We start from the raw sequence: 144179 nt of genomic DNA on the forward strand, positions 1-144179 counted from the left end.
TGAACCGTTGTGCTGTGACTAAAACACTCCACCTGAGATTCTGGAAAGCTTCTGCCAGTCAAAGTAGACAATATTGGGAAAGAGAGAGGATGAAGAAAGCTCCCTATGTCCCTGTTCTGTATAGGACCAAACTTACTATGTACAGCTTACTATGCGTAAGACTTGGTGGGCTGGGCACAACCCAGCCAAAGTTAGTGGCTATTAATGGTCCAAATGTTTGTGGAACTCTTTTCTCTCTGCCCACAGCCCGGCTATTTGCTTCTCTATAAGCTTGAGTGTTCCTTACCATCCCTGCTGCGCTGCACACAGCACTCAAGCAGCTCCACTTACAAAAGCCTTAAGGGAAGTCTAAGACACACCCTGTACCACAAACTGTTCTGTGGCCATTATGGTTTTGTACTACTAGTCATGGGTGGTGAAGAGTAAGATATTGCATATGGTGCTGTGACTCAGATAACTGGAAGTTTTGTAGGAATGTTTTCACTTTAGGTTGGCTTCCTGCCAGCCTCTAGACAACTTGGTTCCACACCTGCTGAAAGTGGTCATAAAGGGAGAGTGGTTTTTTAAAAAATTAAAATCTAATGTGCTAGTTGTGTGGTCTTTCAGCATGCATTGGGAATATAACCGTCTTTTTCTGTTCATCTATTGATCTGAATATAGGAAATGTGTCCAGTACTCATAGCACAGAGAAGTAGTCTGTAGTGCATTGACCACAGAGACAGTGGTATCTCGGGTGACAAACACTTCGGGTTACAGGCTCCGCTAATCTGGAAGTAGTACCTTGGGTTAAGAACTTCGCTTCAGGATGAGAACAGAAATTGCACGGCGGTGGCGGCGCAGCGGCAGGCCCCATTAGCTAAAGTGGTACCTCAGGTTAAGAACGGTTTCAGGTTAAGAACGGACCTCCGGAACGAATTTAATTTGTAACCAGAGGTACCACTGTATACTGTATTGTATTGGGTCAAGGGATGTCATAGATCATATGAGATGGAGGTCCTGTTCATTTTGCCACAGGACTCTTTGGTGTGTATCCTAATTAACTGCCTTTACAGGTTGAGAATATTAAGCTATGATAATAAACCATGAATCTGTAGACTGTATTTGGCCTCTTCAGAAGAGTTCCTCTAGTACGAATTGATAGCTCTTGGGTTGTGAATTGACTAGTGACATCCAAGGTAGTGCAATGCAAAATGTGTCAGGATGGAACCATGCTTGTACTGAGAACACAATTGTGGGCTGCACATTGGACCACCCACTACTACATACTGCTAAACGGAAAACACCAGGATTGGGAGATGTCTGTGAGGGGTTAGATAAAGCAAAACCCTGTGGCAGGAGAGAGAGTAAGGAGAACTCTGTTGTTAGTGGCTAGATCAAGCTTGCAATCAGAGGATAGGATTTTACCAAGTTTTCAGTCTCAGTACTTTGGAAGAGGAAAGCAAATGTGTTTCAGTTCTGATCCCCTCCAATTAATTTTAAAGCTTGCACACAAAATTTGTGGCTATTTTTAAAATTCCCCAATAGTGAATGGAGAGGGGGAATTGCTTTGCTTTACCTGAAGTTGTCTCTGCCACTGATCTGGAGTCAAATTGTGCAGCCTGCAAAGTGCTTCAGACTGAGTCAGACTGTTTTCTGAAGCACCAAACTGCAATCTGATCTGAGTCTTGTGGTTGGGGCACACTCCTAGCCTTTGCTTAAGAGAAATAAACCTAGCAGTACCATTTCACTGTACTGATGATACTCTTATTTCAAAACCAGCTGAAACCAAAGTTTTCTGAAGCTACTTCACTAAGTTCTCGGACAGATTTTTCAAACAGAATTGGGAGTGACACCTGCGCTACCTTTTCTGCTTTCTGACTTTAGAGAAAGTTGTAAAAGTTGCTTGAATCACAAGGAGTCTGAAAAAAAGCCTGCTGTGTTTACTCCCATATAGCTTTGAGCTTGTGAGCCTGGAAGAGAAATAGAGCAAAATGACATCACTGGATGGTGCCATCAAAAGCTGCCTGTTGGCTGGGCAGACAGACTGAGTGCAAGCTGCTTTTTCTGAGCTAAGCGTTGGTTTAGACAAACAAGACAAAGTCTGCATTGTGTCATGAATATGATCAGAGCTACAGGCCTTATTCCCACGAGGAAGAAGTGGAAAGGGATGCAACTTTCAGCTCCTGTGAGCAGCTACAAAATACAGTTCAATGACATAACCATTTTTATTGTTGAGAAGAAGATGGGAATGAGCAGAAGGACATTCCTGATGGATTTAGCAAGAAGAAAAGGCTTCAGGGTGGAAAATGAGCTAAGGTATGGGGGGGGGGGGAAACCACCACTCCACCCTCACCATTCATTAGATTCTTTTGTATGTAGACTTGGAGCTTAACATCTTTTGCTGACTGTGCAGTCCTATGCATGTCTACTCAGAAGTAATTTATCCCAGGTAAGTAGGGATATGGGATTGCAGCCTTAGCGTGCAAGGATGTGCTTATATATTCTGTAGCTGTCTTTTAGTAATTTTTCTGTCGCTTAAAAGTTTGGGAAATTGTCATGAAGATAACGAAGCAAAGAGATCTGAATTGAATAATAAGTGGAATAAGTGGGCTGTTTAGCAACATTTCTGTGAAACTTCACTTAGCATTCGAGTTACATATTTAGTTTGATGTCTATATAGCTTCAAGGAAATGAATGTTCAAATGCACTCTAGTTCAACTGAGGTATATTCTGCATATATGCATAGGCTACTATTCTTGACTGCTGCAAGAAACTAGCATCCCATAGGAACATAGGAAACTGCATCATACAGGATCATACCATTGGTCCATCTAGCCCAGTATTGTCAACACTGGCTGGCAGCGGCTTTCCTAGGTTTCAGGTGATCAAGATGCTGGGGATTAAACCTGATACCCTCTGCATGCAAAGCATGTAGTGCCACTGAGCTTCAGCCCTTGCCCAGATGACCTTCATGTGAGTCTTCTTCCTAGCTTTCAGCGTAGAATCATAGAATTTTAGAGTTGGAAGGGACCAGAAGGACATCTGTAATGCAGGGATCCCACCCAACATGGGGTTTGAACCCACAACCCTGAGATTAAGGGTCTCAAACTCTACCGACTGAGCTTCCGCCTTTCCCCTCTCAATGGCCATTTAGAAAAATTCTAGGAAAATGTGGGAACCACAACAATAGTGGCTTCCAATTCTGAAATCCTCATGGGACAAGTTACCGTATCAGTTCTGAAGCAACAAGAGTCCTTCATTTTACATTACTGCTTCTCAGAAGACTATTCAGACATTTCATTCTTTTAATGATAAAGGAATAAATTGGTTTCTGAACAATTTTCAGATCACCAGCCTGAAGACACACACACACACACACACACACACACACACACACTCTCTCTCTTTATCTTCCTCCGTTTGTTATGTGCCGACACATCCCTAAACTCTGCACCTAAATGTATTTGTAGAGTTCACTCATAAAATCTTTTATCTCCCTTTCTGCTAGACTGAATAGGCAGTTCTTTCAAATGCACCTTTTAAGAGGCTGATGTGCTTTGGAGTTCCATTCCGTCATTATTTTTAAATCTTTTCTGATCCGGGCTGAACAGAGTATTGCAAATAAAGGCCTCTTCCTGTGTCTTTTGAGTAAACACAGACATACTTCGCTTTCTCTTCTGATACATCATAGTCAATGGCATCCACAACAGACTGTGTGCATTCTTTGCCACCATGTGGCTGGTGAATAACGGTTGTCCAACCAGTTGTCCCAGTTGTCCAACCTCTTTTGTCATTCCCATGCTTTAGGTCACCGGTGTAGCAAAATTGCTCATCATTTTTGCTCTTAATTCTTTCAAATAGAATCTCTCAAGTAGAATATTAGGAGTGCATCCCATTCATCTCGCAAATCGGGTTCTCTATTCATTGAGAGCACGCGTTGTGGTAGGGGTTAACAGGGCATCTCCTGGGTTGCTGGGCAGATTAGTCTAATGGCCAGAGGGGGATTGGACAGTTTGTTTGGGGGGGGGGAAAGTCATGTTGCAAGTTAATGATTGATAGTGATAGCGGGTATAAATTCTTTGTGTGCAGCTTTTAGTTTCACTGCTTATATGGATATTCTGTTTAAGGAATCTTGGGGCTCGACGGGCTCTCGTCTGTACCCCCGCAAGGGGCTAGGGCCATGCAAGAGCAAGATCCTCAGGGAACATTCAGGGAGAGGTGAAGGGCCTGACACACGGCTCCATCATCTTTCAGGGGGTGTTTACCTACTGACTTCCCTAGACGGCTAGGGATGTCAGATCTGTCCCAGGGCGGGGGACAGATGGATGAACCAATGCCTAAGCATTTGGTTGTATTTTAAATGAAGTTGTGGCCAAAATAATGCCAAAAACCTTAAACTTAAATTGCTGTGTGATGTGTGATTTATTGGGGGAGGGGGATGTCCTGTGACCTCGACACACAATGGCTTTCTGATCTCCTTCCATACCGACAATGGTTCCTGACCTAACATGATGGTATGATGAAATTTAATCAAACATGCTTGTACCTTATTTACCAGCAAATACTAATTGCACATGTAAAAGAATGTGCAGGGATGGTGAAATGGATGTTCCAGATGTTGGACTACCACCATCCCAAGCCAACATAGCCCAAGGTTCAGGGATGATGGGAGTTGTAGGACAACAACATCTGGAGAGCCACAGGTTCCCATACTTGCTCTAGTGTGACCAAGATACAGAACTCAAAGCAAGCCTATGTTAATGGGGGCTGGCATGGTTCCTGGAAGCTCTATTAAGTTATTTGGGGCAGAGTAACTGTAGGCTTGTGGAGGTAGTACACATGCATTGCAGATTTAATCCTTGGTATTTCCAGGCTAGGAAAGATGCCTGTGTGTGTCTGTGGATGGCAGAGTTTTTCTTCTTTGGGGATCACTCATAGCCGAGTAAGATTGTCTTCCATAAACACGGTTTTAACAATGAGTCTGTAAGTGACTGTGGAGGCCAATTCTGGATCCACAAGTCTTTCCACAGTGAGGACATTGGTTTCCGGGTGGATTTGCCAAGCATGCCTTCCTCTTAGCATGTTTCTCCCTTGCATCCTGAGTTCGAGTGTCTTCAAAGCCCACAACACCTTTGGTAAATGCTGTTCCCCAATTGAAGTGCTCGCAGGCTAGTGTTTCCCAGTTGTCAGTGTTTATACTACATTTTTTTAGATTTACCTTGAGACAGTCTTTAAACCTCTTTTGCTGACCACCAGCCTTATGCTTTCCATTTTTAACTTCGGAATAGAGTAGTTGCTTTGGAAGATGATCATCAGGCATCCGCACAACATGACCTGTCCAATGAAGCTGATGTTGAAGAATCACTGCTTCAACACTGGTGATCTTTGCTTCTTCCATTACACTGATTTTAGTTCGCCTGTCTTCCCAAGTGATGTGTAAAATTTTTCGGAGACACCATTGATGAAATCTTTCGAGGAGCTGGAGATGGCGTTTATAAGTGGTCCAACATATAGTAAGTTTGGTAGTACAATAGCTTTGTGAACAAGCATTTTGCTTTCCCTACGAATGTCCTGGTCCTCAAACACTCTGCCCTTCAATCGGGAGAAAGCCACACTCACAGAGCTCAGGCGATACTAGATTTTGGCATCAATGTTGGCCCTTGTGGAAAGATAACTGCCTAGGTAGGAGAAGTGATAGACATTATCCAACGTTACACCACTGAGTTGGATTTGTGGCGCTGCACAGGAAAGATACCTGTGTGTGTGTGTGATGGCAGAGTTATGCCTTTGGAGCAAGGAAAAGGTGGAGAAAGAAAATTTTGCAAATATGCTTCATATTGTTAGTGAGGAAATGGAATGCATCACTTTGTTTTCCTGCATCCGTTCTGAATTCACTTCAGCCAAGACCATTTAACCGTCAATTTTAAAATATTGTCAACAATATCTGTGGAAATCCTGCACTTCTTACATTTTATTATTTTTTGCCAAGAAGATGATGCAGCTGTAAAAGCATCAGAGGAAACTGTGGCACTGTTGGCTGAGCTGCTGCTGTTGTGAGTGCAGAAATGGCAAAGTTCCCAGATCGTCAGCTTTATACATATACATTAAATATACACATTTTATATAAAGGGATATAAACCACAGGAAGCAGAAGTTAAACATCTCTAACTGAAATTTGTTGTTGTTGAGACAACAAGGCAGAACCTAGCTCTGTGTTGATAAGAACATTGATGCACAGTGAATCTGATGACTCAGATATGTATTTAACTTAGGAAACATATCCCATCTTTCCTCTAAAAAAACCTAAGCTTACAACATCCAAGGAAAAATGCCATAAAACAAGCAATTAAAACAATTTATAATCCAAAGCAGAAGCAGGATGACAATTCTTTGGATCCTCCCTTCTATAATATGCCTGACTAGTGGGATTTCAGAACTGGCATTTCAAGCTGTATTAGGGTCAAACTGCACATGACCTTCACTGTGTAGTTCTCCCTTGAGTGCACCATCCCTCTCTTCCCAGTTGCCCTGATAACTGGACTGGGCTCCCGGCAAGCTGGGTAGAGAACTTAATCCTACACGCCTCCCTGCTGCAGCCTGCAGTTTGCACTGCAAACCAAGCTTTCTGTGTCTGTGACAATGAGTCCTGTTTCTCTGAAGTCAGTTATAAGAACATAGTGGTGGGTATTGACCCAGCTCAGGCACATGGTGTAGTGGCAAAGGCAATAGTTGGTCGTATTGTGATGGTTTCACTCCTGCCTGCAGGGTTATACTAGAGGGTGGTTGTTCAGCTCCATGGCTTTTGTCCTGTGGGGTCATGGCTGCAATTATCCATTCAGTCTCCTAATCTTATTCAATGTTTGTATGTAACTACTGGGAGCTGCTCTTTGGCTTTTTGGAGCACCAAGTTATTAGTACAGCTCTGCCTCTCCATTCCATCTGAATCAGGAGAGGCTGGTGCCTGAAATCCGTGAGGACGAATATATTGAGGATGAATCCTGATAAGGCAGAAGTGCTGCGGACGGGCAGTTCCTGTATCTGGGAATTTGGTGGACAACCCTGTTTCTGGGAGCAGTTGAAATCCTTCTGAAATAACAGGTTCATAGTCTGCGGGTACTCTTGGATTCTAGTCATGTCACTGGAGTCCCAGGTGGCTTCTATGCCTAGAGGTGTTTATGGTCATACTAGGCTGGTTTGGCAGCTACAGCTGTTCCTGGACCAGGATGGCCAGGCCTCAGTAATCCATGTTGTAGTGACTTTCATCTGATCTACTGCAATGCACTCTATGTGGGGCTGCCCTTGAAGGCTGTCAACATATCCCAGCATTCTCTGGAAGGCATTGCTGTGGCAAGTCAAGTCACTGTGCCACTGCAGCTAAATTTGACCGATTGGATCTTGCTTCCATTTGGTGAGTTAATGCCTCGCCATATATTTCCCATATGGCTCATGCCACCTAAAATTATGCGAGAAGGTGCTATCCTATTCGGGCGGTAATTTTAGAAACAAGTTTTGGAAAGCGTCTTAAACGGCTTAGCACGCTATCCCTCAGAAAGCCCATTTGAAGCCCATTTCCTCCTCAGTGAATTCTGGGCCCTGTAGTTCACACCTCACAGGGTTACAATTGCCAGAAACCCTTAACAAACCACAGTGCTCAGAATTCTTTGAGGGAAAGAATGTGCTTCAAATGTCCTTTAAAGGTATAGTCACTATGCAGTCCCTGCTCTGCCTGGATTATACCAGAGGACTGGTATATTGAAGATCACAAGCCTGTGGGCATCAGGCACAAGGCTTTTGCCGGTTTTCAGCTGCCATATGTAAAAGCTTGAGTACAGACAGCTTATTGAGAAATCCCAGCAGTGGCATTGCTTGAAGTGTTCGACCCAACTGTCTCTTAACTGTTATGAAGCTCCCAGTCAACGAACAGGCACACCATTAATTCTCAAGGCTGTCAGGTAGCCTTAAGGAGGCTCTTCATTGCAACAGCATGTGGGCAGGCCAAATGTTTTCAGTGCTGCAGGCAATGGTGGGGAAAAAAAATATGTGCCTTAAGGGCATCAATTGATACTGAGTGTCAGAGGAAAGTCCAATCTGAAGGTTACAGGTAGGTAGCCATGTTGGTCTGACGTAGTTGAAACAAAATAAAAATATTCCTTCCAGCAGCACCTTATAGACCAACTAAGTTTGTCATTGGTATGAGCTTCGAAAGCATCGTGGCGTCAAATCACTTCCCCCTGTTCATTTTGTGGACAGCAAAATTTCAGGCTATTCTTGATAACTGGGAGAAAGACTTTTTTCCTTTATGTTTGTTTCTTTCCTAGTGATTCTGTCACACACATTGTGACTGAGAATAATTCTTGCACCGAGATCTTGAAATGGCTACAAGCACAGAAGGTGGAGGACAGTGCGAGATTCAGGATCCTGGACATCTCATGGTTGACAGCCTGCCTGGAGGCGGGAAGGCCGGTGGATTCAGAGAAATATCGGCTTGTAAGTAAAATGGACTCAGTTGAAAGCAACAGGTTGGGCAACACGTTGGAAAAGTCAAACCACAAGTAATGGGTGGTCGGGCCAGAATACTTAGGTTTAAATGGATTTGAAGGCTGGCTTCACCAAATCCAAAGTGGATGAAGTCCAAGTACTTAACTTGCTTGTTGGATCACAGCCAGACTTGGTTTACCTAATTTATTCTCCTGCCAAAATATGTTCTCCTTCTCTGTGGAAGCCTCCTGAGAAATATAAAGCAAACAGAGAATGGCCTAGAGTCAGTGCTGGTACACATGATCTTCTCTGCCCTTCTGACCACCCACCTCCATAATTTCCCTGACACCCAGCTGTGATGACCTTGGAGCGCATTTGTATGGAAAAGCGGCATACAGATTTAAACAATAAATTAATCTATGGCAAAGTACATGGTGGTGCGCATGTAATTACCAAATGCCAAACTCTGGGTTGGTCAGCTTTTGGGTGGGTAGGGGGCTGCTGCCACGGAGACCAGGTGATATATCTTTTTTCTTTTAAAAAAACACACATTTTCTGTCATTTATCCACATTCAGAGAAGTGGACTCTCCCATTTCCCACCTGGGAGCCTACTTCTTCTCCCAGTCTCTCACCCTGGGAGACCCTTTCTACCCTGTCTTTCATATAGGGAGGTTGGTCATGGATCCTAAGCCCCTTCATTCTGCTGACATGTCCCTCAAAGCAGAACTGAAGACATAGGAGTCAACTCCTAGGGAGCAAGGTCCCTTCGCCGCCTCCCCTAAAAAGTTTGAGGGGGTCAGACCAAAACTGAGGGGAATTTCCATTCAAATGGTGTGTTTGTGCCATGTCATGTGATCAGTTATGCAGGGCGGGGCTTACCCCCCAATTTTTTTTATTCAAGTTGGCACCCCTGACTGAAGATGACATCATTCCCTTCTTTTGTCATTGATGGAAGCGGGGAAATGGAAAACATTGTGGTATTAAATTGCCCCATGTCATGTCCCGGTCACAGGTAGCCGACAGAACAGAGGACATGGTGGTCGCTTCCCAAAGACCCCCCAACCCCCCCAACCGAAATATTGATCTGTTGCAGAATGCTTTCAATGCAGGAACTTTCAAATTGTGTGTGAGCACAATGTTAACTCTCCAATCCGTCTTGAACATTATAGCACTGTTGTTTTTCCTCTAACTTTTGTCATGTGCTTCATGCCACAAGCCAGAGAACCACACCACTAATTGTATCTGCCCAGCTGAGTTTGCGACTTACTTCCTCCCTGCCGCCCAGAACTGCAGTCTCCACCACAAGCAAGACACTGTTCATATAATATGAACCATATTCATTTAAGCCTAATGCAGCTCTGTGGATATCTTGAAGAAAGTAATTGCCTAATAGGAATTAGGGCAGTCCTGCTATTGGAACTCCTTATGTGTAGTCCTTATCCCGTGTCAATTACAATGCCCAAAGAATGGGCATAAAAAGCAGGAGCAATTTCTGCCATGGTGGCAAGCTCAGCAAGTGCCATCATGACTACAGGAAGGATTGCAAGGCTGTCCAGCTACAAATGTGAATGCTGTGCTTTAAGAGATTTTGGGCGTGAGCAAGTCAGGGGATAATTATATGGAGAGAATAGTGGCAGCACCGTTAAGTGTGAACAAGCTGTTAATGTATAGTATTCAGACTGGATGGCTCATAGCTGGAGAAGGCTAGCTGGAGCAGAGTTTCCCATGGATTAGCTCTTGTGAGTGCAGAGCCAGGGAATGACAATTGATCAAGAAAAATGTATCTGGCTTACTGGCATTATCAATAATTTAAACGCTCTGCTGAGATGCGAGTCTCTGTCACCTGAGCAGATAAGAATATATTGCAGTTTCCTAATTTCTTCAGGATATTGCAAGGCCCAGATTTCTTTGGGATATTGCAGTTGACCGATTTGTTCCGGATATTGTGATCACTCTGTTCAGTTCAGGTGTTTCTAACTTTCTAAACTTTATTAAGAAGGAACAACTCTATTTTGGGTGAGCCCTGAGCATGTGCCTAAAATAAGGTCGGCAATCTAAGTATTGTGTTAGCAAAATCCACATGCGCCCACCAGATGGCGATATTGCTCTCAGGCACTGGACGTTGTACAGCGCTTGTATTTTTTTTTTTTAAATATTCCCAATGGATTTCTTGAAGAAAATAATATAGTCAATACTTTGGATAATGCCTGTTTATGTCAATACATTTGTTGATTTATACAGGTTAAGCTTTGGTATTGGCTTACATGAGGAGCTGTGCTAAAAGATTAAAAGCTCAGGTAGAGATAGATGATGTAATGAAAATCCCTATGTGTGTGCATGCATGCATGTATGTGAGTGCGCGCGCATGTGTGTGTGTGTGCACGCCCCCCCCCCACAGAGTAACTTAGTAATATTATATACATTTGCATAACAATTAAAAGATTTGGTGTATAATAACCGAGCTTTCCAAATTTATGGTAGCAATTTCTTTCAACTGTGCTATTTATGCCCCAAACTATAGATGTCAAAGATTTGCGATGGTTAGTTCTACTCAGAGTTGACCCAAGGATAATGATGGCCATGTATGGTGTGGATCTGACCTTAGGCGCATTCATTTCAATGGACCAATGCTGAATGCAGCTCAGCTGGATATAACCCTTGGGCTGCTTATTTCAGTTTGAGATGTGAGCTTCACCATATGAGCCATTTCTTCCTGACAGCCTGTTCCTCTTTATCTTGCTCCCTTGGTCTCGCTGAGCCTTCTGCACATTCTATTTCTTTCCACCATTTGTTCCCTAAGCCCCCAAGTCCCTTCTGCCTGTCTCTTGTACCAGAGATCTTCTTTGGCGATCACTCGCAACCGAGTAAGATTGTCTTCCATAAACATGGTTTTAACAATGGGTCCGTAAGTGACTGTGGAGGCCAATTCTGGACCCACACATCCTTCCGCAATGGGGACATTGGTTTCCAGGCGGGAGTTGATCACGGTGTGGATTTCCAAGCGTGCCTTCCTCTTAGCACATTTCTCCCTTGCGTCCTGAGATCGAGTTTCTTCAAAGCCCATGACACCCTTGGTAAAGGCTGTTCTCCAACTGGAGTGCTCGCAGGCTAGTGTTTCCCAGTTGTCAGTGTTTATACTACATTTTTTAAGATTTGTCTTGAGACAGTCTTTAAACCTCTTTTGTTGACCACCAGCATTACACTTTCCATTTTTAAGTTCGGAATAGAGTAGTTGCTTTGGAAGACGATCATCAGGCATCCGCACAACATGACCAGTCCAACGAATTTGATGTTGAAGAATCATTACTTCAACACTGGTGATCTTTGCTTCTTCCATTACACTGATATTAGTTCGCCTGTCTTCCCAAGTGATGTGTAAAAATTTTCGGAGACACCATTGATGGAATCTTTCGAGGAGTTGGAGATGGCGTTTATAAGTAGTCCATGTTTCACAAGCATATAGTAAGGTTGGTAGTACAATAGCTTTGTAAACAAGCATTTTGGTTTTCCTGCGAATGTCCCGGTCCTCAAACACTCTGCCCTTCAGTCGGGAGAAAGCCACACTTGCAGAGCTCAGGCGATGCTGGATTTCGGCATCAATGTTGGCCCTTGTGGAAAGGTAACTGCCTAGGGAGGAGAAGTGATCAACATTTTCCAATGTTACACCACTGAGTTAGATTTGTGGCGCTGCAGAGGGGTTATTTTGTACCTGTTGGTGCAGCACTTTGGTTTTTTGGATGTTGAGTGATAGGCCAAGCTTTTCGTAAGCTTCTACAAAGATATTTAGGATGGCTTGGAGGTCATCCTCTGAGCGTGCGCACACTACGTTGTCATCAGCATACTGAAGCTCTATGACGGAAGTTACGGTAACCTTACTTTTTTGCTTTCAGCCTGCTCAGATTGAAGAGCTTTCCATCAGTTCGATATATGATTTCTACTCCGGTCAGGAGTTTCCCACCTGTACCTGTTCCCATCTCTGTACCAGAGATGCTCCACTAATGACTAACACATGGCCTTCTGACTTCCCATGCTGAATCAATGACCAGGGCTTCATCAACACAGCACAAAACACCTGCACAGCATTATAATGCAGCCAGCACTTTGTGATTTTGTTTCTTTGTCCTTGTGATCATACCTGTCTCAGAGATGGAGAACATCTCCCACCATCCCTTACTAATGGCCATTCTTGCTGGGGTTGATGGGAGTTGGAGTCCAACAACGTCTGGATGGACACAGCTTCCCCATGCCTGCTTTAAGAAATATACCACCATATGCAACCGAGAGTAGAACTGGCAACCCCCAGTTGTGTCTGCAGCCATATGTGTGGTGTTCTGCAGTTTGGATCACCTTCCAGGGCGCTGACGTAGTTTCTGGCACTGAACTGGCTCCTGCCATCCACTGGGCAAATGGCCACCTGTCCTCCTTGATAGGAATGGGCACTTTGCCTGAGTGAGCAACAGTGGACCTCCTAAATATGACCCCTGACCTTTTCTGAGCTCTTGTATGCTTGGGTGTTTGGCTGACTCCTGGCTTCCTTCCAGCGGTGCACGGCATAGCTGCCAAGTACCCCGCTTTCCCCGGGAAACCCCCGTTTTTCCTTACATTTTCCCGGCAGTCCCCCGTATCACTTCATCTCCCGTTATTCTCCTGCCGGCGGCCATTTCCCCCCCGATTTGCCCATCTATGGGCACTGAAAATGGCTGGTGCCGGCTTCGAAACTCACGCCTGTGCATGTCTGGAAGTGCGTAGACGCGGCTTCCGGTGTCGGCGGTGGCCATTTTTTGTGCCCATAGATGGGCAGAGCGACACCGGAAGTTGCGTCTACGCACTTCCGGACATGTGTAGACGTGACTTTCGAAGCCGGTGGCGGCCATTTTTGGTGCAAAGTGACACCGGAAGTTGCGTCTACGCAACTTCTGGTGTCATGTGGCTGCCGGTCCCGGATTCTGCAGTCCAGGACTTGGCAGGTATGGCGCATGGTCTGTGGACTAAGGGAACTAGACTAGTCCCGGTAAATTAGAGTATTATAGTATTAGTGCCTGGTGCCTCCTTCCCAAAGCCCAGGAAGCTTCTGCCTGGCTTAGAGAAGGATTGGGATGTTGTGATATCGCCTCCCCAATTGCCCTCACAAGCTGGTGCCTCTGTCCCTAACTGTTTGCCTACGAAAAATTTCACCACAGAGTACTGTTTCCTTCCTCAGGCTGTGGCTTTTCTCAGCCCTGATGCAATGCTCTTTCCGTGCTTTATAATAGGTATCTCCACCAGAATTTCAAGCGGTAGCACCAGAAAATGTGCCAGAACACAATCTTTTTTTCTATGGCTTAAAAGGTGCAAATATTTCATGCTCTAAATACTTACCCGTGTTAGGGACAACTCTGGCTTCATTCTGTACAAGTAGGCTAATTAGAATCCATCTCCAATGAACTTTTCATAATCAAGACACATATCAAAGCAGTAAGAATTTTAATGAAATTAAAAAAGAACAACACACCAAAGACTGAAATTGAACAGAAGGCAGGGAAGCCCTTGCCCGTAAGCATGTTTAAAACCAGCCCATGACGTTTTGCTACCAGAATGATCTTTTAGATTTTCTGCTGCCTCCAGGAATAAGGAAGAGTTGAAATAAAGGTTAATTGGTTTTAAAGGGTTTTTCAAATTAATTTTGTTGTAATTTAATTGGAGCAACATGAAGTGGAGATTTGTTTTACAATGATCAGCTAATTTCAGACAAGGGTCAGTGACAAAATAATGGACTCTACTGGAGTGTGGACTCTGCCACTGCAGGGGAGCCCAGTGAGAGGAGCCAAGGCCAGGATTAGCCAGGAGGTGAGGCATAATGCAGTGAGCTACAACTAGGCAGAATGAGGCGGTTTTCTCAGGTGGCAGATTTTAGGCAACGTTAAGCAATAGCATTTTTTTTAAAAAAATCATTTGGCTCTCACATCCAGCCACACAATATCCTGGGAGCTTCTGCTCTGAGAGCTAGAAGTACAAAGACCTCATTGCAGAATGCTGAGGGTTGTCCCATCATGATTTTGCCCTGTTGAAGCTGCACAAAGCAGCTAGGATCAGACACTGAGATCCCTGTTCCGAGTGGGGTGACCAAGATGATCAAAGGTCAGGAAACCAAGCCTCATGAGGAAGGGTTGAGGGAGTTGGGTATCTTTAGCCTGGAGAAGAGAAGACTGAGAGGTGATACGACAGCTACCTTCACATAGCTGAAGGGCTGTCACATGGAAGATGGAGTTAGTTTGCTTTCTGCTGCTTCGCAGGGTAAGAGCTGTGGAGGATAAGACCAATGGATTCAAATTAGAAGAAAGGAGATGGGCAAAGTGTGATGCAGCAGCTAAAAAAGCCAATGCAATTCTGGGCTGCATCAATAGGAGTATAGCATCTAGATCAAGGGAAGTAATAGTACCACTGTATTCTGTTCTGGTCAGACCTCACCTGGAGTACTGTGTCCAGTTCTGGGCACCACAGTTCAAGAAAGATACTGAGAAGCTGGAACGTGTCCGGAGGAGGGCAACCAAAATGGTCAAAGAAACCATTGCCTTATGAGGAACGGCTTAGGGAGCTGGGTATGTTTAGCCTGGAGAAGAGAAGGTTAAGGGGTGATATGATAGCCATGTTCAAATATATAAAAGGATGTAATATAGAGGAGGGTGAAAGGTTGTTTTCTGCTGCTCCAGAGAAGCGGACACGGAGCAATGGATTCAAACTACAAGAAAGAAGATTCCACCTAAACATTAGGAAGAACTTCCTGACAGTAAGAGCTGTTCGGCAGTGGAATTTGCTACCAAGGAGTGTGGTGGAGTCTCCTTCTTTGGAGGTCTTTAAGCAGAGGCTTGACAGCCATATGTCAAGAATGCTTTGATGGTGTTTCCTGCTTGGCAGGGGGTTGGACTGGATGGCCCTCGTGGTCTCTTCCAACTCTACGATTCTATGATTCTATGAGATTTTGAGTAAACATCAGGAGGAACTTTCTGGCAGTAAGAGCTGTTTTAGAGTGGAACAAACTACCTTGGAAGGGGCTGGACGTTACTTCATTGGAGGTTTCTGAACAGAGGTTGGATGAGTATCTATCAGGGATTCTGTAGCTGTGATTCCCGCATTTCAGAGAGTTAGACTAGAAGATGAGCCTTTTGGTTGAACTGTACAATTCTATGTTCTATGATTTTCTGATTTCAGCATCCCTCCAGCAAGGAGGCAATTTTCTGTTTCAAGTCTCTTTGTGTCTTCAAAAGCTGGCAGAATGCAACTGATGCAGTATTAGTGTAATATAATAAATTAACCAGGCACCTATCATAAGTCTTCATGCCACGTTTTGCACTAACTGAAGTTTCTGGTCACTTTTCAAAAGCAGTCCCACGAACAACACATTACATCGGTCTAATCTGGAAGTGACTGGAGCATGTGTAACTGGCAATTTCCTTGTTCCAAAAATGTAGCACTCACTGCTACATTTCTGTCTAAACAGGCTCCTGGAATTAACTAAAATCTCAAGAGAGTACAGTATATTGACAGGAACTTGTTTAAGGTGATCAAATAATTTTCCAGACCATGTTGATACTTAATCATGCTGTACCAGGCAAACTGAAGCTATAGGTCATAAATTGCACATAACAGACATATTCTTCAGCCTGGTCTTGCATAAAATCATTGAAATTAGACAACTCAGAAGTTGTAAGTTTTACAAAGTTAAGAGATGACTTAACTTCCGAAATTTCCCACGCAGCACTACTGTCTTCCGAATTTCTTTAGCTGGTATTGGGTCTCTGGCAGCCCATTTAGCTGTGATATGGTGTCTGCAGTTTAAAATCCACCATTAAAGTATAATTCACAGATTGTATTATTATCAAGTCTGAATGATTTTGTCGCAACCTACTGAATCCCTTTGGGCTATTTGCCAAGGCAGGCTCAGACATACGCACACCAATTTTCCTCCTTTCAAAACACACAGTGAAAATTACCAGAAAGCTGTGCTTACTACCGCTATTAGAAATTATCCTAATACAAATGCCATTGAACAAGTAAATGAATTCCTAGTCTCCACTGGATCATATATAATGACAACTTTTAGATGAATTATTATTAGCGGAAGGGCTTATCTAATTTGGCAAAAGTCTTTTGTCCCATATATTACAGTCCTGTTTCTGACGTAGACATGGAAGAAAGCTTTTCACGCTATACCTGGTTTCCTACATTTTTGTCCTTAAATGTGTCAATACAGAATGAATCAATCTAGAATGGGTGCTCCCCCACCCACCAAAACTGAGATGTTCTATAATTTGACTTTGTGAATCATATTTGTTAAGAAGGGGAGCAGTACTAGGTCTCTCAAGCAACCTTAAGAATCGATTCTTTGTCAAACTCTGCTTTTCGCATGAGGAAACCACTTATAAGCCACTTGCTCTTTAATTCTCTTGCCGGACAGCTGGGATTCAGTTGACAACTTTACCATGTTACAGTATCAGCTCAACATGGAGGCCCTCTTGTCTTTGGAAAGGAGGAAGCAATGTATTTTCCTTATTTGGGTACTGGCTAGGATAAAGAACACAGGCATGGAGAAGATTTAATACTAGTCAGAGCATGTGTGGCAATATGACTTAGCCAGTCTAACCCAGGGGTAGGAAGCCTCAGGCTCAGGGGAGAAAGTGGCTCTCCAAGTCACTTTGTGTGGATCTCCCTAGCCACACCCTTTCCCCTGAGGCCACACCCCTCACCAGCCCTTGGTTTACATCCTGCTTTAGTGTTTTTGCTTGGTTGGAATGTGTCCTTGAACTCTAATAATGATTCTTGCTTGAGGATAGAGAGAGGTGTGTGTTGCATTGAGAAACCAGCCCAATGTACCACAAAGCTAAACAATTATATCCATTGTTTTGCCCAGTTTTGTCTCTGATCCCCTGCACTAGTGATATGTGAACCTGAGAACGTTGCCCAGAAGGGAATGTGACCCACAGGCTGTATGTTTCTCCACCCTTCCGGTCTAACCCTATGTTTCTCCAGAATCTGCGTTTTATGGCCATTTGGTCACCATAGGGACATTTTTCAAAATAATTTTTTTCATGGCAGATGTAAAGTTTGCCCTCTGGGAGAAGGGCCACATGCCCTGGGTATGAACCCTGCGATCTCCTGGAACAGCTCCTGGGCAACAGCTGCCAGTCAGTTTAGATACTACTGAGCTAATGGTCTAATTTGATATAAGGCAGGTTTCTGTGTTCCCATGGTAACTCAATACAGTGGAACCTCTGTTTACGAACACCTCGGTTTATGAATTTTTGGTTTACGAATGCCGCGGACCCATCTGGAATGGATTAATTCACTTTCCATTACTTTCTATGGGAAAGTTCGCTTCAGTTTATGAACGCTTCAGTTTATGAACAGACTTCCGGAACCAATTACACCCATGCTTCAGGTTAAGTACGCTTCAGGTTGAGTACTCCGCGGACCCGCCTGGAACGGATTAGTCCACTTTCCATTACTTTCAATGGGAAAGTTCGCTTCAGTTTATGAACGCTTCAGTTTAAGTACTCCGCGGACCGTCTGGAACAGATTAATCCACTTTCCATTACTTTCAATGGGAAAGTTCGCTTCAGTTTATGAACAGACTTCCGGAACCAATTGTGTTCATAAACCGAGGTACCACTGTAGTTGAATAAAAAGCATCATGCCTGGGAATGATGGGAGATAATATGAAAATCCTATCTGTGGTGTTGGTCCCATTGCATGGACAGGCGGTGACCCCTGAGCGGAATAATGACTCAAGACAACTTGCTATGGGATTAAAATTGGCCACAACTTTATTAAAGGGAGACATTGTAGGGAGACATTGGCTCAGGCATTGGGCATTTATCCCTCCCAGTCCCCAGCTGGGGATCTGGGAGACTTCAGGGTTATCCAGAATGTGTGGGGATTGGGCTGGCTCTGGAGAACATATGTTCAAGCAGAGAGCCCACCCCCCATTTGCTGCTGCTGGAGGGGAGAGCAATGACAACCTTTTGGCGTATGGCCAATGATTCCTCTCAAGACCCCTTTAATGGGGAACCCTGGTATCGCTGCTGAAAAGGGGGCATGGGAAACAGCTTCATGCCCCCCCCCCCCATTTAGGAAGATCGACTAAAGGATTCTGCCCAAGGCCTGAAACCGCCAAAGTTGTGACGTATTGCTATGGGAAAGGCGAAGCCTGCCAATGCAGGAAAATTCCTTTCTGCCCCTTCAACAGTGGCCCTGACGTAGCAGCACCCGTGTACCAGTGGAAAAGAGGTTAACCTGTAAAAGAAGAACTGGGTTCACGTCTCCACTCCTCCACATGCAGCTGCTGGGTGACTTGGGCTAGTCACACTTCTTTGAAGTCTCTCAGCCCCACTCACCTCACAGGGTGTTTGTTGTGGGGGAGGAAGGGAAAGGAGAATGTTAGCCACTTTGAGACTCCTTCGGGTAGTGATAAAGCGGGATATCAAATCCAAACTACTCCTCCTCCTCTTCTTCTTCTTCTTCTTCTTCTTCTTCTTCTTCTTCTTCTTCTTCTTCTTCTTCTTCTTCGAGGGTGTGGAGGGTGGGAGAAGCTCTGGAGCCAACTGCAGCTTCTCAGGTAAGATTCACCTTCTGTTGTGTGGGCTGTATGGTCCCTCCCCTTACCTGGTCGATCCCCTGGCAACGCCTCCGCAGGCAGGATTGGCCGATTGGCTGGGGTAGGCAGAGACCCCAGGTATCCAGCCTGGGGAGGATGAAGCCAGCCCGAACTACCAGGTAGCTGCTCTGGGATCCAGGGGGCTGTGCGCGACCACGCAAAAGTTGCCCCCCATTTAATGTGGGGAGTGGTCATTATGGATCCTTCAGACACAGGCCAAATGATGCGGAGGTCATTTGGTATCTCCCATAGCTGGCAGTAAGAGGCGTTTGTGGTGTTCATTCTATATTGGGAGCATCACAGTTTGAAACTGTTGCTGTCAGAATAAGAGAAAGATGGCGTGAGAATATGGCTGGGTTTGTTCAAAAGCATATTGTCTTCATGAGAGAAACAGAAGATCGGGGCTGTTTGCTTGAAAGGTTTTGCAGCACGGCGAGAAAGGAACTGAATATATTCTAGAGAAATAGAAACTTGGTAATCAGGTTTCGAGGTGATTATTAGAATGACAAATTGCCCGTTTCCCCCCTCCTCTCTCTTTCTAGGTGGTTGAAAAGTGTTCTGCTACTTCATCCATGCTACTTCATCCAGTGGATACTTCAGTCCTTGGTACGGATAGTGTCTCCCAATATGCCTGTCAAAGGAGGACAACTTTAAATAATTACAACAAAAAATTCACGGTAATATACATAATAACTTTCTTCTCGGAATAGATGGCCACACTAAACTACAGGCACCTTGAGAAACTAGTTATAGACCATAAATACATTGTTCATTTAGCTGCCCAGGAAGCAGCAACACCTAATGCAGAGGATGGACAACCATCCTAGGCATATTTATTAAGAAGCCTATCATGCTGACTTTTATGGGAACTATTTCTAAATATGCACAGAGCTTTGGCACAATTCTAGTTAATGAATACTTTTTTTAAAAAAAGCTAATCAATAATATTTTTTTTTAAAGTACTTGTTCCTTTAGAATGGCTTCTTGACCTCACACAACCTTGCTGGGGTGTCATGAAACACTCCTGGTGGTTGTGCATGGGTCAAACAACTTTGTGGATAGGGTTTTCCCTCAATCGATCAAGAGCTGCACAATTACCCCCCCCCCCCACATGGCTATTTAGTTCATGCACAATTCCTAGCAACATGGGATCATGTCATGGGGAAGTAATGTAATGTTTCTTGTTTTTTTTTAAAAAAATGTTTTTGTGATTATTGTGAGCTGCTATATGAGCTCAACATTTGTTGTTGGAAAAGTGGAACAGAAATATCAAATTAAGTAATTCCTATGCTGCTCAGTGTGTGTATTTGTTTGTGTGTGTGAATGAGTGAGAGAGAAAGAGAGACGGAGAGAGAAAATGACTTGTAAATTGCTTCAAGAATTGCTGTAGCAACTTAATTTATGCTTCCTGATGGACACAATAAATATATGGTTATATGGTTATTTATCTACTTGCATTTTGATGCGCTTTCGAACTGCTAGGTTGGCAGGAGCAGGGACCAAGCAACAGGAGCTCACCCCGTTGCGGGGATTCGAACCACTGACCTTCCAATTGGCAAGCCCTAGGCTCTGTGGTTTAGACCACAGCGCCACCTGGTAGCTTGTGATTATTTCAGTGTGTGCCTCACTGGCATTTTCAACCTACATTTTCTGTCCCACCATTGCTATTACCAATTAACCTTTTTAGAGCTTTCCTGCCACATGGGAGTGAAAAAAATGGTTCTGTTTTGTGATCGGCAAACACCGAAAGAAGCACATGGCTCATTTCAGTGCATGGCTAGTTGCAATGTGGGTCTGGTCAGTGAGCTCAGCTTAGTTAAGCAAACCATTCTCTCTCAGCCAAAACGTTTCCACCCCCACCCCCCATTCCAATTTGTAACAATTGTTGCTGTTGTTAATTACTCTTGGCTTACTTTATAGGGTTGGAAACGTTACTGAGAACTGTGTAACCTTTTGAGAACTTGCGAAAAATGCCATGCAAATGTCCTTTTCTAAGGAATCTTTCCCCACAGTATCAATAGCTGGGAAATGGGGTTTCAGATAGTAAAGTTTTTCTGCTCTTTCTGTATTATGTCAAGTGAGTATGAGCATCCTCTGTTAGGCCCTGAGGATTCTAATCATTCTACCAAAATGAGGAACAGATTGGCTATGATGGGCTACAGACTGCAACTGACTCCAGCTGAATGTTGAATTTCATTTTCCTGAGCCACTCAAAATTCAGAGCCTGTTCAAGCTGCTGTGTTGTCCTCCTTAGTTATGAATTTTCCTCTGCAATCATTGGCTAAATATTACCCCCCACAATGTTATTTCAGATATGCCTAAACATAAAGATTTATTGCTTTGTTTTGGCTTTTTAAAAGTTAAACTCTTTTGTCATTCCCCCCGCCCCCCCCCACCTCGTTAAACTGACAGCTCAAAACAAGGGCATTTATTATGTAGTTTTTGTGCCTGCTTCATGCCGCATCTGAACTCGCTTCCAGAATCTCCATTTCTCTCATGTCCCTCATTAAAGTAACAGCCATGACACTTTTTGTGTTTTCCACAAGTAATACTAAGTCAAGGTGGTGCTGACTAGGGAGGATGGGAATCGTAGTCCAAAACATTGGGAGGGCACTGGGTTGGGGAAGCCTGCTATAGCATAATTTGGAACCATTTATGAGGCCTACTTTGTATGAAGGCAAGCAACTGCTTACAGATATACAGTGGTACCTTGGTTTAAGAACAGCTTAGTTTATGAACAACTTAGATTTAGAACGCTGCAAACCGGGAAGTAGGTGTTTTGGTTTGTGAACTTTGCCTTGGAAGCAGAACATGTTTTGCTTCCTATTGAGTGTGTTTCATTTGTAAATTGAGTCCCTGACCACCGCTGCTATGGGAAAGCACGTCTTGCTTTAAGAATGCTTTGGTTTAAGAACGGACTTCCGGAATGGATTAAGTTCGTAAACCAAGGTACCACTGTATAGGTATTTCCAATGAATTCCAGAAGTCTGCTCAGCAGTTAGTAAGTGGTAATGAGAATAAACATGAGTAGAAAGTTTGTGAAGGTGGGGAATTATAACCTTCTTGGGAAAGACAGATCCCAAATGATTGTCCATTTTTAAAGAGAAAAGTGTCCCGTGTCCTGTTTGGATGCCTTTTTCATAGCTGCCAAGTTTTCCCTTTTCTCACGAGGAAGCCTATTCAGCATAAGGGAATTTCCCTTAAAAAAAGGGGTAACTTGGCAGCTATGCTTTTTTCATGTATTCAAGTTCCTTCTCCTCAAAATTGTGTAGGCAGAGAGTGGGTCAGACTCGGAGAACGAGAAAGGGGGTATGCATGGCTTTGGTGGAGAGCAGGTGGAAAGAGTTTTTGTGTGGGCAGAGGTGGGTAGGTTGAAGACAGAGACTCAGAATCGGAGAGCTAGAGAGAGTAATGGCTTGCTTTGAAGTCATTTCTGCACCAGGTAAAGTAATTTTTAGCTCCTCAATTCCCCTCCCCCCGACCTGTCCTGTATTTTACCCAACCAAAGGTGGCAACCCTGTTCCTGACTCAAGTGTCAGACTGGGAAGGGTGGCAGAATGAGCACCCCTCCCCCGCTGTTCTGCCCAAGCTCCTCTTGTGCCGCCTGAGCCCCCGCTGATCTGCATGTAAGTTCAGGACCAGTAAAATTAGGTCAGACTGCTTTAAAATGCTGCTGCTTAGCAAGCTTCATGTCCAAGCAAGGGCCTCTGATGGGGACCTAAATGTCCAAGTGGACAAATGTGGAGGCGGGTCATACTTCAAGTACCCTGGCACCAAGGCAGGACATGATTTAAAGGACAAGACCAACACTCGGAACTGGGCCCAGAAATGGGCTGGGAGCTGTTCCAACCAGTGAAGGGCTGGCATAATATGCTCATAGCAGCTGTTCCCAAGGAGAGAACAATGTAGCTCTATTGAACTCCTTGGAGAAAATGTAGAGTATAAATGTAATAATAATTTGTCTTGGTGACCTGCAAGTTGTGTAGGCCTCATGTTCTATGCTTTCCTTTTCCTGCCTTGTTTGTTGCCCTCTACAGTGAAGAGGCATTATTGGGTATTTGAGCTCAGTAAATTCCTCCATTGAGAATAGGCCTAATCCTTGTCTTTTAAATGTTAATGTCAAATAAAATATTATATATTTACTTCATCATATAGGTCATATGGTTAGTCGGTATTCAGCGGCTACTGAGAATGCTCAATCCTCACCCGTCTTTCGCCTCCCCCTTTTGTGTCCCCCCCCTTTGGTACTTTGGGGTTCTTCCAAGCATGCCGATATCTCGGCATGTGTAGATGTTCCTGCTTTGGCTAAACAAGCAGCAGTGTCCATGCCAGGACATGGTAGTGGAAGTGATCCATAATGAAAAACAACATTGCAAAACAAGTTGGTGCTTCTGAGGGGAGGGCGTGCCCAGTCAGTCCATTGCAGCTGTACATGCTTATAATTTTGATGTCTTTCTTATTATTTCAAAATATAGTCCAGCTGGCTCTCAAATCCATCACTCTAAAGTCAATAAAATAAAACTCTGAAAGACTGAACAGTGGCGGTTTTAAACAATTGATGACTACACCCCAGTGGGTCATTCTGTAGCACCTAAATAAATAAGATGTGTGGTTTTTTTTAAATAAAAAAAGTTTGTGTGATACGTATTACTATTATTTTTACTTATTATGTTCTCTTCATTTGAAAGCAGTTCATTGCAAGTAATAAAACTGCATTCTGAAGCATATTTTATTGCTTTGGGATCTTCTGAGCTTCCACTATTTTGAAAAGCTGTGAAGGGGGGAGAGGTCTCTTTCATGGTAGATATAAGCCCTTCACTTTGCAAAGATCTTCACTTGGGGTTAAAGTTTCTTAGGTGGACAGATAGTCATTTGCATCACCTGCTAGTGCTATAGCCATCATTGCGATGTCAGGTGGTTTTTCCCTGTGAACTACAGGGGCTTTGTGAACATCCTTCAGCTGCTATGTTTATAAAAGGCTTTCAGGTGTGCCCCCCAAGTTTTTCCTCCAAATGGAGGAAATGTGTGGGGTGGGGGATTGAAGGTGAACTCCCACCTGGGTGGGACCATACCATTCTCAATCAAAGGAATAACCAGGAGATTTCATCTCCCAATTGTTCCTTTGAAGCCCTTATGTGGGCACGGCTTCCTGAAAATGGCATTGTGAGCCAAATGAGGAGAATGTGGAGGACCATCTTTGGTCTGTGAGCTAGCGGTTCCCCAGTCCTGGCTTAGTGTGCCATGCTAACCAGGCCCAAGTGGCAGAGAGCAAGGCCAGGAACAAGTCCTTTTCATTAGATATTCTACATCAGAACAGCCAGTCAATGCATAATAACAGATGCTAAGGCTTGGTCAGCTGTTAACAGATCAACAGTGGGAAAATAAAAGCAGTTCTAAATATGGAGACTAGAGGGTAATACTGTATAAGAATTAGCACAATGCCCACTTGTTGTGCTCTCCCCACCTGCATGTTAATTCTACACATGTAATAGCATCTACATTAACATTATAAATTGATTTTGCACTTCCATGAAACTCTGGGAGCTGTAGTTCTATGAGGGAGTCTAGGGATCTCAATTCTTCCCACCTTTGCATGCTATGATTTCCATTATTATTTTTTTGCAGGGCAGGAGAGACCTTAACAAGTTAAATCGGTGCAAAACTGAAATAGGTTTGCACAGTAGATATACCTTAAAATGACTAGTAAATTGCAGTGGGACCACTTAACATCTTGTGGTGAAGAACAATGCAAGAACAGCATTTACTGGGAGGATTTTCATAGCAATAGTTTTATATTTAAACTTCTGTCCCGCAACGTTTTTATCTGGGGCCTGTGCTTTGACTGTAATTCATACATTCAGAAAAAAGATGTTCCGAAAGATTATTCTCTCTGCAAATACGGAGCTGTGATGAAGCAGCAGTATAATTTACTTATACAAGTTGTGGGCAACCAACCATTAAATGACGCATTGTCTCTGGCTGAATGCCACATAGCCTGCAAATTAGGTCCAAACTGTCTTGAATTATGTGCTGGTGATAGCATCTTGTTATAACCACTTTATTTTAAGATATAAATATATTGCCTTTTCTTTCCCTTTGTAACTTGGCGATAGCTTTTTTTCTTGCTGTTGCTATTTTTAGCTTTTAATGTTAGCACCGCAGTCTGTGTTGGGCTGTGTGGTCTTTGATAAAGACAGGGATTTTTCACTTAGAAGTGACCCGCGGGACTCTAAAACCCCATTTTTGAGCTCTCTTGTAGAATAGCGGTTGCTTTGTAAAGGCAATTAAATGTGCCATTTTCCATACTCTCAAGTCAAGCAAGAAAACAGGTGTTTTGTTAACACCGCAGCCACTCTCATGTAATGAGGCTTAAGAAATCTTCTTTCCTTACAAGTCATGGTTTTCAGTAAATACTTCTAGGGATAAAGCTTGTGCTACGTTACATCCTAAATCATAATTGTCAGGTGAAGCCCAGGGCTGCAACATTTCCATACTCTTCCACCCTGTGGTGTGGACCAGGGCAGAGTGGCCACAAGCTCTAATGCTTTGGATAATAAAGAATGTGGGCCCAGGGATCTCATCAGCCCAACCTGACAGCCAGATGGAATAAAGGAGGCCAGCGCTGCAGATGTGGCTACAGGCCATTTTGGATGGCCCAAGGAGAAACTGAGCTGTTTGAGACTGAGAAAGAAAGCAGATATTAATATTGCACAGTTTGAAGTGCCTGGAAGCGTAAGAACTGACTCCTATGGGAAGAAATTATGGTCCAGACCCATAAAAATGTTATTCAAACTTTTACTTGCAGCGCTCTTTGAAAACAGAACATAAGCATCCAAGATGCAACCCAAATATCCACACATTGGCATGTGCTGTCCAGCACAGGATCAGCATCTTAGAAATAAAAGCTCCCAAAATCAAACTGTGTCTCTCCTCCCCATTCCAGCCTGCCTTAGCCTGCCATGGCTATGCATGCGCTGGGCCTCGGCAGCGGCAGCCTCTCTCCCTCCTCGCCTGCTCTCCAGAAACTGCTATGAGCTGCCCAAGGGAGGAGGTCAGGTGATCCTTCTTAGCCACCGTCTCACAGGACAAGTGCCAGCTCATCCTCCTCCCTGAGCTCGGTGGCGGTGGCACTGCTGGCGGGGGAGGGGGGAATGGACATTCCGGGATCAAATCAGAAGCCGGGATGGCTTTCAGTTGGGACTGTACCTGGAAAATAGGGACACTCGGAGGGTATGCGATGGGAGTTGTGGTCCAGCAACTTCTGGAGGGCCAAAGGTTCCCCAGACCTGTTGTAGACAGGTGTGCATGTCTCACGCATGTGTGCAAGGTGGGTGGATTTTGAGCAGACCCATCTCCCCCACTTTTACGTAGCATTTTCAGGTTGCTAATTGTGCCTTACCTATTACTTAAGTTTCAAAAATGAAAATGTAACTTGTAACCTGTAGGCAGTTCCACAGCAGCCCCATGTGCCTTCTTGCATGATGAAGGATTAATAAATGTCCGAGAGTGTAAAATCACATGGTAGCTTTCGTCTGGAGAGCCTTTAATTTCTTTCTCTGCTTCTGTAATAAATCAGTAGCATGGTCACTGGCTACCTTCTCCAAGCAAAGGATTCTTCACACATTAAAGCACCAAGACCTTGTTGTAATCCTGTCTCTTTCCATAGCTCAAGCCTGCAGTGTGATTTTTATGAGCCAAAACAAACATTGTTATTCTCCCCCCCAACCCTCCAAGAAGGTTGGTTAGCTTAGAATATTAATACCGAACTGCAATAAAATGTAGAAGGACATTTTTCTTATAGACAAATACAATTTAATTCTCAGAACAGAAAGTAGTTAAGGCTGGCGGAGAGGGCGGAGCAATCCTGAGGTTCATTAAAAACAGTTTTTGAATTGTACTGGCCTTGGGCCATTACTCATGAGAATAAGAAAGTGGATGTTTGACTATAGACAGAATACCAATTGCCTTACTATATCCGGTATGTGGGTGATGAGAGATGGTTCTTTTTTCCTGTTAACGTAGCATTTCATTATTTTGCCCCCATCCCTAGAAGAGTCTGTTGTGTCACTGACTTTGATAAACAAGTAAATTATTTTTAATGCAGTGTAAATCTGACAACATGGTGACAATATCTTCTAAATAACATTTTCTTTGAAGTGTAGAAAGTGTTTAGGGAAGAGAAATTCACAAACTGATGTGTTGAAACAATAAAGTAATACTGTAGATGGCCTCTGTGAACCTTAGCACTATGTAGAAGTTGCTTGCTCTAAATGTGGAAGGTCCTGTACGAGGGACCCAATCCACCGGGAAAGTAGCCTATGAAAGAAATGATTGACAAAGTCTTGAGATCTATTTCTGCAAACTTCTATGCAGTTTTGGAATTCATTTTGTATTTGTTTCTGATTTGTTTATGGAAAGCTTCCCCCCTCTGAGTTAGTGTTGGTGCTGACTTTGTGGCCATTGTCTCCTCTGCAGTTAAAAAAATATGCAAACGACAAACACACAGTTTTGTTTAGTTGTACTGTATAAAGGTAAAGGGACCCCTGACCATCAGGTCCAGTTGTGACCAAACTCTGGGGTTGCGGCACTCATCTGGCATTATTGGCCGAGGGAGCCAGCGTACAGCTTCCGAGTCATGTGGCCAGCATGACAAAGCCGCTTCTGGCGAACCAGAGCAGCACACGGAAACGCTGTTTACCTTCCCGCCGGAGTGGTACCTATTTATCTACTTGCACTTTGACGTGCTTTCGAACTGCTAGGTGGGCAGGAGCTGGGACCGAGCAATAGGAGCTCACCCCGTCACGGGGATTCGAACCGCCAACCTTCTGATTGGCAAGCCCTAGGCTCTGTGGTTTAACCCACAGCACCACCTGCATCCCTTTTTAGTTGTATAGTTAATACCAAAAACAGAAACTGTAATCTTTTTATTGCCAACTTCTAGAGTTGGAGACATCTGTAAAATGCTTTTATAAGAGTGAAAACTGGATCAACTTTGCAAGAAATTAAAATCTTTTGGAGGTGATGCATGGACCAGAAATATTACAGCACTGCAGGAATCTGGGGTTCTCCTCTGTACTAGATTAATGTAAATGAACTGTTTTTCTTTGGAAGATATATTTTTTATTAAGATGTTTGGCTATGTTGCTTTTTAATACAGAATGTGGAAGATACCCTTTTTATTAGGATGTTTATGGCAGGCTAACAGACAGTAAAAATTATCTGTATCATATACTGATATATACTGATGTGGTATCCTACTAGGATGCCAGCCAATTAAATATTTGTTAAATCCAAACAGTTAGCAGCGCTTCCCTTCTCCCTTGATTCTGATTACATGGCAGTGAAAAGAGATAGAGGTGGTGAAGTAGATTTTTTAAAATTTTATTTCAATCCTGAGCAAATAAATCAAAACATGCCAAAATGTGTCTTACAGGGAAAAGGCAGTCCTACAATTTCTTTCAGCGTTTGCTGCCAGTGTTTTGTTTAGGGTGGAATACATATTCAAACGCTAGTCTGATTGTTTATTTAAAATGTCTTAATGAGCTCTTGGGTAGTTGGAGAAAACACAGAGTAATGAAAACATCACTGAAATGAAGGCTTTGATGGCATCTTTTAGCTGACTGTCAAGAATGTTTGAGTAGACGTGGCATTTTAGTTTTCTTCCCAGTTTAAGGCAGTAACACGTTTTCCCTCAAGACCTGTCCACCCACTAGCAGAAAGTAAGGAGTAGCCTACCTAAAATAGCAATGGCATTATGCTTTCTATCATTTATCTTGATAGCTTAAGCAAGTGCAACGTGACTGGGCCATTGCTTTCCCTCTCTTTCTCCCCCCCCCCACTTAGATTGCCTTTGTTCTTTAAGGCAGCTTTCGGTATTTCTTGTACAAACCGTGATGTCCTTTGCTACACCCACAATGCACTGGCATTATTTGAAAAAGTTCTGCCTCTGGATAACTCCTCTCCATGATACAGCCATACATTGGTTTTGAACAGCTTAGTTCTCGAATGTTTTGGCTCCCGACCGCCGCAAACCTGGAAGTGACTGTTCCGGTTTGTGAACTATTTTTGGAAGCCGAACATCCGACTGGGCTCCCAATTGGCTGCAGGAAGCCGCGCTTTGGTTTCTGAACGTTTTGGATGTCGAATGGACTTCCGGAACGGATTCTCTGGCATTGTGGAAAGTGTTTTAGGGTGAATACAGTGACCACTGATGTGATTATCTAAGGAGTCCCATCGGTGCAAGCCCTATGAAAGGGCTTCTGGCTGAGCAGAGGGGCTTTCCACAGTCTCATCTCTCTGTGTCTTCCAGTGCCCCTGAAATAGGCTTGGTGGGGGAAATGGGGAGAACCTCTAAACAGGGCGAGGAGAGGAGTGATTGTTCCTTTTGGCAAGCTGCAGTGCTTGTGCTGATGGGGTATTCAGCATAGCACAATATTAAACCCCACCCCATGTGCCCCACTGTGTAGAGGACAGTCTTCTAGCGGAGTGTTAAAAAATGAAGAAGAAAAAGAGGAGGAGGAGGAGGAAAGACCTCTCCTCAAAAAAGTCTGGCAACTAGACCAAAATTATGGCTTCTACACACACACACAAATCTGACAAGAGGCCCATTTCATTTTAACAGACAGGCTCTCTCTCTCTCTCCCCCCCCCCCCGGTTGGCAATCATAATCCAAAGGGAGAATAAAATTGTCAGCAATAATTTCTCCGCTCTGTGCTCTACATGACGTTATGTTGGAAGGGGTGGTGGTAATATCCTCATTTGCTCAGGAGGAAGCAATCGCTGCAAGAGCAAATGGGAAGATAATAGAGCTCGTGGAAGGTGAGTCAGTAGCAGCAACAGCAGCTGGTGAACTCATGATTTGCCAAGAGCATCTGGCAAGGTGAAGCAAGCATGAGTGTGCTTGGATGGATTTCCCAGCCATTTCTACTTGCGCTGGCATCTAGAGGACTGTGTCTGCTCCTTTCTTCCAGTGGCTAGTACAGACAGGGCAGGTCTTCATTACATGTGTTCCCTCATTAAGAGGGTAATATGTGAATCAGATTTTTTTATATATAAAAAAGGCATTGTAATAATGCATTTCTCAAGGAAAGACCCTACAAATGCTTGAGGTTCAATTCATACCCACACAGGCAGTTTAGTTACAAACAGAGGTATGTGGGTCAAAACGTAGCAAGATCAACTTTCTTCTACCTTCAGTGAAAGTGCAAAAAACCAGAGGGAGGCAAATGAGACTTCCCAAAACGTAATATGCTCTCTGAGTGAAACATCTGCCATGTTTTTCTATGATGGAAGGGAAAACAGGTGTCAAATGCGTAGGGGGGGAGACGATTATTTCTAAGTATGTGAAAGAGACAGAAACAAGCTTAAATAAGAGTTTTCATTTTATTATCAAAGTGTTCTGTAATCTAGTTCTTATACTGCAATTTGCAGAAGTCATATTTTACCATTCAAGCCAAGAGTAATTAACAACAGCAAGGTAAACAACATGGTTTGGATGAATAGTGTACTGGAGCCAAACTAGACATGACATTTGTTATGTTGTCTGCTTTTCTACAGCTCATTCTTTATTTTATGAATAGCTGGTGCACTTGGGGCTGGTGAGGTCCCTTCTACAGGTTAGGGGTCCTAGTTTGGACTGTGATGGGGCAATGAGTTAAAATAGAGGTGGCTAACCAATGGCCCTCTAGATGTTGCTGAACTACAATTCCCATCATCCTCTGACAGAAGAACGTAAAAGACTGCCTCAGAATAAACTTAATTTACATTCATCTTACCTAGCAATTATGAGAATTTCTTTCTGATGTAGTGCAGAAATTCAGTGAACTTTGTGACACTTAAGTACTTTGTTTCAAACACTGATCATCTTAAGAGAGACTAATATACTTAAAAAGTTTTGAAAGCCAAGGGTCTTGCTTTGTTTTGTTTTAAAGAAACACACACATTGATCTGCCACTTGAACATTTCAGTATGTTATCTAACTTTGCCAGCTGTTACAGCGTGCCATAGACATTTTTGGCTTGTGCTTTTGTTCCCTCATCAGACCTAAGATTCTTGTAATGTCTTGCCTAATATCTGACAAACCTGGCATTAGCTAGGTTATCCCCCCCCCCCCCCGGCATGAAAACATAACTCAACAATGAGTGAACATAACAATAATGCACCATCTTAGTGCGGTACACTTTAACAGGAAAGCATTTGTAATTTGCTAAATTTCCTTGCATTTCAGTGACCCAAACTGGACTCCCAAATTAGTTTGAGGCTGCAACAATTTGTTATCTTGGCAAACCACGGTCATGTAGTGGTAAATTTTGAAGTGAAGGTGTAGGAGCTAATAATGAAAACCCCCATAACCACAGCCCCACAGAGTCCAAAAATGGAAACAGCTGTATCAAGCCATTATTTATTCACTCCCTTCCCAAACAGCAATACTACATAGGATAACAACCAATGTATTAGGATCAGAACAACATCATTCTATGTATAGAACATAATTTAAAAAATTCCTTCCAGTAGCACCTTAGAGACCAACTAAGTTTGTTATTGGTATGAGCTTTCGTATGCATGCACACTTCTTCAGATACGAAAAGCTCATACCAATAACAAACTTAGTTGGTCTCTAAGGTGCTACTGGAAGGGATTTTTTTATTTTGTTTTGACTATGGCAGACCAACATGGCTACCTACCTGTAACTAATTCTATGTATAGTTTCCTTTGGAGTAGGTTCCATTGAATGCAACAGTGCTCGCATAGGTTTGACTCATAAAACACATTGAGCTTTGATGAAAGGTCTTCAGCTAGCTGAAATGCAACCTATAACTTTTCGTTAGAAAGTGCCCATCATCTTGCAAAGAAATGTTTCCATTTACACTGCTTGCCTGAAGTTGGAACCCTATCAAAGAAAAGGAAAGAAATAGCCAGACTGTGCTTGTTTATATTCCTCATTCCCTTCGTTGGACACTTCCCTGGGCACCTCCAGACTATTACCATTTTGTGGGAGGTTTGTGCAGTTACTGGATTAAAGCACTCTTTTGTCCTACCAGAACAAGCCCGCTTAAAAAAAGAAAGAAATGGACTTTGCGTGGTTAGGAAAATGATGTGGAAATGAATTCAGCGTGAATGCTCCTTGCCATATAGCCTTCTTGTAAAACAAACCAGAATGCATGCTTAATAAAGTCAAGAACTGTGAAAGCAGATCAGAACCAGCACTCAATATATAGGAGCCCCAGATCAATTTTTGCACCTACTGATTCTTCCCCCTCACCCACCATTCCCCCTCCCTCAAGTCAGGCTTAGTTCAGTCTGGCCCTGCCATTGCCTGTTATTTGATTGTTTCGAAGAAACAAAGATGTCATGCCATGACATGCTTGACAAAGAGGATTTGGGCAGATTTCTCAGTATTACAGAAACTGCAGTATTTCACCTTTCTTGCCTCTGGAGTTTTGGTCAAATTGGTGGTGATATGTCACCTATTTCTCTCTAGGTCAAAAAGCCACAAAGCAGTCCATGGAAAGGTCCTTTCATTAAGTATACCTAAGAACAAAATGTCACAGACAGTTGCTAGCTATGCTACATTCACTGCGGTCTAAGGAAGTCTGTGCATCAGCTTGCAAGTTTTAAACTTTCTGTGTATGGAATGTATGAGTGCCAGTTTTTTTAACAACTCATTCTCTACTTCTGTCCTCATTCCTTGCCCCACCAAGGATGCGTTTGAAGTACTGGCTGAAAACTACGAGTTCAGAGAAGATGAAGGGCATTGCCTTGCATTTAGGAGAGCTGCTTCTGTGTTGAAATTTCTTCCTTTTGCTGTAGTTAGAGTAAGTGACGTTGAAGGATTGCCTTGGATGGGAGAACAAGTCAAAGGGATCATGGAGGTAAGTTATCATGCCTTAAAAAAAACACCCAGATACATTCTCTTTTTAGTGTTTTGACGTTAGCAGAATTGTGGAATGAAGGTAGAAAACAATTAAGAACATATATTATGGGATGAATAATAAACCCAATTAAATGAAGGCTACAAATGCTGGACAATGCATTTAGGGTTAACTTGATTCTGACCAAGCTGAGCCTCCTAGAGCAAAATATAGAAGACTTAGTTTGGTCAGAATTGAGTATACACTTCGAGAATTAACGCCCAGGCTTTTTAGACTTGTCTCCAAAGGGAACCAAAGGGGGACATTGTTTGCCAGATGTGGAATATATTGGCATTATTTTCAGCTCTCCTGACCCCACGACTTAGACTGCAGTCTTCAGGGGTGCCAAGTTGGCCCCGCGACTGTGCAGCATGCATGGCCCTGGCAATGAAATTTGTGAGTGCCTGGTCCCTTCATGGGGAATTTTGTGGGTGCTTGGGCACTCAGGGCCCAGGGAGTTGACATCTATGGCAGCCTTCATCTTAAAACAGAACTGCCAAGCTTTTAGAAGTTGAAGGTGGTAAGTTTGCAAACATGACCTCATCGGACTTTATTCTCCTATAAACAAACCCTATAAAAAACCTTCCTACAATAAAGATCTGTATGCATCTCATATATACAGGATATAATAGAAGATGGGGAGAGTCCTCGAGTGAATGCTGTGTTAAACAGTGAAAACTATAGATCAATAAAAGTAAGTCTATTTTGCTCTTTTCTTTTTTTGCACATAGAATTATCTTCTAGCTTGCCCCCCTAATATGTTGCCTTCCACCTGATTCAATGTGCACAATTGCTTGGTAGGGAAACCTTATTATTTCAGCCAATGGATCAAATGAAAAAATGACTGCTTAAGTGTACATGTTCTCTCTGTTGAAACAAATGAAATAGCTTTTACAGGCAAGGGAGCATCACATGTCTATTAAAGTTCTCAAACCTGTAAGAATTACTAGATGGAAACTATAAGAAAACAAATATTAAATGTTAATTTAGATTTAATTTTTTTAAAAAATATTTTCAGTATTTCAGTGCCACCTTTCAGGGCCAAAGTTATTCCGAGGTGACTGACATACAAAGTTAATATATAAAATATGCCACAATGAATGCTCAAGGTCTGGTGAATTTTGACATTTACACATGAATCCTGGCATCAAAGAAGAATTTTATGACTGTCCAAATTATATGTCAACATTTGTACAACTGAGCAACATTTCCTCTCCTTCTCACACACAGAGGTTAGTTGGATTTGGGGGAAATGGATATTAAGAAGAAACTGAGTATAATTTCGAGGTTTTTAAAAAACAAAATAAAAAACCTTCAGAACAATTACACCACACTTATTTTCCTCATGTAGAAAATGTAGATTGTGAACAGTTTGTGGGACGGTAATACAGCTGTGAAAAAAATGACACACACACACACACACACACACACACACACACACACACACACAACATAATTCCATTCTGCAAATAGTTTACTACAACCAGTAACTGCAAGTAGCATTGCATAGCTTGACATCAGAAGAACAAAAGGAGCAAAAAGATACAAAGGAAGATGATTGGATCAGAGAAAAAAGAGAAACAGACAAGCACTAGCCAACTCACAAGACAGGTTACAGCCCCACCTACTGTTGGGAGGGAACAAAATATGTTCATAGACAGTATACACGAATCACTAGTTTTTGTTTTTTTGTTTTAATCTTTTCTGACCAGGAACTCACCTTTAACCCAAACATGCCTTTGGGGACCCATTTCTTAATTTTTAAATCATATAGCTGTATGATGGTAGTACTGCAACCGAGACTCACTTTAAATCAAGCTATCACATAGGTCCCAACCCATGGACTGGAGACCAATGATCTGAATCTCTTTGCACGTTGTAACTTCTTCAGCATCCCTTTTCAGTGGTATGTGTACTAAACTACAATATTCATCTTCTGTAAATTCCAGAGCACATCTGCAATCCTTTCTTCAGATGGACAATATCGAAAGTCAACAATTTCTTGTTAATGCCTGGTTAACCTTTTCGGACTCTTGATTGTGCTTGAACACTGATATTGGTTCAGGTCTACCCCACCTTAAATTTAATCTAAATGGCTTCCTGATGTACTTTTGCACCTGCCACATATTATTCTTCCGTTGAGGGAGGTGCATCAGTTGCGTACTTTCAACCGGTCCAGCTAATAGTTCCTTCCTCATGTTGATGGACTTGAGAGTGGTGGCACCCCCAGCCTGGTCAGCATCCACATGTCCAATTCTCTTTTAATCTACAGTTGCTGGCAGTTGCAATTTCCTGTGGATTGTTCCCCTTGGCTACCATGTCCCTGTTTTCACTGCACTCTAGTCACTTTGTGCTGTGACTTTTCCTGCACAACATTACTGCGGCTCCAGCTCTACCCCTATAGATGTAACAGCATCAGTAGTGGGCAGTGGGCTGGGCTGGGGAGGGTTGTGTTGCTAATCAATGCTGCATGTTGCTTCCTGTTACTGAAAAGATGACAGGAAAGGTTGTTGCGTGGAGCTTGAAGTGGTGCCTACTTCAGCCTACTTCTATGCACGCTTTCACCTTGTTCGAGCACCTAACTTGAGCATTCACCCTGATTTGTTCTGCACAAAGTTTGCATGGAGGTTCTATGATGTCTGCTGTCCATTGAGCAATGGTTCTGATTTGTTTGTGTGGAAATTATATGCCTTTCCATCAATCCATTGTTGCTGCCCCACACTTTCTATCACATTTCCCCATCAGTTTCCTTGCGACAAAAAAAGGCATTTTCATTGCTTTTTCACTTGTACATTGTAGTGCAAGGGTGCCAGACTCTACTTTAATTGTGCAAACCTAAATTTGCCGGTATGTGATTGAATTCCTCCCACAAAATAGTTACAATCTGGAGTGGACCTTTGTATCCTTTTCCAGCTGAAATGCCCCAGTATGATTGCAATATTTTTGTTTCCAATTAAAGCTCCTGTCCTCCTTTCCTTCCATCTGGATGCTTGGGTGATTTGTGATGATTCCTAGGTCTTTCATTTCAAAATGTTGATTTGATTTGCATATTATCCCATCGCTTGTCTCGCTTTTGTTAAAAGCAAATCATTATATCAACAATGAAAAAGCAGCCCACATATGCCCATTTATTCTCTTGTTTTCTGGAGTACAACTTTGGATTGGCTTTACCTTGTATGAATCATTCCTTGGTAAGTACTTCGTTTATTTTCTCATTCCATGCTCCAGCAGCCAGTTTAATTCCATAGACACTCTTTTGAGGTTTACACATGAGGTTCTTGTCCTTTAATTCCTTTAAATGGGGTGGCTGGTCCATGTAAGTGTCTTCCTTTATGAAACCAGGCAGGAAGGCAATATTTATGCCTAGGTCCTTGATTTGCATCTCCCTTCTGGCTGCCACACTTAGGAGTGCTTTTATAGTGATGTGCTTTACAACTCGGATGAATATTTGATCATATTCTTTGGCCACAAATCTATAAATGGAACACCTCTTCTGCACTGCGCATTATTTTAAATGTCTATTTAGATAGATAGATAAACTTTATTTCGGCCATAGGCCCATAATACACAGCTAACAAGGATAAAACAGTATAAAACCGTCATTCATAAAAACAACCAGACAAAATCAACCCCTCATACAAGGAACTTATGTACAACATATTTAAACGTTTCAAGTCGTTTTGTGGGGCTTTTAGCTATGGTTAAAACATTAATACTTTGCAGGCCTTCATTGTTCATTAATCAGATCTGTCATTAATCAGATCTGTAAATGTCTATTTACATCCTATAGTATTCCGTCCAAGTAGCAACAGGGTGAGCATCTATGTCTTATCATTGTGAAGGGTTTGGCTCTCTCCTGCCGTTGCCTCTTTCTGCTTTCTGGCCTCATTGTTGGGCAGATTTACTTTGCAGGATGAAATTTCAGTATTTCCCCTCTCTTGACAAAACCTATGGCGTTTCATTCCTTGGGTTGTTCCAGTTGAACACCAGGCACCCATTGCCATGCCAGTTTTGCAAGGCCAACCCAAGACATTTTGCTGCCTGAGAGGAAGAAAAAAGGTAGCACCCCCTGCAATTCCACATCTTGCAGATGGCCATGGCATGGTTCTCTAGTGTTTCGTATCCTGTTCCTGTTGATATGCTTTCACTTCCTTTCCTTTGTATTCCTCCTCTTGTCTGTGTAGAGTATTTGTAGCTTCCATTGAAACTTGTTTTTGGGTGCTGCCATAAGCTCTAATAATTTTTCAAGCATCTCATTTTTCTGCTTCATGAGAGATGTGACAGTGTGCCTGGAATAGTCTTCCATGAAGGTCACCAGGTATTTGCTCCCACTTGGCACGTGAGTCCTCTTGGGTTCACAAATGTCACTGTGGATACTTTCCAAAGAATGAGTAATCTTGTTTTGGATGCTTTTGGGAAGTAGGGTGCTTTGACTTTTATACAGCACATGCCCTGCACTTCTGTGGCACGACAACATCCTTGTCTCCTTTGCTGAATTTTGTTTTGTGAACTCCTCTATGGCCCCTGGAGTTCTCTCTCCTAGGCATCTGTGCCACAAGCGGGTGCTGAATAGTATTTCAGCCTGCTTGTTCTTGTAAGTGAATGTGTACAAGGGTTTGTTCACAATTGACTTCTGATTTTTGTTCTTCTGGTAATGGGCTCTTACCCGGTCTGGAAGGTAGCCCCTCACACACCCGATGGTCAAATTGACTTCACCATGGTGGCCTGCCATTGGAACGCCTCCCTGGCTGGCTACCATCCTGAAGTTTGAATTTGCCCAATCAGGGGCAAGCTGAGGGTGGGGGGGTGGAGCCTGGGTGGCGGACCGGAGTGGAGAAGTCTTCCCTCTGGCCCGCCTCTGGGAGCTAAAGGCTGACTGGCCCAAAGGATGGCACAAGGGAAACTTACATATCTGTGATAAGATGTACAAAATTCATACTCATCTGAACACCAGGTTTTGGGGAGATGTGCAAGTTTCTCCATCCCATCTTACTGAAGGTGCAGAAAGTAGAAGCACAAGTCATCAGGATTAATCCTTACTTGTGAGTAAGTTTGGTTGGCTCCTTTGAGACTAATTTCAAAGTAAATTTCTTTGTCCTGAAGTGTAAGTGCAGGTAAAACTACTCACTAACAGAAAGACAGTTATCAGTTAATCTAACTTCACTCACAGTTTTAAAAGAGACAAGATTCTTTAGAGGAAGAAAAGTTTTTAATTTTGTTTCCTTTTACTATCATTGATAGCCCTCCCTTTTTTATATATATAAAAGAAAAAACCATCCTAATCTTTACACAAGAACTAATACAACTTCTTTGAATCCTCTAGATCCCATTAAAACGCCGCTAAGCAAACAAAGTACTAAAAATTAATAGATAAGAATCTAAATAATTTTTGAAAAATGAGATTACAAAATACAATTATTCTTCCTCATAAACAGAAAGCTGTCCACAAAGAGTAGGTAATTTCACTCTTTATAACTTAAATGTCGAGTAATATGTATTGTAAATTGTCCAGGATTTCCATCCCCTTCTTTTCTTTATCGTAATTGCTTAAAAAAATAGTCTCATTAGAAAGACAAGACAAGATAAAATTAGCACGGTCCATGTTTCAAAGGCTGGACTCACTAGGAAGAGAATTATAATGGGACTTTACAGACAGTTCTCAAATCGAATGAGTGGCTGTGAAGCATTGAGGAAACACCACATTGATAAAATATATATAAAAGTGCATTGTTCATGTAGGATTCATATCTGGAAATGTTTGCTGCACTTCACTTTTACTATAAAAATATTACTATAGCAATTGTCAATTAGTCAAATGCATTATTTGGAATAATCCACCAGGACTTTTCTCCTGTAAAAGCTTCAGTGAATGGAAGGAATAAGACTCAGACAAGAGTATGGATGCGCTTTTGAATAAGTCTTGTTCATTTCTGTAAGACTACTCAGTGGGTAGTGGCCTATTTCTGGCTAGCTAGCTATATGATGTTTCTTGAATATCTGATAGAATCATAGAGTTGGTAAAACTTTTGAGGCCAACTAGTTCAACCCCTCTGCTCAGTGCAAGACTTGAAGTTCTCGTACACAAGTTTAGCGAGTTTTGTTTATTTAATTTATGAATCACTTTGCACAGCAGACAGTCCTGAAGTAAATACATTAGACCAGAGGCAATTATATTTCATCCAGCAGAGCTTTACTGCTACAGAATGCAAATGAGCATAATGGTCACAAATTCAATACCTTCAGGATTGGCACTGTCCATAAGAAATCCAGTTGCAGCATACTTAAATTAAACTTACAATAGGGTTGCGCTGTGGGTTAAACCACAGAGCCTAGGGCTTGCTGATCAGAAGGTCGGCGGTTCGAATTCCTGTGACGGGGTGAGCTCCCGTTGTTCGGTCCCAGCTCCTGCCCACCTAGCAGTTCAGCAGCACATCAAAGTGCAAGTAGATAAATAGAACCGCTACAGCGGGAAGGTAAACGGTGTTTCCGTGTGCTGCTCTGGTTCTCCAGAAGCGGCTTAGTCATGCTGGCCACATGACCTGGAAGCTGTACGCCGGCTCCCTCGGCCAATAACACGAGATGAGCGCCGCAACCCCAGAGTCGGTCACAACTGGACCTAATGGTCAGGGGTCCCTTTACCTTTACCTTATAATATGCCTAAACTTTAACAATAAGCATACTATGTATAGAACACCACACCAGAAGGAAAAGAGATAGAAAGAGAAAGTGAAACCCAGGGAATGCGCAAGAAGGAGAAGGATGACGATGGACACATGTCTTGGTTAAACAGGCCACAACTTTATTGGTAGCAGCTTACATGGCAAAAGCAGGTGGGGCACCTGAAGACTCTGATAACTGGCAAAATGAGAGTTTTATCTCCCAGTTCACCTTCTCAGCATGCCCAGGAAAGAAGACTAGCTTAGGGCAACCCACAATGCAGGCCTTTCCTGCCATACCTGCAATCTGATCCAGCATCTGATATATCATCAATATTAGGTCTTAGTTATTGCTATCCCTAAAGAAGAAAAAACGAAATGGCCATTTCCCTGTCATTTTGTAAAGCTGAAAATAATGTATTTTAATACATTTATTAAACAAAATAGCTTGCCTATCTTGATGGTACTGTTTAAACATCAAACCCTTCCCAATGTCCTGTCTGTGAAAACATTGTAGCTTACCAGATAGAACAATACCCCTTTTTCTCCTCCTCCTGTGTTCTGGGGGCTTTCCCAACACCCCTGAGCCAATGTCAAGGTGCACATGGGAGAGGAGAGGGGAGAAATTGCCTTGGCAGGCTTCCATTGGGTGAGGTGTATTAGGAGAATCCTGTCCCAAGAATGGCAGATAGGTTACAGAATGCGTACAACAGCATTAAGAGTCTTTGTCGTCTTCATAATTCATGGAATCCTACCAGACATGAACTCTGTGGTCATCATTTGCAATGGAGTAGGGGCAATGGGGTTGAGACTCTTTCCTTTGTGCTAAAATGCCAAAGAGGGAAACATGGAAGCATTGTTGTCCACAGCTATCCCAAAGCTCCATAGCTCATTAAACTGAGCATCATTCCATTCTTTGTAGCTCTTCACTTCTGTTTTTGGAGTGGGACTGAAGACATCTGAGAAGTGGTACAGGATGGGTTTCCGGACACTGGAAGAAGTAAAATGCGACAAGAACTTAAAACTGACAAGAATGCAAAGAGCAGGTAATTGTCCTGTTGCCATGGAATCTAGGATAAGTTTTGAAAGCAGCATGGATCAGAATAGCTATTACTGATGAGTGTAAAAATATGATCTATTTCATCCACATATGTCTTACATATTTATTGGCTATTCACGGAATATGTAATAAAGCTGAATATTTTTTTTACCAGAACATGCTTGTTTTGAAGATCTCTATTTCCCATGATAAATTACAAGGTCAATCATCCTAGGTAATATAAAGAAAACTCTCCTGATTGGTTTTAGGTTGGAAAATGAGATGTTTCATATTTTATCTCAATAAACATTATCTTGATAGGAAACATTCTCTTGTTAAAATGAAATAAATTAGTATTGCCAACAAATATTGTTCTAAGCCACAAAATAACTGCACAAGAATGATATAAATTGGATTTTATGCTATAAATAAGTCAAATTCTGTTTCTTTGGTAGCTCAGTGCTCAGAGAGAATGTGCCATTTATTTGTTTTATTTGTCTTGATGATTATCTTCTCTTCTTCCCTTCCATCTTACTTAAACGTTCACTTTTTTCTTCGGCAAAAACAAAGCCCAAACCATCAATCCTTCAATGCCAACCATGAGCTAGAAAATAGAGTTCTAGATGAATTTATGCCAAAGGCCTAGCCTCTGGAATTTTACAAAATCCGTCGGTTCAGTTTTCAGGAAGAATTTTAAATGAAACGTTATACTCAAAACTGTTTGACCATCTCAGTGGGTTACCTCTCATTTTCCATAAGATATACAAAAATGTATACTTTTTACACAATATGTACAACAATATAGACTTCTTATTTGAGGCCTTCTGTTTCAGTGGCCCTTTGTCTGGTTTCAAAAAGAAGCAATTTTTGGGTCGAATGAGTTTATTTTGTATGAAAACTAATCACTGAACAATTTCAGTCCCTGTCTTCCTCTGTGTATTCTGCCCCCCCCCAGGCTTCCTTTCTCTCAAATGACGCAGGTAGCGCTGTGGTCTAAACCACTGAGCCTCTTGGGCTTCCCGATCGGAAGGTCAGTGGTTCGAATCCGCATGACGGGGTGAGCTCCCATTGCTCTGTCCCAGCTCCTGCCAACCTAGCAATTCGAAAGCATGCCAGTGCAAGTAGATAAATAGGTATTGCGGCAGCAGGAAGGTAAACAGCATTTCCATGCAGTCTGGTTTCTGTCACAGTGTTCCATTGCACCAGAAGCAGTTTAGTCATGCTGGCCACATGACCCGGAAAGCTGTCTGTGGACAAATGCTGGCCTGAAAGTGAGATGAGCACTACAACCCCATAGTCACCTTTGACTGGACTTAACCATCCATGGGTCCTTTACCTTTTATCTTTACATAAACTCTGTAGCCCTGCTTTGTGTTTTCAGTGTTGCAAGGCTCCTGGAGCATGATCTGAACCACGCATCTCATGAGAGCCAAGTGCAAGCTCCTTAACCAGAGCTACCCATCCATTTCCTTTCAGATTCTTATTCCTATGCTGCCCCATCTCACTGGCAGTACAATAGGTACAGACAGCCACATTTTCCCCTTAATTGGAAAAAACTCATTCTTCAAGACTTCACTCTTCTGTTTTGAAACAAGGATGGCCTTATTGCAGTCGACATCCTTACCTATATTTTTACATCCTCTTTTTGTGTGGATGGGAGGAAACCTCATGGAGAAGGTTGCATAACAACAGTATAAAGTAACCAATCAAAAATAATCAGACAGAACTCTGGAAAAGAACAAAACCTGAATAAAAACTAGGCATCACTCTTAACAGTGCAATTCTATGCAAACTAACACACTGGCACCCAAAGGATAGCAATGTCAGTGCTAAACAAGTCTTATTTGTGAAACTTTCCAAAGACAAAGATCACTAGAGAAATCTCTACCCACCCATTCAATATAGGAAGCAGGGACTTGTAGAAAGGCTGCACGGCACATCTTAACACCATGGCAGGTTTGTGTATTTAGATCTGAGCCACCTGAATGAGCAAACTTTCTGGGAAAGGCAGATTAAAATATTATAAAACGATTGACCCTCTAGAGCTTATGTATCTTCTTCCAGTGGTGTTTAATGGAGCCTTTATTTTGAAACAGAGAACACACACAATTGTCATATAACAAAATAAATAGTCTCTTTTAAAATAAAAAAAAATCTTAGCTATTTCCTTTCCCCTCCATTCTATTGAAAAAAATATTTTTTTCCTGGTAAAATATCTGCATTTAGCTGAAAAATGCCACTCATTTAGCACAGGATCAAAATCTCACTGAGTCCTGTCGCTTAGGGGAAATTTCTTGCAATGATATCACTACTTTGCAGGAAATTTGACACGCATATTTACATTCATGGAATATTAGCCAGCTTTGGTTAGAAAGAAGAAAAGAGTTTGGATTTGATATCCTGCTTTATCACTACCCTAAGGAGTCTCAAAGCGACTAACAATCTCCTTTCCCTTCCTGCCCCACAACAAACACTCTGTGAGGTGGGTGGGGCTGAGAGACTTCAGAGAAGTGTGACTAGCCCAAGGTCACCCAGCAGCTGCATGTGGAGGAGCGGAGACATGAACCCTGTTCCCCAGATTACGAGTCTACCGCTCTTAACCATTACACCACACTGGCTCTCAGTTGAGTGAACTGTTAGTAAAATTTATTTATTGGCCTTGGTACATTTCCATAATATATTATGATCATTATTCCAAGCCTACGAGGTAGCTAATTTTTAGCTTAGATGGCAAGCAAAGACTGACAGTGAGTTGAGCAACATCCAATTAGTCCCTGCTTCATCTAGGGCTTGAACTTAGGCCTCCTGGATTTTCAAGCTTAATATGTTGTCCACTAGACTATGCTCATTATACCAAACTTAAATTGCTTTTCAGGATTACTACACTATGAAGACCTTGTTAGCTGTGTATCTAAGGCAGAGGCAGATGCAGCAAGCCTAATTGTTAAGGAATCTGTGCAGAGATTTTCCCCCAGCGCTTTGGTAACTTTGACTGGTGGTTTCAGAAGGTATGTATAATGAACCATGGGCCTTTGGGCCACCTTTGATTTGTGGGACATCATGTCCCAAAGGGTGACATGGGGGGGGGGTAAAGCTCTCTTGGGACCAATCTCACCTACTTCCCATCCTCCTAGGCCTCAATAAAGTTGCCCCCCCACCAGTCATCCTTCCCCTGCTCCAAAAACCAGGTCATTAAAAGCTTCCACGGCCCAGGTATCTACTGCCCCTACTGCCCATAGGGTGTTGTGTTGCATTCACGTTTTGGGAACCCATCACCACACCGATTCCAGCTGCCTCCTGGAAAAATTCTCATCCTCTGTGCGCATGTAGCTACATCACTGGGGGGACGGGGAGAGGAAGACTCAGAGGAGGTTGAGGGATATGGGGAGGAGGATTCTGCAAAAGTGCAGTTGAGTTTTTCCAAGTGTTCGCTTAGAAAGCTCACATAGATTCAACCAACCCTTTTGCGGCAAGCGGCGGGAAGCTATCACGTCTATTTTGGCCCTCAAGCTAAATACCTAGCAGTGTATAGAAGCAACACGTACATCTGTCTCAGAGGCAGGACAGATTGAGGGCAACACTCTCGAAGCAGCTCTGAAGGCTAGAGTGACCTCTCTGAGACAGATATGTCTATTGCTGCAATGTTATATTTTATTCAGACATGTGCGTGATTCCTAGGATTGCTTCTCTGTTATTTAAATGATTTCTCCCCTATATTGCTTTTTTGACAAGGGAATACAGACACTATTTAGTAGCCTGATAATCCCCAAAAGTATTAAACCCCAGGAAAATTGATCTGAAGCCCAAGACAGTTTGTTAATGGTTGGATCATTGTTTCCTAGTTGTATTAGAAAGAGGGGCGTGTTTTCTGTAAATCTGGTGCCTTATCAGCACAGTGAAGTCGTGATTGCTGTTTGTTTCTCCGTTTTGTACCTTTTGAAGTACATTTATATGAAAGCGAAGCATATATTACTCATCCAACTTTCTTCCCCAAGGTTCCTACACATGCCACATCAACAAAACATGACAGCAGAAGCTAAGATAGTTCTCTGCAATCTGTTCAGCCCATGTGTTGCATTTGTATATCTTGAGATTTAACTGTATATCTCTGCTTTGCAAAGAACGGAGTTTTAGCTAAGTGTTTGTCAGAGTTGGAAATTAATGTTTTGCCAGTTGTTCCATGGTGGTACTGACCTGTCATCTGTGTTTGTGGTGAAGAAATCAAGCAATAATTTCAGCACTGGTTTTAACATTCAACCACTTTCCATGCCATACGATGCCAAAAGTGTCATGTGAATTGTCCCTCAGTAGTGCTGGAGTATGGTTCCTTCTCTGGCCAACATTTCCTTCACATGAAAGGACACTCCAGAGAGGCAGATACTTCAGGCGATAAAATAAAACATGGTTAGTTCTTCAACCAGAGATCACTTCCTTTTCAAAAAGGAGGGAAACAGGTTCTTGACAGTAATTTGACACACATATTTTTCCATCTTTTCACATGAGTCAGCTGTCAGGCCATACTGCTCAGTTCAGAAGGAATGAAACTTTTCCGCAGAGGCAATTTCTAACCAAACCAATCATTTCTACTTTCTTAAATGCCTACATACAAAACAAGCTGGTTTTTCCACTGACCTGAAGTGAAATGCAGGTTATGTCAGCCACAGGTTAGCTCCTATTCATAACAAATAAAATATGGCAAGCAGATATGAAACACAAATCTATGGACAGTGAATAACAGCGAAATAGATTTACCTTGAAATATAATGCCTTAATTGGTTTGTGCATTGCAGCCTGAGGCAAGTACAGGAAGTAAACAGGTTCAAAGTAAATCTGTATCTAGAAATACATGGTACAGTTATGTGAATAATGTACCACTTCACAATTCTCAGGTGAAGTATTAATCTTTCAGCTGAAGTCAATGGAACTTACTTCCCAAAATGCATGCTTAGGATTTCAGACTTTTGGCCATAATTCTGAAATCACTTATCCAGAAGTAATCACTACTGAAGTCAGTGGACTTTACTTCTGAATAGGCATGGACAAATATGTCATTGTTGTTTCTTATTTTTCCAGTCCACATTTCCACACCAGCTTGTGATTAAAAAAAACCCATCATGAATATTCATTACTATTTCAGTGTGAATCTCTCCTAACATACATATGTTTCATGGCATTTTGCCTAATAATACACTTCCCCCCAAAGCAGTTTCCCTTATTGCAATGCATTTGTGTATATTAATTTCATTAACATATGCATCTTTGTGCACTCTTTGCCCCAGTATATGCACTTTTGTACACATTATTTGACTGGAGAAGTGCATTGCAAAATCAAGGGAAGCACAAATTTGGAAGACCGACTGTGGTTTGCTTTGCTCATTGTTTCAGAAAGTACGAATTAGGCTGGTTTGCCTTTCAATGCAAACTGAATATAATCTCCCCCTGCCCTACATATGAGTAAATATGGTTGGGATTAGGCTACAGTACATGAAAGTTGTACTTTTACTTGTGCATGTGTAGTGGAAGTAAAAACCCAGCTGAATTTCAAATGTTCTCCCCCCCTCCCTCTTGTGATTTGCAACTTTTAGCTTGTGTCTGTCTGGTGTACCAGGCTGGGAGATGATAAAAATGCCTTTCAGCAATCACACTTGTATCTGGGTGATTTTTGAAAAACAAATGGCAAAGCAGAGAAGTCTTGTGTAAATTTAGAACAGCTGTGATAAAAGACTAAATATATCTCCTGCTTTTCCACCCACACCGTCAATGGGAATGCATTTTATTGTCTATTTATTAAGGCTGTTGAACAAAGCAGATCAGTAGACACGTTTTGGCAAAGGTGTTAATAATCAGCACATGATATTATGAGTTACCAATGTGGACTGCCACATATTATGCAGTGCTGCAGTACAATAATAGGTAGGTACCACCTTATACCAAACAAGAAGCATGAGACTTTAAACCTGTCACTAAGGAAGTTTTGTTTATTTCTCACTAGTAAAACAATATTAAGGCACCCCTTCTTTTTCAAAGCTAATTTGCAACAAAGGAAAAACCTAGGACTTTCTTAACTTGGTGCTCTCCTGGTGTTTTGAACTCCTAATTCCCATCATCCTTGGCTATTGGTCATATGGGCTGATGGGAATTGTAGTCCAAACTATCTGGAGGACTCTGGGTTGGGAAAGGCTGCTTTAAAGATTAAAGGAGTGCAGCCTGCCATATATCACCCATCCAGAACGGTATAGATCTAAAGTAAATCCTTGGCTGAAAACCATCTCAGTCAAGGAGGTGAGTCCGTATGGTACTTGGATGTTAACACAGTAAAATATGTTGACACTTTGTACCTAGCTATGATTGCTATACGCCTTTTTCTTTGTCTGAAACATTAGCTGTAATAAAGGAAAAGAGAATTTGCACTGAGATGCTCAAGTGCAAATGACAGTATTTTTTGTAGATTTCTTCACTGTGCAGTTCTGGGGACGACAACTGTGTTATCAAGATGTTATTTCCCATTTTTTTTGTGGGGAAAAAAATCTACTTTAAGGGAGCATTGTGGTAAATTTGCTGCATGGACGCTTGAGACAATCAGTTAGTTTGCACATTCTCTAACTTGAACAAATCCTAGTGGGATTTGGCTGTTCTGTCAAGGACAGAGGCCAAGAAGAGCCTTTGGATATGTTCCATGCCCTCAGTTCTGCCTCTGGTAAACTACTCCACTGCACATCAGGGTTTGCCCCCCGGGGACCCCACCAATCCATTCCGTCGTGTAACCCACTGAAAATACATCCAGTCTCAGTCTTTGTGGATGTGTTTAATAGAAGTTGCTGATCTGGCGCGTCTTCAAAAATTTACTGCGAGAGAATTGACTGACATGTTATGTAGTGAGCTATATGAGCAGCATCAAACTAACTCTGATTGATGAGACAATCTCAAAAGAGACATGTGCACAAGATAAGGGTATGTGCTAATTCAGTGCTTCCAGATCACCTAAATCACATGTGCTCTGTGTTCTTGAGCTGCTGCCTGTTTGAGAGTTGACATCATTGACCTAGTACAAACACCGCAATGTGTGTTCCCTATGCTGCCTTTGTGGTGTTGCCTGCATAGTGGTGCTGAAAGACACCTCCAAATCTAGGAACAGAAGGTGGCCCAAGATAACCAAAATGCGGTGTGTTTTTTTCTTTAAGGAAAAAGAAAACCCTATCCAAGCACCATTGTCCACACCAGATGTTGGGAGACCCTTAAGCAAGATATCCTCAGTGACATTCCCTCCATGAGTGGATGCCTCTATTTCCTATGGTCACTAGCTGCCCTCTCCTTCCTGGCCCAGAAGGAGAAATACTTCTCCTTTTTGCTCCTATTACTGCTTAAATACTTAGAGACGACAGGTGAACAGGCAGCAACAGATGGAGTGTTAGCCTCAGGTACTGCTCAGCAATGCTGAACCCTAATGTAGGTCCACACAGCTGCTCACCACTCAGGAACTGCCTTGCTAATTACTGCTAAAGAATGATAACTTCTGGAAGAAATATGTGTGCTTTAGTGTATACATTTAATCTTGGAAGTATGTATTGCAGTTTTCACTTGGCTACTTCCACTTTGCATTTGACACACTACACAATAAACCATGTAAATGGTTGCTGCGATTTGTTTATTGGGGTTCAGTCTAGAACAGCTGTGTGATACATGTGATTCTCCAGGAAGAGACTTTGTGAACTGACTGGCACTTTCATTGAAAACATCCAAGGGCTTATCTGTTTTTCCTCTTGTCCCACTGCTTTCCCCTGTAGAAAGCAGTTCTTTAGTGCTCATTTGGAGCAGACAGCAATCAGATTTTCAGCAAATTACCAGGCTAAAGAGTCTGTTTTCCCTGGGACAGGGAAATGGAAAACTACTTGGACCTTTGCTTTCTAGGCACAGGACGAGCAGAAATTTGGACAAACCCTAAGTAAACTTCCTAGAACTGAGTTCTTGGGGAGGGGGCTGATCCTGGCACCTCTCTTGTTAGAGAGGTGCATTGCACCCTGCCCTTCAGCTCCTGCTCAGTAACGCTTATTTTCCTTCTGTCTTGTCCTTCAGTGTTAGAGAGAAGGAAGTTAAGCTGTGATTCTGCTGGGAACCATGTAGGATCAGAGTTAAGCACCATCTTCTAAGGGAAGAGAGAAGAAAGCTGAGCTCCTTTCATTCCGAAAACCCTGATGGGAAATGGACTTCAGCTTCTATTATCCATGGCCATTGGCCGAGCTGGCTAGGGAGCAACATCTGGAGGACTCCAGTTTCTCCATCCTTGTTCTTGGATCAGATCTTTGCTTCCATTTCCTACAGGAGAGCGATGAAGAACGGGGAAATGAGGTTGACCATGCTTTTGCAACCTCTAGTGCATCTACCGTAGTATTTTCAATTAGATATTTAAGAGCATCCAAAATTTATCAGAATCTTATAAACCACTTTGTTGATTGTTGACCAGAACCCAAAGTGGCTTTCATAAAAGTGCACATCAATAATAACAAAATCAATAAAATACCCTGAAAATATAATATTAATAAAGAATACTAAAGGATGACACTTTCATCTTCAGGCAGCTGGTACAGGATTCAGCGACTGTCATACTGGGAGCACACTCCATTTCATACTGGAGAGGTTGCAGTCCCTTGCATGCTAACACAATTCACTGGCATGCTTTAATGCTCTTAGTCACAAGCAAGCTGATAGATGTTTATTACTGCACAGACGTCTTCAAAAACTCTACAAGGGACTAGCTGCCGATTAATGTGACCCTTACAAGTGAGACAAGCACTTGTTGGCAATTATCTTCAATGCATAACTGCCCATCTCTGTGGTCTCTTGTGGCGTCTCAAAGAGTGTTGGTGATGATATGCAAACAAGGACGGCAAAGCAATAACATGAAATGGAGTGGAGTGAATGAAATGGGTCTAAAAAAAGAAAAGGGAGATCTCCTTGTGAATGCATTCATCTGCATACCCCATAAGAGCAAGCTGTCAAATACCCACAGGAACCAATGAAGTTATCACCTTTGATTCTTTCTATAATTTTCCTTTTAAGGTCACGCATCATCATTTTTCCTACATGAGGGCCATCCACTTGACAACTCCGGGCTTCTAAATTATACAGACATATTTTTAGAAAGCCTGCCATTGCATAAAACCCAAATGTTAATGGCATTGCTAAGTCAAATTAAATTTTAATGGCCCCGGTTTAATTTTTCTTTTAGCCCATTCACATCCTTTAAATAGCATTTAATGTGATTCAGTCGACTTTAATACCGGCAGCTGACCTGAATAGCCTTTTCAATTAGCCTTTTTGGGTGAAGCAAATCTGATACGTTTTAAATAAATAAAGATAGTTTTTATTATTGGTTAAATGCCAATATTCATGGCTCATTTAATCCATTTATTAAGAAGCAATGTCAAAAGAATAGCACTTCTTGTGGGGATCCCTGTCTTAGTGAATGAACTCCTTGAAGGGGAGGGAGATCTCTGTGTGTCTGTTGAGTATGCAAAGGAAACAGTCTGTTAAATATTATTAAAAGAAAATGATTTGCTCAATTAAAACCACTTGACAAACGTGAATGGGAAACAACAAGTTAACAACGCAAAGAACCGTGATTAGCTTTCCTTTCTTTTTATACCTTGTGTATAGTGCAATCTCAAAACAAAGTTAGAACTTCCCCTGTGGTCTCTATAGCCATCTATTCTGTGTTCATGTAATACGATTTAATGGAATATCTTCACAGCCAATTCAAGCGCTTTAAAGACATATAGGCTTATAAATAATGGCATTATGATGATACTTTGAGAGAGCAACTGCAACCCTTTGGTGTGTTCAGCACCATCTTCGATTTGCTCACAATAATGTTGTTTCAGCTTTATTTTAATTTCTCTGTGACAGGCGCTCAAAACCATCTCTACAAAGTGGAGACTCCTCCTGAGATAAAACCTTCACTGTTCTTAGAAGTGGGGATAGTGAGAGAAATATAAGCCTGAATATCAAGCAGGGAAAGCAACGACCCTAATTCTGACATGATGGGGTTCTCTCTCTCTGCCTGTGTAAGCATGTCAAAAGGACCATGACTACGTTGTACTGAAGTTTGACTTAATGCCATTTTTGTGTAACTATCGCTATTGCTGTTTGACTTTATTTTTACTACTGTAAATTTACTTCTGGCAACAGCAGGCATCTTTGCTGTTGGTTCATTTTTTTTTGGTAACCTTCTTCACTCTAAACAAAAGCAAGAGCTCAATTGCTTGAGCATCCTGTTCTCACAGTGGCCAACTAAATGCCTATGGGAAGACCACCAGCAGGATGTGAGTGCAACAGCCCTCTCTTACTCGTGATCCCAAGCAAGAGGTATTCAGTCATGACAATCCTTTCATGCTGCCTTTGATCCTGGAGGCAGTATAGAGCCTGATGGTTTTGCCTGCCATGATTTTGTCTGATCCTCCTTTTAAAATAGTCCATGTTGGTGGAGCAAATGGAGATGGTGGAGAGTAGAGCTGAAATCAATGGATTAAAGTTACAAGAAAGGGGGTTTGCATTGAAGATTTAGGATGAACTTTCTGAAGCTGGCACAAACAGTTTGACAGTAGGGGAAAAACCTCCACCAGAATGTGGTGGTCTTTTTCCTCATGAGAGGTTTCTAAGCAGGGGTAGAATGCAACCTCTCAGGGATGCTGCAGCAGGTGAATTTTGTGCATTGTCAGAAGTTCAGATTAGATACCCTTTGAGGAACTCTGATTGTATCTGGGATATTTTGGCTCAGCCTTAGGAAGAACCCAGGCAGTATTCATGGGCAGCTTCTTATCAGCCATGTTTGCATACACTTTTGTATTGCAATGGAAAGGAAAGTATTCAGCAGGCAACAAACAACATATCAGCCATGCTCCTTTGCTTTGAGACATTTATCTTCTCAGATGTTACACTCTGCTGTTACTTAAACTCACTTGCCCCCAGGCACTATTAGAATGTGTGATGCACTACAGCAGTGGTTTGGTGGTTCTGCAGCCAAAGTATATGTCAACTGTACTAAAACTGAATTATTGAGATGAATTTAAGTGCTTGAATTTCTGTTTCAAATACAGAGTGTCTGCTGATCACGTGTTCTGATCATTTATGATGAGAGACTGCCAAGGCAGATGTGAAAATATCTGACTTACATAAAAATGTTGTTCTTATTTAAAGAGAGACTGCACAAGCAATTGTTGCCTGACAATAACATGGAACTAGTTACGGGTAGGTAGCCATGTTGGTCTGCCATAGTTGAAACAAAAAATAAAATAAAAATCCTTCCAGTAGCACCTTAGAGACCAACTAAGTTCGTTATTGGTATGAGCTTTCGGTATCTGAAGAAGTGTGCATGCACACAAAAGCTCATACAAAAAACAAACTTAGTTGGTCTCTAAGGTGCTACTGGAAGGAATTTTTTTATTTTGTTTCATTAACATGGAAGGGGATCGTTCTGAACAATGCACCACTTTCAAATCTGTAGGAGGAATGTCAAGATGTTCCATACAAACCAACCTCAGCCAAGATCAGTGATGAGATTAGCAGTATTTTGCAACAGAATTGCTATCAAATGGTTTTCTAGTAATCTGAAGAGGGCAGTGGTCTTCTGTTCATTTCTCCGTTTACATGCTTGTAGCCTCAGCAGAGTTATTTTGTCTAAGAATGAGGCAGTGAGAAATTCTGCAAGTTTTTCCAAGAACGAAAGCGGAGATCCGGAGCTTTTGATTTTTCAGGACATGCACTTTATTATTTATAGGATCAAATCAAAGACCAAAGATTACTGAGGTTTTAAGCGATAGGTTTACTGTATCTCACACATCTCTTGGATGAAGGAAGTTAGTCCATACAGTGACCAAAGCTCTTCCAGGAGTTCCCATTAAAATTTCATTCAATAAGTAATCTTGACTGAAAGGGTGTCAGAAAAAGTAGGCCTTTAAAAGTACCAAAATGGAGAGTAATGGTTGTAGGGATACACCAGGGAGTTTTTTCTGGGCTCTGTGCCCCTTGTTTGACTATTGTAGGGTGTGAGAGTGCATGCACAATGATGTGGCAAGGTTTATGCATACAACTAATGTAAAGTAATGCTTGTCCGACAGACTGCAAAGATTTTTAAAACTTAGCTGTGCTATGAACTCAAACAGCAATCCTATATCACCTACCAGGGAATGAGTCGCATTTGATCATGAGTAGGCATTCATACAATTGCATGCTTAAGTGGTTAAGCAGTCATTCCACTCTTTGGGGAAACCATAACAGCTAGACCTGCATAGTCATAGCTCAGAGGCAGAACATATGCTTTGCACACAAAAGGTCTCAGGTTCAATCCCTGCTATGCAAGACCACTGCATGATATCTTGGAGAGCCACCACTATACCAGATGGAGCTGGTAGACAGCTGTCCTGGACACAGAATTTGATTTTCATTTATTGACGGCTGTATGTTATATTGTGGAACATCCTGTTTATTATATTCTGGAACATTTTGGAATATTTTGGAAGACTTTGTAAGATTATTTTATTAAAATAATAAAAAGAATTAATCTGTACCTCCATGGACAGCTGTGAGTCCAATATGACACCCAGGCTGTGCACCTGGTCCTTCAGGGGCACGGTTACCCCATTCAGGACCAGGGGGTCTTCTGCCCCTGCCCTCCTCCTGTCCCCCCAAAACAGTACTTCTGTCTTGTCAGGATTCAACCTCAATCTGTTAGCAGCCATCCATCCTCCAACCGCCTCCAGACACTCACACAGGACATTCACTGCCTTCACTGGTTCTGATTTAAAAGAGAGGTAGAGCTGGGTATCATCCACATATTGATGAACACCCAACCCAAACCCCCTGATGATCTCTCTCAGCAATTTCATATAGATGTTGAAAAGCATGAGGGAGAGGATGGAACCCTGAAGCACCCCACAAGTGAGAGCCCAGGGGTCTGAACACTCATTCCCCAACACCACTTTCTGGACGTGGCCCCCAGCTCCCAGCCCCTCTAGACGGTCCAGAAGGATGTTATGGTCGATGGTATCAATGCCACTGAGAGATCCAGCAGAACTAGGAAACAGCTTTCACCTAAGAGGGCAAATGGTCTGATTTGGTACAAGGCAGCTTCCTGTGTTCCATAGTTTGATCCTATACAACTGTGAGAACAGACAATACACTGGAAGATTATAATTGGAATGTTCCAACTGCTAAATGGATACTGGGGGGAAATGAAACAAATTTACCCATCTTTGGGTTCTAAATTTGGCAATTGATATTCAAGGTCCTCAAATCCAGGAGGGGCAAAAGGTAGGTAGATAGGTGGATCTCTGCTGAGTGATTTGCAATAGATCAGCAAGGGTTTTGTATATAGCTGCCAAGTTCTCCCTTTTTTTAAGGGAAATTCCTTTATGCTAAATAGGCTTCCTCGCGAGAAAAGGGAAAACTTGGCAGCTATGGTTTTGTAGATCACTAGTCTGTCTCCCAACCAGGTACTGACTACACCCAGACCAGCTTAATTTCTGCAAGGTGACTGCATCATGTGCCCTCAGACCACCCTCTTGATTCCAAATCAATGGGTTGTATCCAATACAGCTCTAGGTTAAAGCAGTATACCGGTACTTGTTCCACTGGTGAAATGTTTGGTGCTAGTGGAACGTTGGTGAGCAAGAGGTTGTTGGTAACTTTGCTGTGCAATGGATTGCACAATCTGCTGTGCAACTAGCTCAGGAATTCTTGCACAAGCAGACCCAGAACGTCAGATAAGCCCCAATATAAATAGCCTTTTTTATTTTAAAATAATTCCCCTCCTTGGCTGGTCTTGTGCTAATTGCTTCTCTCTCACCATCGGTACCCCTCTCCTGTGAAAATAAGAGTCATAATTGGTTGCCATAGCATTTGCACATGTTGGAATATCTGATGTTAATAATTCAGGGAACCATGCAGAGGGCCTTTTCGGTAGTGGCGCCCACCCTGTGGAACGTCCTTCCACCGGAGGTCAAGGAGATAAACAACTACCTGACATTTAGAAAACACCTAAAGGCAGCCCTGTTTAGGGAAGTTTTTAATCTGTGATATTTTAATGTATTTTGGTATTTGTTGGAAGCCGCCCAGAGTGGCGGGGAAAACCCAGCCAGATGGGCAAGGTATAAATAATAATAATAATAATAATAATAATAATAATAATAAGGTAAAGGGGCCCCTGACCATCAGGTCCAGTCGTGTCTGACTCTGGGGTTGCGGCGCTCATCTCGCTCTATAGGCCGAGGGAGCCGGCGTTTGTCTGCAGACAGTTTCCGGGTCATGTGGCCAGCATGACAAAGCTGCTTCTGGCGAACCAGAGTAGTGCACGGAAACGTCGTTTACCTTCCCGCCAGAGCGGTCCCTATTTATCTACTTGCACTTTGATGTGCTTTCGAACTGCTAGGTGGGCAGGAGCTGGGACCGAGCAACGGGAGCTCACCCCATTGCAGGGATTCGAACCGCCGACCTTCTGATCAGCTAGCCCTAGACTCTGTGATTTAACCCACAGCGCCACCTGGGTCCCTATAATAATAATAAATAATAAGATGTGGTTAATGTGCTTGTATATGCAGGCCACCCCAGTGATGGCTCATGTGGTGCAGGAGGTTTTTGGCTCCCCCACCCCCTGAGCCACTATTATGCACTTGGCTGTGGGTGTCAGATCTTGGGGTTCTAGTAAAAAATGAAGTAGATCCTGCATGCTTGTATCCTTCCCATTCCTGCTGCTGCAAATGGCAATCTTTCCTACCCTCCTCCTGCTGCTCTTGTGCTTTTAGGGGCTGCAAAATTTGCCTTATTGGTAATCCTCAGCTGTGTCCTGGTAATGGGATGATGTGCAATTTGAAGAAGCAGAATAGGAAATGCCACCTTTTTTTTCGAGCCAATGGATCCAGAACTCCATCAGCAGTAGCCTTTAGTAGCGAAGTCACCACCCTTAACATTGTTCTTACTCGCTGGGACTGATTAAGAGAGTTAATTGTCAAGAACGGGCAAACTTAATGTTTAAGTTCCCTAATCAAAAGCAGCAGCAAGCTGGCATCTCTTCTTTGTTTCTGATCTATCTACCATTTACACTTTACAAACCCTCTCATCTTTAAATAGCATTGTTTATTCCTTCCCCTGAGCAATGCAAGCAAAAAGCTTGACATGTTCTTGCTATTCTAGGGCTGTTTTGTTCCTCTTTCATCTTATGTATAAATACATTCCTTCTTCAGTGTCAATATTTTATTTCTGTAGGGTTGTGGAGGGTTTGCAAGAAAAATAGTTTCCTTGCATAGGGAATTTACTTCCAACAATGGGCCTACTCAGAGTAGGCCCACTGAAATGATTAATTAGGTCCATTAATTGCAATGGGTCTGCTCTGAGTATATGGATGCAACTCCATCTTCCCATGTTTTAAATAGTAAATAGGAATCATAGCCTCAATGGTCAGACTGCTCATTTTGCTGCCCATAATCACAGCTGGCCTGCCATTAGGCAGAATGAAGTAGCTACCCCAGGCAGTGGGGCATGGAGAAGTGGAGAGATGTTAGAGGCTGAGCTGGTGCAAGACATTCTTGACACCTGATGACACCTCTGTAGACTCTGGCTGCCCTTGAACACTGTCATCCTGTTTGTCAGGGCCAGCCTTATCATTAGGCAGAATGAGGCAGCTGCTTCAGGCAGCAGAGGATTGGGAGACAAGGTGGTATTGAGAGTGGGTGTCTTCAGATGCAATACAGAGCACTGTTAGATCATCAGTGCTGAAGTAAGATTCAGCTGACAGTCCATTTAGCTTCTGAATGTGGAAAGGAAGAGGTGTCAGTGTGTCCTTTGCCTCAGGTAGCAAAATGTCCTCACCCGGCCCTGTTCATTGCTTTTGTCACTGCAGCAGCACTGAGCGTGCTGAGGCTCTCCAGGGCTTCACACCAGACAGTATCTTGCTGTAGTGAAACACCTGATGCTGAAGGATTCTTTAAAGCCTAATAGTAGAAAACTATTTACTCCTTGAAGCAGTATTTACCATGTCAGAGTGAGGGATGCACTCTGTCGAGCCACCTCACATATACAGTCGTACCTTGGTTCTCGAACGACTTGATACTCATACATTTTGGATCCCGAACACCAAAAACCCAGAAGTAAGTGCTCCAGTTTTTGAATGTTCTTTGGAACCCGAGCGTCCGATGTGGCTTCCGATTGAGTGCAGGAAGATCCTGCAGGCAATCGGAAGCCGTGCCTTAGTTTTTGAATGTTTTCGGAAGCCAAACAGACTTCCGGAATGGATTACGTTCGAGAACCAAGGCACGAGTGTAATAGCAAGGAGCGGGTGACCTAGTACCACTAAAAAAACTATGCAAGAGTTCCACTGATCACTTTGTTGAAATGGCAGCAGCATTCCTAGTGCTAAATTGTGGTGGCTGGCCGGCCAGGCAAATCCACTGGCCTTCCCAGTCTGCCACCTGAGCAAATATCTCTGTTTGACTAACAGGTGGGCCAGCCCTGCTTGGAAAACAGAGCTGCCTTGGCTGCATCAGCTGCCCTGAGCAGGTCTGTTGCCCTTAGGTATGGTTCCGTGAATGCTTTTGTAGTGGCAGTGAAATAAGATACAATTGGCTGTCCTGTCAGTTTCTGTATATGGAAAGGGGCAAATTCATTTTTCCCCATTGCTTCAGGTTAGAAAATACTTAGCCTGGCCTGGGTCCAGCCTTCCACATTCAGAATACAACAGAAACCATGAATTTTAGTAGTGAGTACATGCATTCTGTACAGATAAGTGTTCTAACACCCTGGTAATATTTTAAAGAAGGATATGTTCGCTTAAGTTTTGGACATTGTAAATAAGCGGTGCCAGATTTCTACATGATGAATTCTGCACTCATCTTCAAATATTGCCTGGACAGCTTTGTGATGCAAGACCTTTTGGGGATATTACAAAACAAGCAGGACCAGATGAGTGTGGAAGAAGGCTGTTTGCAACATTTGCAACAACTGTACAAAGAGAATAAGGGGGAAGAGAGAATAAGTCGCAAAGAAGTCTTAGCAATGTTTCGGAGAAACCAATTTGCTGGTAGATCCATATGGGTGAATTTAATTGTGACCTCCGAGAGCAACAGCAGTTTAAAGGGAATGATTCTCACAAATCAAATTAGCATGGTGCAAAAGCCACAACAATTACATTCAGTACAAAAATTCAACAGGAGTTCGTTTATCATCCAATATATGAGACCTAATTCCCAAGTCCCTACAAAATGTTATGTTTTATATGTTTTATATGTTTTGTTGTTTTATATGTTTTGTTGTTTTATATGTTTTGTTTTATATGTTTTGTTTTATATGTTATGTTATGTTTTATATGTTATGTTATGTTATGTTATGTTGTTATGTTTTATATGTTATGTTATGTTTTATTATTTAACAACCTTCCTATGCTGCTTAGCTGTAAATAAAACCTCTAAGTTGTTTACAAAAGATATAAAATGTACATTAAAATTGTCAATAAAAAGCAAAATGAAGAAAATCCACAGTTAAAAGTATACACCCTAAGCTAAAGTTATAGAATAAAACACATCAGCTCTACCTGTCTGGGAAGGCTTGCCTAAACCGAAATGTTTTTAGCAGGCACTGAAAAGAATACAGTAAAGGCATCTGCCTGATGTCAATGGGCAGGGAGTTCCACAGGAGCTGACTGCCACACTAAAAGATTGATTCCGTACAAATGTGGAATGAATATTTGTGCCAGTTCCACAGATTGCAGTGTTTGAGTGGGTCTGTATGGGATGAGGTGATCTTTTGATTGATAGACAGACGCCAAAAAGTTAAGAAGAAGAGCCTTTTGCACCAGGCCATCCAACAACGAGGGGAGCAGAGTCCGAACATTAAACCCCAAGATTGTCTTTCATTGCTCCTTTCATAGCTTCAGCAAGCTTGGGTCCATAGCAGCAGCCAACCACAGTCCCTGGTCTCTCAGTGCAGGCTCTGCCAGCCAAAGGGCATTGAGTTCTGCCCACTTCATTTGCATCCTTCCAAGAAACCTTTGCCCCCCCCCCAACCCTCACCCCTTTTCCCCCTGTGGTGACATCATGACCACTGTTACCCTGGCAACCTCCCCTTGCAATAGTAATTTCTTCTGCTAACAGTTGAGAGAGGAACTTCACCCTCTCCTCGTCTGCTGCTGAATGTTTTGCGTTTCGTTAGGGAAATGACTCTTGCAGTTCGAGGACCCGCCCCCCGCGAGGAATAAAAGACACAGTGACACATGAATTTAGGTTAATGGGCAAAATAAGGCCACAACTTTATTGGTTAGAGCAAGTGAGAGGTATTGGCTTAGGCATTGGACACACGTGCAAGCATGACTCCACCCCGTTCAGCGGGGAGTCATATAAGCTTAACAGCCAGTGGGAGGAGCCTGTTGATGCAAATACAACTGGAAGCTTCCCCTGATGTCACCGGGGGTCATGACATGGCCCTAGCCACCAGCAGGGCATCGGACAGGATCCACGACTGCCGGATTCCTTTAACGGGATACCCCTAAAAGAGGAGGGTTGGATGATGGCCACAACCAGTCCTCAAACACACAAGACAAATACATATTCCAATGCCTAACCGCCACCCAAGCCAAAGAGGCTCGCCACCAATACCCTCACTGCTGCAACCAATTCCTAATGCTTTTTGTGATATCAGCTAACCACACGTCATTTCCTTGATTGGAAAGATGAACGTCAGCATCACGAAACAGAGCCACCTTGCTGAACGTCAGGGTGCTCAATAACATGGCCATGCATATAATGCAGTTTGTGAGCCACCACACGATTCAAGCACGGGAAGCGGCTCCCACTCACAAAGTCTCCCCCCTTCAAGGAGGAAAGATCTTCCCATGTTCTTTGATAGCACCTATCTAAGCCAATCTTCCGAGGAAGATGCCTTGACTTCAAACTAATTTCAGAGATTATGGGGGAGAACCTGGCACTCAGGAATTTTAGGGGACCCTTGCTCCCGGCAAACCCACAACACTACTTAGATAGAATCATGAAGTCATTGAAAAGAATCTCTTAGAAAGTGAGATCACCTTCACTGGTACCAAAAATGGTGGCCCATTTCTGGAAGTAAACAGAAAACACAGATACGATAGAGCATATAAAATTTCAGGTGCTATTTTTTTGGGGGGGGGGGAAATAATAGCTGTGAAGGAAACAACCCAAAGTTTCGACAACTTAACTTTCCAAAATGAGTCCCTTTCATGTCTCATTGACTTCACCAGCTGTGTAAACAGCTGTGCACTCATTACTGCCACCCCTGCACCAATTCACAGCGAAAAGGAACACGATTCCCATTTTATGTTACAGGACTGTCCAACCGGTGTGATTTTCTTCATTTGGCTGAATTTAAGTAATCTGTTTTTCACTTCAGAGCACTTTAATAGAAAAGCTGTCATGTTTACATAACTTCTACTACAATTGCGCTGGAAGCCAATAGCAACCCTTTTGCGTATGGATGGCTGATTCTGGTGGGGCTGGTCCACTTCAGATGAATGCGAGAGCTAGATTTGTATTTTGGATACCAGCGTAGCTTTCTAAATATATTCTATCTATTCTGCTGGGTTTCCATTTCCATTCAAAAGAGGTGGCAGGGCGTGAACCCAGATAGATCTCCTCTGTTCATTAAAAGGAATAGGAAAGCCCAGCTACCCAGGAGCGCCCTGTTGCCTCAGATCCATCAGAGCATGAACAGAACGATGGATTGACAGCGTTATCTTTTGAAGGATTGAAAACAACAACACTGCTATGATTGTTGACATGCTAAAATAGACATGCATTTAAAAAGAGCATATTAGACATTTCAGAGGTAAGCGAGACAATGAAATAAATCACTGAAAACCTTCAAAGCAGACAGAGGGAGTTCGAGTTGAAAGCACACTTCACCCAGCACACCAAACTGCATTAACCCAGCAAACATTGCTGCCATTAAGTAATTTGTTACTTTTATTAGAGCTTCGATAAATAAAAACGTCTTCCTCCTCTTTCCTACAAAATAGAGTATCATCTCTCTCTCTCTCTCTCTCTCTCTCTCTCTCTCTCTCTCTCTCTCTCTCTCTCTCATTCTGAGTAAGGAGAATAGAAATATAATTCCAAAACAAACAACTCTCTTTTAGATAATAAAAATTGGAACTAGTAAATTGAAATTGCCTTGCTTCAAAAAACACACAAAAAGCACAACCCTTTCTACCAGTAGTTTAAAAAGTGCAACAAATAGCATTATAAAATCAGATTCTCAGAATATAGAGCTTTCATAATTAATAACCTGAAACACTGTCCACTTATTTCAGTAAATAATTTTTATGCAGCTGACCTTTCTCTTTTCCACAGCTACATTATTAATGAAACTGGAGCAATCACTTGGTTATTGTTTGAGCAAACCTGGCTCTTCCCACTGATCCATTTTATAATTTAGTAACTTTGGTGAGCAGATTATGTGCTAAGAGGGAACTTTGGAAATGTAAAAATAGTCTTTAAATTTAGGCGTCTGCTGGTAAAATTCTGAATAAAAAGTAATAAAAGCCTTTAAAAGGCATTACTGCTGTGTTTCTCCGAAAATAAGACACCGTCTTATATTTATTTTCCTCAAGAAAATAAGCCTATTTTCAGGAGGTGTCTTAATTTTTATTAAGCAATCTACATTTGGACCTCTGGAGCCAGTCCCTTGGGGAGGCCGAGCCCCCCCCCCCTTTTGCAAGGTTGCAGGAAGCCCGGCTCCAGAAGCAGCGACTCCTGCTCCTCCGCTGCCTCCGCCCTGTGGGGGGAGAGGCAGGCGATGGCAGCTGCGGTGGCGCTGAGTTCTGAGTGGCTGGAGGTCTCTGATGGCCTGACCCTGAGCCTGGATTCAGAGGACTCCCAGCCGGGCCAGACGGAGGCGAGGTCGCTGCTCGCTCCTGGGGGATGCGGAGGAGGCCGGATGGGGACAGCCGGAGCCCAGCTGGGGGGCAGCAGCAGCGGCAGCAGTGGGAGGATGAGGACAGTGGTGGGGACAGCGACGGGGAGGTTGGTGGCGGTGGCGGCGGCTATGTCGGGGTACTGAGCCTGAAGCGGCGCTGGGGCTCCATTTCTTCTATTTCCAAGGGTACATTACAGGCCCCTCCTCCTCCTGCCGGAGCTGGCGTTGCTGCTGCTGGGTCCCACTGGCTCGGGACGCCCTCCAGAACTCCACAATCACTACCGGTATGTCTTTTTTCGGGGTATGGCTTATATTCCGCAAATGCTTAAAAATTCTGCTACGGCTTATTTTATGGCTGCGTCTTATTTTCAGAGACGCACTGCACTGTAGATGTGTTCTGCCATTCCTTCTAACATTAACAGCAAACTGAGGTAGCAGAGTGCCTAACTGTTTAAAAACATAACTGGGCAATCATAAAATGAGGAAGTGCTCTCCTCACACTCCGGGGACTCCTGAGGTATGCGCAAGTATTTTAGCTGAAAAAGTTAAAACACACAGTTTTTTAAAACCTCACCTTAATGAGCTGACAAGGACCTGTGAATTTCCAGGATTTGCAAAATGCTGATGATAACTGAGCCTAGAGAGATTAAAAACAACAACCCTAGAGTAACATGTCCCAGTCTCAGGATACAGAATTCTGGTTTATTTTACAGTGCACTTATGCAGGCCTACTACCCAAGGTGTTCAATGGGATTTACTCCCAGGTAGGCGATTATTGGAAATGGGAGATGCTCATAGTAAACAAAGGCAAACTCCAGAATTTGAGTGCAACTGTGTGTTTTGTTAGTTAGTGTCTATCCCAAAACAGAAGACAGGAACATGTCATGGTCTTTTAAAAATTTCTCTAGAAATGTTTTTGTTCGTTAAGTTTTTTAACATTTAAAAATCCAGTGTGACTGTATGCAAGTAAGTGGGGTCAGGCCCAGCTCGTCGTAGACCCCCGGTGGCGCAGTGCACCATGGGGTGGGGCTGGTAAGCTGGGCGCCGGCCTGGGAAGGAGGGCGCCGTGCGGCGAAGTCACGCGGAAACCAATTGCACCCTGCGAGGGCGGGGCGGGCGGCGGAGCGATCTCCGCCCCTCAGCACCAGGGCGCGCGATCTGCTCAAGACGGCCCTGAGTGGGGTATGAGGCTTGGAGTGTAGCTGAGAAAGGCATTTGGGCTTGGAGGCAATCTGAGGGTGCAACTTAAATGGATTTGATTTTTTTTTATATATAACTGGAGGGGATTTTTTTGCCTGCAGACAGAAATCAACCTTGGCCATACCTGTAAAATGCAATATTAGCCATGGGATTTACTGAAGCGTGGTTCTCAAGCATAAGAACCCTCAACCACTTTGATTATGGAGATAAGGAAATGCACTGGTATTGGCACTGGTGAGGTCAATTGTTTAATTCAGAAGTAGCAAATCCATGACCGTCCAGATGTTGTCCCCACTGGCATGGCCAGGGAAGATGGAAGTTGTAGTCCAGCAACAGCTGGAGGACTGCAAGATCCCCATCCTCATTGAAATGACTAAAATTCCAAAGTACCTATAAGTTGAGGTCTGCCAGGGAGGCCCTGCTGGTTTTGTCATCATCAACATAGATCTGTTTCGTTGGCATCAGGTTAAAATATTCTTGTTTCACTGGGCCTTTGAGCAATAGTAACGATCTCTTCATCGTCTTGTCGTCAGATAAGGATTTGCATTGAATCTTTGATTATGCAGCTCTTGTTGAGCTGTATAATTACATGGTTTGAGAGCATGTGCACTTGAATTTTTTGTTTATTTATCATTACATTTATACCCAACCTTTCCCCCAAGAAGGTAGACGGTTTCTCCTCCTCACCGTTTTATCCTTGCAACAACAGCAACAAGGTAGGTTAGGCTCAGAGACTGGCCCCAGGTCACCCACTGAGTTTCATTGATCAGTGATCACTCAAATAATTCAATAATCCCTCAAGTAAATGGGTCCCAAGATATTAAGGACTTAATATCTTACTAATCAACCATTAGTATGTAAACCTTGTGCTTGGTCAATTAGTAAATCAGCAGGCTGAGCAGATCTTTGAACAGAACTACTATAATGTGCTGGTACGATCTCACTTCTGCCAGCTGTTACGCTACAGAATAATTCTGCATTCTGCACCAATTGGAGTTTCAGCACCAACACCAGGGGAAGTAACCCAGTCTTGATGTTATCAATGCTTGGATACTGTGGTCAAGCTATCCCAGTCCAGAAATAGCCACAGAAGTTGCACCAGATGAACCTGGTGGAAGGCACTTTGAGCCACAAGGGGTCAACTGGACCTCTGGTAACAAAACTGGATAAAGGAGCACCTCCCAAATTGTGTACCTGCTGTTTCAGAGGGAGGGCAACCACACTCAGGGCAAGCGGCTGACTCATTTCTTGGACACAGGAACCGCTCTCCCGCAGAACCTGTGCTGTCTCAGTATTCAAACTCAGTTTATTTCCCTTCATTCAGTCCAGCTCTGCATCCAGGCACCAGTCCAAGCCCTGCACAGGCTTTCCTGATTTAAATGTTATGGAGAAACAGAGCCGAGTGTCATCAGCATAGCACCTTGCTGAAAATCTAATGAGCACCCCATCTAAATACTAAATAGTATTCATATATGGCTTCATAAAAATAGTAAATTTCTGAGGATAAAATGGTGCACTTCAGCTCACAACAGCATACCTGCCATGCAGCTGAAGAGCTCTTGAGCTGATAGGAAGGATCAAAATCACAGTAACCATCCCATGGAACTGGTCCATGATCAACAGCATCAAAACAACAGAGTGATTGAGAAGCAGGGGCAAGATCTACTCCCCTTGTCCCATTCTCAGTACAGGTAATCTGATTTGGGCACATGGCCAGGCCTGAACACAGATCAGAATTAATTTCAAATGAAAGGTCTGAATTCTGGATTGTCCTGTCTGTTTTATCACGTCACACAGGGCATTTCACCTATTACAAAAATTTGCTGCAGAGCGTGAGGAAATGTGCTGACAGTTATTTTGTGCGTGTATGCAAAACCCAGATAGATGTTTTAAGACTAAGAATTGCCGACTGCATGCTCTTAACATTTCAGCTGAGTACAGCTGGTCCCCGAATATGCATCAATATTCACTGGGGTGTATGCCTTTTATTTATTTATTTAAACAAGTAGAAGGTTTCTCTCTCCCACCCCCCAATCCCTTCAGCATTGATTGGCACTCACAAAAATTTATGCATGCAGGAAGTTGCCATGATGTCATTTGAAATGCTTGATTGGAAAGGAATGCAATTTACAAGATCTGCCAAGACAGCAAAAGGAAAACTCGAGCCATGTATTTTATGACTTCATATAAAACAGTGACAGATTGGTATGCTACATTTCATAAGCTTTAAAAGCTTGAAATTCTGTGGATGGCTTCCAGGTACAGTTGTTTTATTTACATGAACCTGAGACTAGCAAGTCAAAGCTTAAGCACGGTGCTGGTTTTGCATGGTAAAGTACTGGAGAGACTCCAGGAGAATTAGGAATTATCCAATCTGGAGCTTTAGTATTAAAACTTCAACTTGAACCAAAGCCCAAACAGGAGCAGCTTCCAGCCATTAGGCTATAATTAAAGAGCGTAACATTTATATGCTTAAAGTATGCACCTTTCAGTCTACAATCAGCTTAGTTCCAGATAAAATGGCTGCCTAAGAATCCTTTCTAATTTTGCATGTTGAAAGGAAGGTGATGACTTTCTTCCGCTTTTCACCATTTGATTTATAAAAAAAAGCTCTGGGTGATACCCAGTTGTGGCATCCTCACTTGTGCAAGAGCCATTTTGCTAGTGAAAGACTCGTTCTTAGCTTAACCATAACAGCCACCTCCAATGGGTGCATTAACCCTTGCAAAAAGCATTGTGCAGCTCCTAGTGTGACAGCTGCAATGATTATATTCAGTGACCATGAAGCTTGCCTGCTCCCATTTATGCAAGAACGTCAATGCTCAAAACAGATTGCACTACCTTTATGTTGGGTCTTGCCCTCCAGCTTTAGTATTTCATTTTTTTAAAAAAAAATTCCCAACGTTTGTATTCCACTATGGAAGCCAAGGTGGCATACTTGCAATTTATATGTGGTATTGTTAATAAATACCATATAGTACTCACACCTGTGCTGGCTTGAATTCCACAGTGGAATATAAATATAAGAAAATAAATAAGTGAAAAATGACTGCTAGAGGGTGAATCAAGTGAAATGTTAGTGCAGGAGGTTTAGAGAACTGGTGTCATTGTCACAGAGCACAAGCTTTACGTACCAACACTTATTGCCAAGGTGGTATTAATCTAAAACAAATTATTTACACTTAGTTTTTGCTGAGAGGGAAATAGCATAGAAGGTGGGTATTTTAAAACTAATTCTAGGGGAAAAAAATTAAATGCAAATAGGCTTTTGATGGTACATTGTTGTCTTCTACTGGAGAATGCAAGAGCTGTTAATGTACATGATAATATATTTGTTTGTTCAGGTGCTAATGTTTTAATTTGTCAATGCTGAGTGGAAGAAAATAGCTGCTTTTGACTCTGAAGAGAACAGCTTTTAAGTAGAAGTAGAAATTATTACCAAATTTAATCATCAAGTAGAGCCACTTTCAGTCAGTTTGGCACCCGTGGAGCATTAAAATAACACTTCTGTTTTATTATTGAAGTCATTAGTGCCCACACTCAGATGGGTTGGTGCTGGTCACTTGTATAGAAAAAGTGTGTGAGCCTAAAGGCAGATAGATAGATATAGTGATTTGCAGCACAATCTTATTCAGGTTTGCTTCTAAGTTGGTCCCCCCCCCCTGAGACTATCATCTACATATCTGTCTGTCTGTCTGTCTGTCTGTCTGTCTGTCTTTCATCTATCTATCTATTTATTATACTGCTCTTCTTCTTTTTATTTCAACTTTTTATTATTATTACAAACACCTATTATTTTTGTTTAAAAAAATCCACACTGAAGCAATTCAATTTAATTACAACACAAACTAAAAATGATTATTTCATGGTGCTTCACAGAATAAAATGCAAGATAAAATACAAGTAAACAATTAAAACAACCCCCACAGGCACATTTAAAAGGCTGTAGATAGAATATTAACCAGGCAAAGGCTTGGTTGAAGAGGAACAGTTTTGCCTGGTGCCAAATATATATATATATAATGAAGGTGAACCTCCCTGGGGTGAGCATTCCACAAATAGAGAGAAAGAGGTTTCTCTAGAGCAGGCACCCCCAAACTGCGGCCCTCCAGATGTTTTGGCCTACAACTCCCATGATCCCTAGCTAACAGGACCAGTGGTCGGGGAAGATGGGGATTGTAGTCCAAAACATCTGGAGGGCTGAAGTTTGGGGATGCCAGGTCTAGAGCATCCAAGTGATGGGGGTGCCAAGCTGCCCACCTGCAGACTGCAGTGATTTTTTTAAAAACATATTTTTTTATTAAAGATTTCTTGGTTTTCAAAAGTATGTGCAAGTGTTGAGGCCAGTAGGGTCTTATACAATAAAATTATCATTTATTAAAGGAATACAATGAAAGAGCCATCAACAATGAATTAAGATGTGCCTGTCACTGCCAATGAAATATTTGACTCCACTGAAATAAACAGAAGTTTAGGCCTAAATAGCATTCTCCACCTGGAATGGTTCTTTCCTTTTTCTTTGGCACAGGCACAACACTGAAATGACAAGAAATCTACTTAGTATCAGAACTCTAAATAGAAGACTTGGTGGAAGGATATGCAATGCTAAGAGAGTCCTGGGAGATAAGTGGGATTTAATGGTGCACATCACAAGCATCAGGACAGCCTTATTTTCTGGAATGGCCTTCCACTTTCATGGGACATACTGGTACCTAATCAGATGGTAGCAGCTTGTTCAAAGCTGACATGTTGTTTCAGCTACAGTATTATGTTCTGTAAGACCCACTGCTCCATAGCTCTCCATGCTCTAGGCATATAAAACTCTGAATTGCATGTCTCTTCTGTGATAGTCCCAAGCCTACCACAGAGAGGTTTCCCCTCCCCTTGTATAAAGAATGCAGGTTTGAGTCTATAATGAATTATTTTAGACACAACCTTTGTGATGTCTTGTCATTCTGTGTTTTGGTACACCATATACTCATGACTCTCTGTAGCTTCGGACTATATATCATGATGAATTATAAAATGAAGTCTTGCCTCCGGCTTTGTCATCAATCTTGCATTTTTGTCCCCAGTTGGCAGATGAAGGAATAAAGATCATGCAGCAAATGCTCAGGTGAGCTCAGTACAGAGCTTATATGATCAAATGCCTGGGATTTCATCTCACACAATTCTTTCTCTCCTTTTGCTTCCCCGTTCATTAACAAACAGAAAGTGTGCAATGGAAGATAAACCTGGGAAGGAAGAATGGCAACTTTTTTGCATTTTGTTCCCTCCCGTGTTTTTCTCCGCTGTTGTTTGGAGTGATGCTGCTGATTTGTTTGGTCTTGCAGTTTAGGAAACCTTTATTTTCCTACTCTAAAAGTATGTGAGCAACCATGTCACTGACAGCATGAATCAAAATGCTATTTTGAAAAGCTGTCTTGAATGCACATGTGACCAGAAACACTCAATGGCTTAATCTGGCCATTCAGCACATGCTACTTCCTGTTGGAACAGGAACTCTGGTGCAGACTTCTTCAGCTTTCCCTTGCAAGAGTCAATGCTTGTTCTTTCCTAATGGAAAAGGGGAGTGGGGAATCTAGGATTTTTCATTTTTCTAGAAAAAGCTACTATAATGGCGCAGAAATAAGCTTCACTGTGTTGCATCAATCTAAATGAGCCGTGTCCATTGGGTTGTATCCAGTGTGGTACTGTACTAAGTTAGTCACTTAATGCTACTGTATACTTGTTCCGCTGGTGAAATTTTTGCCAGGCATTGTTGCACAAGAAAAGCACACAAGGAAGTTGCTAGTAACTTTGTTGCACAATAGATTGCACAAAGATTGCACAATAGATTGCTTGTGCAACTGTTGCATTTGATTCCTTTCCCCCCTCTGCACAACATTGTAACTTACCTGTTTGCTAGTGCAAGAGAATGCTAGCAGGCAGAGAATGCCGGGTACAGCTCATTGATTTCAGTGGATCTACTGTGAGTGCGATTTAGATATTATAAGACAGGGGTGGCCAACTCCCAAGAGCTGCGATCTACTCACAGAGTTAAAAACTGGCAGTGATTCAGGTCAAAGTTGTTGAGCTTTTTCAGGGAGGAGGTAAAATGTTGAACTTTGGGATCGTTGGGGGCAGCCAATGATCTACCAGTAATCTACCGCAGATGTCCCTTGATCTACCGGTAGATCACAATCTACCTGTTGGACATGCCTGTTATAAGACAACGAAGCTTACTCCTAGGTAAGCAGATACAGGATTGGAGCCTAAAAGGTTATGAAATGCAAAATACAATAAGGTTAAATACCTTCTAGTTTTAAAGAATAAAGATATACTTTGAAAGGTTATTGGATTTTAAAAAAGGACTTCAGTAACTTGCTCAGTTTCTAGTAAGAAAGAGTTTCAGAGGAAATAATGATAAAATAATGAAAATAAGCTTTGAACATGGTTCCATTTAAATAAATTTTAAAATTGATTAGGATATTTATATTCCACCCTTCATGTTATCACTCCCAGGGTGGCATACAGGGATCTTGAAATAAACACCCAACACATTGAAACAAGGAAACATCAGAATGGTAAAAAATAGAGAAGCAGTGAAAATAAAATAAGTTTTTTAAAATGTGTTTTGAAAGCCTGGGAAAATAAAATCCTTTACCAGGCACTAAAAAGACTTGAGTGGGGGCATCAGGTGAACCTCCATGGGGGCGAGGATTCCATAAGCAGTGTGCCACAACTGAAAATGGCCTTGGCAGATGATATCAGCATGCTGCCAGGCTCATGTGGCTGTAGACAGCCCTGTCTATTCCATACAGCCATGTGTATAATTTTTCTTCCAAGAGATCAAGATGAAAGAGATCATCTTACTCACCACAGCATGAGACAACCCGCCAGGTGGTGGGGGAAGACTGTCAAGTTAACTCCGGCAGATGCTAGCAGTAGAACTCATTTTATAGTTTAAACCAGCTAGTAAATTAGCTGGTAAGTTGGAGGAAAAAATAAATAAATCCAACTCTTTAAATAACAAGTACGAATGACAAGCAATCAATGCCCTCCAAACTTGTGAAAGTTCTTCCAAATTTCCACATGTCTGATCTCATCCTCTTCACTGATCACTGAGTCTCTTCAAATATATAGTCTTTGAAATATACATTTCTTTAAAATTGAAGAAAGTAGATCCAAACTTGGCTGGTGTTTGCATATGAGGCTTTGTCCAAACTCTGCACAAGACATTCTGAGTAACTCAGCTCTTTGAGGTCTGGGGTTCTCCTGGCTGATTGGCTCCTTTGTGGAATAAATAAACATTATATACAGTATATATTTTTTTAAAAAACACCCATCATAACCCTAAATTATTTCAGCTGCCTAAGAGCTATCATTTTCTGAAGGCTATTTTCCAGTTGATTCTCCCTCACCCATCTACTCAATAGGCATTGAAATGATTGAGGTAAAACTATCTATTAGCACTGCTAATGCAGTTTAAATTTGTGAAATGGTGATGTTATCCCAGCTAGTGCTCTCATTCTTAGGTTATTTTTTAAAATCAAACGGGTGGCTTATAGTTCATAGCAGTGTTAACAGTTTGAAAGCCAGCTCTACCGAGTCATTCACACATTGCTACTAGACTTACTTAAAAAGAATAAATAAAACACACATTAGTGGGGGAGGGGGCAGGTTCTTTACTTCCAGTTCCTTCAAATTGACAAGGAATTCTAACCTACAAGATGAGAGCTAGTTTCATTGCTGCCTCCTGCAGGAGAAAGCGGGGCTGAGGGACAGAGCCTGTGGGATGAGTAGGAAATCACATCATGTATTTTCCTCTATCTGTTAGTCTCAACCCTGCTCTCAACTGACTGGAGGCATGCAACGTTGCTTAATATCTAACACTTATTTCATCATCCTCTTTGCTCAAAATGTTATTCATCATCAGTAATCTGTGAACTATGATTCCAGAAGCTCAAGAATAGGGGTGGGGTGTCCGTCAGGTCAGGGACTGAAAGCAGCCATCCAGGCCTCTCTGCTTGGCCCCTTCTGCCTTGCTCTAGACCACACACTTTCTCTCCCCCAGGCCACACTGCCCACTGCCTCTTCTCCACACCCTCCTCAGGTGTCCTCAAACTGTGACCATGCCTATTGCTTGGTTGGATGAAGGATGGAGAAAGCGGGAGCATTTTTTTTTTAGTGAAAACTCCTGGCACGGAATTGCCAACCCAGAATGAGAATGTGGGACTGGGGAGGGCTAAAGTCCTCTATCAAGGTTCCAGTTGGACGCAACCCCAGCCAATCACTGGAAATTTGTGGAAGAAAAAGGCCTGCATTCAAGGACAAACAATATGATTTGTGTCACAAGTAGTTTGGCTCTAAATGCTATGATAGGCTCTCATGTTCTTCTCTGTAACCTTTGCAGATGATGATGATGATGATGATGATGATGATTTGGCAGGGGGTTGGACTGGATGGCCCTTGTGGTCTCTTCCAACTCTATGATTCTAGGATGATGATGATGATAATTTAGGTACCCCGGCATCTGACTGGGTTGCCCCAGTCACTCTGGGTGGCTCCCAAAACATATAAAACCAATAAAACTTTTTAAAAAAACCTTCCCTTGCACTGAACTTATGACACACATATTGCGGGATCCTTTTTTGTGGAGCATGGTTCAGCTGTACCATATGGTCCATGGTTAATCCGGCAATTTAATCTTGTTTTTAAACTGTATTTTAATCAATTGTTTTATAACTGGTGTTAGCCGCCCTGAGCCCAGTCTTGGCATAGCTGCCAAGTTTTCCCTTTTCTTGTGAGGAAGCCTATTCAGCATAAGGGAAAATCTCTTAAAAAAAGGGATAACTTGGCAGCTATGAGTCTTGGCTCGGGGAGGGCGGGGTATAAATAATAATAATAATATTATCATTATTAAATTTCTTTGGTGACCCCCTTACCTTGATGCTCTAAGCCAGGCATCCCCAAACTTCGGCCCTCCAGATGTCTTGGACTACAATTGCCATCTTCCCTAACCACTGGTCCTGTTAGCTAGGGATCATGGGAGTTGTAGGCCAAAACATCTGGAGGGCTGCAGTTTGGGGATGTTTGCTCTAAGCGTGTGCTTATTTTGCTTAATGATTAATCCAGCCTGGCATAGATAAGGTTGCAGCCTAAATATAAATCCTTAAATGAAGTATAGTGTAAATAAACCACACTATTTTAGGAGCAATGTAGAGCATCATGCTTTTTAATATAGTTGACGAAAATTATTATTATTATTAATAATAATAATAATAATACTTTATTATTTATACCCTGCCCATCTGGCTGGGTTTTCCCAGCCACTCTGGGTGGCTTCCAACAAAATAGATGTACATCTGCAGTAGTAATAAAATACATTATGATGTATTATTTTCATAGTTTAGTCTCTATATGGGCTGCTTTCAGATCACAGAACTCATAACATGTTTTGATATTGAAGGATGTCATCCAGTGCAGTTCATGCTTTGGGTGCACCTGAAATGCTGCTTGTAGGGTGAAACATTTTTAATAGCACACAAATTCTAACCATCATGCTAGCATGTCCACCCTAAATATCATTTCCAACTGAAATCTATAAGCAATTGAAGTCAGATATATTGTATATCATATTGAATAACAGGAATATAAAATTGCCAAAATATTTTGGAGGTGCAAAATATGTATTTGTGCATCTTTTCTTTTTTCTCCTAGCAAGGGCAGTGATCGCTTTCTAGTTGAAATTGAACCTGGAGTGCATAACCCTCCATAACAACATCTTCTTTAGTTATTAAAAGGAATGGTTATAAATTACAATTCTAAAACATTTAACTGTTTCTGAGGGACTGAAATGTCTCAGTGCCATAAGGGGACAAATTAAAGGCTGGAACTTTCTGAAGGATCTTGATTTTACTCTGCAGATACTGAATTTTATGTTCTGTTTATGTTTTCTTGTCACATATCTGGTTAATTTAATCTTGCAGGTCTGTGACTTTTTTTGTTAGTTCTTTTTCTTACAGTTCAGAGGGTTGGGGGCTTACAACAAACTGATAGTTTACCTGGAGGCAAGAACAGAAATTGAAGTCCATTGTTTCCCCCTGTAAGCAGTTGAACTCTATATGAGCATGAAAATTACCAAATAGTTTGCAAGGTTTTGACAGATTGTCATGCTTCGCAAAAGAGTGTTTGAGTCCTTCCATTAGTGAACTTTTTGTAATATGCTAGGGGGAGAAATAACACTCCTTCAAATTCCAGCTAAATATGGCGAGCGTCTATTCTTTAAACTGCATCAAAAGAGATAATTACTTCAGCTTCCTTTTTCATGTGATACTTTCACAATGATGCTTTAAGAAAATGACTTTATATATAACAATGAAGCCTTCACTCTGGAAGCCATCACATAACTAATAAAAATACTTAGCATTTATATAGTGTATTTCAAGAGTAGAAAGTACTTCATATGCACTGTGATGTATTTAGGTACAGTGAGTTAATGGGACATTGTTTCCTACAAACTAGATTCCAGAAGGGTCATGTATCTCCTTCTGAACTTGAGCCAGGGTTCAGCCCAGCCTTGGACATGGAGGTCTTTTTGGATGAGGAACATGGGGAGCAGGACTTCACCAGCAGATATCCACATGACAAATGGTCCCTAGAAACCATTGGATCTGGACACCCCTGCCTCAGGACTGGAGGTCCCCACACCAACTGCTTGGGTTCTTGTTTATGTCTCAGACCAAGGGTCACAGGAGTAGAGAAGACATTGAGCCAGGATGGAACTTCAGAGCCATTGCTCCCTGTATTTGAGGCCACACAGGAGGAGAGGAAAGGGCATGGGAGCGCCTGCCTGGATCTGAGCCTGGCTGAGAATCAGAAAGGGGTGGAGCCTCCAGTTCCTGTAGTAGCTCAAGACTGGACATAGTTCCTAACAATGACTACCACAGTGTTTTCCCCTAATCTAAAGGATGAAAGTGGGGAGAGAATCTGGGGTCTTGCAGTGTAATAGGTGTGTGCCATGGTTTTATCACTGTAGATTGATTAATAATAAGGTTGACATAACTCCAATATGACCCTCCATGATGAACTTCGGAGACCTGAATCCAGTCTCCTCCTGAAAGGCATTCAGGCACGTGTTGAGTTCTCCCACATCTGACCTAAATATTAACACATGCACATTTAGTTGCAAAGTACACAGGGCTGTTTTAAGTATATTTGGTGCCCTGGCGCCATGGTGCGGCGGATCCCTCTGGCGCCCCCGCCCTGCCCCGTTTTTCAGCGCGGCGGGCGGCCGGAGCTGCGCGGCCGGAGCTGTGCAGGCGGGCAGGCACCCTGGTGCCCTGCACCACCCAGACTGGCCGTAGGGCCGGCCCTGAAAGTACAGGATGCTCCAGCAGGATCCATCTACAAAAAGGTAAGGTGCTTATAGCAGACAGAGATGGCAAGGTTCCAATAATGACTCACCATCAAAGTCTTTCACCCTTTTGTTAAGCAAGCAGGATGGCCTGTTTTCAGTCCTTTTCTCACTAGGATGGGCAAGGTGCAAAATGGGCAGGAACTCTGGGGGAAAGACAGGACTTGCTCATCTCAAAGCCCCTCCCTTCCCTACTAGGAGGCAATAGCTGAGAATATTATTTAAACCCCAGATTTTCCAGTAGTTAGTGGTTCTTCTAGCTTCAACAGGACAGCACTTACCCAGTGCTTCCCTGGACTCAGCACACTGCTGCTTCACATTAAGGACAGGCACACTTTAATTCCACCTCCTCCACTTCTAGTGTGGGTTTATGGCAAAATTGTCATGTCCATGTTTCCATAAGCCACTTAAAATAGGGGATCTATTGTATGTATGGTATGGTATGGTATGGTATGGTATGGTATGGTATGGTATGGTATGGTATGAATGAATGATGAAGGCTGGAACAGGGATTCAGGGGAGCAGTAGGCAAAAAGACTGGTAAGAAAGTAGGCTGGTGGAAAGACCAGAGGGTAAACTAAACACAGTAGCCAAAGTAGTCAAAGCAGCTTAGCTGGGAGAGCACCAGATAGAAGTTTTAGACATCCCTAATTCAAACCTGGTCTTTTTCAAAACCCTTAGCCTGCAGGTTTGTCTGTAGCCCTACGGAGAAGGGCCATAGCTCAGTTATTGTTGTTGTTTTAAGAGAAGGGCCATAGCTTGGTGCTAGATCACTTCAGAAGGCCTATGTTCAATCCCCAGTATCCTCATGTAGGTCGGAAGTCCTGCCAGTCTATTTAGAGCAGCCTCACTCAACCTGATACCCTTCAGATATTTCAGACTACAACTCCCGTCATCCTTGACCATTGGCCATGCTGTCCAAAACACCTGGAGGGCAACTCCCAGCAGGGATGATGTGGTTCAAAACCTCTGTAAAGCACCATTTGTGAAAGCCTAATGTAGACAACAATGAATTAATGAAGTAATGATCTGACTTTGTATTAGATAGCTTCCTATGCTCCTTAGAAACCTTTTACAAACTTACACTGATCATCCTTGTAATTGTGTACTGTGGACTATGATTAGCAGTAGCTCTCCAGAGTCCTACAGAAGGATTTTACAAAGCCCACCACTGGCATGCTATTTTTATTTTGTAAGGTGGAATACTTCTTGGTGTTCCCAGCCACTTGGTATGGGAAACTTATTGAATTTTGGTAAAATGTATCTTGGCTTGTATTTTTAAACGAGCTTTCAAAAGACTCCCCACCTCACCTTGGGGGGGGGGAATCACTTGGGAGGTGACAAATTTGCAGTGTTTCGTGTTGACAAACTTGAGTTATAACTTCATCATTGTTGATCATTCGTCTTAATAAAAGTATATATATTCCCCAAACCAAATATGAGTGCAGTCAAGTTAAGATGAATGTACAGTAAGGCGAGAGACTATGATAAAATTCTTTTCTTAAAAAAACACACCCTCAGAACAGATTGTACCATATAAATAAGGAAAACTGATTAGATGATGTTTATGTCTGATTGTTACACCCATAACTTCGATACTAAATACAGCCCAGTATGAATCACTGGGTGTGGTATCTGCTAGTGGGTTTGAATAGGTTCATTTGGCACACCAGGGTTTTGACCCAACTTGATCTCTCTCCCATGGCCTCATTCAATAAAAAATGGAGATGTCCGTGGAATAAGGTTCAGCTTTCCTGCCTACCTTACCATATTTTTTGTATTTGTGGGAATTCATGATAAACTGTGGCTGGTTTTTAGAGTAAGCCTGCTGGCTCACTTTATAATTTTTAAATCACAATTTTGGGAAGTTCGTGTGTGGATGTGGCCCAACCAGTAGGATATAGTAGGCCTTTCATAGGTTAGTGTCTCCTATATATGTTCCAATGGTGTTGTTCAAAACGTCCCATCCATTCCTTTCCCTATCCAGTAGTCTACTGGCTCATTCGTCCAAGCCTTCTATTTCCCAGGACCCTCACTTACTTCATTTCCAGCCCTTCAGATCCCCTTGTCATCTGACCTTGACCAATGTTGTCTTAGGTCTTGTGGGTTGTGGGGAGAACTGATCCATTTGTCCTGGAAAGAAGTGCACCGATATTCTCACTTGTTACTTTGCAATCTTGTGTTTCTGGGTCACAGCCTGCCATGGGGCAAATTACACTTATACTATACTCATACCAGGAGAAATTAGCAACCAGACAAGAAACCAACATTTCGAACCAAAGAATATATGTGATCTATTATAAGAGACACCCTTTAAAAATATGCAGGCTGTTACTGAAATAAAAGGTTGGTAGTTCAGGCACAACTAAATTTGCAGTAGCAGCTTTAGGGTTAAACCCAAAGGATTTTGTAGAAGTAGGAGGACTTTAGTAGTAGTAGAAGTATTTTTATTATTTATATGCCAACTATCTGACTGGATGACTGTGTTGTCCTAGCCTCTCTGGGCGGCTTCTGGAAAAATATAAAAACACAATAAAACATTGAACATTATACAAATGAAGGGAGGGAAGGACAGTCCATGCTAGGTGGCTATATATGGAGCTGAATTTGGTTAGAAGGGAAATGCAGAATTAGACAGATGGAAAGAAAGAGACAACCAGGGCATAGATGCTACCTCTTCTATGGTGATGGGATAAAGAAATGCATTCTTCTTCAGTGGGACAGGATTGTAAATTGTCTTAGGTGCTGAGCCAATGGAAATTGCTTCAGCAATCTATGATTGTGGTGAGCTGGGGACTAGTGGAGCCCTGCAGATCCCTGAAGGCCGAAGCCTTCTGCGATGTGAGATTCCATAGACAGAGGCTTGAAAGGGGAACTTGAGGCCACTGGGATCCTAATTAAAATTTGGCATAGAAATTGTAAAGACAGGAGGAACGCTGGATAAACAAACCAAGCTGGCAAGGCATGTAAAATTCTAAGCTAGGCTAGATCCCAAGAAGGACCAAGAACAGAAAACTCTTATAGGTTCAGTCACTCAGGAAGAGGGGGCTACTGAGAACAAGGATGAGAATGACCTGCAAGGATGGCCTTATCATTAGGCAAAGCAGGTTATCAAAAGCTGGCAAGTTTTTAATTATTAAGTTTATTGTTTTTCCACCAGGAAGTGGGGAACTTTGTGGGATTTTCTTCCTCAGCTTCTTCAAGTGCTGAAATAATTTAGCTGGCCTTGGGTGCTATGGGGGTGGCCATTGGCTGCTCCACCTCAGGCACCAAAATGCCTTGGACCAGGCCTGATGATTACAGTACTTGGAGAAAATGCTGGTGTGCATATTATTAGCACCCAAGTTTCCTTCTGCAGGCAATGAATACTAAGGCATGTGTAAGGCAGATAGAATTATTATGAGCTGGAGAGCTCCAACTTTAAGTCATGCATGCTTATGGACAGCACTTTTTTTCGGGGTGGGGGCACATACCCCTAAACATTTTGTGAATCTAGGTTTGGCCTCATTGAGGGGCAGTATTTCAATATGAGTAGGAAAATGAGAGTACCCCTAAACATTTTTAAAAGAAAAAAAACCACTCCTTACAGGTGATAATGTGGCTTACTAATGGTGGCAGTGCCTCAGCAAGCATGGAGTTTCCTTAACCAGGCCTGTAACTATGTCAAACTGCTTGATGCCTGGTCTGTTATGACTTGATTAGTTGGAGGTCAGGAAGAATAGAAATATATCTGCATTTTCTGGAGGGCTCTTGCTGGTATGAATAACTATCAAGAGTTTCACATTGACCATTCAGGGTCAAACTACAACATTGCCCTTGGTGCTCTTGAGCCTCTGCATGATGTACCAATTGCAGGTAGCATGGGGATTCTCTGGGGCCAAGGTGTTAGGGGGCATACTTAAAATGACAGTGAGGCCGAGCCTCTCAGTAACACTCTGAAGACGTGTTTGTGCTTCGTCTTTGTTCTTCCATGGCAATAGCAGGTGAGATCTGTGCTTGGCTACAGACAGGTATATAAATAAATGTGCTTAGAGTTTGAGGCACTCCACTAAAGCTATTATTAATACTGAAACACAAAAGACCTTCATTACTCCTCTATTGTAAAAGGAAAGAAATACCTGAATTGTGGGCAGAAAAGAAAGAGAATAAAATTACCTGCAACTAGACACTTTTTTTTGTAATTAAAATGTCCATCAACATTTAAACCATAACGTTAGATGGTGACAGGACTGCCAGGCTTATCAGAAGTTACTGCCTTGGATTAATAAAACACATCTAGATCTGTATCTGTATCTCAATTATTATTTCCTTTACAGAAGACTAATGCCTTCTTTTTCAGGATTAACAAAAAAAGAAGCAACATCACACCTTGCCCCAAAAGATCTGTATTATCTAGTTTGAATAAGAGATGAAATACATCAAGCCCTTTAAATTATTGCTTAACAAAGAGCAGTGACAGTCCTTGTAAAAGAAAGAAAAGATTTCAATTTGATTATGTTTTAAGAAACATTGCTATCATTTTATCCTGCAAGCTGTTTTCATAAGGCCTGGGTGGGGGAGTCTTTGAAAGTTGGACTTGGATCTAAGCAAAAAGTTATACAGTATGGGTGTTTTATTCTCTCTCCCCCAAAGACAGAGCACCTCTGAGTTTTATTATGCTTTGCTTGTTTGTTATTGACAGGGGCAAGAAGGCTGGACATGATGTAGACTTTTTGATCACAGTTCCAGGATCAAGTCAGGAGGATGAATTGTTACACCTAGTGATTGACTTTTGGAAAAAGCAGGTAGGACAAATTGTCGTAAGATCACTGTGTTCAGCACTCTCAGCTTGATGAATGTACATAGATGTTGAATACTTTATCTGCTCTGATCAACACCCCAGAAGTTATTTTTCACACTTATTGGCTTGTGCTAATTTGCGAGGGGTGCTAAATAGAAAAGGGTGCTAATTGCATTCTGCTCACCTTGCTGTTTCTTGACCAGAGATACTTAATGGCTCATTTGCTTGCCAGAATGACCAGCAGAATCTCTGGGTTGATACATGACTATATTCTTTCTCTGAAGTTTATTTTCTAAGTAAAATCCAGTTGTACAACACTATACCTCTGACTCAGATTGCGGTGACATCACTGCAGCTGTCCATGGAGGCGCAGGTCAATTCTGTGTCCAGGGCAGCTGTCTATCAGCTCCATCTGGTACGCAGGCTGAGACCCTACCTGCCCGCAGACTGTCTCGACAGAGTGGTGCATGCTCTGGTTATCTCCCGCTTGGACTACTGCAATGTGCTCTACGTGGGACTACCTTTGAAGGTGACCTGGAAACTACAACTAATCCAGAATGCGGCAGCTAGACTGGTGACTGGGAGCGGCCACTGAGACCACATAACACCGGTCTTGAAAGATCTACATTGGCTCCCAGTACGTTTCCGAGCACAGTTCAATGTGTTGGTGCTGACCTTTAAAGCCCTAAATGGCCTCGGTCCAGTATACCTGAAGGAGCATCTCCACCCCCATCATTCTGCCCGGACACTGAGGTCCAGTACCGAGGGCCTTCTGACGGTTCCCTCGTTGTGAGAAGCCAAGTTGCAGGGAACCAGGCAGAGGGCCTTCTCGGTGGTGGCACCCGCCCTGTGGAACGCCCTCCCATCAGATGTCAAAGAGAAAAACAGCTACCAGATTTTTAGAAGACATCTGAAGGTAGCCCTGTTTAGGGAGGCTTTTAATGTTTAATAGATTATCTTATTTCATTTTTTCTGTTGTAAGCTGCCCAGAGTGGCTGGGGAAACCCAGCCAGATGGGCGGGGTATAAATAATAAATTATTATTATTATTATTATTATTATATGGTAAAATGCCTCAGGTCACTGAATGGGGAGCAATGATATGGCTTATAAGCCTTATGGTCTATATCAGCTACATGTATTTTTATTAAAAGAAAAAGGATGAGCTATTGAAATTAAAAGGCAAGGTAGGAATTGAGCAATAGTGGCATCAGAGGGAGGTGGGATAAACACAGGGGATGGTCTGAAACAGCACATGATGCAGCAAAACAAAGACAAATTTGGTTGAAGACAAATCAGAGTTTGGTCAGTGTCTGGATTATGATTTTCTATGAGTTTCATAATACCAAGAGTTCAATATAAGTGTACCTTAATGCAATGAAACAAAACAAAACATTGTTGGACAATAATACAAAATAGCATACTTCTAAATTGTCCAGATTTTGTTTGATTTTTAAAAAAATGCCTTTTAAATGTGTTTCTGGGAAGGGCAGGTTATTGGGTTGTTGTTTTTTTAATGTATTTTGTGTTCTCATTTTGTATTTTTATGTTATGAGCTGCCCTGTGATCTACAGATGAAGTGTGGTATATACAAATTCAATAAATAATAAATAATAATAAATGATGTAACTTAAGGTTACCAGATGTCCCCGTTTCCTGGGGACAGTCCCCAGATTTACAAATCAGTCCCCATACAAAATCCATTGAAGTTGAAAAGTGTCCCCAGATTCATTGAAAAAAAAATCTAGTAACCTTAACCATCAGATACTACGGTAGGAGAAAGTTTTGTTTTTATTGGCTGTGGAGGCAGCTGGAGCTGGGGAGGGAGGACATAATTAAACCTCCCCTCCCTGTGTGAGCCTCATCCAGATTTGCCCTTTTGCACTTATGTTTGAGTATAAGAGAAAAAGCACATGCATAGCTGCAGGCTTGTACTGCAGTTTGATCCATAGTCACCATTTTAACAGCATGTCGTTTTTGGAAAGTGGCTAAAGGAAATTTCTCAAGGACAGTAGCTTCAGAATTTTTTATATTCTTCTTGCCTTTTGTAACACTGCATTTCTCAGTAGAGCGCTCATAAATTTTACTCCTGTGTTTCTTGGATGGCTTACCGAGATGAGACTCCTTTTCTGCTAGCTATTCTGTTTGCATTGCATTATGAATAGCCAAGGGTGGGATCTCCTCTATATCTATTATCTCTCCTAACCAGGAGAGAATGAATATCAATACTGTAATTCTTCACTCTCTCTTCCCTCTGGACATCCCCTTTAAAGTGAAAGTTTCCGTGCTTTTTGTTACGTAGATTCAAGCTGCCCCATTCTTTTGGTCTCTACTGAGACTTAGTGCATCTCTCTAAAATGGAAAACTCATCTCAGGAGCTGAATCTGCCACTTTAGCTCAGGGTCTCAAATTTTATCATCACATTCCCTGATTTGAGTCTGTAATGGATCTGCTCTCTCTGCTAACTTAGCCCTCAGGTCTAGTCTACAACTTCTCAGTAAGTTGCTTGGGGCTGCTATATGTGTTTTCTTATCAGGATTGCCATTACTCAAATCATTACTTCCTCTTTGAACTCACCTGAACCTTCCACCATCTCATTTCCCAACTGCTCTGTCTGTTAAGTGCTCACCATTTCAGTATGACAAGGCTGAACACCAAGTGGCTCTGAAAGGTCCTACTGTGTACTAAAGTTTTTCTCTTATTTCAGAGATCTACAATTTATTTATCTGTTCTAGCCTAAGGAGTTTCTGGTGCTGCTTCTCCAACAGTGGCAGAGGCAACAGGGCAGGTGGGTTGGCCACAGGAATGTTGCATCAGTTATGTGGTGGGAATGTGAAAAAAATCAGAGAGTTCTGGGACATTGTATATAATGAATTAAAAAAGATACTCAGATTCCCATTCACAAAAAGACCAAAGGCCTTCTTATTAGGGATAATGTCAACTGAAATCAAGAAAGAAGTAAGACCACTCTTTATGTACGCAACATCTGCAGCCAGGATTCTGGCTGCAATGAATTGGAAGAGTGAAATTACACCTACAAAGTCAGAATGGCAGGTAAAAAATGACAGAATATACCCAACTGGCAATAATGACAGGGAGAGTTAGAGGGTACTCAATACAGAGGGTAAATAAAGAATGGCTAGTATTTAAAGAAAATTTGAAAAACTACTATGATAGCAAAAATCTCCTTGCAGACCTTGAATGATTCTTGTAATGTATAGATAATAAACTAAAGAATTTTTCTCTGAAGGAAATTAAGGAAACAAAGTACAATAACATGATATTGTGTAAAAAATAACAAATGAGATTCAGTTTTTTGAGAGCAACCAGAAGTTTATTTTATCTTTCTTATCTTTATTCTTTATTCTTTTTCTCTACTTTTCACCGTATATTCCGGCGAATAAGACAACTGTGCATGTAAGTCGAACCCCAACTTTTCCAGTTAAAATATAGAGTTTGGGATATACTTGCCGTATAAGAAATACGACCCGGCGTATAAGACGACCTCCTGACTTTTGAGAAGATTTTCCTGGGTTAAAAAGTAGTCTTATATGCAGGAATATACAGTACTGTATTTTTCTTTTTTATGTGTAGTGTACATGCATAAATTGTGGCATGGTAAATCGTTGTGTAAATATGTGTTGAATGTTTAATAAAGATTTTTTTTTAAAGGAATGTTGCATCGGCAACTTCTGCCACCCGAGGTGGCTGCTTCTCCATGCCACGTTATAGGGCCAGTCCTGTATAGACCTCATTTTAAACTGGCTGTAATTTTCAAAGCAGAGACAACCATTGTAGAAAGAATGTGCTTTCAGCACTTTCAGCACAGACTTAGAAATGCATGAATGAAGATTTGAGTTGAGAATGAAATTTCCAAACCAAGGGCAATAAGGCAGAATATGTGATAACACAGTGATCTGTCAATTGGGAAAGTTGAAAACAATTACACTCCTGGGAATTTCCATGGTTTGTAAACCTGCTACCTCGCTGCTGATTCTCTCAGCTGATCGCAACCCTGTTTCAGTCCTCTTAAGCCCTTCCCCTACCATCAGGGCTGAAGGAATTGGCTGTCAACAAATATCAAAATGCTAAAAAATAAAAAAGACAAAAAGACCTATACTCTCCCTGCCTTTTCTGAAAAAAGCATCTTTGATTGCTATGCAAATGGAAAGCATGCCTTTATACTTGTGACAGCAAGCCTGTCTCTGTATTCACTCCTTTCCTGCTTTCGTGCAACAACTTCAAAGCCCAAACTGCATCAAAAAGAAAGCCACTAAGGTCACAGTGCTGACTTTCTTTCAGCTGTTTCCTTGAGAAAGAATTCTGCAGCATTTAACTTGTAAACAATGAATAAACCTACCCCCCCCATCAGTTCAGTAGTTTGGAAGCATTGCTTTTCCTCAGCTGAAAGTTTAACACTGTCAAATCCTCTTAAAGGCAGTTGAAAACAAATGGGGTAAGTCAGGCCTATGATGCTTTTTGATGTGGCATCATTGGGGATAAGCGAGTCTAGGAACAGAGGCTAAAAAGGGGCCTCTCAACTTAAAAGGGTAACAATACAACAGAAAAGCTGCATTGCAATTGATGGATTATCTTTTACAATAATGCTTTTATAAACATGCCACATGGGCCTTATAAAATGGCTTTGCTGTGGGCTGCCATTTGGAATGCTGTGTAGACCAGTCATTAGTCTATATTGATGCACTTTAAAGCAAATGTTCTTCCAGCCAATGATCTGGGAGTTGCCAGGAACTAAGACAGTTGGATGGCGTCTTGTACGCCTCCTTCCGGCAACTCCTGCAGCCAAGCTGGTGCCAAACGTATTGCTCTGCTTTCCTTTGGACCACATCAGAGAGTGGGGGTCTTGTCATATGCGCAGCCCAAGACCTTCATAATACTGCCCAGGCTTGCACCCCAGAGAGGTCACTTCAGTGCCGGTAACACAGCAGAAACAATGTGGGAGGCAGCAGTTATGAATTACTGGCTCTGCAGCCACTGCAGGCGCTGTGATTCTCCAATGGTTTGACTTCACTCCATTGTCTCTCGAGACTGATGGATGCCAACCACAAAAGAAAATATTGAGAGCGCCTTCATATTTGGTGTTATATTTCAGTGCATAGCTTGCGATAATAACATAGAGGCCTCTAGGAGTTGGTGTCACAATCAGAATACCCCCCTAGAGGAAGCCTGGAGTAGGAGAATTATATGTCTTTAGCAAAGGGTAGTAGAGAAATGAGAGAGAAAAGATGGTGGCCCTGTCCAATCTTAGCCCCGACCCCACCCATAGTCATCATGACCCTCTGATAGGGTACCCTTGAAGGAATACAGCCCTCAAGAGCAAAAATGTTGCCTCTCTACTCCCGCTGTCTAGCCACGCTCTCTCTTGTCCTGCTTTTATGATCTGTACTAACAGGCTCTGTTGCTCGAAGGAGACATTGATCTGCCTCCCCCCCCCCCACTGCACGCTACGTACAATGTGCTTCCTCGGAACGGAAATATGAAGCATAATATCCAAAGTAATCACCATGGAAAGTCAATGGTAGTCTTGCATCTGGATAATGTCTTTTGTTTTGTAAGCATAGCCCTTGGCTCCAAATCGATACCTTGAGTCCTATTGGAAATCTATAGGCTTTTAGCTATTGTCTTCTGAGTACTCTGAAAACAACTTCAATTAAATGTGTGTCCATGGAGCTCTTTGAGCTTCAGCATTGTGAGTTTCCACGTGTCAAAACTGCTGTATACCCTTCTAAGATCACTGGAGTTATTTCTATGCCACTGGTGTAATATCACTAGGGCTACCTATATTCAGGGCTGAAATAATATTTGTCACCAAAGAAAACTGAATTCATTTATGCACTTTGGGTAAATTTGTATAATTTCTCTTATTTTACATCGTCAGCAATGGTATATTTTGTGTTTTACCCGCCTTGTGTTTTTTTTAAAAAAAGTTTCCCATATTGTATTTTATTATTATTTTATCGTAGTAGCAGCAGCATTGATTTGGGCTACCTTGATATCCATTTTGTGGAAAGGCAGGATACAAATATACATGGGTTCTTGGAATTTTATCCTATAGTTGTTTAACTATTGTGATTAAAAAGAAATGCCTGGATTAGCATGGTTTTATCTTTAAGTTTTTTCATCTGTGTGTAAATTTCCCTTTCTTAAATTAGGACAGGTTTTTAATTGCAAACCTCCTTGGGGTGAATGGGTGAGAGGAGAAAGGTCTTCATACCTAACTGAATGGCTGGTCTGAAAATCCAGTGATGCTAAAAACTCTTTTTCAGTCATCTTAATAGTTTTGCTAGCACAGACTGAAGGCAATATTTTTTTTTCTACAGCACAATCAGTTTTGGATAAAGCTGTAACTTGGTCACTGAAAACAAACTCTTAAATGATAGTTTGGGATTTGCACATTAGATGGACCCTAGAATTATGCATTTTGTAATTTTTTTCCAGCCTAATAATTTCCTCCTGTTCTTGTTGCTAGAACAGTGGTTTCCTGCTACGTGAAACAATTACAGTCTCACTCATGCCGACTGATTTAGCAGCTGTCTAAAGATGGACGCATTTGTGCTTGTCAAGCTATGCTACAAAGAGAGTCTAGGTCAAATCCTCAGCTGGTCTGACTTGGCACAAAGTCTCTGGGAGCCAATGGAACATTGCCATTTTACACTCGCTGAGGCCTGGCATGTTCTAAGGTGTTGTGATGATGAACGATGCCTCTACAGACTTTTTTCTTTTAGTGTAAACTCTGCTGGGTGAGGTCTTACAAAGCAGGGCCAGTAGTATATCAACTGCTAATAATTTATCATGTCTTGGATGGTTAATTCGCCTGCATTTGCTGCAGCAATTGAAATGAAGAGACAAACACAAGGCTCAACTTTATTGAGTATGAGTATGATATGTAAGGCATTCAGGTCAAGATAGCCATTACAGGGAAGAATCTAGCTTGCTCCAGCTAAACCACTAAGTTTCCAACTCAGGCTCACCACATGGGGTCTGCCTTCATAGTTTGTTCCATTTAATACACATTTCCTTTAAGAGAGAGGCGAACATGGATTTTCTCAGAGGCATACCTTAGGGTTGGGTGGGTTGGCCCCTGCCAAGGGTGCAGGCCCAGTGTGTGTGTGCATGCAAAAAACAAGCCTCTCCACTCTGTCTCAGAGTGGCTAGGACCTCTGCTTTTCTGGGTGGCCAGGTTGAGTCATGCAGGCTCCTCTGGGTGCCTTAGTGGAACTCCGTGCCAAGGCCACAAGAGATAGCCCCCCCCCCCAATACAGCTCCTTGCCAAGGGCACAAGGGACCCTAGGATCGACCCTGAAGTTCCAGCTTTACTGCTACCTTGGAGCTTGCTGGATGGCAGTGGCAGAAAGTGGACCTGAGTCCCAGATTTGTCTGTCCACTGGAATAACAAATACTGCTCTTCATTTGTCATTTTTTGGGAGTCTGCATCAACTCCAGCCTTCTGGCTGCTTTCTGCCATTTCTTCATAGCACCCTAATTGCAACTCTAACTTGCCCTACACTTTGAATTCTCTCTACCCAATGCCATTTGCTAGTTATACATTATCTCAACACCACCTCCCACCCTTTTGCTCAATCCAAAGGGGAGTACAGACCTGCTTAAGTTTACATTTGACTAAATTTGTTATGTTTCTGTTTCCTCAATTATTTAGGATTCATTCTCTTCCCTTAAATTTCTGTTTCATTGCTGCTCTTGAACTTGTGAATGTTCCACCCCCTTGCATAGAGCAGCTCATATCTAAAAGACCCACATTTCTATTAATTAAATCTGTATGTCACCTAAACTGAAGCTTCTAGGTGAGTCACAGCAAACAAAATAGGAATGCAATTTGGAATCCATAAATACAATCACATAATAACATCAGTATGCCATCTGTCCATTATACAACACTTTATGAAATGGTTTCCCCATCCCAAACCTTAAAAATAGACCACAAAACCCTAAAAACATAATACAAAACACCTGAAATAATTTCAAGTCTTCACAAAGGCTGTAAGGTGACATGACATATTCTGAATGGTACCCTATTAGTCTAGATAATAAGCTAACCCTGCAGTTGCTTCCATAATTTTATTGCTCAAAAAATGAGGAACCTTTTCAATGTTTAAACGAGTGCAATTGACACAAAACTGGCCATTTTGACACACAGTTGGTTCATATAAGGAAAAACTTTTCATTTCTTAATGTTAAAAAGTCTATCCAAAGGTCAGAAATACTGCCTTGTATTAACACTGAGCAGAACAATTGAACTCCATGTTACAATGGTCTGTATGATAACCTTCAGCTAAAATTTAAATCTGGCATATAGTCCTTTGCAAGTGCAGGAATATTAAAATGGGGGTGGGAGTAGAGAGAGATGCTTGAAGAACTGACATAAGAGTGTTATTTATTTCATATACTGTGGACTACAATGCTCAGATTAGAGCATTTTAAGATTTTCATGGCTAGCTGCCTTCACAAAAGGCCCCATTTGTAACCTAGAGAAGTGCTGCTTCAGCTGTGTTATGTGAAACAAGGGTATTGTCCGGCACCTCGTCAAATTAAGTTAATCAGAAACACTGTCTCAATGGATATATCCTAGGCCTTGATTACTGTTTAAAAGCTGCATTCTGACTTTGAGTCAGATTTCAATTGCTTGCTGAAGTCAGCATCCGTGTAACTGTTGCCTAATTGCATTTTAAAAAAGAAAAGAAAAAGAAAAAAGAAAAGCAATGATATGGTTATTTGCAGGTTTCTAGCCTTTGTGTGTTCTTACTTACTTCTACAAATGGCTAAGCCATTTAATGATAGGGAGGCCGTAAAGAATAACTGAGAGGCGTTTATTCCTGAAATGCCTTTCTCATCATATTTGCCACACAGCACCATCCGCAGATTCTGAAACCGTATCCACTTGAGTTTATATTATTAAATCAGCAAGGGAGAAAGAATGTTTCATACCTATGTTTTATTGCTAACTTATTTAATGGCCTATAATTGCCTGGTTTAAGGCAGTGAAGTGCTCTCTGGAAGGGTCCAAGCCACAAAACTGGAAGTGAAGATTCCTGTCATGAATGAATCATTTCAGGGGTTTCTCTTGGTATCTGCAAAAACGTGGTTAAAAATTAAAATCACAGTGATGGGATTTTGCCCCTGGAACAAGTGGGTAGACTCAAGTTTCTGGGATCTGCTTTGTTTTTTTTACTGTTTTTTACTGGTCCAGAGTCAGACCAAAGTACAGTGGTACCTTGGTTTGCAACCGTTTTGGATTACAACCGTTGGATTACAACCACGTCAAAACTGGAAGTGCGTGTCCCTTTTTTTTGGATTACAACCCATTTTTGGGGGGTTACAAGCCATTTTTTTGGGAGGCCCCATTGGCGAAAGCACACCTTGGGTTACAACCTGTTTTGGTTTACAACCGGACCTCTGGAACGGATTATGGTTGTAAACCAAGGTACCACTGTAGTGGGTTGGACAGAACCAGGTGCAACTTCAGGGGATGGAGCTAATTACATACTGCATTCCATGAACATAAGATTGGAATGATCTGCATATATAAAATTATGAATCATCACCTACAGATTTGAAATCTAATTTAAAGAGGGAAGGGGTGGAGCGGGGAAGAGCCACTTGTTGGCAGGAACATAGGAAACAGCCTTATGCCATTTGCCCATCTAGCAGAACTCCCCTGGCAGCAGCTTTGCAGGAACACAAGCAGAAGAGTGACTGCCCATTCCTTGCTATCTGAGGCATCAGAATGCACCGCAACATGTCACAGGAAAGAGATTCAGAAAACAAAATTCAAAAGCAACAGCAACATTGAAGCAGATGGCAAAAATGGGTAGCGGGCAAGCATCAATAGTGTCTGTAGAAATGGCTCCATAAAGGTTCTCTTGAAAACCCCACACAATGACCACAACTTGCATCCTGCTAGTAGAATAGTGGTGGTCACCAATCTGCAGGTGATTGGCATGGATGTATTGTTCCCTCTTTTGTAAACTCAAATGTGAGAAGTAACAAAGCTTCAATAAGTTAAAGGGCTGTAAAAATAAGAAATGCATATTTTTATTTCCCCCCCTCAAAGATCCTTCTTTTCCACCACCACCTGGAAAACTTCCCCACTCCCCATGGCTCCAAAATTTGCAGAAATGTTGTGTTTGAAGAAGGGAAAGGCCCCTTCATCTGGTGGGAACTAAATGGTGGTCTAGATTGTTGTTCTGCTTTCCCTTTACCCATCCACTCAGAGTGAGATTGTCCTTATGGTTATGGTTGGAGGAGGAAGTGACCATCTCAGCTGGAACAATGGAAAGCTGGATGGAGAGGCAGCTCATTAGGTTGTTATGTCTTCTCTTTCTCCTCTTGGGGCAAGATGACTCTTAGATAGTCGTATGGTGGTCCTAAGACTTGCTGTCCATCGAGCATTAACCTACATTGCTAGTCTTCTGATTTCAGCTATTAATTAATTATCTGAATTGTGTGTTCTTTCTAGGGATTGGTCTTATACTATGATCTCATCGAATCTACATTTGAGAAGAAAAAGCTGCCGAGCAAAAAAGTTGATGGCTTAGATAATTTTCAGAAGTGCTTTTTAATTTTAAAATTACCCAAGAGAAAAGTGGACTTTGGCAACTCTGTTATATCAGTTGCTTCTGCTGAGGAAGGAAAGAAGGACTGGAAAGCAATTCGTGTGGATCTCGTTGTAAGCCCCTTTGATCAATATGCATTTGCACTCTTAGGATGGAGTGGATCTCGGGTAAGTAACCTCCTTTCCTTAATTTGAAACCTCAGCTGAAATTCTGATATTTGCAGCATAATAGGAAGATCCATATATCTCAACAATATTTCATTTTCTAATTGTTTCCCATTGTCCACACTGGGGGTTATTTATTTCTAAATGTGTATCTCATTCTCTTCCAAAGAGTTGAGAGTGCTCTTTTATTTTATAAATAGTCTGAGAAGTAGTGACCTGACCAAGTTTTGCCATTGAGCTTTTTAGCTGGTGCAGGTTTAGTTCTCTGTCCTTTACACAGTACTGGTTCCATACTAGGTTGTGCTAGGTGTTCAGAAATTGTTTATATTGTTAGAAAATGCAGTTGTTAAAAAAAATCAGTCCTGATTTTAAAATTAATCATGAATCTTTGGCACACTGGGGATTTGTGGAATTTGAAATATTTCAGCAAATGATGAGCCAACTGGGACCATTCTCTAGACATTTCTCTTCCCTGGGATTGTGGCTAACTTTTCCTGAACATTCTCAAACAACCATGAGAAAAGACAGCTTAGTATTGTTATCCTTTTAAAAATAGAATTTCTTGTTTCTAAGACCCCTTAATGAAAGCACCAGAACTGGAAAACCCCAATGTCTCCCTTTCCATATTGCATAGTATTAATGTTTGTGACAGAGAACCTGATATGCCCCGTTACTGCTCCTTTCAAGAAATAACAGAAATTAATGTGCCCCATCCAACTCTATGGGACTTATTTCTGAACAGACATGCCCTGGAATGCTATATAAGCCTGAAAACAATGCTATGTTCAGTGTGTTCCTTTGGCAGCGGCTTGAATGCCTTTAGGCGGATAGCTGCAGCCAAGCACTTTGCAAACTTCTCTGCTCACTGGAAAAGTGCAAACACTTAAGCTTTTTAGACTCAGACAAATTGTGTGAGTCACAAGCAAATGGAGTCCAGTATGTGTTTAAATTAAACTATCTCTTCTTATAAAACTATAACAATCGGCAAGGCAGTTAGTATCAGACAAAGCTAATGTGATGTAGTATTGCATGTCAAAAAGCAGTCCCTCTGGGTGAGCATCCATTATGGAGCTCGCATGAACTGCAGGCTACATTCATTATAGAGAAGAGGGTAATGTATGATCGCAATTTCATATTTCTTAATGTTATCTGTACAGTAATGGGATCCTGACAGACTTTCTTGTAGATGGTAACTTTGCCTTCCCCGTTCTTTTAATGCCAGCTCTAAAGGATCAGTCTTACTCCAGTATTTCAAAGTAGCTGAAATTGATGGAGATCTGTTGAATGCATCAATTTCAAGTCAGGGAAGTGTGTTGCAACACAGGCCTTTGGTAAATCGTATACTGTGAATGCATTTCCCCTCATTTTACTGAAATCGGAAAACACCATTTCTTCTTAAAAGGTGTCATTTCAGCGAGTTTGAATTTGGAGATTCATTTTGGTTTATTATCATATCGTTGTGACTTTTCTGTCTGTGTAGCAATTTGAACGTGACCTGCGGAGATATGCTACCCACGAAAAGAAAATGATGCTGGATAACCACGCATTATATGATAAAACCAAGGTATTCTCCCCCCCCCCTTTCAAATGGCATTGTTGAATTCATAAAGCTTCCCTTATGTTGTGTGCTGTCTGTCGTGGCTCAACCCAGTCGTATCAAACAGTGGCATCCAATTCTTTCAGTAAGAACGTTAACTCCCAGAAAACTCTAATGGCTGCCAATAGACCTCTTATTGCTAGGTTAATTAAAGGTCAGTAAGCTATTACTGTGAAATATTTCACAAGAGCAGCAGTATGCAAAAAGTGCAAATAAACTATATATTTTTTATTTATGTTTGCTGATGCAATGGCCACACTTCAGTGATTTCGCAGCTTAATAAACTGAGATATGAAAGCTGCAGTTAACTATAGTTTCCTGCTGTACCAAAACCTGGAAAGTATGGTTAAAGGTAAAGGGACCCCTGACCATTAAGTCCAGTCGTGGACGACTCTGGAGTTGTACAATCACCTCGCTTTACTGGCTGAGGGAGCTGGCATTTGTCCGCAGACAGCTTCCGGGTCTTGTGGCCAGCATGACAAAGCCACTTCTGGCAAACCAGAGCAGTGCACGGAAATACTGTTTACCTTCCCGCCGAAGCGGTACCTATTTATCCACTTGCACTTTGATGTGCTTTTGAACTGCTAGGTTGGTAGGAGCAGGTTTAGACCACAGCGCCACGCACGTCATGTGGGAAATTATGGTTAATGGCTTCCAAATAAACCAGGATATGAAGCCATGGTTTAAATTTGGCTGGATATTTTGGCGTGTTTGGAAGCCATGAGGCATTGTTCCCAGTTTTGGATGCAATGGGAAACCATAGTTAACTGCAGTTATCTGGCTTGTTTCACTGCTTCTGCAAAGGGAGGGGCAATGTTTGGGTACACAAAAATCCTTCATATCTTGTCTTATTAAGTTGAAATCTGATCATCCAGATGAAACCAGCGACTGATAGCTTTCTTTCTTTCTTTCAAAAGTTGGACACGTGTCTGTTTTGTGGCTCACTTCTAAAGCATCTGTTTGATTTCATGTTGGGGAGTGAAGCTCCCCATCAGGAAGTAATCATAGTTTGGAAAGTGATTGCTTTGCCCATCACGGATAAATTTCACTTAGCCAACCTATGGAAACATTTTCATCTGATTTAGCTAAATGAATTTGAAAACCGATGCCTTGCCACTGAAACATGTAGTTAGATAATAATAGCTTTTGAATAGAAGCTGAAGCCTGAGAGAAGAAAAGGCCCCCCATTCTCATTTTCCTAGTTTCTTTAATCCTCAAGGGAATATATTATATGAGCTTACATTGTTCTTGCAAACAGAGACTTGAGTAATTATACAAACCTCACACAAAGAAGGGAGATGTACTCTCATAAAAATAGAGCAAAACCTAGAGAATATTCTTGACAGGCCAAGAGTGCAGTTTGGCTGTTGAAACACAACTAGTTGAGAACCAGAGGTAACCTGCTCTGAGGAAGAACAGAACAGAACAGAACTTTCCTCTATAACCAGACCTTTGGCCTTTAACTATCTATGGCCATTTAGAAGTTGGCAGGATGTTTTTAATGTCTTTGTTTTTCCTCTTGGTTTTAATATATCTATGTGAGGTTTTTTGGTCTGGTTGGTTGGTTGGTTGGTTGCAAGTCGCTTTGGATTTCCCTGGGCAAGGTCAAGTGACTAACAAATTCAGTGAAAAATAATGATGGTGATGATGTTTTCTATAAAGATTCTATAAATGTTTACTTCAGAAGTCAATCTCTCATGATACTTACTCATAGGAAAGTGTGCATAGGGTTGCAGCCTTTCTCTAATATTAATGAAAATAGGCCACATCTCACAACTTGAAAGAAGCTTGTAAGAGGTACAGTGGTGCATAGCTGCCAAGTTTTCCCTTTTCTCACGAGGAACCCTATTCAGCATAAGGGAATTTCCCTTTAAAAAAGGGAGAACTTGGCAGCTATGCAGTGGTACCTTGGTTTCCAAATGTCATCCATTCCGGAAGACCGTTCAAGTTCTGAAACGTTCGAAAACCGAAAACTCAATAGCCGGCAGCTAGGTCACAGGATCTTGCATTCAGCGGAAGCTGCATGGCATGTTCGACTTCTGAGGCGTGTTCAAAAACCGAAGCATTTACTTGCAGGTTTACAGCGCTCAAAAACCGAAATGTTCCGTCAACGAAGATGTTCGAAAACCGAGGTACCACTGTACTCATTTGGGCTGCTCACAGCTTTAGAAGACAGGATGTGTTGTAAAATCACAATCTAACCTAGTATCCTTTCAGGGCTCATCCTGGCCCACATTTTACTGATGAATCAGAGCAAATGGCAACCTGTGGAAAATCCTATTGCCATTTGCTCCAATTTAGCGGTAAAGCACAAGTTTTCCCAGGAAAAGCGCTGGGACAAAGGAAAACAAAAACCCACTCTTCACACAAGGAGCTTTAAAGCTTGCACCAGTGCCTAGAAATGTGGCACTAAAGGAAGTCTGGATGAGCCCTCTATAACATCAACCAGGTAGATTTTTTTGGGTTCATGAGTATGAAGGACACGTAATAACTGACTAAACTGGATGTCTAGCAGTGAGACATTTAGGGAGAGCCCTGTTCTTATGTCTTCACGTAGAGATTATACCCTCCATGTACTGCCTCCAGATACTGTAAAACGTTTATTTCCATTCACAGTGCAAAATTGTATACTCGAATTCCTTCGCTCTGGGAAGGGAGGTTGTTTGATCCACTGCTGCTGCTATCCAGTGTAACATTTGTTTGTACCAGATTGGTTTCATAGCTTTGGGGGGGGGAAGCATATACTTTGAACACTGTAGGACCCAAGGTTCTCCCCCCCCCGCCCCAGTTAAAAGAATCATAGGTAGCAGAACTAGGACCTTGGGGAGTTTGTGGCTTCTTCTGTGTAAGACAGATTCATATATGCCATCTGAAACTGGTCCTCTGGCTCGTAATGTATGAATATGGCCCGTAACTTTCCATATGCCTCTTTGGGTTCTAGGCGGTGCTCATGTTGCTTATCAACTAAAAATAAATAAATAAAAGCCCTGCATTTTTTAAAGGCGGTTGTCTTTCCGTAGGAACATGGAACATTTTGTTTCATACTTGGCTTTTATTACAAAGAAACTCTAGGAGTGGATTTGCTTGCCAAGTTAAAGAGGGGCTTTTAATGGTTCTTTGCAAAACTGGATGCTCTAGTCTAGAGTTTGGCAGATGCTCAGCTAAAATTATTTGGTGATAACAGAGAGGCAGTCAGTCTTGAGAGAACATCTTGATGAATTAAACATGGTACAGCTGCAGTGTTTGCTTTAGATGTCTGCAGTAATGACTGGATTAGCCGTAAAGTAAACATAAAGATTCCAAATTTATAATATTGATTTCCAATGTGATTGGTGTTGTTCACATAGTCATTACTACATTTAAACATTGAGTCATTGTAAACAGATGCACATTCTTTCACTTACTAAGTGCTTCTCCAGCTTTTATCTCTCTGGGCAGAAGAGCAATTTTGCATTCAACTCTGGGAATTTGTTTTTCTCTGCACCTGGCCTGCTTTAGAAATCAAGTGCTCAAATAATCTCAGCTCTTCCTCCAAAAAAAAGAAAGAAAAGAATGACCATGCATTGTTTTGCATATTAAAGCTTTCTGCACAGCAATCCAGTTGGTAACTTTAATTGCTAGAGATTCATAATTGATAGGTCACTTTTACATGGGCAATGTACAAATCCACTTAAATCTGAAACTAATTAAATTACTTTGCACACAGAATTCTTAGCTGTTGTGTTTTGGCTTAGGATAAAAACATAGAAATCCCATGTTCAGCACAAAAGGTTGTGATAGAAGCACCTGTGTAACTGTGAAAATGTTAACAACACAAATCTAACAGTTGACAACCTGTTAGCTGACAAATCTACCAATGTGGTGGGCAGTAGAACTTCTTATAAGAGCCTCTGCTTCTGTTTTGTCTATTTGCCACGTTTTCACTCCAGCCAAGTGATTCTTTAACGCCAGTAAAACCAAATCAGTTCACTTGGGGCTTGCAACAGGCTTTCACATGTCACAGTGAGCCTTCATTCCCTTTACAAGTCAGCCAGCTATGACTGCCATTGGCTCAGATATTATGGTGTTTGTGATATCATTGAACCATGGGGACACACAACTGACTGTACTGGGGCAATGGGTTGGGAGTTCTGAGGTCCACAAGCAACTTTTGTATAATTAAAGCTTGCTGCTGTGTGTTGATACCAAGGGGATTCTGATAAAGATTGGTTTTAAAGAGCCTCAGAGCCTTTTGCTGTAAAGGGACAGACTTCTCTAAGCTGCTTATGAAGTAGAATAGCTAACTAAAACACTGCTTCAGAGTTATATAGAAAAACAGTAGCTCTCATATGAATACTGTATCTCAAAATGTTTTACCTATGCGTTCCTTTATCTACATGCCATGAAGCTCTGTGGTGCTAATACTCTTGTCACAGTTGACATTTTGGGGTAATTTATCTGAAATGAAAGTACATCTGAAAAATGGTTAGATAATTTCATCATGATCGTGGGCACAATCCAGTGCAGTATTTTGTACCCTTATACACCACTGAGTTCAACAGAATTTGTAATTTATATAAACGTCTACAGTTGGTATCCCATGAGTATGAATGTGTCCTATACCACGGACATGTTGCCATTGGTTTGGAGAGAAAGTCAGCAACCGTCTTTATCTTTGGTCCGTGTTTTATCAACTTGTTTACTTGTTTATTGATTTGTACATGACCCTGGAATCTACTAGAATGAAAAGCAGTGTATAAATATTTTGAATATCTTAAACTTTTCATTCCTTCTCATAGAACACCCTTCTGTGTGGCATCTACTGATCCTACACTAGGGCTTCACCTTTAAGGAATAGCTAAAAACATGCCCATCAGATGTTTGGTGAAGAAGCAGGAGCTGAAGCCATGTGCTTTCCCTTCCAAACAGTCAACCATTGGAATTCCAGCTTTCTTGGAACAATTGAACATGCACAGCACTGGCTTATTGGCCTAGAAAGAGGCAATGCATGTCTGATATCTGTTTACATGCACAATTGTGTATTCGTCTGGGATCACTGTGTGCAAACCTGATTGTGCATGCACTTGGAGCCTAGCTAGACTTGGCCATGGATTTTACACAGGACTTAGGAAAAGGTGACTTTCATCAGATATATTTGTTTACATGGGATTTGGGGCACAATTCTTCCCTGCATAAACTCACATACAGAAGGATTCCTGTATGCTTATTTCTTCTCCCTCCAACTTTGCACACGCACAGGCAGCTGACCAGAGTTGCCTGGGGGAATGAGATGCCTGCGCATACTCCCCATATTCCCATTCAGAGCCATCTTTCCCATAGGGCTTAGTAGTGCATCGCACCAGGGCACCGGCCTCTCAGGGGCTCCCCTGCAAGTGGGGGCCTCCCCTTTCCCTGCACACCTGCCAGCTGCACCCCACCAATCATATGGCTGACAGGCACGCAGCTTCCCCCTCCCAAGCCTCTGCAGGGATCGCTCTCCTCCTGAGGAGGCTTGGGAGGGGCGCAACTTCACTCCCAAGCCTCTGTGGGGATCGCTCTCCCACAGCGGCATGGGGGAGAGTTGCGCCCCCCCGACGGCTGGCAGTGTGCAGCTACGGCCACCCCAACACCGTCTGTGGTAATTTGGGGGTGCTGGGTGGATATTTGCACCCTGGTGCCACATCTGCTAAAGACGTCCCTATTCCCATTCAATCACCCACCTCTTCTAAACCAAGTTTCCCATAATCACCTGCTGCACCCACCTCTTCTAAACCAAGTTTCCCATAATCACCTGTGCTGAGAGGGAGGAACATGGAGCTCTATTGCATTCCATGGGAATTCCTCTGCAGATACCACATCCTCCCATAGGAGAATACTATGCCCATAGGATTATATAACAATATAATATAAATATGGTGAGCATATAATCATTCCAAAGGAACAGGGGAATAAACCTGATGTGCTTGCAATATTTTTGGCCAAGCAATTTGTAAATACTTGTTATTTCCAAAATCTGCTTGATAAATCAGTTTTATCTAATAAACACATTAGAGGTATTTTTTTTTCATAGGATAGATGTCACAAAAAAACCATTTATAGAGACATATAGGGCTTCATTAATTTATGATTCTAAAACTTGTCCAATAATCAAATGAAACTAGGGCACATAATTCTGGTTCATATTTGCTTCAAAGTGTATTCATGCTTAGGCTGCTTAGAATAAATTCCACTGCATATTTTAATACTGTTCCTCATGATTTTTCTCAAGGGCTTCGAGTCAGTGGCTTATGCTCAGAAAACTCCTTGTTCAATCAGAGTTTGTTATAATGTCATTTCAAAGAGTGATGGTTTTCCATCTAATTTATTTGTCGTTATATTTGTAGCTGGATTAAGGATAGATTAGATCTTTAAAGCATGCACTGTAATGTGAATATTTCTACAACAAAATGCCAGTCAGTTAAATGTGGAATTCACATTCATTGTATAATATAAGGCCTAAGGCATGTCAGATTGTTTACCCCTGGAGTCTGTTTTATCAAAGTGAACATACATAAATATATCATGTACAATACAGTGTAAAATTACCTCTTCTCTTCTCCCGCCCAACACAAATTTCATGCCGTTATCTCATTTGCCCTTTCAGACTTGGCTCAGTTTGCACATAACAATAAGCCAAATTTTAGCAAGTGTGCTGCTGCATGGTGAGAATATCTTTGCCATTTTGCTCTTCCTCTGGTCCTGGTGCTGCTGCACTACGGTTTGGCTTAGCATCACATCAGAACTTGGATTTGTAGTTTGTCTTCCTCAAAACAAACCACAAGCTGTAACCAAGGTTTGTTCTTGGCTCACCAAAGTGGCTGTGATTTTCTCACTGTACACCAGCACACTTGCTTGTTCACACTATGCCACAGTTCGTGCTAAGAAGAAGACTCATTTTTTTCAACCCATTAATCAGTTTGAAGATCAGGAACTTAGTCCCAAATCTGTCACATCATCCACTTAGCAAATTAGCTTCAATAATTGGATACAATTTTTGTGCACACCAGCAGCTGATATAACCTCTGGGCAAATAGCTATGAAATAGACGAAGGGATGTATGCTTTAGGCCAGGGCTTCCTCAACCTCGGCCTTCCAGATGTTTTGAGACTACAATTCCCATCATCCCTGACCACTGGTCCTGCTAGCTAGGGATCATGGGAGTTGTAGGCCAAAAACATCTGGAGGGCCGAGGTTGAGGAAGCCTGCTTTAGGATGTCTTCTGAACAGGAATCTTCTACTTTCTTCATTAGTAAGTTATTCATACTGATGTCATTTAATAAATAAGTATCAGTAAAGATAAATTTGATAAAAAGAGATATTGCAACCCTCTTGGGAAGAGAGTATTTCCTGGTTTTCTGAATGGCACCATGCACATCGATGTTACATCGTTATTGTCATCATAATCATCATAATCTCAGGTACAGCAGCAACAATAGTGTTCAGAGTTGCTACTCAAATATTTTGTATTCCATCTAGCATTAAAGAAGTTGGGTAGAGCTTTCTGCAACCTGATTTCTGACACAATTTTCATGTAGTTCTCAGTCAGTTACAGATTGCCAATGGAAACCTTTAAAATATCTGTTTTTTTAAAAAGGGATTGCTAATCTAAAAGGCATAAAATAAATGATACAAGACAAAGCTAGGTTTTCAGCTAGAATGTATAAAGCAAGCAAGGGATAGAGGTGGGAGAAGAAAAGAGGCAAGTTCCATAATAAATGGTAATCAAATGGGTAGTCCTGAGCAGTAGCCCCATATATGATATGGGGATCCAATCAAATTATGTTCCCACTCAGTTTTATGGACAGAAGCATTAGATCTGTCTTACTGGATGTTGCAGCTGTTTCATCTGTGTTGTATCCTCTACAATTGAATAAAATGGGTAATAATTGGGGAAGTCTGTAGTTCTGCCCAATATTTAAATTGAAGACTCATTATTGATGTTAATATTTGTGCAGTGAAATATCTGAGAAGAACATTTTCATCTTGTTGGCTTGTGCTGTTGGGCCAACATACCTTTGAGTCCATGCCTAATTTTTCATTCATGATATCGCCTTGTCTAGTGAATTCTCCCTCCCCCAACCCAGTGTGTCTCTGCCTCCTCAGTAGGACCTTCCTTTCTGTGCTTTTATTTAGGATTATTCAATCCTGAGTGCTTTAGGAAGACGCTGCCAAGTGCTGCAGACTCAGGGGACTGGGGGATGTGTAATTGAAATCGATAGGAACAAGAAAATAATCACTTAGAAGTGCTATTTTGGGATTTGTAGAAACATGAATGTCAATAAGTTGAGCATCCAGTTATTTGTGCTGTAGTGTTTGTTTTGTTGACATTTGATCACTTAGTCTATTCAAACTCATTTCTGATTTACCCATCTTTGGGGGGAGTCAAAAGTGTATGAACCAAGCACATCCCATTTGATTAATTACTAATTTTCTTTGGACAGCAAGAAAAGACTGCATGTAATTCCTGAAATATCTCAATGTTAAGACTGGGGGAAAACCTTCAAGAGTGTTTGGCACTGGGGAGATCCTCTTGCCTCTGTTATTAATTTAATCTGCTCAAGACTTCCCTATCTTGCATGCTATAATGTGGAACTGAATCTCCCTTTACAGCAGAGTGGATAGATAAAGGGGATGATTGACAATTGGTTATGCCTCCTTTTCCTCCCCCTTGTGATGGAAATGGCATTGGTTAGGATCTCAAACACAGGGGAGACCCCAGTTAGTAGTGGAAACAGTTTTGTGGCACAGTGCCATGCTGTCTTGCCAAATGCCAACTCCAGATACAGAGAAGCCAGTAGAACACTTCAATTTCCCAGGACATTCAATACAGGATCTCAAAGCAGCTGTCTTATTATAAAGGAATTTCAGAAACAGACTTGAAAGAGAAGTTGCTGAATTAGAACTTATCACTAAACTGAAAACTATGGAGAGACCTGGTCTTAATAGAGATATTGGATTCCTGTCTCATTACATATGCTAATCATCTGCATAATATCCCTTGCTTTTTCCTGTAGGACTAATGGCAGTCATTAACAGTCGTCAACAGGTTCACCACACCTATCAGCCAATCACCCATTCCCACCACCCTTCTGCGTAATACCCCTCCCTACCCTCCCACTGGTGACTTCTGTTCCAGGGTCTGGTGACTTCTGTTCCAGTGTATCTGAAGAAGTGTACATGCACACGAAAGCTTATACCAAGATCAAACTTAGTTGGTCTCTAAGGTGCTACTGGACAATTTTTTATATATATTTCGACTGTGTCAGACCAACACGGCTACCTACCTGAATCCAGATACCTTGTAATCAATAATGTTGTGCCCTGTTTTAACCCCCACATATATTTCGGCCTTATTGTTACCCAACCTTTGTCTCTGGAGCAGCTTAATGGGCCCACCCCACAACTCTCATAGCCCCTGACCATTGGAAATGGTAGCTGGAATCCAGAACATCCGTGGAGCGCCACTGTCTCCCCCTACTCTAGGCACACACACCCATTCTTATTATAGAACTTCAGCTAAAATCGTATATTCACTTACCTGGCAGCAAGCCCCATTGAACTCAGTGGGACTTCTACTTTAAGCTTAGGGCTATGATGCAGGACATGGCCTACAGAATAGTATTTGTCAACTTGTCTATCTTTCTGAAGGCTTGTTTGCCAAGGTTGACTAATAGGCCACACAGCTGAGGGGTTTAATGAAAAATAGCTATAAAATTTACTTTTAATACCAAATTATCTTTTAATTATTTGAGATAAATCCAACACCATGGTGATTTCCCATTTTGCTAAATGTTTGGAACTCTGCAAGTTCATAAACCCAGGAATATTAAATTCCAATGCAATGTGTATGTGTGTGGTGTTTTTTTTAAAATCAGTTCTAGTTTTGGGTAGATGTTTCCTTTGTTGCCCAAAGTGATGGACTTTCCTGCCAGAACTTCCCTTTTTGGTGTGCGCGCCATTTTTCAATATATGTCTCTGTAAGGTTGTGTAAGGGACCCAGGGACTCTGTGGGTTAAACCACTGAGCCTAGGGCTTGCTGATCAGAAGGACGGTGGTTTGAATCCCTGTGACGGGGTGAGCTCCTGTTGCTTGGTCCCAGCTCCTGCCAACCTAGCAGTTTGAAAGCACGTCCAAATGCAAGTAGATAAATAGGAACCGCTACAGCGGGAAGGTAAATGGCGTTTCCATGTGCTGCTCTGGTTTGCCAGAAGCGGCTTTGTCATGCTGGCCACATGACCTGGAAGCTATACGCCGGCTCCCTCGGCCAATAATGCGAGATGAGCGTGCAACCCCAGAGTCGGTCACGACTGGACCTAATGGTCAGGGGTCCCTTTACCTTTACCTAAGGTTGTGTAAAGTTAAATCCATGAAATAGTGTGTACTCTTTTCCTCATCTGGCATTGCTCAGAACTTCACTTAAAGACACCATTGTTTCAGGCTCAGTATTTACTTGGCATTTATATTTTAAGGCTATATATACCTGAATCACAAGAACATCTGCATGTATATATTGTGAAGGTGAGTATTCTCTGAGCCTGAGAATTTATTCATTGATTACATTTCACATTCAAGACATTCTTTCAGAAGAAAAGATTAGGAATATGATCAGCCAACATTGAACATGTTTAATTTCAGTGGGTTTCAAAGTTTGACTGCAACCTATTGAAGAGATAATTGCATGTGACATTGGTTGGTTCATGTTCCTATCTTCATTCTCTTACACTTCCCCCATTAACTCTGACTCATTAAAATAGTAATTAAAGTATAACATATATATTTCTTATAATTTGCACACTACAGTGGAACCTCGGTTTATGAACACCTTGGTTTATGAATTTTCGGTTTATGAACGCCACGGACCCATCTGGAACGGATTAATTCATTTTCCATTACTTTCAATGGGAAAGTTTGCTTCAGTTTATGAACGCTTCAGTTTATGAACAGACTTCCGGAACCAATTACACCCATGCTTCAGTTTATGAACGCTTCAGTTTAAGTACTCCGTGGACCCGTCTGGAACGGATTAATCCACTTTCCATTACTTTCAATGGGAAAGTTTGCTTCAGTTTATGAACGCTTACTCCGCGGACCGTCTGGAACGGATTAATTCACTTTCCATTACTTTCAATGGGAAAGTTCGCTTCAGTTTATGAACGCTTCAGTTTATGAACAGACTTCCAGAACCAATTGTGTTCATAAACCGAGGTACCACTGTATCATTAATAAGTCTGTCGAAAGTGAAATTATGATCCACATATATATGGGTCTAGTAAGGGGTGATAGAATTGTCTAACATTTTCCATGGAAGAAATAATTTCTGTTTTATTGGAATGTTTTAAATATTATTGTTCACTTGTGGGAAATTCTCCAAAAGGTAGACTATACTTTTATTTATTTCTTAGTTTAAAAGTCAAAAGGACTGTGCAGATTCCTAATGAGTAAGAATATATGCCTTTGCATTTATATCAATCACTGCTGTGAGACTGACTTTTCCCCGAGGCCCATAAGCTACACTCAGTGGAATTTTAGCTTCTAGGAACTGAGACACTAGGTAAATACATCTTTCCAGACTGGATTGCACCTCCATTGGATTGTACCCAGATGTTGTTCAACAATGAATGCTAAGGATGATAGCCATTGTAAGTTAATGTACTGAAATCAATACACTTCCTGTAGGAATGACTTACCTGGAGATGGTTGGTTGATCCTTGATTCCTTGGTACCCTAAAAAAACGAGCGTGAAAGAAGCTTGAGTGGAGGCTGATGCCAGTTGTGTCAGATAAACCATGCTGGATCTGACCAAAAGTCCATCTAGTCCAGCATCCTGTTTTCTCCTCCTCTTCACCCTGTGTCCTTTTTTGTGTGCTTCAGAATTTCAAGCCTGCACTGCTCTGCTTGGTTTCATAGCCCAGGTGATTATTCTGTTTTCCTGGGCTCATTTCCTCCAACCTTGGATGCCTGCCTTATTGGCTCTCTGGATCCAAACCATTTTGAGAGCTAATTAACAAGCATTGAGTTTATTGCATCTGACTGGTGACTTAAGCCTTGTTCTGATATGACATTGTACATGTGGTTCCCCTGTTTTGTGAAAATGCAGATGTCAATGGCTTTTTGCATTTCCCCACATAAATTAGGAAGTGTCCACACTTCCTAATTTATGATGTGATGATGTGATATGATGTGACCGGAATGATGTGATATGAATGAATCAGAAGCTTGGATGGACAGCATCAGAATATGCAGATGGATTGGTGTTAATGCTGCAATACATGCCGCCAATTTTCATGGCGCTAGGAGTAAAAAAAAAAGTCTCTCATTATGGGGCACTTCATCTACATAAAACTGAAGTTCTTGTCTCAGATAGAAAATCCATCCTAGCAATTTCCAGCAATGAACTGATTGTGAAAATGGCATTAGTAACTTGAGAAATGTGCAGTCCGAATATTGACTTTAAGACAAATGCACAGTGGTTTGTGGCTTGAGAAATATGTGCAGCTTTAGGTGGCAAAATATGAATCTGCCGCACCCAATAGCATACAGAATTTCAAAAGAAAAATATTTTATATTGAAATGGACAAGAGGGCAGTTTGACTGCTCTGTGTGAAACTTTTCATCTGTCTTTTGGTTAATTTAGTTGAAAGTTCTTTTTCTGTCCCCATCCTTTTCTGATTCTGCCCATCTTAGCTGCCAGCAGTACATGTAAGCTCAGAGTAGGGTCTACTTGAAGTACAATAAATGAAAAAGGACCCAAGTTGAACCCTGAAAAAGAGTGTTTTCTTCCTTGTTCCACAGGCTTTTGGGGATAACAAAAAAAAAGGCTTTCAGTTACATGTATTTCATGTAATAACTGTTGGTCTGTCAAGAAAAACCTCTATGAACTGTGGCGATTTTTCTGGGATTGGCTGCATAAGTGCACTGATACATTCCATAAATATAAGTGGGCTCTTGACTTTATAGAACCTTTTGAGCTCTGTTACATCTATCTCCTTACAAGTGCAAAACATTCTCTGGTGCCTGCCTTAGGATGGCATATTTGACATGGACTACTATGAATTTTGAGTGAATTTATCCATTCATGTGATTTCAGCCACATATCATTGTTGGAAGCAACAGCAACATTTTTTTGTGGGTTTGATCATATTCTTGAAAGTATGCTCCCCTAATTCAGTTTAGGACCTGATCACACACTTTGAAGAGGCCATGGCAATTTGGGGCCAAGCTGGAACCAAGCTGGATCCAAGCTCCGAACCAAATCAGGGGCTGGGAACAGTCTTTAGTTAGGCTTGAAAACCCTGGTTAAACATGTGGTTGAGGGTGCCTGCATGCATCTCCCCCCTACCTCTTGCTCCCAGACATAGCCCTCACTTTGGCATCCCTGGATTGCTCCGGCTGTTCCTGATCTGATCCAGGGTGATCCAGGGCCGCCTCAGCCTGCTCCAGCCTAATGCAAGCTCAACCAAAACCACCTCAATTTGGACCGGGATTTTCTTGTGCACAAATCACTCGACTTGCTGGTTTTGCTTTGTGTTCTGCAAGGCGTTTGGGGGGGGGCACTTGTTACATAAAATTGGGGTACAAATTAATGTTCTTCCCTAACGAGAACAGCAAGTTCCTAGCAAAGGCAAGAGTCAAACCAGGGACTTCCCAGTCTGTAGCTTGCTCTCTTATCCCCATGCTGTGTCCTCTGAGATGGTTACAAGAATATATGGGCTCTAGGAGAGGGAGAAACTGCAGGACCTCTCCCTCAGCTCTGCTTAAAGGCCAGCAACGTTTGGCTCCTCATCTCCATGGAAATCTTTCCATTCCAGCTGGTCATGACAAGAACCATAGCTGCCAAGTTTTCCCTTTTCTCGTGAGGAAGCCTATTCAGCATAAGGGAAAATCCCTTAAAAAAAGGGATAACTTGGCAGCTATGACAAGAACTCAGCAACTAAGAAATAGTGCCTGAGTTTTCTTTGTTCCTCCTCTCCCAACCTCCTTTAATATTTTAAGCCAGAGAGTGGGGGAGTCTTATCTTAACATTTATAAGCCTTTTTTTTTTTTTGCCTGAGGAGCGTGAGAAAAATGTTTATGTTGTGATATGTAATAAAGACAATGAGTATGAATATTTTTTTTAAAAAAAATGGATCAGGATCTGGGATTTGGCCCAAACTGCTGCACAGCCATAGCAAGTACTCATTGTTACGATGAGATGATAGGAAGAGGAAGATGAGGTCAGAACCAAGGTCACCTGGCTTTTTCCTAGGCCTGCGAGGTAGAAGAAGAAGTGTTTGAACTTGATATCCCGCTTTATCACTACCCTAAGGAGTCTCAAAGTGGCTAACATTCTCCTTTCCCTTCCTCCCTCCCACAACAAACACTCTGTGAGGTGAGTGAGGCTGAGACACTTCAGAGAAGTGTGACTAGCCCAAGGTCACCCAGCAGCTGCATGTGGAGGAGCGGGGAAGCGAACCCGGTTCACCAGATTACGAGTCCACCACTCTTAACCACTACACCAAGTAATGCTTCTTTGTGTGCTCCACAGAGAAAGAGTCCTTGGCCTCTCCTTTTAACAGAATTGGCTGTGATTGGGGCAAGAGAATTATCCTTCCTCTTCTAGAATTGCCTCTACTGTCACTGCTATCTTGCTCTTAGGGAGGCAAGCTAGTTTGGATTTGATATCCCACTTTATCACTACCCGAAGGAGTCTCAAAGCGGCTAACATTCTCCTTTCTTTTCCTAGTGGTAATGGGAGATGAAGACCAAACTCAACTGTATGAAGGAGGGACCTTCCTTTTCTCACTGTGCTCTTGCATATCTCTTCTTGGATGATTTTCTTCCAAGAAGGCAAATCCAAGGGTGAAGTTCCTTTGTGCGTAAAGTGTCTTTGTGCCTTCTGCAAACAGAATACCTTTTCCCATTGTGATCTGAACTACTCATGGCTATTGACTTTTGCAAGACCCAGCCTTCAGAGCACAATAGGCAGATGAAACCACTTTGTTCCTTCATCTTTATTGTGATTGACCCACCTGCATGAATCTCGAAGTGCTTCCAGGAAGAAATGGTTTCATTATTGCCCTTTGTGCAGAGCCCTATTGAAAAGGAAATCGTAGAATTCTATGATTTCCCTTTCAATAAGGCTGTGCACAAAGGGCAATATTTGGGTTCAGATTTGTGACATTAGTGCTAGGAAGGATCCCCGTGCTCTGCTCCAGCTGTCACCTTTCACACTCCCATTGAGATCCCAGTTTCTGCTGCCACTTTCTTATCACTTTCTGTATTCAAAGTGGCACAACTTAAACTTGCGAGTGAGGAGGGCTTGGGTGAGAAAAGCAGCTGGAGACAAGGCGGAGGCAGTTGGGACAACAGGCGAGTGACAGAGAGGGGGCGAGAGATTGGACTGAATGTGCGCATTTTCTAATTTCAATCTTTCTTAAAGCTATGCACAGCACTTAACGTTTAACTTACAGAGCCAGGTTGTTCAGGGCAATTTAATTTTATTGAGTACCTTCTAGGAGCCATTTACAAGAAGCTCAAAGACTTGTTTAGAGATGCAGAAGAACGGAACATCCATCAAAACATTTTATATCTCAGAGTGAAATCACAGCACAAGGTCGTGTAAGCCATGCCTAAATGTTGATGCGCATTTCACGAGACGTCAAACACGTGAAGCGTGTTATCAGGTCATCCTTTGCTTCGGGGCTCCCAGGTTGCATGTTGGAGAGACACCTTTTCCCTTTAAAACGTCTACTTCATTGGGAGACTTGGGCGCATTCTTAACCCTGCATTCTGTTCTCCTCCTCGATCCTATGTAATGCAACTGTCCCAATTTATTATGGTTGGTGTAGGCAATAGGTATGGGTAGGAGAATTTCTGGCTGCCTTATGTCTCAATTTAGAAGTGATTTAAAGCTCCTGGTCGAAAAAGCACTGGATATTATATATAGATTATATGGAAAAATATTATACTAACAAGAAAACTATCATAACTGGAGGAACAAATACTCAGCAGTATATGCTACAACATGAGATAATGTAAAGCTAATGAGAATAATGTAGAAGAACAAGAAAACACAGTTAAAATGATAGTAGACAGGAAACCAAGGAAAGAGTGGAAGGGAAGTAAAAGTAAAGATATATAGGATTTAAACAGCTTGGAGGAATATATATATATGTTACTATTATTATTACATGTTTATGTTTTATATTTATGTTATTGTTCTTCTTTTCGGTTTGTGCATGAATGTAACAGAGTATATGTTGATGGTGAGATATAACAGAAAAGCAAATAAAAATTTTTTTGGGGGGGGATGGTTCTGGTAGAATAGCAAGATCAGTACCAGTGGGAACAAAAAGTAGAAATCTGACAACTCTGGGTTATAAATGTATTTAATTGAATATATTTATAGTTCACCTTCCCAGCCAAGTATGCCATTCATTCACAACCTAGTTAATGAAGGGCACTTTGGGAAAAGTGTTCAGCGAAGATAATTTGTTAATTTAAGATTTCTCTTGTATGTCAAATCATTTTGGAAAAGCTACATTTGCAATATTAATAGAACAAAGCCCAAACAAGTTATGAGTTAAAAGGTGGTTTTGAAATCTGATCCTGCTGCACTAACAAAGATTCATTGATTAAAATGTTAACGAAGATCGTTCACTTCACGCTTCACATGTCTTATTGATAATTGAAACCAGAATGAGAAATACAGCATTGCAATTCATAGACAGAAGTCATTTGCAAAACAGCCATTTTGTATTAAGTGTAGTTAATGGTCATGTTAGCAACCATAAATGTCATATTTATATTCATTGAAATAATTGCTCAGTTGAGATAGGGAGAGAGTTCTGGCAGACACTAAAGCGTCTGCACAAATAATTGATCCTGAGTTACAAAAATATCATTACAAGCATAAAGAAAAGTGAAGCCTCTGTATTTTTGCGTTTCTGCACACTCTATGAAAAGTTAGTTCATTTGTCGGTCCAGAAAAGGATGGCCCTTCATTAAGAACACGATGATGAATTTTCTGGTTCTTTCTGATGAGATCAAGATTAGCAATATCTCTGTGATTCTCTACCCAATTCCTTGGGAATCACTGCACTGAATATGATGGGATTTACTTCTGAGTAGACATTTTATAGGGTTGGATTATAAAATGGCTAAGAATGTCATTTCAAATAGAATTGTGTGTTTTTTGTTTTCAAAAATTATTACCTTCCCAAGGCTTATGCTGCTCTTTTTTAAATATATTTTTACAGAAACTTTTCCTGAAAGCTGCAAGTGAGGAAGAAATTTTTGCACATCTTGGTTTGGATTACATTGAACCATGGGAAAGAAATGCATAGAGTGACTTGTTAATGCTCTATTACGAATTCACAGCATTTATTATTATTAAAAACCTCCCATATTGTAGAGGCGCATTTACATGAAAAGCCTGCCTTTATTATTTAGGAAGTCACATATTAAATATACATAGATAGTCAGGTGTAGATGTCATTATCCTCTGAATAGTTAAAAGAAAGAGGATTAATTTAGTGCATCTGCACATAAACTGTCACATTTGCCAATCAAGATTGTATTCTTCATGTTACAAAAGAAGCAGTGTTGAAGAAAATGTATTGTACACAGGTAATATTGACACAACTGAATCAGGGAGGTGAAATGCAGACTAAGATTGCACTCCTTTACCTGGGATTAAGTCCCACTGAATGCAATGGGGCTTACATAAGAACAGACATGCACACAGGTCTGTTACCTTAACTGAATATTGTGCATTTGATTTCTATAGCATTTAAGGTGGCGTAGAGATTTTGGGGGTCTGGTCTCATGGATGCTGCAACTTGCTGCACAATTCTCTTCTGGAAGCTTGAATTATTCAAGGTGACCAACCGCCATAATGTTACCAGCAGCACCAAATGTTACCTGAACAAAAACTACTGAAAATGCTGAGAATGCCTTGCAACGGTCTGGGACATTTTACATGTGCTTTAAGATGAGGGAAGGAGCCTTGGCTCAGAATCAGGGCTATGCATACAATGTCTTGTAATTAGAAGAATAGAATCGTAGAATTGTAGAGTTGGAAGGGACCCTGAGAGCTTGAGATTATCAAAAATGTATAAAAATAGAGCAAACATATGTTGGAGATGCGGGGAAAATAATGGTGACCTATATCATATGTGGTGGCTGTGTAAGAAGGTTAAGAATTTTGGATTTATGATGAGTTTAAAAAACTGTTAGGAGTCACCCTTCATAAAAAGCCTTTTTATTGAACATCTTTAATAAAGATATTCCAAAAAATTTAAAAGAGATCTTTCTCTACGAAACGGCTGCAGCACGTACTCTAATAGCTAAAAAATGGAAAGAAGTAGAACCCCCAACAATAATTGAGTAGCAAAGCAAGCATCAGGAATATGTTGAAATGGCCCAATTGACCAACAGTCTGAGAGGAGAATCGAAACACAAATTTCAAGAAAAATGGACAAGATATAAAGTATATGTACAAAAATATAGCAGGAATTGGCTAGTCACACCAGCATTCGAATAATTTTGAGTACGGTTTCAAACAAGTCTAAATTCCAATGAAGATATAGTTAAGTAAGAGTATATGGAAAAATTTAAAGATATAGTGGACTGAGTTGAAACATGCTCATAGGAATGACTGGAATATACCTCTGGGTTTGGTAGGAAGTCACAGTAGGCCTATGCTTTCTGTGCAATTGAGAGAGAGAAAAGGGACGTCACATTTTATAATCTGTCTGTATTATTCTTTATGTTTTTTATTTGTATGAGTCTTTGGTTTAAATATTCATCTGAAATTGGTATTGATTTATTTTTGGTTTGTTAAATAAGTTTGTGTAGTTTGTCGCAAAGTGATGTAAATGGAAGCAATTTTTGTTTTTTTCTTTGTATTTTATTTTTGAACGATATAATAAAGGTTTTGCAACATCAAAAAAAAAAAAGAGGAAGGGACCCTGAGAGCCATCTTGTCCAACCCCCCGCAATGCAGGAATCTCAACTAGATCATACATCACAGGTGGCCATCCAACCTCTGCTTAAAAACCTCCAAAGAAGGACTGCCCACCATCCCTTGTGGAAGTCTGTTCCACTGCTGAATAGCTCAAGGCACAACGTACAAAACTAGCAGGCTGGTTCCACAAACAATACAAATTCAGAATGCTCTGCCGCTGTCCCTTGAGCTTCACATCTGTCACAGGGTCAATATCCACTGTTGCAGGACACCATTGCCATTTGCTTTGGTTTTTCTTTTACATCACTCCATACACCAAACATTACTGGGCAGGCCCAGACTGGAAGTATCAGGCCGTAGTCTTTCTCCACATTCAGCTGAACCCCAACTCAACCAAATACATGTTCTATGCACAGATCAACAGAAGCTTGTGGTATGGTTACTAATTTACGGGTGTCTTTTCTCTATGAATACTGATGTATAATTACATTGGTTCTTGCTAAACAAATGCTATTGCTTTGATTTAAATAAAGGATTGTGGGCTTGAGTAAAGGTGGTGTTTAACATGATGCCAAAAGCTCTTGCACAAGTATATGATTACTTTTTGGTGCTAAGTGGTTTGAGCAATGGGGCCAGATGTCAGCAAGCTGAAGTCCAATAATGGTGTCGGCACTTAGATGTAGGCAGAATGAGTAGCTGCAGTGAAAATTACTGGGGTGGTAAGTGGCACATTTTGTCCTTTAATATTCTTATTCGGAGCAAAGCCATTACTTTATCCAAAATACGAGGTTACAAAGTGATTTCTAAAGTGTCACTGTAAAATTATGGGCATTTGAGCCCATTGGGTTGGGACTGGATAAGTACTTTCTTGTTAGCTGCATATTTTCTTAATGCTTAGAGAGGCTTGTTTCCTACAGTTTCACAGTGGGAATTCAAAGACTTGAGGGATCCTGCCCATCAAATTATCCCCAATGTTAATAACAATCCCTATTTAAATATTCCATGGCAACACTAGACTTTAAAAGGTTTCTCATATACAGAAAACAAAAAAACAAAAAACAACAACCCATGGCACTAATGGATGGAGGATTTGAAGTGTGGCTCTGAAAAGTAATTAATATCCGGAACTTTTTTCTTTCTTTTTGAAAAGCTGCTCTAGAGAAGTACTGCTGTGTTAGTAAACATGACTGTCAAAAAAATCCTTCCAGTACATATTTCATTATGCCAACATTTGACTCCAATTTATTTTTTTAAAAAAGATAGATAACACACTGTGTACTTCTGTGAAGTGTGACCTCATTTTAATGAATAAGAAATTCCAAAGATCTTTCGTGAGAATGAAATCTTGGCACAGTTACAATATGGCAGGTATGTCCTGTAACGTTCACTTATGAGAAGAACAGCCAATTAGTTTAATGGACCTGTTCATGGAACCAAGGGTCTGTGGGACGTGAAGAGCAGCTGCGGTAAAATGTACAATAGATATACAAAACAAAGAAGAGTGGTTTGTGTGGACACAGCTGGCAAATACAAACTTGGCTAAATAATTCAGCTCCAAACCAAAGTAGTGGATGAGTTCAAGTGGACCAAGTCTTAAGCCAAGTTTGACCTCTTTGTACTATGGTGTTGTGCCATTTTAAACTTGGGCCTGCCCCACAATTATTTCCTGTTGAATTTAATTAATTAGACCTGGGTAATAAAATGCGACTTTTGATTGTGGATTCTTAAAGCTCTTTAATCATGAAAGGTCTGATTGCCATCAGTGCTGTTTTTTCTAGAAAAAGAGGTGCTGGAACTCACCATGATCACCTCCCTCGTTCTCTGAGAATGGCAATGATGGCACCCACCTGAATGGTGCCAGAACTGAGTTCCTGTGAGTTCCTGCTGGAAAAAAAGCCCTGGCCATACTAGAACTGTGAGTTGTCTTAGGTTTCAAGACTCAGGCTTCTGAATGACTAGGCCTTGGCTGTTTAGAAAACTTGTGAACCTGAAAACCACAGATAAAAGAAAAATGCAACAAATCCCATTTTAGGTGATGCTATTTTGTTAAGGTCTACATTATGTTGATTTCATAAAAAATGAAAGCCAAATTGTTAAAAATAATTGTATCTCTTGCTATTTGCCTAGGTTCAGTGCTTGAAGTGGGGTAGAGGTTGTGTACACAACCACCTATCTAAAGCACATGACTCACCCTCCCCAAGAATCCTGGGGACTGCAGTTTACCCCTCACAAAACTACTATTCCCAGCATCAAGCTGCAATTCCCAGGATTCTCTGGGGGAAGTCAGATGCTTTAAAAACGTGTGATGTCATCCCATTTCTTTTTAGGTGAATCTAAAAGCATCCCTCTTCTTTCCAATAGATATAGAACCATCTCGGAGTGCTGTACAGAACACGGTTACATCAATACTGTGAAATGTCACTTGATCCAGGCCAGAGCTGTTTGTGGAGCTGCGAGAGGCAGATACTAGCAAAGGCAGCTTCATCTTTCCCAACAACTGCAATCTCAAATCCAGGAGAGCCTCTGCTGAGTTTAGAGCTTGTAGCCCTCCATATGTTGCTGGACTGTAATTCTGATTGTTCCTGGTGATTGGCCACGCTGACATGGGCTGATGGGAGTTGTAGTCCAACAAATATTTGGAGGGCCACAGGCTCCCCACTCCTTGGTTAGACCTCAGAGGAAGATGAAGCCCCCTTTTTAATGCCGGCCGGCCTCTGCTGCTGCCTCCCACAAGCCAGCAAGCAGCTCTGCCCTGACAAGGCTAGAAGATGGAAATAGGCCAAATACATGAGAATATCATGGTGTCATCATGGCTAATATTAAGCCATAATCAAGAAAGGTTTGACTTTCTTTACTGGCAACATTCTTTCCCTGGTGGGCTGGTAGTGATGGCTAACGGGCTGTAGCTATTTCTAAGTGTGAATGTACAAACTCAAAAATTGCTATCAGATACTTTGCATGGTTATTAAATAAGCTGAGAATGGCTTCATTTGAAATGAGACTGTTTCAGTTTTTCTTTTCTCCCCACCCACAAACTTTGAGCGCTGCATGGAATTTAAGACCTTTCCCCCTTTTGGAACATTCTTGACATCCATCACTAGTGACGTGTTTGTCATGCTGGATGGGAAATGCTCGTGAGTTGCAGGCATTTTGCTGAAGAGGCGTGGTGTGATTCTTTATGCACACAGAGGTTTATGTTACCTTATGAGGAGATTTAAGTGAATGCCTCGTTGCTGGGCCCTTGGAGTAGAGGGCACAAGTGTTTCAGCCTGGCACATTTCTCATCTCTGAGGTCACTAGAGTTGGGTGTAGAGCAGGTTGGGTTCACCAACCCCACTCAAACGATGAATTAGAAACCTTTAGTTTATTCCAGGGACTGCTACAATGTAGCATAGCTGCCTCCCTGCACTCACAGTGATGATTTAATGTAACTAGGTTTCTATCGGTCTAGTGGTAGAAAGGTGGTTATAGAAAGATCAGACTCACTGAGATTTGAGCTGGAAGCAAGTGGAATGCCCTGCTGTGTTGACTTGTCAAGATCACACACTGTCATGAGCCCCACATTGCTGCTGGAATTGGGTTTAGGTTGGCAGGCTTCAGTCACTTTGGATGAGGCAGCAAGGATGCCAGCTCTATTGAGGTTATGAATATTGTGCACTTGGAAGCAACAGGATGAATAAAATCTGACTCTTCTTGAAATAAAAATTGTCCAGTCCAAAAATACGGTTCAAAAGCTATTCTTTCATCCAAGTGCAGCTACAATCTAGGGCTTTCACTCAAGAAATTCCAGGCTGTGCCTCATATAATAATAATAATAATAATAATAATAATAATAATAATAATAATAATAATAATTTATTTGTACCCCACCCATCCGGCTGGGTTTCCCCAGCCACTCTGGGTGGCTTCCCACAAAGATTAAAATACATTAAAATGTCACACATTAAAAACTTCCCTAAACAGGACTGCCTTCAGATGTTTTCTAAATGTCAGGTAGTTGTTTATCTCCTTGACATCTGATGGGAGGGCATTACACAGGGCGGGTGCCACTACCGAGAAGGCCCTCTGCCTGGTTCCCTGTAGCTTTGCTTGTCACAGTGAGGGAGCTGCGAGAAGGCCCTCGGTGCTGGACCTCAGTGTCCTGGCAGAATGATGGGGCTGGAGACGCTCCTTCAGGTATACTGGCCCTCGGCCGTTTAGGGCTTTAAAGGTCAGCACCAGCACTTTGAATTGTGCTCGGAAACGCACTGGGAGCCAATGTAGGTCTTTTAAGACCGGTGTTATATGGTCACCAGTCTAGCTGCCGCATTCTGGATTAGTTGTAGTTTCCGGGTCACCTTCAAAGGTAGCCCCACATAGAGCGCATTGCAGTAGTCCAAGCGAGAGATAACTAGAGCATGCACCACTCTGGCGAGACAGTCCGCGGGCAGGTAGGGTCTCAGCCTGCGTACCAGATGGAGCTGATAAACAGCTGCCCTGGACACAAAATTGACCTGCACCTCCATGGACAGCTGTGAGTCCAAAATGACTCCCAGGCTGCGCACCTGGTCTTTCAGGGGCACAGTTACCCCATTCAGGACCAGGGAGTCCTCCACACCTGCCTACCTCCTGTCCCCCACAAACAGTACTTTTGTCTTGTCAGGATTCAACCTGTAATTCTCTCAGAACCTGTTTTCCAGTGCAAGTTGGGCTGTAAGAAGGGAAGGAGACCCTGTGTCACAAGCTGGACTGGGACACACAGACAGCATGTGGAAGACTGGGTGGCTAGCTTTGCCCCTCGGGGCTGCCGTGCCCCACCACTGTGCATAGCTCCACCCTTCTCTTAGAGTTTCTTTTTTCTTTTGCCAAAGGTGACCAAGTCTCTTTAGATTTCCATTTGCATGATAACTAGCAAAGGTACAGCCGAAACAATGTGTGTAATTAGTTCTATTGATCTATAGTTATCGATGAAACTTGGATTAGAAAATGAAAACAGTACACAGGAGCCAAGTGCAGTCACTTAAATGTACTGGGAAAAGTAAAGGTTCATTGAGATATCAATGTTATAACTGAGCAGTAACATTCCAAATGGGTAGCATGTAGAAACGGTTCACAATTTACTGTGCTCAGCACTTTTATATGCAGCACTTTATAGGCAAGTGAATAAAGCAGTTTGCATCAGATTCTCCCATTGTATGCCAGATTTTGATTTCTCCCTTTGCTCCCTTCCACAATTTTGAAGGAGATTGTACTTCAATTGACATGTGTTTGCAATGTGGCTGTGGTCTTGGTCCCACTGCAGCCACAGCACAGCTGCTTCCTAACCAATGTCTGCAGCCTGTTAATACATCTTTCCTGTTCACCTTCTTCCTTCCTGCACCTGCCAGAGAGGCTGCTTGCTCACTCACTCAGATTTGAGCTTCATATCTGCAAACGGTGGGTGGGGGGAGCTGCCGTGAGAGCTGAACTTTGCAGCTGTGAAGGTCATTATGCAAGGGATCATTTGCATGGACCTTCGAGAGGGGAAACGATGATTGTGAGTGAATATCAACATGCTACAGCTTATAATCCAAAGGGCGCTCAGAGCATTTGTGCATTCAAATGATGTCCATATGTATGAACATTGATGGCACAACAGATATCACTATTTGACCTGTATATTAAGCAGGACCGCAATACTTAGCCCAGCTTTTCCGCTGGAATTTAGTGTGAGTGTCTGTGGGTATGCGTGTGCCAAAACGCCTTTGAGGATTGATTTGATCTTGGGATGGGGATTTTAAGACATTTCATGTGCAAATGGGGTTCCCCTTATGTTTTAAATATGAGGAAGGTTCCTTTCTCTTTTTTTCCCATATAAGAAAAAAGAGGGGGCTTCAGAACTTCATTTACAATATAAGACTGCCTGTGAAAGATGTTAGGATTTTGTCATTGAAAGTCACTGAATATCTGCTTCCAATTTTGCAGGGGGCAAATGGTCCTACAAATATGTGGGAAGGGAGAAAGGTAATTGACCCAGCTTTTTCTGTATATGCTCTAGTTCCCCCCCCCCCAACCCCAGAAAAAGAAAGACATCTCTGTGTCCAGATACTCTAAGGTTTGGGCTAAACAATATATTCTGTGCCATAGTCTGCCACTTGAATAAATTATGAATATTGACAAAATGTTCATAGTTCTGGTTATTTTTTTAAAAAAACTTTTTGGCAAATTCTCCTTGTCTGGATTTGCAGTAGGTTTGGCATTTGAAAGCTTTCACCCCCACCGTTTTCCAAGCGGTGTCTCTCCTTGCTTGTTGTAATGGTACACTTATGCACACTGTCATGATACCTCTAAGGATTGTACAGTAGTTTGTTTTCAGTTACTGTGTCTCAAAGCCCCAGCCATAAAGGAGAGCAGCTTGGAAACTTGACCTTCTCCTGCTACAGCAAACATCACTGTACAACAAGAGAGGAGTTTTGATCTTAAGCAGCACCCACAGAGAATATTGGCACGGAAATGTCTGCTTTGTTGGTTACATAACTCAGAATGGCAAACAAGAGTTGAACTGGGAGGAAGGAGTTAACATAGAAGACATCCTACACAAGAAAATGCACACATTTACAAAGCACCTGCACTGCTGAATGCTGACTGCACACATCCAGAACCTTCATCAACATTCTGAGGTGGAGGACGATGTCTTTAGGAAATGGCAATCAATTTGCAACACAGCCGAGTGTTATAAGCTAAGCAAATGCACAGCCCAAAGTAGGTAAATGAGAATTTTGGCAAATCATAACTTAATTGGCAAAGATATGGGAAAGGGTGGAAGAAAGTGGAATAGTTCAGCCATGGCACTGCGTATGAGTAAAGTAAGCAAGTAAGGGTTAGTGATTGAGAACATCTTCATTAGTTGAGTGAGGAGGAACTCAAGTTAGTGGATACTTAGGAGGAATAGGGGGTGATGGGCAAAGAAACAGGGCAACATGATAAGTGGAAGATATATCCAGTGCCACTCAGATAATCATCCCATTGTGTTTCTAAATATGCTGATTCCCTGAATTTGCTAGGAAAGGAAGGGTATATGCTGGCTTGCATGAGCTATGACAGAAGGGGAGAAGCACTGCATGGATATATATTCAAAAAGTTCAGAATAGTAAATCTAGAGTTCCCGGATCAGCTTTCTGCAACCTGGAACCAACCAGATGTTTTGGACTATAGCTCCCATAATGCCTGACCATTTGACCATGTTCACTGGTGTGATGGGAGTTGGGAGTGCGAAACATCTGGAGGGCAAAAGCTTTTAGAATGCTGAAAGAATGGAGAAGTTCATTGAAAGGACAAGATCCTAATCAGCACAAGTTTCCTGTGCTCAGATATCACGAAAGCCAGGAATAGATGTGGCATTTACTCTATAAATGACAACTTAGTAGTGTGCTGTCGCATACTATTATAGTTAAGTGAGTATAGGCTGGAGAAACAAATTAGCATCACAGTTTTCTGTAAGGTGGTGGCAAAGAAACACGGTTTTTGCATGTTTGTGCCGGATCAGCTCCAATTTGCTGATAAAGGAATACTGACCACTTAAGCCAATGTGTGAACAGCAGCAGCAGCAGACCTAAATGGAATAACGAATGAATGTGTTACTTTATTACAGATAGTGTAATAAAATAACTAATTTTTATCCACAAAATTTAAGCAGAAGTTGGGCTTCACTGATGATTGCACTGACAAACCAAGAGATTTCAAAAAGATGCTGAAAAGTGCTGTGGCTACTAAAAATATCTTAGCTCAACACAAAAATCCAGTTTCCTCAAACACATTAGCATTTGTGACTGATAATGCAAATGTGAATTATGTCACGGTACACTCAACGTACCATCTGCTCCAAAAAGAAAAACAGCTGTTGGTAAATGTAAGTTGCAGAGTTGACGTGGTATGCAATATGCTCAAATACTGTATGGAATAAATCAGTTGGATGTTGACGATATATTGTGTTAAAAATTATTCATCTGCTTTTTTAAAAGTTTGCAGAAAAGGGAAGCACTCAGCTGCAAGCAGTTTTGAGATAGCAGAGGAAATTGCAATGCAACATCCTGACCAGATGGCTTGTTTCTCAAGCCAGTCATTGACAGGCTACTCCATGGGTCGCCAACTAAGGTTTGCAGGCTGGATCAGGCCCAATTGCCTTCTGGATCCGGCCCACGGGCGGTCCAGGAATTGCCGCGTGGATCGCCAGTGCGCATGTTCTTTCCCTCTCACTCCCTCTCCCTCACGGCGGTGGCGGCACCTCCTCCCTCCCTCCTCCTGGCTTCTCCCCGTCCTGCCTAGAGGAGGAAGGGGGCTGGTCTTTGTTAGTGCCAGCAGCAGCAGTGCTCGAGCGGCCGCCATTTTAAGAAGCACCTCTCCAGAGCCCTTTCACATGCCGCTCATCCAAGGTCTGAGGGACAGTGGACCAGCCCCCTGAAAGTTTGCTGACCCCTGGCTCATATCACCTGCAGCTAACATTCCTCCAAATGCCTTTGGAATTAATTGGCAGGTGAGTTCAGTTGTAGTGTCGTGGTGGTGAACCCAAAGCAAGGTTTCAGAGCTGAAACCAAGAGTCAGGATCTCACAGCCAAATTTGGAGTTGAGCTAGCTGAACATGGTTGGGTGCAATGAATGAATGAATGATTGAATGAGCAAGTTAAGAAAAGAAATGGAATAGTTCAGCAAACCTTTAGTTCAACAGCAGATGACATGGTGGAACTGTGCCACTCACCTGACCACCCTATGGTTCAGTTGCTGCTGCATTTCAGGATGGAGGGAAGAAGGGGGAAGGTTGGTGCAGTGCAGTTGCACCTGTGGAACCAATCCAGCATTCCTGCAACCACATTTGCACCTCACCAAGCCCCTACTGCCTCATCTTTCTGATCCCGGTATATTGCAGGTAACTCAGCTGGAGGGAGGAAAGGTGAGTGTGCCTTTTGCTACTGCTTGAGTCTTAGGAATGTAGGAAATTTCTTTATACTGAGTCAGACCACTGGTTCATCTTGCTCACTAACTGGCAGCAGCTCCCCGGGGTTTCAGGTGGGAGTTCTTCATCGCCCAACCTTACAGATGCCAGGGACTAAACCTGAGACCTTCTGAATGCAGAGCATGTGCTCTACCACTAAACTATAGCCCTTTTGAGTTTTGCAAATGTTTTTGGTGCTACTCTTAGCCTCTAAGAAGCAACATGGATGGAATCACATGTGCAGTTTAATAATTTTGTATTGTTTCATGCAGAGAGGTGTTCAGTGCAAAGGAATATGCTATTGAAGCATTTCCAACAGGAGTATAAAAAATGACCATGCTTGGATGTTCATATTTGGGTTTATTAAGCCAAGAGGTGGATGAGTCATGTGCACCCTTGAGTGTGCATGGAAGCAGGAAGTTAGGGCTTCTTTCATACCATTGTTTCCTACCCTGACTTTTTTGGAAGTCATTAAACAAAGTTTTTCAGTTCCAACTTCATGGGAAGCTATAATTAACAGAAGACTTCCTGGCTTGTTTGATCACTCATGCAAAGGGAGGAGTAAAGTTGCTACACAGAGAGTGCTATTATCAGAACGTGATCCTAGAGGCCATCAAAATCTTGTATGAATGTCTGCCTAGAATGTCCATGCGGAATCCGAGCAATAAAACCTGGGCTGGAACCACTGCAGATTCTGGTTTGCTGAGAGTGGAGCAATGTGTGGAGCAATCCCCATATATGACATGGGGATGCCATTGAAAGTGACACCTCTATGGCACCATCTTGTCTCTTCTCCCTTGAAGCACATAGGATTGGTTTCCCCAGGTTGGGCAGTATCACATTTCTTTATCTCCTGCCCCACTTCATTGGCTGCCACTGAGAGGTGCAGGGAAATGCACAAGATGATGGTATCATGCCACGGAAGTGAGTATTCCCCCATTGGTTGTATGCAAGTAGTGCTACATAGACATTCCTGTCTGTGCAAGGATTTCTGCTTGCACCAAGGAATGTTCTTCCCTTTTTTCTCTCTCTCCCCCCCCCCCATCCCTAAATCTGTTCCAGGGGGTTCCTTCAAAGCCTTGCAGAATTGCAGGGAGGACAGGAGGCAAATGCATGGGAAAGAAAGTCCTGTTGCAAAAGTGGGAATCCTTAGGCTGATAGCTGAATACCACCTCATGTTGCAAGCAATAGGAGAAATGCAAATAAAAGGAATGCCATTCTTGCCAACATCTCCAACTCACACCTGTGTCTTTCCGCCTGAAGCTAATCCCAAAAAAGGGAATCAAGGCATTACAGCCATTTGATTTCAAGGCTAATCTTGAACTTCAAATCCCTGGGTTGTAGAAGTGCCTGCCTGGCAAAAAGCAAGTCTGCTGAGGTCCACAGCTGCTCCACATCTAGTGTGCCTTGTTGTGTGTGTGTGTGTTGAAGACAGCGGCCAGGATCCTTGAGACTTTGGACTCTTGTTTCCTGGACAGCCATCTCCTCCACTGCCACACTTCACAGCAAGCCACTTATGTAACTGCAGAGAGTTTCAAAAATCAATATGTAATGTGGCATCAGGTGGTGTCTGCTGTTCAAAGGAGGGGAAAAGTCAAAAATTTCACTGGTGTCTGCCAGCCCTTGGGCTTGCCTAGAGCAGCTGCTGGCTACTTAGGCAGAATTTTATGTTGAAATGGAAATGATTAAAAAACAATGTATGCCAAAGGACTTTCTGAACCCTGAATACCTGATTTTACTTTCCTATACTGGAAAAAAATATCTTTTCCACTAGAGTTTTAGCTCATGTGCTGTTGCTAATAGTCCTCAGAAGTAGCATTTGACAATATACTTTCTTTTTTTTTAAAGCTACCTTGCTTTAATAAATATGACCGAAGAGAACATTACGGCTTTCTTTAAGTTCACCTGGAGAAATGATTCTGCTTGTAGAAAGTGTTACAGCTCTGCAAGGGGTGACTACTGATATGTGTGCCTACCCTCAAGGACCAAAGTGGAAGATTTAATATTGGCGTAAAGGGGACAATAAATTATGGATAGCATGCTTTTTTAAAAAGTTTAAGTGAAGTAAGAGAGAGCAAAACAGTATACCATGCAGGCAGTGCAAGACACCATGAAGTGATTGGAGGTGGCAAAAGGATAGAGCAAATGGCCAAAAAACTACAAAGGACAAAGGAATCCTTAAAAAAAAACTTAAATTGTCCTTGCACAATTACCCCTTCTTGAAATTTGGTGTGCTCCATTTAGCCAGAATGGGGTAACTAGGCCCGCAAATCTCATTGATTCTGCAAAAGGGGGAAAAAAAGAGTTTGATATCTCCATTCTAGTTAATAGAGATGGGATCGGAATCTTCAGAAAAACAAGGCCAAGCTCTACCTCAGTTCTGAGGTGAAAAATGATGCCACTCTGAACTAAAGAGACCCGCCGTTTGAGCCAGCGAGGTGGGTTCTGAGAAGAACATGGGTTTGTGTTTTTATAGACCTCTTAATATTTACTACCCAGGAAGTGGTTACTGCATAATGGTAAGAAGGGAAGTGAGAATCTGTTGCTATTGTGCATGCACAAAGACATCCCCCCCCCCAATGGCATCTCCAAGTGGCCTGAAGGGAATAAAATGGTGATAGGAGTTTGAAAGGGATGTGTATCTTCAAGTCAGAGCTGTCCATGATGAATAGCAACAGTTAGGGTGTGGGCTGGTTGATTAGCCAGACACATTCCAGGTAAGTTCAAATTTAGGGGACAGCATTTGTGGTACCATCGTGGTCCATGGGGGTCACGAAGAGTCGGACACAACTAAACAACAATTTGTGGTATAGCCAGGCAGTTGTGCAGTTTGTTAGCAAATAAGCAGCAGCTGAATGGGCCACGAGGGAGCCAAGTCTTGTATCTTTGCCACAGATGCTGTGGCATTCAGCAAGGGGCCAGAAGCCTTTTTTCAGCATTCCCTTCTGAGCAACCTTCCAAGAGTCACAAGCTGGGTGGGATGCTAATCCAAAAAGAGAGAAATGAAGTTAATTTAAAAAGAGAGAGAGAATCAAGGCATTACATTCATTTGAATTCAAGGGGTAGGCAGGACGACAGGTAAAAGTGGGAGGAGCAACAACAAATGTAAATGTTACCTTTTTACAGTAACCTAGTTTCTCCTCATGGTCACACAACCGTCCCTGCTGCACATCCAGATAAGGAAGAGGCATCATCAGAGTTAAAGGACACATTCCAGCCAGGCAAAAAACACTCAAGGTGTGACATAAGGTCTAGTGAGGGGAAGTGTGGGGCCTGGGGTCTTCAGGGAAGTGTGGGGCCTGGAGAGATTTCTGAGGACCAAATAGAGAGGCCTGGGGGGGGGGGACATTCACTCCTGCTCTTAGCCAAGGGGTCTGGGATCTAAAATCATTTATATTAAAAAGTATGCCTAGATGGGCAAATAAGAAGTTCCAGCTTTACAGTTTGACACTCAGAAAGACCAGTGTATAGGGAGGAGGTGTAGCAGAGGAGAAATGTGATTCAGCAGGCATTTAAAGTTGAATCTATCAAGTTTGAGCTTTCCAAAATTATATGTGAACTGAAACACATAACTTATCTGAACGTTGTGAGATGCAGTGCTCTAAAAAACAAATAATGGGGAGGGGGGACAAATAGGAGAAGGTGTGCATTTAAGTGAACACATCAGGGAAAACTGCTTGCGAAAATGTGTTGCACTCATCAAAACTGTGTATAAAATGTGTTTATCCGGGAAAATTTGCATTGAAATGCTGTTGAATTTTCACGAGGATTTAAAATAAAAATAAATCTCTGAGGACAAAAATGTGAAGAACTGATTTTAAAATTAGGAAAATTAGAAACTAAGTGAAGCAGATCCTTCCACCCAGTGTTTTTTTTTTCTGGGGATACTCAAGGGACCCAGGTGGCGCTGTGGGTTAATCCACAGAGTCTAGGGCTTGCTGATCAGAAGGTCGGCGGTTCGAATCCCTGCAGCGGGGTGAGCTCCCGTTGCTCGGTCCCAGCTCCTGCCAACCTAGCAGTTCGAAAGCACATCAAAGTGCAAGTAGATAAATAGGGACCGCTCCGGCGGGAAGGTAAACGGCGTTTCCGTGCGCTGTTCTGGTTCGCCAGAAGCAGCTTTGTCATGCTGGCCACATGACCCGGAAGCTGTCTGCGGACAAACGCCGGCTCCCTCGGCCTATAGAGCGAGATGAGCGCCGCAACCCCAGAGTCGGACACGACTGGACCTGATGGTCAGGGGCCCCTTTACCTTTACCTTTACTCAAGGTACGCAACACTGGCACCTTTTTTCCCTAGAAGAAAAGCACTGGTGAAAAGTGTGGCACTTACTGTAACAACTTTATGGTGAGTACTGGCACCTTTTTCTTTTGCAGGAAAAGCACTGCTTCCATCCCTAAGGAATTGTAAATGAGAACACCCTTTGCACAACCATGTTAGATTTGTTTGGGGGTGTTTAGTTTTAAAAAGCAGATGTTAGAAACACCTTGCCCGAGACCCTGGAGAGATGCCTCTAGGCAGAACAGAAAACATTGGGTCAGATGTACCATTGATCTGTCTCAAGTATAAAGTAGCATCATATGTTCTTATGGTATTATGACACGTCCAGTTTTCTTTCCTGGTTGTTGTTGATGGGTAGTTTCTTGCTCAAAGCTGGGCTATGAGCCACGAGGCAGCATGCTCAATTCACCCCCCTCTTTCATTCGCCCCACCCCCTTTTCACATTTAAACTGAATGAAGGCTAGGAATGCTGTGTGGCACTAATAAGTATGGTTGGACTGGCAGGTTCACCCTCCTGCCCAAGCCCTTTCTCAAAATTAAATCCGGAATATTTCAACCCATCTTGTAGTGCTGATCAGATGAACAATGTGGTATCACTGTGAATGCCTGAGGGACAGAAGCTGTTCCAGAAAGATATAGCAGAGTATCAGCATCCATGTACATTTCCAGCAAATTAGCCCTCTGAGTGCCAGCATATAAATTAGGGAAAACACTGGGCCCAGAAAAGATGCCTCTGGGGACCATCAGAGCTAAGCTTAATGCTCAGGAAATGGAAGAAAAAATAGCGCAAGGTCAAAAAACTGACCACTCTGCTGCAGATTAAAACACAGCAAGCCCAGTGTAGGCACCAGCGGCATGGAATATAACTATACAAAACTACTCGGCATGGAACTCAGTGTTCAAAGACACCAGTGGTCTGCAGTAGAGCAAGACAATACAGAGACTCCAAAGGCCTCTGCATCGCTCCTGGAATTGCTTGAGGTCTGATTTCCTGCCATGTTTCTTTGCTGGTCATGGAATGAGCACACACTAAGTGGAGATAGGTGTCCATTCTAGATGTTAGCAGATGTTTATCATCATCTGTAGTCTGCATACTGTTTGCTAAAATTAAGTATTTTCAAAGAGATTTCCCCACTTGGTTCCATATGTGCCATTGTAACATACAATTTCAATAAACCCTACTGTATTCCATTGTAAAGCGCTGTAAAGCCACTAGGTGCTGTGTTTTGAATAGCTGCCTGCAGGTATAGACCTAGTTGCCCACAGGTCCAGAGCATTCTGTCTGAAGCCTGAGCAGTGGTATAAAGACAAAGCTTTATAACAAAATGGGACTCTTGAAGCGGCAACTACAAAGGCATGTCCATGTCAAGTTATGCCCTCTTTCCCTGTGACTTGTACAATCACTTCCCACACTGCATGAGGTCATTATTCTGTACATCCACTCAATCCACATCGTTATCTTCTAACGGTAGAGATGGAGAAACATACAATGGCCTGATGTGGACATGGTGGACATAATAGTACTGTACAGTCATACCTCAGGTTATGTACGCTTTGGGTTGCGTACTTTTCGGGTTACGTACTGCGCAAACCCGGTTACGTACTTTTTGGGTTACATACTGCACCCCGGAACAAATCAGGTACGTAACCCGAGGTACCACTGTAGAGTTAATAGAGGACAGCCATGCCTCAGGATTCTGTATTAGTGGCAACCTCATCTCTCTCATAATATGGATATATCTTCCACTTTGAACATCAGGGTTAGAGTAAAGGGTTGCTTTTTTTCATTCAGATGTTTACAATATCCAACACTGCTCATACTCAGAATAGACCCATTGAAATAAATAAACTCTAAGTATGGCATTTCCATGTGCTGTTCTGGTTCGCCAGAAGCGGCTTTGTCATGCTGGCCATATGACCTGGAAGGTGTATGCCGGCTCCCTCGGCCAATAACGTGAGATGAGCACCGCAACCCCAGACTGAACCTAATGGTCAGGGGTCCCTTTAGCTTTAAGTATGGTAAAGGGACACAGGTGGTGCTGTGGTCTAAACCACTGAGCCTCTTGAGCTTGTCAATCGGAAGGTTGGTGGTTCGAATATGCGTGATGGGGTGAGCTTCCGTTGCTATGTCCCAACTCCTGCCAACCTAGTAGTTCGAAAGCATACCAACGCGAGTAGATAAATAGGTACCGCTGTGGCAGGAAGGTAAATGGCATTTCCATGCACTCTGGTTTCCATCACAGTGTTCCATTGCACCAGAAGCTGTTTAGTCATGTTGGCCACATGACCCAGAAAGCTGTCTGTGGACAAACACTGCCTCCCTTGGCTTGAAGTGAGATGAGTGCCACAGCCCATAGTCACCTTTGACTGGACTTCACCATCCAGGGGTCCTTTACCTTTCCTTACTCTAAGTATGACTTAGGTGGATGTTACCCATAAGTATAAAATGAGTATTTGTGATGAGGTATTTTATATGCAGTTCCAAATGTGTTGTTAGTTACCATCCAAAGCCATTAGCATAGGCCAGGCATCCCCAAACTTCAGCCCTCCAGAGGTTTTGGACTACAATTCCCATCATCCCTGACCACTGGTCCTCTTAGCTAAGGATCATGGGAGTTGTAGGCCAAAACATCTGGAGGGCCTCAGTTTGGGGATGCCTGGCATAGGCTATCAAATAAAACAAATCATCTGCTTACCGTGAGATGTTGCCACTTGCCACACAGCTACTGAATGCACACAGCGTACTCTGGCTATATTCGTCTCAGCCAATGGTAGCTCTTTGGAGATATGGTCACCCTGGTCCATGGCCACCATAGTTCATTGCAAGCTATACATGTTTCTGTGAAGAGGGAGACCTGCATGGAGTTCAGCAGCATTGGCCTTGGGTGCAAGTGGGAACATTAGATGGTTCCATGGACTGAGATGGTTGTGTGACAATGGGTTCTTTATGGAGATGGGGTGTAGCTCAGGGGTTGAGCATCTGCCTTGCATGCAGAAGGTCACAGGTTCAATCCCCAGCCTCACCAGGTAGGGCTGGGAGAGAATTCCTGTCTGAAACCCTGGAGAGCTGCTGCCAGTCCGTGTATAAAATACTGAGCTAGATAGACCAAAGGGCTGCTTTCTGTGTTTCTAGGCTTTCATTCTGTCCTGATTGATGTTTAGCAGTGTCAAAGCACCATAAATCATGGAACTACTTTATGAGATGGGAAGAAAGAACGGTTTAATATCTGATATGATTTTAACACTGCTGATTTATTTGTCGTGTTCTCTTTTACTGTGTTTTTGCATTTTATTTATTTATTTCTTGAACATTGTCAACTTGCAACTGGTTCTATGGCCCAAGGAAACTTGTGTTTCACAGAAAGCCTCCATGCCAAAGGGAAACTAAGAGGGCCAACTAATGACATGGCATGGGGTGTGTGTCTATTGTTCAAAGGAAAAAATAAATAAAACCCCACTTTGTGTACTCAAGTTTTGGGAAGTATAACATAGCTCTTTGGCCAGTGCCAGATTTACGTATAAGCTAAACAAGCTATAGCTTAGGGCCCCACTCTCTTGCTCCCCCCCAATTTTTTTAAGGAAAAACAACTGGATGAACATTTCTAAAATATAAGATAAAAAGCAAATAAAATAAAACCTACATACAGCAACAGTGTGTTGTGTTGTGTAGGTCCATAAATTACCATATAGCATACATTCAACACAAAAAACAGTGAAAATTTGTTGTTGACAAAGGACAGCTGGACATATAAAGGGCCCTATTACCTTCAGTAGCTTAGGGCCTCATCAAACTACATCCAGCCGGCCCTGTCTTTGGCTTTTGGACAATGCAATTAAGTTAAAGAAAGTTTGTTCTCTGTGATAAGTTCAGACCTCTGTGTGCAGTCTCCCCTCTGAAATATGCTTCAGTTCTGGGGTGAAACATCTTCCAAGACAACAACGCCCACTCAGAATACAAAGAACTCATGACCCACCTACTGTCAGCAACCAGAAACATCATACCCAGACATTGGAAAGACCTGTCAGGAGTAAACATGGACCAATGGTATATCAAGTAGTATGGGAAACAGCCCTACTAGAAAAACTAACCAGTAAGCTGAAACTGACACGGGGACAAACGGAAGAAGACACCTTCACCCCAATGTGGTTCCCCTTCATCACCTACACAGCCCAACAAGACAATGACAAAAACCTACCATTAGCATACAAATCAATATGGCTAACCTAACCAAATCACCCACCCACCCCACTCACACAAGAAACCAAAGACCACCACAGCCAAACACAAATGAACAAGCACATCCCATGCCAACCCCCGACCTCTCTCACCAGGAAAGGAGCACAAGCGAACAACAGAGAACCTGCACAATCAACGCTGACCCTGAACCCCTACACATACCAAGGAAAACAGAAACATCGGCACCCCAGCCCACCCACCTCCCCAGCCCACCTACCTCTCCCCCCTTTCTTCCTAATGTCTCAACAATGAAGATTAATGTGTAAAAACGAAAACCAAGAAAATCCTTAATAAAAATTAACAACAACAACAACAACAACAACAACAACAACAACAACAACAACAACAACACATATTCTGTGAACCACCCTTAGATCTTATGATGAAGGGTGGGTTTGGAAATCAAATAAATATATATTTTTGGGGGGGGGGGGAGAAGAAAAGAAATGGGCTTCTTTTCAGGACATTTTCAGACTCCGATACTGGCCTTGCTGAGAAGCCAGTGAAATAACTCATTCAATCAGCATAAGACTGCTTACCATTTTCAACAGCAGGGGCCATTGTAGCATGGTGTTGCCATGGGAAACCTGGGGCGAGAGTCTCCTATTAGTGCGCCTGGTTGACGTCATCATCAGCTGATCATGGGGGCTGATGGGATTTCCTGCCAAAAATTTCAAAATTAAAATTCTCTGTATCATTTATAATATATCATATTATCATTTACAAAAGGGGTTGTTGGTTCCTAATCCCAATCAACCCTAGTTGCTATGTCCAATGGTCAGGGATGATGGGAACCGTAATCCAGTAACATAAAGAGGTCCTTGTGTTCCCCATCCCAATTTACAAATTCACCTTATTTGCTTGTACCATTTTAGGTTCTTCTTCTTCTCTCTCTCTCTCTCTCTCTCTCTGATGTAAGAAGTCATCGTTTTCAATTCTGCCCTGTATTGATTGCATGTAGCACTGTTTCTGCGCAGCTGCAGTTCATCTTCTGCCAAAAACTACATTATTTATCTCTCTGTCTGCTGTGGAGGAATCACATTGGAATTCTCAGACATCCCTTCATACGAAGTGTCATAGTTATGTATGTCTTTATGGTTACTTTACACTCATATTTTATCTTGTAATTACATTGCCCCCCCCCCAAAGTTTTTGTGTCTCCCTTACCAAATAGTGCATGATGAAATTTCAGAAATGCTTCAAACGTTCTGTATGACAGTTTCTCTGGAAGGATTTCTAGTCAGTTCAGGGAATAGGTCAATGCAACTGTGAAATAGAGCCGGTTCATTTTAAATTTTTGGCAACCCCACCACCCCTTTTACGAATCTTGCCTGACAGCCATTAGGATAAAAGACAAATATACTTGATAAGCCAGGAGCTCGAGAAGCAAGGCAGAATCGGAAAGGGGTTGGGAGGTTGGGAGAAGTAACAGAATGTCTGAAGAGAAGAGCTTTGCTCTCCTGGGAGACTGCAGAAGTGCTAGAGGTTGACAGACCGAGAGAAGTGCCTGGCTTCTGCACCTGAGGGCAGGAGAGCCAAAAACCTAAAAGGGCTGGAGGAACATGGCCCTGGAAAAATAGTATTTTGTAAAGAAAGAAGTTGGTGCAAAGTTCAACAAACTATATATAAAAGAGAAGTGTCAATGAAATGAAAGGCAGGTGGATTTTAACAATTATGGCGGCCATTTTCTTACCTGTAGTTAACTGTGACAGCAAAGAGAGCCCTTAGGCCAGAAGAAGCTTCATTGACAGCATGAGGATGAGAGCTTAGGCTTCCACTCCAACATTAGAAATGGGCTACCACTCACCTAAATATATAGACGCCAAGCCACTACTTGCTGTTCCATTGTGCTCGGCTTTTAGAGAGTCTCCCTGCATTCCCTAATGTTGGGTTATGCCATTTGGTGCATAGCAGCTGGTATAAGGAGACAGACTTCCTCTGATATCAGAGAAAGAACATAACCACCATGGCTGGTAGCCACTGGAAGCCTTATTTGAATTTGCCCAACCTTCTTTTAAAGCCATGCAAGTTGGTGGTTCCAGAGGTTAACTAGGCACTGCATGGAGAAGCACTTCCTCTTTCAGCTTCATGGGATGGCCTAAAATTCTAATGTGATGAGAAAGGCAGAACAATATCTACCTATCCCCTTGTCCACCCATGCATAATTTCCATAGACCTCCTTACCTTTCCCCCCCTAAGCTACAAATCCCTTGCAGGTTGCCAGGCAATCAGCTGGTACGCATCTATCTCTTGTGAATCTTTATGTTTTATTTTATATTAAAGCCAGTGATCCCAAGCTTTCTTTCTGATTTGAAGAATTATCTTTTGGGGGGAAGAGTTCGGGCAAAACTGACATTTTCAAAAGCAGGAGCTACATTTTGGAGTATTACTGCTTACGCTAAGAGATTTTCTCCGTGGAAGAAAACTGATAAGTGGTCTTCCCATGTGAGGGCTTCATCAGCCAAGTACAGATTAGGGAGGGAATAATCAAACGGGCTTACCTCTATCATATCCTCCTAAGTGACTCCTGAGCGCGCATCATGGACAGTAAAGATCCTTTATGCTATGGGAAAGTGATGTCCTTGATGGATTCATTTGCTATTTATGGCCACATGTTCTCTCACATTTGAGTGACACCACCTTTGTGCTGTCTGTGAATGACAATCCTTAAAGACTTCAAATTGCAAGGCATGGTATTATTTTTTTTCAGTGAATGTTTATATTTGCAGAGATTGCTTAATTGTAAGGCTGCCCCAAATTTCCATAAGTTCTGTTTTTCTTTTCTTTTTCTTTGTTCAAAGTTTTATTTGTGCTTTTCACATTTATACATTTCACTAATTTTACAATCATTTTAACATTTCAAAACTTGACTTCCTTCCCCCTCTTTCTGCGGTTCCTTAAAATTATTTTCAAAATCTTCTGTGTATCCAAATTAGCTTAATTTGCTCACTTATTCATCTACTCTTATGAAACTGCAGGTTATGACAATGATCTTGCCAATGTCCTTATCTGTTTACAATTTATCTGTAAATATCCAGTAAGCCATTTCCATTCTTTCATAAAACGTTTGTTGATTTCTTGATTTCTTATTCTTCCGGTCAGTTTTGTTTTTTTGCATCCAGAGGTGACATTGGGAATAGCTGCAGCAGCTGCTTCAGGGGAGTCAATCCGAAGCAACACACATCCCTTCTCACTTGTCAAGACTGAGATGGGCAAGACTGTGCTACACACAGAGAGAGATGTTGATGGCTTCCTTTAAAGTAGCAACAGTCACACTGAAGGAGGCAAATACTTTCCCTCCTGTTTCTTTGCCCTCCAACAAATCATCAAAACAGAGGTGCCTCTTTTCACAGGCATGAACTATTTAGCGATAAAGGGAGGCCCGGTTACACTCCAGCCTACATAATATAGATTCCCTTTGTAGAAGGAATTGGAATTAGTTTAAATATATTACCAACAATGGGGTCAACCAACTCCTCCTTGGTATTGCAGAACCTCATTTATTTCAGCATTGCCTGCTGTCGGTTGCGCTGGAAGGTTGTATTCCTTTTTTAGCTAAAAACCTCTACCTCAGACTGACATGCAATTAGCTCAGGTGAAAACAGTTAAGTAACATATTTTAAAGAAACTAGTGAGTTCGCAAATATTCTGCTTTTGGCTATGGTACAACCCCTCAGCAGATAATCATGTCATGTAAAAGGCATACAGAGGTAACACAACAACAACAACAACAACAACAACAACAACAACAACAACAACAACAACAATTTATTATTTATACCCTGCCCATCTTGCTGGGTTTCCCCAGCCACCTTGGGCAGCTTCCAACAGAAAAATAAAATAAAGTAATCTATTAAACATTAAAAGCCTCCCTAGACTCCCATAAACATTGTGTCATTGCACTGAAGACCTATGAAAATCCTAGCTGGTAGAATTTACCTCTGGAGTTCTCTGCCATGAGAGTCTGCTCAGTGACGAAGGCCTCATTAGCTGCATCTCTTGTGTTGTGTTATGTTTTGTGCATAGAATAAGTTCCTCCCAGCTGCTGCCTTGATGTTTTTTTCTTTATGCTCCTTCAATCTTCCTCTCTGGAAATGCATCTTGCAATAGATTGAGAAGAGAGCTATCAAAATGAAGGTCTGGGGACACAAATATTATGAGGGAGGGCGTGGTCTAAGGCAACTTGCTGTAGGCAGACACTGAGGTCCAGCTCCAAGGGCCTTTTGGCGGTTCCCTCCCTGCAAGAAGTGAGGTTACAGGGAACCAGGCAGAGGGCCTTCTTGGTGGTGGCACCTGCCCTGTGGAATGCTTTCCCAACAGATGTCAAGGAAATAAACAACTACCTGACTTTTAGAAAATATCTGAGGGCAGCCGTGTTTATGGAGGTTTTTAATGTTTGTTCTTTTATCATGTTTTTAATATTCTGTTGGGAGCTTCCCAGAGTAGCTGGGAAAACTGGCAGGGTATAAATATGTTATTATTATTAAGTTTTCAAAAACTAAAAATAATCTCAAATAGGGAATTTCTAAATCTGTCCTCAAAGCAGAAGACAATAAGCAACTATATTATTAACTGCAATGTGAAGCTACAGTGAGAACACTGTGTGAAGCTACAGTTTGAGAGTATGAAGTAACATTTAAACATTAGGAGGAATTCCCTAACTGTAAAATGCATGCCTGTATGTTATTTTCACCAACCCATGAATTTTTGTGCACACTTTACCTGGGTATATATATGCATTCTTGTATCAATTATTTGAATGGAGAAATCCCTTGCAAAATTGAGAAAAATGCAATTTTTGAAGGATGGCTGTGTTTCAGTTCAGTTGCAAATTCTGCATGCTTGCCTTTAAACATGAACTGACTTCTCCCCTATCCTTAGCTGGGTGGAAGAGGAAAGTGTGTTCAGAATGAAGGGCCCTCTGTCTTCTGTCCCTGTTCCATAATTCTTTGCAGCCAACCTTATTATAATGCATCATTTGAGAGTAATATTTTTAAAGTGTCATTACTGCCCAGTGTATTAGAATGTAGTCACAACACAGCTTAATGAGAGAGAAAGAAAGGCATGAAGCGGGGGGTGGGGTGGGGAGAGAGAGAACCTCCAGCTCAGATGAATGATCACTTGGCAGCAGAGGTTATTTTAATAGATGCATCACTTTCAGCTAAGCTTTCACCATCTGCTCTGTGGTTCCTAACTATAAATGCAAAAGGAACATAATTCACAAGTGTACCATAAAGGAGGGAAATATAATTGATTAAATGATCTTTCTGTGTATGTGTGCTTTGGTTATTTGGTGTAGCTGTTTTCTTCCTCCATTTCTTTTTTTAATTTGACACATAAATCTGGGTACTATACGGTAATGTTTTTCATAGTGAAGTGTGCACAAAAGTATTCCAAGCAATCATGGGATAGATTCCCTTTAGCCACAAGTGTAATGTGGAGCATTTTGCAGAACAAACATATATCAATAACAAGGCCTTGACGGTTGTGTTTATGTGAATCTTGCTATCAAGAAGGCGTTATTTTGTTCCCAGAGAGGGAACAAAATCAGCTCACTTCTGTTATCGCAAAAGGTCATCACCTATCGGCCACTAAAAGAAGGTCCAAAACAGTCCCTAAATTTTCCCATTGCATTAATTTGACTGTTCTCATATACTGGACACAATCAGCCATAGAAAAATAAGCCTAAGGCTGATTGACTCTAACAGAAAAATTAAGCAAATGTTTATGTACTTACTTGTCCAAAGTGCTTAACTTTGGCTGAATTGTGCCTGATATTTTTGTTATGTGTCCTGAGTCTTAGTTGGGATAGTTGGATTAAGGGGGATAGCAGGTGCTTATTTGTTTTTAAATAGAGCAAGTCTCTTACTTTTGTACTCCAATACCATCCAAAACACTTGTTGTATGCACACAATTATGTTTCCCACAAAACTATCATAACTGGTAGTCATGTGACAATAGCCCAGAGTTCTGTTCTGCCCTCTGGAGGAGAAATAGTACTTAAGAACATAGGAAGCTGACTGAGCCAGATGATTGGTCCATCTAGTTCAGTATAGTTACACTGACTGGCAGGAACCTTTCCCACCTGCACCTGGAGCCTGGGGACTGAACCTTAAGCATGTGCTCTGCTTCTTTCTTTCTGAGGTAGACAGAGACATATCAAGAGGAGATGGAAAGGGCCAGACTTCAATAAGATTCTCATGAACAAATAGTTCACAGCAGTACAATGTTTGGGAGACGAACCATAGATGAGTCTTAGAATGTGCCTTCTATGCAGAGAGTCCCTGGTTTATAATACAGTGCTGCCTTGGTTCTCGAACTTAATCCATTCCGGGAGTCCATTTGACTCTCGAAACCATTCAAAAACCAAGGCCCAGCTTCTTATTCGCTGCAGGAGCTTCCTGGACTCAATCATAAGCCACAGAAGCCACATTGGATGTTTGGCTTCTGAAAGACGTTTGCAAACCGGAACACTTAGTTCTGTGTTTGCGGCGTTCGGAAGCTGATTTGTTCGACAACTAAGCTGTTCGGGAACCAAGGTACCCTTGTACATGCACAATTTTATTTGTATGCTGCCTTTCAACAGTTCAAACCACGTTCAAGGTGGCTTACAACATGGGAATAAAGTAATATATCCAATACCTGACATCTCCATTTAGAAAGACTGAGTAACAGGTGATGTGAAAAACCTCTGCCTCAATCTCTGAAGAGCCATCTCAGATAGACTGGACTATATGGACAAATATGATCTTTTATACAAGTTATTTGCTTATTTGTTTCATCATTAATCCCCAACCCACTCTTCTTCCAAGAAATTCAAGGTAGCATACACAATTCTTCCCATAAAGCATATGTGGCACTCGGGTGCAAAGATCTGCTTCAGGTTGCCCGTCCAGTCCCAGGCATGCAGCATCTTGCTGGCTCAGTCGCCCCTGAACTCACGGCGCAGGGCTGCCCACAGCAGGAGACCCCACCGCAGCACTCTGACTGACAGGCGGGCTCTTCCCCAGACTCAACTCTCAGGCCCCGGACTCTCGGCCTGGTGCCCCTGAGAGCCCAGCGCCCGGGTGCCCCGCACCCCTAGTGCCTATGGGTAAGATGGCCCTGGTTCTTCCCCTTGTTATCCTGTGAGGTAGGCTAGGCTGAGAGAGCATGAGAGACCTTCCTGGCTAAGCAGAGATTTGAACCTGGGGCTCCCCAGTCCCAGTCCAGTACCCTCACTATGTCACACTGGATATTTTCTTTGGGGGGGGGGGTCACAACCAGCTTGCTACCTTGACTATGAAGTACTAGCTGTGCCTAAGTCTTTAGTAGATGCATACCTCTATCCAGCGCTGCCATTCATAAAATACACTTGCAACATTGATACAATGTATTTTTAAAGGCATTTCTGGCTTGCTGATTTTCAAGTTTTGATCATCTATAGTACCCTTTGTTTTTCAAGTCACGAAGATGGAAGGAACATAAATTGTGCCATCAGTATGACACACTCTTTATTTTCCAATTTACTGAGATGGGAGGAATAGTGATTCTACCACCAATATTTTATTTAATCCAGATAATAGATATGTTTACTGTTTGGCCCTCAGTCTTCTACCAAGCACTGCACAACACTCCAGTTGTGTCACGTCACATCATGTATTTTGGCTTTCGCTGTAACATCTCCCTTCCTTCCTTTTGACAGGTAATTTAGAAAGCTTGCCACATACAACTGTCTTGAAACTGACTCCATGAGGTGTGAAGGGAATGTGGGAGCTAATGCAGTTTGAACAAAGGAATGTTTAGTTTTCCCGCTGTCTGCGAACTATTAAATAAACATCTCTCACAAGCTTCCTATGGAACCCATGAGCAGTAGAGAGAGAAGTGCAATCTGCTTATTGGAAACAAAAAATTGACTTCCCCCTCTAGCTTCAACTTTTGCAGAATATCTGGGTTTCAATGAAGATGACGACGACTACTTATAAACTGCTTCATAGTCAGAAGTTCTTGTGCAATAAGATTAAATACCGAAGATACAGACTCCAATAACAATATAAATTACTAAAGATGCAGACTTTAAAATTAGATCAATTATCATTCCATAAATGACTGGGTCACATATCAGGGAAAGCCTTCTTAAACACAAACATGCTAAAGAGCTGCCTAAACATTGTGATGTACCTACCGGTATATAATTTCTGCTGGTTGCTGATTCCAGAGGTCTGGAACTGCAACTTAAAAAACCTGGCTGCTAGTACAAACAAGTACACCTCTGGGACATGCAATACTCTCAGCAATGCCCCATCTGAGGAGTGTAATTGCCAGGCGGGGTAATATGGAGCAACATGGTCCCTTAGGAAACTGCCTTTAACTGTATAGAACTGTAATTCTGTAATAACGTCTAGCATTTTTTTAAAAAAACCTAGACCAGCCTTCCAATCAGTCCGGCTGGCTAGGGCTGATGGGAGTTGTCATTCAAAACATCTGAAGGGGTCCAGGTTTGTGAAAGCTAAACTAGGCTGTTATGATCAAAAGCTCTTGGCTAGTGGGACCAGGATTGGGATCGCAGCACATAGGGAGGGCTGTCGAACCATTTCAGCCTATGCTGTAATTGTTGGAATTGTGTTTCATGTTTTTAGCTGCATTGTTGTCAAATTGCTATAAAGAAAGCATTGAGCGGCCATCCCCCCCCCCCCAATACGGCTGGTGTTTTTCCACTCAAAGGGGTGGCATGCCACTGAGTCTTATGTTTGGATCACAAGTTAAATCCCAAGGCAATGAATGGTGAGAGGAGCTGTCACCTGAGTGTCTCTGCTAGTGTTTCTATAAGCAAATGGAGCTGCTTGCATAACAGACACACAAAGAAATGAACAGAGCAGGTGGTCTTGGGGTGTTGGCCAGTATGCAGCAGGAGGAAGGGGGAGTAACTGTATTTTGATTTGTAGCCGAAAGGCTACTTTTTAGTAAAAATGTTTAAAGGCTCACATTCGGACCAGTGTGAGAAAGTTTGTAAGAGTGAAACCAATGTATCTTTTGTCATTTGTAACAATTAAAACAAAGTTCTGCAAGTAAACTCATTTCCTATGTTAAAGAATATTTATTTGTGTGCAAGAGTTAGATCAGAGAACTTCTCTCTCTCTCTCTCTCTCTCTCTCTCACACACACACACACACACACACACACACACACACACACAGACGGACAGACAGACACAGAGAGGCTAGTATTTGACACAGAAGGGAAGCTCCTATTGGGCTCAATGGAAACTTTCCTCTCAAGCTAAATAGCAAGTACGGGGGTGTCATCAGGAGGTGCCACAGGAGTAAAGGTTCAGATCTTTCCTCTCCATGCACTATTGTCCTAAAAACAATGCTACTCCCCCACAGCTTTCATATTTACAGTGAAACATAATAATACTGGTCATGTTAAATCATGTGCTTAACATCACATGCAATAAGTGGCTAAACAGGAACAGGACATTAGGTAGGGCTGATGTACAATTTGAGGAACATCATGAACTATGTACAGCAGTAAAGTTTTTGACTTCACAAACTTTGGCCACAGGTCCAATGGAGATGTCCTTTGGACAAAGTGCAATTGCTGCTGTTGCGATAGCATTTGGTGGCATGATGAAGCTCAGGCTGCTGTATCTTCTCACACTCTCGTTGGTTGGCACAGCCATTCCATCATCACAGTGCTGATTTGTTTTACGGCACGGGCAGAGAGGTGGTGGTGGGCATGGCAAGAAACACCCTGTTGTATGTATCTGTCTAACTATTACAGGATCCTTTTGTAACAGGATTACAACTGGCAAGTGGAAGAGTAGGACAAACGTACTCTCCTAAGCATATGCGCCCTGCAATTTCCAGTCCCCATACAAAACAAAAATGATTTCAACGTCCTTTTTCAGGATCATGGAACCTCCCCAAAGCATCCCACAAAAGTAACACAGTAAAAATACACTTATACAGTGAAATGACTATACGATTGAAACAACTATACATTAAGGACAAAACTAAAGGAACAGACAGTAAAACCACCACCCCCATCTCCCAATTGGGCCACAGGATACCAACCACCCCATCTGATTTTAAGCCAAAAGCAGATTGGAAAAGAAAACTCAATAGGGCTCCCCTAAAATGAAGCCAGGAGGGAACCAAACATAACTCTTGGGGAAGAGTGTTGCATAGACATTTATAGGACACACACAAGAACACATAGAAGAAGACTACCCAAACAGAAAAAAAGAAAAAGAAAAACTGGGAAGAAAAATAAGGAGAGAGCAGCAAGAGCAGAGCAAGTGCTTTGTGTCACTTGATGGTAGAGCATCTCTTTTGCATGCTAAAGGTTCCAGCTTCCATCCTTGGCATCCCCAGGTCCCTGATACCTCTAGGCTTTGGAATGTCCTCTTCCTGAAACCTGGAACAGCCACTGCCAGCCAGTGCAGCCAGTACTGAGTTAGATGGACCAATGGTCTGAGCTGGCATTAGGGGAGTTCCAATGCTCCTGAGAACTTAGAAAGGTGTAATCCAAACAACAGCTAACATCTTTCACTAGTGTGACTGTCTCTCTTGATTAAAACATTCATCATCCCACCTTTTCCGAACCCAGCATCCAATGACTATGCCCTACATCCTTTGTAATGTAGACTCCTGTTTACTGTAGTCAGCATCACCTTGCCAGCCACCTTGTTTGGCTAGTCATATTTTGTTGTAAAACCTAACTCACAGACTCCCCAGAGATGAAGGTAGGAAACCTCTAAGGTATAAGACATATGGGCCTGGTGCAATCCAGATCACAATCCAATGCGTGATTCAAGTTCTCCGAGAGCCATATCACCTAGCTGCTGTGTGCGATAATATACAAATTACAATGTATACTAATTAACTTTGTACATTTCCCCCTGTAAATCATATGCTGAACCTCATGGGGCTTCCATCAAACATTTGTACACATGACAAAAGGTTAATTGTTCTGGGAAAGACATGAGAAAGGGCACCTCAACAGCTCCAAATAGAAAGGAGGAAAGCAATTAATTTTTTTTTCTGCAGAAATTCTCTTGCTTCATGTTGGATAAACCAAGTATTAATATTAGCAGAGACAAGTTTATCTTTTTGTGATGAGAGTGTGCACCTGACCATAGTTGCATGCATGCAAAATTACACGAAACTGAGAATTTAGTAAGAATAGTTACATTTTTTCCCCTGGAATAATTGCCATATTTGCTATTTGAGTACATCTCGACAGCTGTGACATTGGATAGGTTACCATATAATATGCACATATTCTGCATGCAACAGAAATCACCCATGAGGGAGCAGCAGCCAGTATCATGCAGGATTGGATCCCCCTTCAGAAGAAACCTTAACAGCTGTTAAGCAGGAGCAACCAATCCTGCATGGGTATGGCTTCACAAGTGGCTTTTCCTGTACCCACGGGATTGATACCTCCTGTTGAGCCGAGAAACCAGAAAACCAGGCACAAGGAGTTATGAATTGAGTACCCAGACACTCTGAACAGAAGTATGCCATGCTTGGGTGTATATCCCTTCTGCTCCTGGAGAGGATTCTGGCATGTAAGCATATGCAGCCAATGGGTCAGGAATGAGCCAACTCCTAGTGGAACTTTACAGCCGGCTGCAGAACAGAGAGGTTTAGATTTGATGCAGGCGGAACAGCGGCCAGTGCTGACTCCCCTGGACATTGGATTGCCGGTTGCCAAGAGAACAACTGAGAGCGGTCTGGAACACAGCTGCAGCTCTCAGGAAGCTCAAACAGGTGCGAACAGACACAAAGACAGTCTGGCATAACAGGAAGAGGTTGGAACTGATTCAATAAGTCCGAAGAGTCGGCGAATGGGAGGGTGGCTAGACAGGAAGCAAAACAAGAGACATAAGGGGCGACGGTTCAATATATTCTGTAGGAACCGGAAGGAGTCTTCAGAAGAGTTATCTTGAATGATAATGTGGGTGGCTTCGATGCAGCCGTCCGGAGCTATGTGTTTGTTTTTGCAATAAATCCTCCTTTTTAATTACCTACGCTTACTGTGTTATCAAGCCTGGAACCTGGACTCCTGACACAATGGGAGCCCATTAAGTGAGAACCCCACACTCTCACTCTGAGGTACTCAGTTCAAAATACAAAGTCTCTTGACAACAACTGAGCTGCCCAGGGCTCCCATTCATCTCTCTGGGGCTTGTACAAGAGAACTTCCAAGCAGATTTTGACCATACTTATTAACATGCTTTCAGGAGGAAACAAACTGTATATGAACCTCAAACAAGAAGAAATCGGGCAACATTTTCAGTGGATTAATCCGAAAGACCTTTCATGCTTCCGATCCATGTCTTTTCCTTTTTGCTAAATGAAGGTTAACTAATTTGAGGCAGTTGTTCTGAAATCTATATCCTGGCATATGGGCAAAATGCAATATTGTTGAAATGAAAGGTTGATGTGTAGCTAGGGGGGCAGAGTATGACCTTGGTAAAAGCGGCAAAGCTCAACTGACTTCAGCAGGAGGCCTGATTGCATGTGACTGAGTTCATAGATAACAAAGGGATGCTTGATCCCACCAGTGACAAATCATTGCGGGGAAAATACCCCTGGCAGATTAACATAATTACGTCCAAAGAAACTGACAAAATGCATATGACTGTTACACCAGGTTCTGTATTTGCCTAACAGCAAGGAACTGTCAAAATTATTTTTCCTCACTTAGGCTGGAGGGAAATTAAAATCTGCTGGTGAGGGGGGGGGGGAGAGAACCACATGAAAATGAGAAATCTGCGGAGACATGTTCAATAGGCTTCAGTATTTATATCTCATTATGCTAATTTGGATACATTTTAGCTTTGATGGAATGTTGATGATGCTATTTTTGAGATTAAGAGAGGAAAGAAAGACCATTTCCCTATATCTGAGAATCTTATCTCAGGAATAAAGGAATGTTTATGCCCATATGATTCGTCCCATAAGATATTCCGAAGGGCCTCCATGACCCACCGCTGTCCAATGGTGGTGATATTGAATATTTTTTTTTGTGTGTGTGTGTGTGTGTGGCACAAGAGGGCACACCCAAACCCAAAAATCTTAAATTATCATAAATTAAATCATTGTTATATTCTAACATAACTCTCTCATGTCAAGTAATATATATAAAAATGCACTATAACTGATAGCAGCAGCAGTAGTAGCAGCAGCAATAATAATAATAATAATAATAATAATAATAATAATAATAATAATAATATTTATACCCCACCAATCTGGTTGGGTTTCTCCAGCCACTCTGTGGAGCTTACAGCATATATAGAACCATAGTAAAATATCAAGCATTAAAAACTTCCTGATACAGGGCTGCCTTCAGATGTCTTCTAAAAGTTGTGCAGTTCTTTAGATAGATATTCTAAAGCTCTGTAGTCCATCTTTAGCTAAATTTCTACTCATTATAATGTTTCATCTCTGATCAGAAGGTATGTAATGTAATTGGATGCTAAATTGGGAGCCCCCTCCCCCCCAGTATTTTGCACAAGGGCCCACGACAATGTATGGCCTTCACTGCCTCTGCCTGAGCTTATGTTGGTGAATATACACCAACCTGGTGCCTTCCAGATGTTTAGGCTATAACTCCCATTGGCTATGCAGACTGTGGCTTATGGAAATTGTAGCCCCAAACATCTTCCTCCAGATGTTGGAGGAGTCACTTGGATCATAACATATATACACAGGGAGATGGCCCATCAGCACCTTATAGGAACCCACAAAGTTGGTAGTACAAGGTGAGAAATGGCTGAGCTTTCCAATCTATTCTTGGTTCACATAACCTTCAGAGAAGATTTCCTGTCTATGTGCCTGGGAAATACTTCAAATGTGACTAGTATTTTTTTTAAGAGGCAGGTGCTTCATTCTCAGTCCTTTCTCTAAACTTTGAAGTCCTATTGGTTTTAAATAAGAGCATTAAGCATGCCCTTAAGAATTTTTTCCATCGCTGGGTGAACACAATTTTGCAGAAAGATGTTAGAAAAGTGCAATTCTGTGTTCTCAAAATCTCCCCTTTTTGTGAACATATTTCTGTATGCTACCCATGAAATCACCTGCTTTTGAACTCTGGGCTTCATGTAGTGCATTATGGGGCAGTTTTTAAATGGCACTGAAGCCAGCTTAAAGGAGGCAACCATTGCTTATTGGGACTCAAGAGCTCATCCTACTTCTCCATATTTAAACAAATGAGCCCTCACTACATTATATTTGCCCTTCTTTCAAATAACTCCCTTGCAGGCAATGACGAATTTTGGTTGAGAACCTCTTAAAGTCTCACCTGTTTCCTTCAGTTTTGAAATAGAAGCAGTCTTCTTACTGAATCTTCAGCTTTTGCTGGCAGAGTTGCCAAAGATGGGAATAATGAATTGGCCACTTGACAAGACTTCAGTGCTTAGCAAACACACAATCGTGTTGTTGTTGTTTTTTTGCTCTCTGTAAGCAGGTCTGACTAGGAAAGCATTATTCTGCCAGATGCACATGGTTTACCTACTGTTGGAACTATTTGTGTGAAAGGCAGTAAATGTAAGTATCAAGGACACATTACTCTAGTGGGTGATGCACTGTTTTGATTGCTGGAAGTCTAAGTAAGCAAAAGCCAGGGAAGAAGTTTGGGCTTGTTTGTTTTTAACACGGCTAAGAGCTATAGAAACCAAAATGATTTGGAGTTTATACAGAAAGGGATAGGTGTCATTCCTCCAGAAATCAAGAGCGAGAACAAGAATTGCTGTAGAAACTACTGCAGCACAAAAAACCACACACAGTTTAACATCAGAAATTTCGGAAACAATCTACCGTAATGTGCAAATCTCTATTTTTGGCAATGGTGTCTACTTTCAACAACAGCAATGGGGAACCTGCACCCCCAGCCAGTATGTGTAGCCTGCAAGCAAGACCTGGGTGCAACAGGGCTCTCCCCATTGAAAACCAGCCTTGTAATTAAGCACTAGCCTGGTAGTCATAGATGACTAGGAGTGAGCAGCTTGATGGAGGAGCGATGGGGCTCTGCATCCCTGTTCTGCACCCAGAAAGCAAATGGACTGTTAGAGAAGAGAAGCCCCCTCTTCACCCATTATGGAGGTGCCACACTATGCCCCTTCTCTGTTCCCAGCAGGGTAGTGACTTTTCTGGGTTTATTTACAAGGGCCTAGAGAAGAACATGCTAGTGGATCCCTCTATGTGAGATACAGAAGACGTATCCTTAACCAGCAACAAGCTTAGGATGTTGCAGTGCACCAACATCTTCTCCAGCGACATGATCAAATAGAAAGGAAGGCAGAGCTCGGAAAGAGCAAGAGGAGGAGCAGTTGTTGTTGTGAGATGAGACAGAGAAAAGAAAGAGAGAGGAAGGGGAGAAGAAAGCAGGTAGGATGTCAGAAAGAATATGATGGGTAGAATGGAAAGGTACAAAAACTCATAGACTGAGAGGACTAGATTGATTGCTATCCAGCTAATGATGGTTGCCTGACAAAAAGTAGGTTGGTCTCATGTTTCTTCGTTGTTTATGTGCACTAATTCATTTGGGTTCAAGAAATCTGTTTAAGCACCCTGAGATCAAGATAATTTGACAGTTCTCCTCTTCACACCTGCCATTGACAACTTTAGCCATTTTACCTTGGCATGAGGTGGAACGGCTCAGCAGCAGTCCCGTGGAGATTCTCATGTTGCTGTGCATAAGGAGACAGTAGATCATGCCTTTGATTTGTAAAGGCTGTCAACCAAGGTACCTGTGTAAAAATAACCATTGTGCATTTTTAAAGGATTTGCAGTTAGAAGCTTATTTCATATTCCACCCAGAGGAGATAAAAAATCTTGAGACTCTTAACATCTATGAAGCAAATGTATGGACTTCTAGCGTAAGACACAGAAATACTATTGAAAAAGCAATATTTCAATATAGCAATAAAATGCATGTGGAAGACCTTTTGGGGAACTTACAAATACCATAACTTGTGTGTTGTCGTTGTTGTTGTTGTTGTTAACAGCATTAACATTATCATTTAATAGAGTCAAGATTTACAAACGCTATCTACCTACCCCAAGAGAGACAATATATTTGTCTAATTCCCCTGCCCAAACCATGTCAGAAAAGGCTTCTAGTGTCATAGTCATTCTCACTTTGATTTTTAAATAACATTTATAATAATATTAATAGACTATATGTTATATTCAATAGGGTAGGCAGCACCTAGATCCTGACCTCTTTCCTGTGAAAAGAAGCCCTCTGCTTTTGACCCAGCTTCCAAGAGGCTGTGCTTTCAGAGTGTGCCCTCCTAACCACCTTAATACAGAGACTTATTTGAAACTGCAAGTTAGATTTGAGAAATGAGTATATCTATATGCATGCATTAAACTCTGTGTTACATTCCTCGCCTCAATTTACATTTTAT

General features: G+C 42.0%; 1 protein-coding gene across 1 annotated transcript; it reads left to right on the forward strand.

Annotated features, from left to right (window-relative positions):
- Positions 1-2092: 2092 nt before the first annotated feature.
- DNTT (DNA nucleotidylexotransferase) lies at positions 2093-110286 on the forward strand. The gene is made up of 11 exons (XM_088669871.1): positions 2093-2295; positions 8298-8466; positions 19631-19765; positions 32789-32959; positions 33621-33692; positions 40577-40700; positions 43569-43701; positions 78898-79000; positions 89491-89754; positions 91232-91315; positions 108604-110286. Exons 1-11 carry the CDS (start codon positions 2093-2095, stop codon positions 108688-108690), a joined length of 1545 nt encoding a protein of 514 aa, XP_088525997.1. The 3' UTR covers positions 108691-110286.
- Positions 110287-144179: the final 33893 nt, after the last annotated feature.

This window comes from Zootoca vivipara, chromosome 5, assembly GCF_965207765.1.
Source record: "Zootoca vivipara chromosome 5, rZooViv2.hap1.1, whole genome shotgun sequence".
Taxonomy (NCBI): domain Eukaryota; kingdom Metazoa; phylum Chordata; class Lepidosauria; order Squamata; family Lacertidae; genus Zootoca; species Zootoca vivipara.

Excerpts from the sequence above, each read along its gene's own strand:
- DNTT (XM_088669871.1), top strand. The coding sequence starts at position 2,093 with ATGAATATGATCAGAGCTACAGGCCTTATTCCCACGAGGAAGAAGTGG. Across the intron at positions 8,467-19,630 it reads ATTCAGAGAAATATCGGCTT|GTGGTTGAAAAGTGTTCTGC; the intron begins GTAAGTAAAATG and ends CTCTCTTTCTAG. Across the intron at positions 91,316-108,603 it reads CATTATATGATAAAACCAAG|AAACTTTTCCTGAAAGCTGC; the intron begins GTATTCTCCCCC and ends ATATTTTTACAG.